Source organism: Pezoporus wallicus, unplaced genomic scaffold (genome assembly GCF_028554395.1).
Source record: "Pezoporus wallicus isolate ANWC-B61680 ecotype Strahan unplaced genomic scaffold, APGP_CSIRO_Pwel_v1 contig_736, whole genome shotgun sequence".
Taxonomy (NCBI): Eukaryota; Metazoa; Chordata; class Aves; order Psittaciformes; family Psittacidae; genus Pezoporus; species Pezoporus wallicus.
The window spans coordinates 2,426,626-2,569,405 of record NW_026639744.1 but is presented as its reverse complement, the minus strand read 5'-3'; the positions used below and the strand labels follow the sequence as shown (position 1 = coordinate 2,569,405).

Genomic DNA, 142,780 nt, shown 5'->3' with positions numbered 1-142,780 from the left:
CCCTGCTGAGTGAGCAGAGACAGAAATCTCCTGGAACAGTAGGTTGAGAAATCGTGAGTAAGCAATGTTCCTGGTGGTGTTTGTCCCTGCTGTGTCCAAGGTAAAAGGAACAAGCATGTTCTTTTTAAGTAAACACAATTGCATCAAGAGGAACAGTTGACTCGTGCGTTTGGCTTCCCAGAATTGATGATGAGGGGAAGGGATAGCAGCTGCTATGGCTGCACAGGTTTTGGCACCTGATTCTGTGCAGGTTGGCTTGCTGCCCAACCTGTACAGAAAGTCCCTCACGCTTGGTTCCGTCCTTTGTGATTACTTTTCTCGTGGTAGTTCTCCTTTAGGACAGCTTTAAATATATCCCAGCTAAAGCGTGGCTGTTCTCTCCCACCGACTGCAGGGCGACTCGTGCATTGCAGGCATGGTTTCCCTTCCTGCTTGCCATGGCGGAGGCTTCAAGAAGAGAAGGGACAGGATGGGAAAGGAAAATATTTTCAGTTGAAAGGGACCTACAATCATCATCTTGTCCAACTACCTGTTTTCTTCTTTTGCAAAGCAAGGAGGGGAAGTGAGGATGGTGAGAAGCAGAGATCATTGCCCCAAGCAAGTGTTTGTTTGTAACTGATTCAGAGCTAAATTCAGACTTTCTGAGTGCCAGGCAGTAGAGCTGTTAGCATATGTGCTAAAGGATGACAAATAAAGCATGGTGAAGTATACGGCAGAATAACATATGGCAATCTAGACAGGCTCTCAGCAAGAGAAGAGCTCAGGAGAGCCAGCGCTCCTGCACCCATCCAGCACCTCTAGTCATGTTAAATGCTATTTTAAAATAGACAGCCGCATGTCAGCCTTTGCATGGCGGAAAGATGCTTCACCTGCTGTGTCCTGCCTGAGCTGCTGTAACGTCTGCTCTGAACAAGCCTGAGCAATTTCTTCTCAGGTCAGCTCATTCCTGATGTCTCTCCTGTGGCACCTCTGTTGCAATGCCATGCTCCCTAAAGCTGCTGATAAGCGAGATACTAGGGCAGTCTGGAGACCAGCCCTGGTCTGTGAGCGAAGGCAGGAGGCTGTGGGTGCCGGGGCTGGACAGGAGGGGACAGATTGTGCTCATAGCAGGAGCAGGCTCTTGCACCACCATCACAGCAGTGTGTGCGAGCCCATGCTCACACAAGTGCATTAGTGTCAGCTTTTAAATTAGCAGATCTTGCTTGTTAGCAGAGAGCTCATGAAAATTCACAATCTAAGAGATGTCTGGTGTATTCCTCTAGTAATGATTTCTGGCAATCAGCATAAAGGAAGAAAAGGCACTGGGGAGATTTTTTACCTGACAGAAACAAGGCTATATGCCAACAGTAGTACAGAGCGTTCCCTCTCCCTGGCCCTGGCCCCTTCCCCTTCCCTTCACTGTGCTGCAGATCCAGAACAGCAAACAGGGCGGGCAAAAGGTGGATTTTTATCAACTGTTTGCTCTGGTTCTTTGTTTTGCCTTATTTATTATTGGTATAAACCTGTTCCTGGCTTTGGGAGAAATTGGTAAAATGCTCTGAAGAAACCAGGCACCACAAACCTTCAGGGCATGGCAAGTAACTACAGCTTGTCAGGACATGTTTTCCCCTGGAGTGAAACACCGTCATAAGCCCATTTATTTCAGGCAAAAATTAGCTGCCTTAAATTTGCAGCTATGCAACGAGCCACTGATCTGCCTGTGTTTGCTGTGCCAGAGGGGCTGAGTGCTGTTGCTTCACTGCCGGAATATTTCTTGGAATTGTGGACAAAGTTGAGTTGCTTTTCTCTCCACACCCAGTAAGTTACCTTGAGCATGGCATGCTGGCTCCCTCCTGGGGCTGGGTGGGGAGTCTGTGCTCTGCAGACACCTTTCTATCTAAATCCTGTTTGGGCAGATGAGAGGTGCCGTGCCCATGCTCTGGGGTGTCCTGCCCTGCTGCAATGGGCTCCCAAGAGGTGCAGGCCCAAGGCAGCAGCCACGCACACTGGCCCACGCTCCCATGCTCTGAGAGCACCAGGCTGGTCCCTTGTGCGCCTCAGGAAAAGCTGTTCCCGTTGGGTTTAAACCCACTGGTTTGAGTAGGTACTGGCTTTGTTGCTGGAGCTTGGGGCACTGCCCCAGCCCTGCCTGGTGGCCTCAGCACAGGCAGCCACACGGTGTTTCCGCCTGCACTCCACTGCTGTCTCCACAGCCAGCAGTGTGAGAGTTTATTGTAGTTACTGCGTTATCACTGCTGCCCATCCGTGCCCTTCCTGGACAACTTCTTTCCCTGGCCCAGCACAGAGGATCAGTTTCAACAGCAAACACTGGTTTTGGCATATCGCTTCTCCAAATGTAGAGTTCCTTTCATTCCTTCAAGCATGATGGCAATTAAAGTGAGAAGAAAGATCAGCAGTGGGATTGTTTGGATGCAGGGACTTCATGCCCAGGCTAAGTTAGGTTTCACCTTGCCTTCCTTCACTGCTTTTTGTTCCTGCTCGCTGCAGCCACAAAAAGTGTTTTCAAAGTATGAGGGGAGCACAGCAGGTGAGCCCACACAGGGGGGTTGGACTAGATGATCTCCAGAGGTCCCTTCCAACAATAATGATTCTGTGATTCTGTAATGAAAGACTACAGGAATTTGTGTCTTTTTTTGTTAACCAGAGGCTCAGGGACAACCCTGCTAGGGTAAGCGCAGGAGGAGGACAGTCGGGTCCTGGGCACAGTAGCTCGGCAGCCTCTGGTCTCCTGTTTACCTATTTCACAACAAATTCCATTTTGTCATGATCTGACGGGAGAGCTGAGCAGGCAGCATGCCCAGGCTGGGCTCTCACAGCCCTGTCGCACACACCCTGAGCCAGCCACTGTCCCTGCAGCACAGCAGATTCTGCTGTCAGTGCTCCCTCTCCAGTGTCACCTCCGTGCTGACAGTCCCATCCGTGGCACTAGTGGGGTTGGCAGTGCTGAGCTGCTCGCCATGAGAGCACACAGTGAGGCGATGGCTGATGAGGTCGTTCCTGTCCTCTCTTGTATCACGGTCGCGCTGTTGGCTAGCCTGCCACTTCCCTGCTCTTGCTGCCAGCAGCGCTCTTCTTCCGCCCCTAAGTAACCTGTGGCTCCTGCCAGAACTCTGCCATTGCCCTGCGGTTCGTTTGTTATCCTCACCCTGCCTCAGCCGGTAGCACAGACAATAAGTATACTTTATCCCATAAATCATTCCTGTTCCAAAAGGCAATTTTCTTGAGTGCTTGCTAAACACAGTGGTAGCGTTGCAGTGCTGTACAGTTGTCACTGCTGTTGATCTCCGTCCCATAGCTGGGATTCTGTGCCAATGGGCGCAGGGTGCCTGGAACCGGTTGGTCTGTCATCCTGACCTGCCTTGTGCTCTTCTATGCAAAAGAGGTTCCTGCCTTGGCTGACCCTGGTACCACTCTGGTGGCAGCTACAAGCTGTGTGACTTGGCGAGGGGAGTGGTGAGGTCTGAGGAAGAGTGAGCTGTGGTGATGGAGAGCCCTGTTTAGGGCCACATTGGAGCAGCCCCAGCAAGGGATGTGTGTCTCCCTGCTGCAGGTAGTGTGCAGACACATCATGGCTGAGGGGAGAGAGCGACCTTGTATTGCTTTGCCACTAGCAATCACAAATTGGTTCAGCAGTGTGCCAGGGCAGGGACATGAAAGCGAGCACAAAGCAGAGGCGGCAGCAGTTTCTTCTACACAGCAGAGCAGAGTCCTAGACTTCTCTTTCTTCAGCCCTCACAAGCAGAAAGCCTGCTGCGGGGTCAGACGTGAGACCTCTTTTTCTTCCAAATGCACAGATGCTTGTAGATGATAAAACAATGGTTTGTACTCAGAAGCAGGAGCTGAAGGAATAGCCTCAGGACATAGTTTTGTTAATTGGTAAAGACATCAGCTCTGTTAAATTTCTGTCCCCACTTAGAAACTGGCTTGTATGAGCTGACCCAGTGGGGGCTGTTGGGGGGTTAGCGTACCTGCCCCGTGGCAGGGCATGTACCCACTGTGGTTGTGTGGGGCTGGCATGGGCTGGGAGCTGGTTACAAGCACTGGGATGAGTGTGTCCACCATAAACAGCAGCTGCAGGCAGTGCTGGCAGCAAGAAGCCACAGACCAGCAGAAGAGCCAGGGCTTGTGGAACAGGGTGAACACTGTTGGCTGTAATACTGGTGGTAAAAGGGAATTTTGATTTTGAACAAGAAAACTGTCTCCTGCAGTATGTGCAAAAAATAAAAGAATTAGAGGTATTATTTTTTTAAACTAACAGGTTTCAAGAAATGAATACCTGACTTCTTTGTGAATTTCCAGTCTTAACAGGAACAATCTGCAAGATCCTGAATAAGGGCTGTATTTAACCCAATCCTGAAAAATCAAAGGATTTCCATTATATTCTCAGCTAAATTGTTAGTATTTTTTGTGGTGCTCTGTACTATGTGTTGCCTAAAAAGGGTATGTCTGCACAGGTTTCTGTTGTTTATGCATCATTCAGTGTGACAGGGAGAGAAGTGCTGGGGACGGTGGCTCAGGAGCTAGTGACGGAAATGTAGAGGGAGGGCTGGCTGGAAGCATTTGCTGCAGGGCTGGATCTTGCTGTGCCCCAGGACAGGTGTGAGATGTGCAGGGGAGCATGAAGGTCCTAGGGCTGCCAGGTCTCTCCATGGTCCCTCTCCAACCTTTAAAGCTCACCAGTGGTCCAGCTGCTGTCCTGTCCTATACAACAAGAAACTACTGCAAGGTTTTGTCATTAGCTGTCTGCTTCTCTGTGCCTCTTTGTATTGGAGTTAGCTGCTCCAGTCCTACATAAACTGTGGCGAATGCCATCGCCAGCAAGTTCTCAGCTTGCTCCATCCCCTCTGCAGCCAGCAGCAGCCCCTTCCTGGCCAGCCCTCCTCATGGCCCTGCATTCACTGATCATCTGCTGAGAGCATCCACAGAGGCTCATACAAAATGCAAATGGATGGAATGCTGCCTGGTTTGCTAAGATGGAGCAGGGAAGCAGCTCTCCCTCACTCAGGACACCAGCTGGCAGGAGAGCAAACATGGGCTCCATGGTGCTCTCTGACTCTTGCTCCTCTCTGCTTGCTCCTTTCTTTCCCAGCATGTTCCTCCTCTCCAGGCTCTGAATCCAGATAGTGCCTGTTGTTTGATTGTTTTTTCTCCTTTTTTTGTCTACTTTTTTTTTTTCCATGGATATTTTCATCCTTTTGTCCTTCCCTCTCAGGGCTTGTGAGTGCATATTACAGATGCCGGTGCCTGTGGGTGCAGGCAGGAGGGAGAACTGAGTGGAGATTTCAACCACAACAAGGCACATGACACAGGGCTGAAGCAGAGTTCATAAAGCCACTGTGCTTGTCAAGCCCAATCACAGCTCAAGAACAGGAGAAAAAATTTCTCCTTAGGTGGTGTTCGGCTGACTGTGCCCCAGCCCTGTCTCTTACAAGCTGTGAGCTCCTGCCACCATGCCCTGCACTGATGGGGTGCCTGTGGCTACTTCAGGGCTGGAGCAGGGGGACATGGCAGCATGGCTGGGCTTGGTGGTAGCTGCTGCATTGCTCTGTGTGCTAAATTTGTAGCATCTGAGTTTTCTCTTTGCATGGCTGCTCAGACAGTTTCCTACAGCCCTGGGGGATTAGGGGCTTTCAAGTAATGATGAAGCTACACCAGCTCCATTATATTAAAATAAGGTGTCCAGACCTTACCTTATCCAACTTTATTGAGATGGAATGCACATAAAGGGAATAAATGCTGCTTTCAGAGGAGATGTCCTGGTCCTGCCAGTGCTGGCTCTGTATTTCAGTGCTTTGTGGACACACGTGCAGGAGCATTGCAAAGCCATCCCTGCCTTTCTTCCCTATTTCCTGCACCCAGTCCCAATCAAGCAGACTTGAAATGTGTATTTTTGAGGGTTTCAGATGGTTCCTTTCCTTTTCCCTGTATTTATCATCATTTCTCTCTTTTTACACATCTCCTTTCTCATGCTTGGCCATGTGCCCCATGGCCTTTCCCCTTCTCCACAAAGGCTGGAGCAGTGTTTGTCCTGCACTGCTCCCCAACCTGCTGTCCCACTCTACAGGCTTGGGAGTCCAAGGCCCCAAGGCCTGTGACAGCACTGGACAGGCAGAGACCATGCAGCTGGAGACAGGTGGGAGAAGCTTGAGAGGGGTTAAAAATCATAATATGAAAATCAAACTGGTTTCTTGCAGCCTTCAGGACATACCCTTGCTGTTCTCTGCAACTCTGAGGACCAGAGACCTACCTTAATGCAAGTAAGTGATCTTGCAGCTCCACAGCTTCACCACAGTTCTTAAGGTTTTAAATCACCAAACAGGGCAAGGATTCTGCTGAAATCTCACAGCCCTCAAAGGCAGAGATTTAACAAGCCACAGGCTAAGCCTGGAGGCCAGAGGGAGGCAGGAATGGGGCCATAAGTGTTCTCACAGATATGTGAGCTGAATTTGGAAAATGCATGCAAAGGGATGCTGTGGTGGACCTGTGTGCCACAGCATGCCCTTGGAGAAGGGCTGTGTGGAAACTGGGCTGTTCGCAGTGCTGCCAGAGAAGAGGCTTAGGAAGGGCATTCCTGTGCCAGGACCTGACTGCCGGGATGGCAAGTCATGACAGTGCCCAGTGGCTCTGGGTGGGTAGGGTGGCACGGTACTGAGGTCACAGGGTGCTGGAGGACAGCCCTGCTCCTTTCTTACCCTGTGAACAAGGCTCAGAAAGACTTTCATTAGTGTGGCCCTTCTGCATAAACCCAAATTACCTGCAGATGGAATGAAATGGGACAGATGACCCCCAAGATCCCTTCCTTATCCAACCCTAGTATCTCTGAAGGCTGCAGATCTGAGGCACTGTTATGCCTCATTTGCACACTAAGACAAGGGATTTCTGCACTTTGCTGTGGGAGGTGTGGGACTGAAGGGCAAGTAGCTTTAGTCATTCAAGAACTGCGGTAATTCTCTGGAAATACAGTTTTGGCATGTTCCATTTAATTTTTTTAAGTGTTTGTGCCAAGCACTTGCTGGATGCAGATGAAAATTGTGCAATAAAGCATGTAAATATCCCGGAAGAGTCACAGGTTATCTTAAAACTGTTCCAGACTGGCTAAGCATTTATTAATGAGCAGTCACGTTAAGTCCCTGTTACATGATGTTCATCTGATCTTCAGGTCCATTCATCACCCTGAAAGTCATCCATAAAATTGACCTTCCAAGTTTTTTCTTTTCTAGTCTAACATATGAAAACCTCTATATTCTTCTGTTCTTATACCAAACAGAGAAGATTGGAAGTGCTTGAAACAGTCTGTTTTTATAAAATTGAGCATTTTAAACAGATGAGGTACTAGAAATTCATTAGAAAACTAAATAAATGACACATGAAGCCAGGGCAGAAACAAGTGGGTTAATAATTTGACCTCTACAGCTCAGGAAAAAAGAAGTTCATATATTTTCATAGTCATAAAGCTGAGAGCTCTGTGACTTTGACTCTTTCTCAGCCTGCATAGAATGTGCCAGGATGGGTAAAACAGAGGCTTTAGAATAAAACAAAAAATAAGCCAGAAGAAGAGTCTTGTGAACAAGTCAGTATGTGACTGGGTTTGTTTTTTTTTTTCTGCATGCCCAGAGGTACCAGTGGCTATCAGATGGTTAGATTCTCCTATTCTAGGTGTAAACAAGATGGTGGGCAGGGGTGGCTCTGGTCCAGCCTGGACAGTCCCCAGGATGCAGGCCAGGGGACCTGTGGGTGTGAGGGTCTCTGCTCCCCTCATGGGCACCCATCCTACTGCCAAAGCTAAGAACAGAAGCATGGCATTATACAAACTGCACAGCCAGCCTGCATCCCTCCAGTCCTGGCTGACTGGCATGTGGGGGAGCTGTGACACAGCATCCGGTTACTGGGCTGCAGAATTAAATGCAGCTATAGCAACGATTGGTAATGATGGCTATAAGGGCCCCTGCACAACACTGCTGGGAGAGACCAGGCAGCATGGGACAGGCAATCCTTTCAACCAGGAGGCCTTTCCCGTGAGCCCATCCAGTTAGCAGCTGCAGGAGAGACAAGGTTTGAATTTCTGTCTCCAAGGACAGCACAGGGAGGTTTTTGCAGTGATTTCTCTGTCAGAGACATGACAGAGTTCCATACCTTGGCACTGGGTGTGAGTTTACCATCAGAGGACCTGTGTGTTGGAACACCTTGCTGACTTTGGCAGATGTTGACCTTGCAGCACAGCTACTAGAGGAAACAGCCATCAGATGGCTGGGTTGGAAGGGACCCAAGGAGGTTGCCTGGGCCAGCCCCATCCGAATCTAGGCTGTTGTGGTGAGGTCAGACCCCATCTGCAGTCTTGGACAAACTAAACCATGTATGCATATTTCTATATTCAGATATTTCAGCAATTCAGTTTGCCATCATTCCAGCTGTTGTGCAAATATGCATGCTTGTTAAATATGCATAAGCCGTCACAGAAACTCAGTACCTCCATAGGCTGTCATGTGCCAGAAAAAAGTTTTAGATGTAGAAGGAGCACTGTTGTGATTTTGTTCATGCTATAGTCAAATCTACTTGCAGCATAAGAATTCTGTTTCCTGTTGTTTGGGAACATGAAAATTTACTTTACAGCAGTGTTTAGCACTGAGTGGCGTGATTTTGAAATGGGACATTTAAGAGTAGCTACATTTCATGACGCAGGAATTTAGATAAATTATCTCTCAGACCCACAACCAGCCCTCACTTACATGGGTTTAAATCTGAACCAGTTCAGCTTGCAGTTCCAATGCAGTAACACCCTGCCTATGTTCATGAGGTCTGAAATTAACCTTTCACAGCTCTGTGTGCTGAAACAATGAATCAAAGTAATGCCAGTCCTGTAAAGCCAGGGGCGTGATCAAGGCGTTGCAAAGAGCTCACTTACAGCAATGCTTGCCCCCTGCCTAAACCTGAACTCAGGCTCCCATTTGCAATCCCAGAAAGCACAGAAGCTGACCCCCAATCCACAGGTAAGTTGTGAAAAAACAGAACCAAAGAGTCAGTGCAGTGGACAGAACAGTGGACAGTGCAGTGGACAGAACACACCTGTGTGTTCAGCACGACTGAAACCAGGCTGTTTTACTTGCAGTACCCCACAGCAGCATGCAGCAGACATTGCCATCAGAGTTAATGGTTAACCTCCAAAAAAACTGGCATTGATAACTATTCAAAGCCAAGGTATTTTGAGTTGACCCATGGGAAAACAGGAGCTGGTGATACCAAGCTGGCCTGGGTGAGGTGCAGTGAGTGTGTGCAGGCTGCAGCCGGCAGTGGTCACGTTTAGAATGGAAAAAGGCTCTCAATAGCATCATGTTGTCTGGGACTGTTGGCAGTTTTCACACAGACCATTTTCCCATTGTAAAATGCCAATCTGTCAAAAGCAAACGCATTTCAGTGAAGAGAGTCCATTTTGATGAATTTCCACATCAGCAAAATACCTAACAAAAAAAATGATTCATTAATGTCATCCCAAGCTGACATTTTCAGAGCATGATGTCTAGACTGCCATATAGGAACTTCATTACTTTGAAATATATTTCCTTTTATATTAGAAAAGGCCATTTTAAAAAAGTTGTAATTGTAGCACAGTGCTTTGCTACACTAAAAAGCCTACCCCTCCCCAGCCCAGCTCTGATTTTCGGAGAAATACTGAACCTTTAACTTCCACTCAGTGCTGGGACAGAAATTAACCAGCATTGCTGGCAAGAATGGCATTTTGTATCCCACAACGGGAGTAATGAGTCTAACAACAGTTCTGCATTGCAGCGCACCAAGGCTCTGTGCAGCAAGTCTGCAAGGTCAGAGGGTCTGTGCTTCCTCAGGGCTGTGCGTGCCTGAGGTTCTGGGTGCCTGGGGCTATGGATGATTTGGTTTTGGGTGCCCGGGGCTGTGCCCTGATGTTATGGGCCCACCGGGCCAAAAATAATTCACCTTTATGTTGCCAATCTAAGTCCATCTGAGCCACTTCAATCTTAGCCGCTTTATCCACTTGTTGGTTGTTCTGGTGTTCCTCAGTGGCCCGACTCTTGGGTACATGAGCATCTACATGGCATACCTTCACCACCAGGTTCTGCACCCGGGCAGCAATATCCTTCCACAGTGCAGCAGCCCAGATGGGTTTACCTCTGCGTTGCCAGTTGCTCTGCTTCCACTGCTTCAACCACCTCTACAGGGCATTTGCCACCATCCATGAGTCAGTATAGAGGTAAAGTACTGGCCACTTTTCTCGTTCAGCAATGTCCAGGGCCAGCTGGATGGCTTTCACCTCGGCAAACTGACTCGATTCACCCTCTCCGTCAGCAGTTTCTGCAACTTGTCGTCCAGGACTCCATACAGCTGCCTTCCATCTCCGATGCTTTCCCACAATGCTGCAAGACCCATCAGTAAAGAAGGCATACTGCTTTTCACTTTCTGACAGTTCATGATATGGTGGGGCCTCTTCAGCACTCATCACCTCCTCCTCTGGTGACATTCCAAATCTTTGCCCTCTGGCCAGTCCATGATGACTTCTAGAATGCCTGGACGACTGGGATTTCCTATTCGGGTTTATTGTGTAATTAGTGCAGCCCATTTACTCCATGTAGCATCAGTTGCATGATGTGTAGAGGAGACCCTGCCTTTGAACATCAGGCCCAGCACGGGCAACCGGGGTGCCGGGAGGAGCTGTGCTTCAGTGCCAATCACTTCCGAAGCAGCTCGAACCCCTTCATAGGCTGCCAGTATCTCTTTCTCAGTTGGGGTATAGCTGGTCTCAGATCCTTTGTATCCCCGACTCCACAAGCCAAGGGGTCGACCTCGAGTCTCCCCTGGAGCTTTCTGCCAGAGGCTCCAGGTAGGACCGTTCTCCCCAGCTGCAGTGTACAGTACGTTTTTTACATCTGGCCCGGTCCGGACAGGTCCAAGGGCTACTGCATGAACTATCTCGCGTTTAATTTGCTCAAAGGCTTGTTGCTGCTCAGGGCCCCATTTAAAATCATTCTTCTTCCGGGTCACATGATAGAGGGGGCTTACAATTGAACTGTAAGTTGGGATGTGCATTCTGCATAACCCCACTGCACTGCACCAGCTACCAAGAAGGAGAAAAATGACTGCTACTGCTGAAGTCAGGACGCCTGACTGCGCTGCACCCTGGCCCAGAGCACTGTGTGCTTTCCCCCATGCTGCCCAGGGTGTCTTTGCTGATGGATGGGTCCAAGCTGGTGCTGAGACTGGCTCCAGGGATGCACTCCTGGTGGCCAGTCCCAGCCTTCAGTGATGTGTTTGTTGCATTTCAAGAGGAGTCTACAGAATGAGAAGCATCTGTCTATAAATTCTTGGCAAAACCATCTAATCCAGGATCCTTAGTTTCTTACAGAAAACATGACAGAGGTGCTATTTTTGTAATTCCTTCATAACTCTCCTGTTCTATGAAGACCAGACAGATCCTGCAGAAAATTAACTCCCTGAGTTTATCAGCCCTGGGACCAGCTCTGGGATGGACCCAGGGATGACTGTGGGCACATTGGGCTGTGAGACTCAAGACATCCCACTTTAATAGGCACTGATCACCTTGCCCAGTGCAGCCCAGGCATCTCAGCCAGGAAATAATGGTGTTACCATTCTGCTACTTGGTCGAAGAGCCTATTTCTAGCTACACTGCCCTTCTAATATGTAACAATATTTTGCATTTTCTTTGTGTGGCAAGGTCAGGATCAGAAGCAAAAGCCTGCAGTGGAAGGCAAGCCTCTTCAGCACCTTGCATTTTGATGCAAAAGCATGTCATCAGCAGAGCTGGTGCACTGTGTATGAGGAAGTATTCTAAATACCTTAATTGTCATTTAAAATTATAGGCATAAAACATTAAGCTCCATCAGATGAAGTGCAGGGCAGACCTGCCAGGAGTACATAAACCTCATTTGCAGCAGGACTTGAGGCTGGGCAGGGTCCACTTGGGCTCCTGGGACCCTCCTTGTGCCTTGGGAGGATCTTAGTGAATATCTGCCTGTCCCAAGCCTGGGCTCGTGTGAGCAGCTTTTGTCAGGTTCATCTGTTGTGCTCACTCCTCACTGCTGAATACTGGTGTTGATCACAGCAAAATTTACTTCTGTTTCTGGTTATCACTGCGTAGGAAAAAAATGTTAGTTAATGAGTGAATTAATGATGAATTATGCATCCTATTTGCTAGGAGTTAATTTTCAGAGCATATTTTCACATGCTTTTTAGCTTCTCCGGAGCAAGGCTAGAAGGGAAGGAGACAGGTGCCACCTTGTGTGGAAATGCTTCTCATGCAATAGGCAAGCAGAATTTCTTTCCTTTTTTTTTTTTTATTGGCCACATCTCTGACAAGCTCTTCACTTACAACTGAAATGCAGCCAGCCCTTTATTAGACCATGCCTGCTGTTTAAAAATGCATAGTGGCACAGAACACTTTCACTGGCTGTCTCTGGATGGACTAGACCCATTCATTTCTTCTCAAGGCTTGCAGCATTGCATACTCAGTTAAAGCAAGCTGAAAACCGAATGACAAGAGACAAGTGAGATCAGGACATCCACAGGGTTAACCGAAGCAGTCCCATTTTTCATCAATTTCTGCTGTAAGTGACATCAGCCCCATCACGAGCAGTGCTTTCTGCACTGACTAGCTGTAGGTGTCTCAGCAGAGTCATTTTCTGTGAAGAGTGGCTTGTTCAGCGATGCAGTGATGAGCCCGATCTGCCCCGTGGCAGGTAACCTCCACGCTGTGCGCTGCACTGTGGAGGGGGAGGCTGCTCTTGGTATTGCGCACTCTGGCCAGGCCAGCTGGCTGCACCACACACGGAGAGCGCACACTTCTGCATGTGTCTGGGGTCTCCGGGCACGTGGGGACGTTCAGCGCCGTCCATCGGAGGCGCTCTGGGGTATCGCACTGCTCTGCAGCCAGCAAACTCTGTCGGGCTACGCAGCAGGCACCCTTATCGCTGCTGCCAAAGACAGCAGCGTTTGACTGAAGGCAGGAAAATAAATAAAAGCAAATCAATGGATGTGCTGAAGAGTGTCATCAGAACAAATGTCCTGTAGCCAATCTGCTAAAAGCCACCTGAGGAAACGTACCTAATGTAAAAGTGAGGAAAACAGAGCCATTCAGTTGATTCTTGAGCTGGAGCAGGAGCAGGCTGTCCTTCCTGACGTGGTGCAGCTGATAATGAAGCAAACTGATGGGACAAATCATTAAGGGGTAGAAGTGGACAGCACTGGCACTTCTGCCTTTCACAGCACTTCTGGGACGGAAGAGCAGTGTGGATGAGCCAGAGGGAGGACGATGGGTCCCTCTCACCAGCCTGTACATCCAGGCTTTGGCAGAGCTGAAACTGGAGCACTGTGCTCCATCTTCTCTCCCTGCTGTTCATCTGTTTTGGTTATTAATTACGTGTCCTACTACTGCCGTTTGGCTTACTCAAATGGCCTTGGGGCACCTCTGTGCTACAGTGCCTTTGCACTAAAACAGGCACTGCGGCTCTGAAAGCCTCACCTTGTTTGTGCTGCAGACACTGTACAAACTCCTTCTGTAAAACCAAATGCAGTTTCCAGTAATTATTTATGTGCTAGCCAGCAGACCTGGCAGGCTGGGCAGGCGTGCTGATGAGACATCAGTCTTCACACAAGCTGGTGGTGCATCTCTGTATCTGCAACAAACCCACTGACAAATATTTACATTCCTGCACTCACCTCCAGCTCTAGCAGTAATTATTTTATCAAGATGATAAAAATAGCAGTCTTCAAGACAGCACTAGCAGTTGACCAGAGCTGTGTATCCCAGGCCTCTATGAAAAATTAAGGCACCTTCTCCCACACAGGAAATGTCTACTGCCAAGGAAATGTGGGGCTGCTGGCGTGAGGATGCTGCTGCGCAAGGTCAGACCCCAAGCAGCTTTTCCAGGCACCGTAATGGCTTTCCCCTGCAGCTCAGCATATCCTTACACTGCACAGAGAATCCTTGTCCCTCATCCTGACCCCCACCATTGACCTGATCAGCCCCACCAAACTTGGTGGCAACACGTTGGTGGCAGAGCAATCACTTTGCAAACTGCAGGCATTTGGGCTAGACCCCAGCTGAGCACGTGGGGACAACATGGGCAGCTCAGGTGTGAGCTGTAGGCTGGACTTAGAGGGCATCTGTGAACCTGGGGGTTGCAGCTGTATTTGCCTACAAAATACCAGCTCAGGGTGTTGACCACTACAAAGGAGCATTACTCAGTTTTACCTTTACTACATAAGGTACAGCACAGCAATAGGCTTTTAAATGGAAATGCTTCAGAACTAATTTCAGTAACTTTATGTTTTCTTTTTTGAGAAAATACGCTCATTTTCTTCTGCCTTCATTAGAACAGATTTTTTAATTAAATGGCACTAAAGCTAAATAAGCAGCCCCCATCCAGAAGAGCACTTCCCTTTTACTCCCTTTCTCCTGGGTTGTGTTACTAGTCCCAGTCACGGTCACTCGGTACTCCAGGACTTGTCATCCCAGTGCAGCCAAGTAAAATCACAGCTTATGCTTTCTTCCTGCTGTGTTTCCAGTTTTTGTACCTGTGTACTGGGCCTGAGAAGGCCACAGGTGACACAGGCAAGGAACAAAACTCAATGTAGTGCAATGCTGCTGGTACACTGGGCCTGCACGTGGACATCTGCTGGGCTCTGCAGTGGAAACCCAGTGAAAATCCAGAGCAGTAGAGAAGCCCTGCCCTGCAGCTGGTCTGTAAACATGCCTTTAGGTCCGTTTCATTGCTTTGGGCAGTAACTCATGTTTTTAAATGCCAGCACTGTTAAGTCTGAATCTTTGTAGAATGGTGGCTCTGGTGTCTTTTTCATGGAGGAGACAAGTCAAAGAACTCAAAACTAAGGCAGACTGGTGAAAGCTGCTCGTCCCTCCCTTTGTTTTCCTAGTAAAGGAGATGCATGCTGGCTGTGCCCCTGAGTTTAAGGCACTCCTCACTGTTGCCCTTCTGCCTGGTGAGCGCTGCGCCTGGTATGACTGCAGGCTCGTTTCGCATCCCAGGTAATGAGACAACCTCAATTTAATTAAGTATGCCAGGGCAGACAGACTACCAATTGATCCATAGAGGAGCCTGATTTCAGCCTCACAACTTCAGGTCAAGTTATGTATGAGCTGTTAACTCCTCTAATTCCCAAATATCCAACTACACAGGATTATAATGTGGCAGGAGACTCGTGTGTGCATGTAGTGTATTTTCTGTGTAGTTGTTCTTTGTTTTCATATATGTATCTCTCACTTTCCTAAATTATGAAAGCCCTTCCTTTATTTGGTCAGCAGTTGTGATTCTGTTGTTCACATGAGTCTAGGATTATCAGCAAATCTATAAAGTTTCCTTACTGCTTTGCAAAAATAAGCCTAAAACAAATAAATCATGTTAAGGCTAGTAAAGTAAAGCATCGTTTTTACAGCTATGACCTGGATTTATTTCTTACTGCATGCTTGCACTCCTGTCTGCTGAAAGCAGCTGCCATGGGGAGGGGATGTTATACAACTGTTTGTAACTGCTTCCCATTCCCTACACCCAGCTCACCCAAGCACTCTTTGGAGCTGAGCTATGGTAGTGGCACTTTGCTATGAACCACAGTATATTTCAGCTGTGTTTTACCATGCATGTGACAACTGCGCTCTGCAGAAAGGACCCTGCAGATTAGCATCCAGCTGGGTTGTTTTGAACTTGTCCAAGAGAGAAGGACATTAGTCAGGCTGCAGCTTCATCCATGCCAGTCACGGAAGAAATGAAGAAATCTGGGACCTTGCAAAGTACTTTATTTAAAATATAATGGTATCTCACAGCACATGCTGCCCTTAACTGTGTTAGGCTGTCACCCTCTGATATATTGCTGGGTTATTTCTGTCACGTCCAATATTAACAGACATTCTCCCTCTTTGCCTTTCCAGCTGTTCAGAAGCATCACAGCCGAGCAGACTTGGTTTCCTTGTCCAGAGTCAGAGGATGAATTACACATCTTCCCTTCACCAGCTACCTAATCAGCTGTTGGAGAGGAAAATAAAAATGGTGCCTGGCTTTATGAGAATTGATTTATGAGAACTACCTTCATGCTGAGGCTGCCACCCTTTTTACTTCAGAGGAGCTGCTAAGGACCTATCATCTGCTGCTCTGATCTCATGCCCTGTGCTTTGGAGGCATTTGAATCACTTTCTCTGCTTGGCAGATGTTGTAAAAAGGTGGGCCAAGCCCTCACATACAATACCTCCTCTCACTTCTAGGTCTAAATTTGGCTACTGCAGTCCCCTCCTCTTTCCTGTGTCTGCTCCTTAAATAGAAGAGCATGTGCAAAGAGCTGCTCTGGAATACTCAGTGTGGTTTTCCAGTACAGAGCCTGGCCATGACCTCCAAGCAGAAGGCTGAAGAAACCTGTCACAGAGTAGGTCTTTTAGGGGTGGTGCAGGTGACTGGGACCTTTGAGGGATTCCTAAGCCCACGGTGAGGTGGGAAGTCCTGAAAAAGATATATGGGAGGAAAGGATAATAGTGGCCAAGACAGCTGTTGGCTGCCTGCTTTGCTTCTGCAGAGGCAAGGGCTCACCCAGGGCTTCGGACTGCAAAGAGATAGATCTGAAGACTGGCTCAAAAATCTGGAGCCTTAAAAATGTGTTTTTTTTTTTTTTCCCCTGCATTGCCAGGCTGAGCCTTTGGGGTTTATATTTCCAGCTCTTTGCTGTGACTGTAAGGAACAGAAACCTCTTGTCTTATTCTTTGCACCCCCTGAGGTGCCCCGAGGATCCATGGCTTTCAGATGACCCCAAACCACTGCCAGGATGGACTGGTGAACGATGGCCAGGAGCCACCACTGTCGCTCACCCACTGCAGAGCAGCAGCGCTGAGCAGCACGTGCGCATGAGGGGAGAACACCTGCACATGCAGCGCCTGGCACAGACTAATCTAGACCAGCTTCCAAAGCTCAGAGCTTATCGCAACAAAATGTAAAACAGGAGCAGGAACAAGAAACTCTTTTTTAAAGGTCTGATGTTGCTTCAGGCTTTTTCAAAAGTCAGGAACATCTTTATTAGGGAATTGTGGAACCAAGGTATTGCTTTCTGCTTGTGTCAGTGCCTTTGCACAGCTCCCCTCCTGTGCTGCACTGGTGCTGAGGAGGCAGGAGTGTCCAGCTGGGCAGCCTGGCACTGTGGACACCACAGAGGGGTGAGGAGGGGCCAAGGGGCAGGAGACAAACCAGGCTGTGCTTGCTTTCTGCCTTTCCTTTCCAGGCAGTTTTTGCAGACTGGCTGCCAGGGCTGAGTGGGAGCGGTGGGAGCATTTAAATACATGCACTAGCACATGCATTACTAAATCAGCCACTTTAAAACACTGTCTTTAATTTACTGCCTTTGATTGAAGTCATAGCAGTGATGACCATAGCTTGTCGTTCTGTTTGCTTCTCTGCCCCATCACATAGACCCACTTGACAGAGCCTTGGGTGACATGGTTTACTATGAGGTGTCCCTGCCCATGGCAGGGGAGTTGGAACTAGATGATCTTAAGGTCCTCTCCAACCCTAACTATTCTTTCTGGGTGCAGCTCATGGAGTCAGTGCCCTGGTGGGAGACAGAGGTGATGTGGCCATCACTGCTCTGCACTTGCTGCCATCTCCTGCCCAGCCAGCATGTGGTGGTGCCTGCAACTTGATGCCCACTGGCAGTGGATGGGAGAAGCCCCATGAGGGTATGCTGAGAGGTAGCCATCACTACCATACTGCTGCTGCAGGGCCCCACAGTCACTCACAGTCAGGCATTGCCCTGGGGGAGCACTGGTGGGCTTTTCCTCTCCTTCCTGGTGCCATGAGTGTGCCCAGGGCTCCAGAGCCACCCCAGGGTATGCTAGTGGCTGTGATGCTCAGCGGTCACCCCAGGCAGCTCCTTCTCACCTGCTGCTGTGCAGCCAGGGACAATGTCTGTTTGCTGGCATGGGCCCGAAGTGAGCTCAGGGAAGGGTTTGGGGAGCCTTCAGCTGGGCCTGGCAACGGGACATTAATAACATGTGTTACAAGCCCTGGAACTTAAATATTTTGCTGCTATAAATGTTAGCAATGAGAGATCTTGTTACATTTAAATGCCAGATGACGGAAGCAGAGGCCAAAAAAAGCACCCTTCCCAGCCAAGTGGGAAGAGAAGGGGGTGAGTGCGCCAGCGGGGCCGGCAAGCACAGGACCGGCACTGGGTGCACTGGGAAAGCCCACACCAGGCAGGAGCGGGCAGGGGGCACAGCCTGGCCATGGTGCCTGGGGCTGTGGGGAGGAAGGGGCTGGCGTTGCTCAGCAAAGCCCTGTGAGCGTGACACCATGCAGGGCACCAAGCAGAGGTGTGCCAAGTGCCTATGGAGCCAGTGACCGCAGGGGAGAGCTCACCCATATTATGGTCTTGGCCTTTGAGATAGTAAAGAGCTTGTATTTTCCACTCCAACCTCCTATGCTCAGCCATGTATCCCGTGACTCCGTTGTGAGAGTTCTCATGGGCTGAAACTTGGCACACGAGGTCTCCCACCCAGCTGGGGAGCAATTTTAATCATTTATTTTTCAACATAATTTCAATAAATTCCAGTTGGCTATTCCTAAATAACATCCAGAGCAGAAAGACGTTGCACAGCCGTGTGAAGCGAATCTTTGCAATTAGAGAACTTGAACACTTTTTGGTGGGTGTTTTGGTAAAAACAAAATGTTGCATGTGATCGGTTTGGAAAGCAGAGGACTAATTACAAGCGCTGTTTCAAAAAAATGGAATGAAAATGAGTTATGCTGCTAACGCTCAGATGCAAGAACATGGTTTGCTTAATTTAATAATACTGTGTAATTTGTGTAAAACTGAATTAGTAGCAATTATACGTTATTGTTAATTACTTGGAGTGGGGTTCTCCTCTCTGTGCTTGCACCTGGCTCCCTGATGCCACCCAAGTCCATGGGATTTACAACATAAAGGTGTGCGGGCGATGTAAGGACTTGAACAAGGAGAAATAAAGAAGGTGCTCAGGGTCAGGCCCTCTTCAGAGTATGCATGTCCTCCGTCCTGTCCTGATGCTAATTAAATCTCCTCAGAGGAATTAATGAGAGTTTTGCACGCAAGCACTGGGACTGCAAGGACAGGCCTCGCCGGCTGGCTTCAACAGCTCGAGCTTGGCTCCTTTTGTGACTCATGCGCCTGACTCACAGACGCCTGATGAAATACATGTACTCTCAGTCAAATTTATCACAGCTAAATATTAAAGCAAACTCTTTAATTTCAAACCCAATACTTCCTGGGGTTTTCTCAGCAGCTGCACTCAGAATGGTGATGTACACTTGGGAAAGGGCAGTGATGCAAGTGTCACTACCTTGCAATTGAAAGACTTGCTTATTTGCTTATATACATACATATATATATATTTAGAAATTTCCCCAAGGCAAAAGGAAACAGTTCATGACAAGCAGCAGCTTGGAAGGTCATCTGGGTTATTATTTCTGCAGCTCACCTCCAGCACATAGGCAAAGTCTTTATGTACAGATTTTAATGATGCTAAAAGAGTTTAAAACCTTAGCAATGGTTCAATTAATTATTAGTTAGGCTTTTTCATGTACAGCCTCATTTCAGGTACTTTAACAAAAATATCTGTTACTGTGTATTTTTGAAGGAATAATAGTGTTGGCTTGTGTGGTTTTTTATGGCTGAAGAGGCCTCATTGTTTAGCTTTGTGCTGACCCTGAGCCATCCCACCATGCTTCTGCTGGCAGCAGTGCCCGTCCAGGCAGCCTGGACCTGGGAAGGTCCCTACAGCCCTGCCTGCCCTCTCCTGTGGTGGGAAGGGAATGGCGCTTACCACTGCATGGCATTGTGACCAGGCTGCTTGCTGCACGATGAAGCCTCCTGTGCCTTGCCCACGGGGTTCTGTGGGGCTGCATTGGCACAGGAACATTCCCATAAACCTTCTTGGGGTGGATTTGCTTTGAGAGTGCCCAGTAATCTGTCTAATGGCTGCTTGGGCCAAGTGGGGCTCCACTCCTCAGGATGGCAGATTTCCCGTTCAATTGCAAAGACACAGGAGTCTGAAAAGAGATCATTTTACTAAATGAGGTGACTGGTCTGGGGGTCCAACAACTCCTTAGTACTCCAAAAATTTCCTCTATGTCATCTTTAAACTGTGTGAGCTGTTTCTATGCTCACAAAGCATTGTGAAGTGGTTTTACTTGAAATTTCAGCTGCTCCAAAGAGGCAGAATTTATGAAGTACAAAAGGGTTTCATGTTACCATGGTAATAATTTCAAAACAGAGGAGCCTGCTTTTGCTATACTTGCAGTCTGGTTGGGAGAGTTTTCTGCGTGGAAGGGTGACAGGGCAAACCTGCTCTACAGCAAAAGGTGTGCTCTGCTTGCAGTTGTTTTCTGGGGCCCACAAACTTCTAAAGAGCAGGATATTTGCATTAACATTAATAGGTTTATTCTAATGTCTGTGCATGACAATTTATGTGCATAGTACTCCTTTCACATGGACATGCCATTATCACACCTTAATACAAACACTGTACACTTGCATGCGAATATCCTGCTCTTTACACATATGTGGGCCCCAGAAAACAATTGCAAGCAGAGCACACCTGGTATCCTCCCCAAGTCACCGGCCAGCAGCAGAACCAGCAGTCCTGGTTCTGGGACACCACTGACAGCCATTAAACAAAACACATTGTCACAGTACTCATCTTAGACTTCAGCCCTGTTTTGTTTTTTTTTTCTCCCAGATAACGTTATTATAGATAAAATTCTACTTACAGCTGGAATTTCTTATCAACAATTACAATACTGGTAGAAAACACAATTGAAGAAAACCTGCACCTTTTGGAAAGCAAATTTATTTGTAAGGATGCTTATAATGATGAATAAGAAGTGGTATTCAAAAGGACAGAAAACAATCATGTTTACAGATTATCCTGAGATTACTTTACTAATTTTCCCCCATTTTCACTATTAATTGAAAATCAGCTGCATGTAAACTGTACGTGATCCAAGCTGTGGGCAGGAGCTGCTGAGTCCTAATTCCAGTTTCCAGCCTTGGTTCCTTCTGTGGTTTTGAACGAGCACTTAGCAACAGCTGTCCCTTAGCAAACCATGCGTGGGTTACTCAGAAAATGACAGTTTCCAAAACCCATGTTGTTCTACCAAACGTGAAGTGGAAACTTTTTCATGCAAAGTGTTTCTAAACCGTGCAGTTTCTCATGTCGCCTGGAAATCCTGCAACCTGTCATTAGTTAGAGATGGCTTTTAATCCAACAACGTCACCCTTTGTTATGAGCTCTATTAACCACATGGGCTACTATTTTCAAACGCGCTTTAGGCTGCCAATAAGCAGCTAGACGTTCAGAAGTGTTGGCTGTCAGCACCACCTGTAGAGCCTCAAGAGAAGCTTGGCATTTCTGGAAATTTAGCTGTTTACTTAGATTCTGTAAAGTCTTATTTAGATACCCAACCTTTAGTCTTCTCTTTTGGAAAATGGTCCTTGTTAAAGCTGTGTTTTCTCCTGAGGAACACCTACACACGAGCTACTTGAATGTCACATTCAGTTATTTGGCAGGATGCTGTGGAAAATTACTGGCCTTGTACTGTTCAGCCAAATGTAGACCTATCTATATTTTTAAGTGAGTTAGTATTCTTTTCTCTGTTTAAAACATTCCTATTACTCATAATGAGTCAAATCCTGGCCCCATTTGGAGAATGGTGCATAAATGGGCTGTACACACAAAGAAGCTTTTGAGGGAGCACTTCACAAACCCTCTGAGCACCTGGCTTTTCCCAAGGGAATCAGCATTCACTTCCCACCCCATACCACCACTGCTGTGATCACCACCCATATTGCCCCAGCCTGACTCATGATACATCACCATGTCTTCTGTTTTCACTCCCCTTAGTCTCTTGCCTCTTGTCTCAGAGCAGCTCACATCACTGCTTGGAAAGTGCTGTACGTGTTGAGAAAAAGAACAAAATAAGTCATATAGGAGAAGCAGCACAGGGTGCATCATGCCTCCCCTCTGGCCCAAAATCTTTCTGTGCCACTCTCTACAGCTGCAGGCAGCAGTTCAGCCAGCCTCGGGGTCTTGTTACCATCATAAGCACATGGTTTGACAGTGTTCCTGGGCAGACCTTTGGTGTCTGCCTTCCCTGGATCAGGAAGGAGACCTCTGTGGGTCACCTGCTGGTATGTGCTGCAGGCTGTTAAAGCCTGATGTGCTCCATGTTCACCAGCAGCAGAGCTGTGCTGGGCAGTGTTGCCTGGGAAAACAACCATGGTCTAGCTCAGCTTCAAGCACAGAATGATGCTCCCAGGCAAGTGAGAGCACACCATGGGGCAATGATGGCAGCCCCATGCTGATCACAGAGGGACATGTGACTCCTGATAAAGTCCAAAGTCTTTGGGAACAAGTTAATGTTTCAGACAGGGTATGACAAATGAGGCCTGACAGAATGGTTTCACGCAGCCTGAGCTGCTGGTGTCACGGGACTCGCCTTCCTCATTGCCATTGAGCACTCTGCTACTGTGTCACTGTCTGGAGGATACATGGAGCGTCACAGGGAAGCCCTGTATCATGGGACTGGAGTTAGGAAGGTATGCGAGCACCACAAGGTCAATATTATTTGGGAATTTCTGATGTAGTCTGTTTAGAGTTGCTCAGGCTTGTATAAAATGCAGGTTTTCATGTCCTTAATCCATCATATGATAATTTAAAGGCTCTGCTGATAGTAAATAGATGCAGCTATTCTGGAAATCTGCTTTGTTATTCCTTTTAGAGAGAAACCTGTACCTTTTCAGGAACTTGCATTGACATTTACTTTGTGCAACTGGCAGGGACTGGGAGAATGGAAAAACCTACTGTACAAGAAGGTCAGGTTTGAGACCATCTAAGAAATCTGAAGATGTGTAAGTCCATGGGATCTGATGAGATGCATCCATGGATCCAAATGGAACTGTCCAATGAAGGGGCCAAGCCATTATACATCCTATTTGACAAGTCGTGGCAGTCCAGTGTAGGTCCCACTGACTGGAAAATGTCAAAAGTAACCCCCATTTTTAAAAAGGGAAACAACAGGGAACTACGGGCCTGTCAGTCTCACCTCAGTGTCCAGCAAGGTTTTGGAGCAGATCGTGTCGTGGCTGACATACTGGAAGGAAGGGTTGCTGTCTGGAGGGACCTGAGCAGACTTGGGAGAGAGGATTGGGAAAACGTGATGAAGTTCAGCAAGGCCAAGTGCAAGGTCCTGCACCTGGGTTGGGGCAATCCCAAGCACAAAGAGAGGCTGGGCAGAGACTGGATTGAGAGGAACCCTGAGGAGAAGAACTGGGGGTGTTGGTTGATGAGAAGCTCACCATGACTTGGCAATTAGCATGCTTGCAGCCCAGAAACCAAACGTGTCCTGAGCTGCACCAAAAAGAATGTGACCAGCAGGTCAGGGGGTGGGATTCTCCCCCTCTACTCCACTCTTGTTAGACCCCCTGCAATACTGCATCCAGCTCTGGGGCCCCCAACATGAGAAGGACATGGAGCTGTTGGACTGAGTCCAGAGGAGGCCTCAAAGATGCTCCTAGGGCTGGAGCACCTCTGCTATGGAGACAGGCCAAGAGAGCTGGCCTTGTTCAGCTCTTGGAGATGAGGAGGGTCTGGGAGACCTTAGAGCAGCTTCCAGTGCCTAACGGGGCTGACAAGAAAGCTGGAGAGCAGCTTTTTACAAGGACCTGTAGGAATGAAGAAGAATGGCTTTAAACTGACAGAGAGGAGATTTAGATCGGATATTAGGAAGAAGCTTTTCCTTGTGAGGCACTGGCACAGATTGCCCAGAGCAGCACTGGCTGCCCCATCCCGCCTCGGGGGTATCCGGTTGCGGCTCTTCCCGCTGTCACTGCGCTGTTACGGGGCAGGTCAGATGCCGGTCCGGAGCCGCTGCCCAGACCCACAGCTCACCCGCGGCGCTGCCGAGCCTCACTCGCCGCCGCCAGGGGGCGCGATGAGGCGGAAGTGACGCGTCGGGCCGAGAGTGACGGTCGCCAGCGGCCATTGGCGGGGCGGGGCGTTTCGCCACAGCCCCCGCCGCCTCCCCGCCCGCCGCGCTGTCCCCTTTGTCAGCGCTCCGCCGCCGCTCGGCGCTGCCGCGGGCATGCGGGCGGGCCGCGGGCAGCGACAGCGCCGGGCCTAAGCGCGGCGGCCCCGCCGCCCATGGCCAGCCCGCCGCGGCAGTGAGGAGGTGAGTGCAGTCGCGCACTCGGCCGGGCCGGAGGCTGAGAGGCGCGGAGCTGCGGGAGGAGCCGCCTTGGGCCGTGGGGAGCCGCGGCGGGGGTCGCCCGGCCGCTGCTGGCTGGTGTGAGGGGCTGTGCCCGTCCCCGCCGCGCAGGCCCTGCCCCTGCTCCGCCAGCCCAGAGGCTGTTGTCGTCGCGGCCCCTGCCCGAGGTTGGGGGGGGGGGGGGGGGGGAAGGAGGAGGGAACGTCGTAAAATCCGGGAGGGGAAATTCCTGTGGGCTGTCCTCCCGACTCCGGGAGATTCACCGAGCAAGCGGCTTTCCTCACGGGATGGAAAGCTGAGTGCGCTGCGACCACCGGCGCAGGCTCCCACCCTGCCGCGCAGCGCACCGAGCTGTGTTTGAGCCCGGGGGCAGGCACAAAGGATTCCAGTTCCCTGCGGCTGCTGCAAAGCACACGTATGGTGGTGACCAGCGTTGCTCGGTTCCCCGGTAAACAGGCTGCGGCGAGGAGCGGCGACTCGGGTCCCTTTATTTTCCCCTTAATTTTAACAACATAGACTGATATAAATTGGAGGTGCAGGCTTGTGCTACAACGGAATGAGCTCTTTGAGCATGGTTGTGCTGGCGTTACTAATGTAAGTATGCTGCAGGTCCGTGGTTTGGTAGGAAGAAGAAAGTTACAGGCCAAAGTCCCTTGTACATATCAATCTGTTCAAGGCACTTCTTTTCTGGCCAAATAGGATGGTGTTCTGCACCATGAGTCTATAGGGGTCTAAGCCAGCCTGCCTGTTTAGAGTCATGCAGCTCTGAATTTTGGGAGGAAACAAAGGGGACAGTAGGCCTGGTGCCTGAATTCTTGTCACGACTGCTGGTGATGGAGGACGGGTTGCTCCAGGCAGGCAGCCTTTTTTGCAGCCCGCTCAGTTCTGGGTGTTAACCTCAGGGCTTTTAAAACTACATGCTGGTTTGTGAAATCTGATGCATGAATATAGTAGTGGAAGCTGTCTGGGTAGCCTTTCCAACTCTGTTAGTCTGTAAAAATGTGTTAAAGTAACTTGTTTCTAGCAGAACTTGTACAGTACCCAAGAGCTGAACCGCTTTATTTTCTGCAAACTGAGAGAGAGATTGTGGTGTTACTGGCGGCATCATCAGGTGTAAACTTTGAGGTTCTGGACTGAGCTGCAGAACTGGCACTTAGGAGTGATGCATTGAGCTTTTGGAAGGCAGGTTCTTTTTCCAGTCTTACATGGTTGTGGTATGCATTGAAATGCATCTGTAGTGGATCTCAGCCTTTCATTTAAGAAAACTCCTATGGTTGTAGCAGTTTGCTGTGGGCAATGACAGGTCTATTTTTAAGTCTTCAGTTTTCTTTTGTTTCCTGTCATAGGATCTTTACTATGATCCTTCTACTTCATCTTCAGAGAAACAGGAGTGACCTGGAATGCAGCGGGCACTTTGTAAATATTCTCCAGGTTTGGTCCTTGAAGGTCTAGTGCTGTTTGAAGAGTACTGGGTTGCCTTGAAATTGAAATCAGCAAAAGCTGATGCCCTGAATGTGGAAAGCTCTCAAGTGCACGTCTGGGTCCTTTGATGACCACAACTTTTTTTTTGAGGAGGTGTTACAGATCTGTTTTAGGGGAACAAAAAGTTCCTGTATACACTCTGCTTTCCCTGGGAGGTGCTAAGTGTGTGTGATGTTTTGAGAGGTTTACCTTCCATCTCAGTATTTTGTTTGCTGGGATAAGGCCTGCATTCCTCTGCTTTGTTTAAGGGGGGTGGGGGTGCTACTCCTTTGCCTAATGGCATGGGACTTGGGAGTAGTTATCGATTGGAAATCTCTGCTTATTTGTCTTCTCATGCTGTAAAGACAGGTGCTTCCTTTTGTCTGCTCCTGTTTCCATCTCAGGACAAACTTTAAGGTCTGTTGCTGTGACTTGGATCACTCCTCAACCGTTTCAGTTTATAAATAATCAGTGTTGTGGTTCTGAGTTGTAGTTAGGCCAAAAAGTATAGGAGGTGAGGCTGTTAGTTAAATGGAACAGCCTGAGGGAAGAAAACTGTTACATATTTAGTTTTTTTGTTGTTGTTGTTGTGGGTTTTTTTTGTTTGGGTTTTTTTTTCAGTTTTAAGTCTTATGTTTCAAAGTTGCAAGCTGAGAAAGGGAAATCCTACTGATGGGGACTGGTGATGTTTCCAGAGACATTGTTGACTCTGCAAGTTCCATTGCACAGTAACTGTTGCTAACTCATTTTCTCATCACTTATTTTTATATATACATTAGAAAACTGGATCATGTAGCTGTTGATGTTGTTAATTCGTGTTTGTGCTCTCTGTAGAGAATACTGTGGCTCCAGTAGTTAACTTTTAAAAGTATTTGTGAAGGCCTGAGTGGTGCATGCAGAAGTTCAGCCTCACACTTGGTGGACTTAAGTCATAAAGTAACTTTGGCCATATTATGTTCTTGGAGCTTGCAATGTAACATGCTTTGGGAGATGAGAGGTGCTTTTGTGCCTTAGTAGCTGGATTTTTGATATTCTGATGATTGTTTACAATCGTCTGTATTAGCATGTATTCAGTCGGTTGCATTTTTCTGCTGAGGTGACCTGCGAAAGCTTACCTCTAACACCATTTAGGAAGATTCTTCTGCAGGAGAGTGTGAATGTGTTGAGGAGCTGAAGTGAAAGGGGAGGTCTAAATATAGCCATTTCCTGCAGAACTTGCCTGTTTTTGAGGCTAGCTCTCCAGAATAAATTCATGTCTCCCCAAGCCAACAGAGTGGGGCTTCTTTTCTTGTTTTAGCCATTGCAGCCTGACTGTGGTCAGTAAATCCCAGTGCAGGTGGAAGGGAAAACCAGAAGGCTTGGTGGCCAGGGCTGGGGCAAGGCATGTGGCAACGTAACTTGAGGTGGTACCATTCGCCTGCCTCCAAACTGTGTCCAGCAGGGAAGGAATGGAGACTTGCATCATCTTGCCAAAACTGCCAGACACAGCAGCAGCAGAAGCATCAAATAGCTTATTTGGAGGGATGGAAATGACTCTTGAGAGAGGGATAAAAGTCATTTGGAGAAACATCATCTCTCTCTTTGAAGCTGTGCTCTGTCCTTGTTTTGCTCTTTCACAAGCTGCATGCTTCTTAGGAATGGAGAAAGCAGTGGGCTCTTGAGCAGTGAAGAAGCTCTTGGGGTAGGAAGAGAACAAAGGCGGGGGAAAGAACACCAGTGGGGTGTTATGGGTGGGTTGTGTATGTTTTTTTTTGTTGTTTTTCGCAGTTTTTTTGGACAGCTGGTACTCTGAAGTCATGCTTATATTTAATGAAAGCCTGATGCTAAAATAGGATCTAGGGACAGCCGTTGTAAAATAATTAGGCATCCTTTTAGCCCCCTCATCCCTGCGAAAAGAAAAACCAGCCTTGCTTGTGTTCACTTGTCTTCTTGGGTATTTGAACTCTCAAATGGGTATCTCTATCTGCTCTTCTATCTTTCATCTCTTCGACTGTGTATGAAACAGGCTAAAAACTTAGCCCACTCACCTAGGCAGCTATATAGAGCTGTAGAAGATTACAGTGGTGGTGTTGAATGCAGTTGGTTTCTGAGCGGTAATTGCTCTCTCCCAGACTCTCTGTGTGTAAGAATTCATGCAGATTGGTTAGGGTGGATTGCAGGCTGGCCTTGATGAGGGCATGCTTGCCTGTTAGGCGATAGGTTATTTGCTTTGAGATTTGAGGGTAGTCAAGACAGACAGTTTAAAAGCATGTTAGTTACAAAGGTATCCAACACTGTCTAAGAAGGCACCTTTTAAGTTCTGCTCTAGACAAGTTCAGCAACTACATGTTAAGTACATAACTAATTTGCATCTTTTGCATATCTGTGTGTATCTGTAAAGTAAGGAATGATGGTATTTCTTAGCAGTGATGTGAATTCAGCTTTCCAAAAGTTTACAAGTATTTTGATAGTATGAATTTAGAAGATGCTGTTGACTGTGAAATTTATGGAGTTCCATGGAAATGCTTTCAAGAAATTCCTTTTTTTCAGGCAAAACACAGTTTAGGTTAATGCTTTCAAAAGTAAGACAGTGTAGTCTAATGGCATTAAGTAGTTATAATGAAATAATTTTCTGTGGTATATTGGACCAGGATCATGCACATGACCCAGTTTCAGCTGATAGGAGATCCTTTCCTTAAAATGTGTTCTTTTGCAATTATATGTATGTAGCTCAGAGTTCACAGGTTCCTCCTTTAAGGTGATTTGCATTTGTAAGTCTTGCTAGGATTTGGTACATGTTCTCAAAATTTTACTCTTGTAACAAGATCTACAGTGAACTAACTGGTGATAAAGTAGCATTGAGTCTAGCCTTTGACAGTAATTCTGTGGGATGCCAACTGTTTTCTCTAAGGAACATGAGAAGTATGCTGATATTCCTAGTGAAATAAGTACATTACTATTTTTTTCATGTGAAATGAAGTAGTGATACATTTTAGAAATTTGATGGTGTTCTTTGCTAGCAGTTCAGATGCTGTCCTTCCCCTGGAAGGTCAGAACTGACCGTGTGATTCATCTGCTGGTAAGTAGTCAACATCAGGTGCTGCATCACGGTCTGCCAGTTGTTATATGATCCCATCTTTAAACAGGGTTCTTTTGATCTGCTCTTTCATTTCATGCTGAATTCATCCTGGTTGTTGGTGCTCCACCTTGTTTGCTGAACCAGTGCTAACCGTGAATACTACTCTGTGGCATAGTGGCTATGCCTGGCAGGCCAGGCAGTGAGGTTGGATCCCAGGGCCTGTTGGACCGAGGATTCTGCCCAGTTCTCGTTTGAACATGTTTTGCATTCTCTGTGTCTGAAAATTAGTGTGCCACCAGGTCTTAAACTCCTCTAAAGATCCCAAGATCAACGTCCCTCATCTCAAGTGGTTGTGCTCTGTTCTGTTTGAGTACAAAGGCAGCATAAGTCTCTAGGCAATTGGAGTAACTCCTTTTTTGTTCAGATCCAGTTTCTTTGTGCTCAGGACCTGCTGTTTTACATGGGGTTGGCTCAGTCTAGTTCTACAAAGCTTTGTAAGGTGGTGTAGGTGCAACATGTCTGACTTAACTCATTTGCTGAGGATAGAGATGTTTCAAAGAGTATGGTATTAGAGGTCTTAAAGTCACAACTGAAATGTGAGTAAATGAGAAATGACGATTTTATATTTTTTTTCTTATGATGCAAGAAATGGGGAATGTTGTGTGTTGTTGATAGCAGTTTTGAAATTAGGAAAAATAAAGGTTTTGTGTAGTGCCTGTTCAAGTTACAGAATAATGGCAGTGGGACATTCAAAAGATTTTTTTTTTTTTTGTAAGGAATTTTATATGTTTGTAGATCGGTGGATGGATCATTAAATACAGTAGTCCAGATGCAGTTTAGGCTTTGGAATTTGTCTCTGACTGGGAAGCATGGGGTCAGGGGCCAGAAGAAGGTGAAAGTGTGACCTTTGCATGCTGTGTCCTTGTGCTTCTTCCTAAGCATCTTCTGCTTGCCTCTTGAGTCAGCAGGCTACTGTTGAGTTAGGTGTATGTTTTGTGCTTCTTCTGTTTCTCCTGTTGACCTGAAAAAGGCAGCTAAATGGTTGCTCATCGCTAGAAGCCATTTTTGTCAGTGCATCCCCCACTTTTGAAATGCTCTTGGGAGTGTCAAGCCACATTACTGTTTGCTACCTGTAATGCTTTTGAAAAGATGCATGTGGAAGTTGTAGCCTGTTGTAAATTAACTCAAGTCTGATTTAGGAAAAGGAAGACTACAGCTTGTTCAGGAAGAAGCTTATTAAAACAGAAGAACTCATGCTTGGTGATTATTCAAGGCAGAGTTTGAACTCTTCATTTGCCTTGTCTGGAATGAACAAAGATGGGGAGGTAGGAGGTGGTAGAGGAGAATGCCAACAGCTATTTTCTGGGCCTTTTTACAGAAGAGGAGATGCTGCTACAACTCTTAACCTTCTATCCTATGTACTTAGAATATTCCTCCTCTGCATGCCGAAGACACAGATCGTCCTTAGTTGAATGGAAACTGGTAGGAGAACCTCTTCCTTGTGTTGCGGAGCAGTTGTAATGAGTTGTGCTCACTGGAGATCAGGCATTTCTTGTGCTGACTACCAGCTTTTACCTCTGTGCTAATAAGTTGCAGAAGAGGCCAGCAAACACCTCTTCTAATTGCAGGTCTGGTGCTTGTCTGGCAAATATCCTGTAACAGTAGGAGCAGGTTGGCAGCTTTTTGACAGCTGCCTTTGGCTGAGCAGATAGCTTGGAGGTTAGAAGTGGCTTCCTTTTGAAGTCCTGCAAGCTGCTGATCTCTGCTTTCGTAAGTTGGTGTGCCTCAGCAGGCCCCTTCAACCTTCCTCTCCGAATGGCCTGAGGTTTCTGGCTGAGTAGTTTTAGGCAGTTGGTGTTGTGGTTGTGCAAGCCATTTTGCTGGTTTATGCCAGGGAAGTAAGCAGTCATGCTTGTCCCTCTCCCTGTGCTGTTCTTTCTCCTGTGCTGGCATCTCTATGGCCATATGGTGAACTGGATAAGGCATTAATTTAATTAAAACTTAGTCTGTCTTTGCCAGTTTAGTTGTAATGTAAATTAATTACAGGTTTGTTGTTTTTCATGCTGTTGCTAAGGAGGGTGGTAGTGGTTGGGCAGACGTGGTGGACTCTGTGTGCTACCTCGTCTTTGTGAATACCGTTGCCTTACTTGGTGTGTTACGGGTGTGTTGACTCTTCTGTCTGTGACCAAGGCTGTTTGCAGAGTGCTTTGGACTTGTTTGTTGGTGCCAGAGTAGACCTGGTGTGATCCACTCCCCTGGAAGAGTTCCTGTGGGTTTCTTTGGTGCCTGCGTGCTCTTTGGCCCTGGTTGGTTTTTGGAAGTTCTGCATGTCATGGCTTTCATGCCATGGCCCCAAGGCCCTCTTGTCCTCCCTTCTTGTAGGGCTTGTGACTAGCATGATAGCCAGCCTGTCCCCTGTGAGATGCCATGGACAACATTGGATCTGCCTGCGTTACTCGTCCCCATAGGGGTGGATGATTTCCTATGATGGCAGCTAGTATTGAATTGGAGGTAGAAGAGATGAGAGCTAAATCTCCCTAGGAACAAATGTAAAATTAAACAGAATGCGTGTTTGTATTAGTCAGCCTAAAACAGACTGTGCTATTTAGGGCTCTCCACTGCAATAAACTTGTCTCTTGTGTTTGTGTAGGAGGACTGCAACAATTAACTCATCTTAAGGCTGAATCTTAAAAGAGAAAATAAAATGAAAAGATAATAGTTTGGTTTAAGAGGATAAATTAGTTGTACCGTGTTATGTTAGAGAAAAACTTGTAGGTTGTTTATTATTGTTAAAAATCATGTCCATGTTGCATGTTGAAACTCTTCTTGACTTCATAAGGAGCAATATTTTTTGGGTTGTTTCTTTCATCCATTAAATTACACTTTATACTGCTGCTTGAGTGTAACTGCCTGTTGAAGCTACAGGTCTGTGTAGCAGCCGTTTAAAACATCGATTTTGATTGCATGGGCTGGGCAAATCCCAGGCTGTAGGATGATTTGGCAATGGGTTTTATGTGGCAGTCAATCTTGTAGTATTATAGCATGTGTGACTTCTTATTTTTTATTGTCAGAGTAAAAAGACATGACTTGTAGTGCACTAGTCTGAGTATTAAATTACTAATTCATATCTACTTAGGAGTGGAATTAAAATAAGTTGTGCATTCTAAAAAAAAAGCCATCTATTTTAGATGTACTTGTAGCTCGCGGAAAAAAAGTGCTGATGCTTGGGAATTCGAGGAAAAAAAAAACAAACAAAACCAACAACCCAGCAAAAACCAACCCCAAAATCAGAAACACAAAACCAAGCTGGATGTGTTTGTGCTTCTTGGTGATTGTGATTAAAATAGAAAAATATATAGCTGGAGAACTTAAGCTAGAATTCTTGATTTCTTTTCTAGACATTCATTCTTACTTAGTGGGCATTGAGCTAAGCAGTTTTTATTCCACTTGACCTGTGTTTTTTGTCTGAATTGTAAAACCTGTACACATCCTGAGTCTAAATGAAATGTTGATGATAAAAAGATGCTTGCACGGCAGTTTTCACTCTGCCTGCTTTTCATCTCAAGGGTAATAAGGTATAAATGTAGTGTGGGACTGTCTCTGCTTATCTTGATTCAGGGGCTGTCTTCACTAAGGGTCTTCTTTTGATGTAGTTCTTTCTCTCCTGCAGAACCCTTTGCTGCAATTTAGAAGCCCTTTCTGTGGAGACTAGCCAACTGAACACAGGTCTGTGTAAGAGCAGAAGTACGTGTTCACTTTGTGGTTATGATGAAGGTTAAATCATTTGAGTATTGGCTGTCCTTCAACATCTTTGCATATTGTGAACCCTACTCTGTCCAGAAAGAAACATGCAAGTTATTTCAAGTCACTGGAAGAAAAGAAAAAGCTGCACCTAAAAGGTTGCAAAGAAACCTGGGATATGTTGCCCCTACCTGCAAATTCCTGCATCATGTGCATGCAGCACTGGTAAAGGTGCAGCTTGAAGTATGACTGGTGGCTTCCTGTTTTTCATGTGAATCATAACTTGGTCTCTCCTCCATGTCGGTTCTCATGGATCCTGCCCCTTGGCTTTTGTTGTCAGGACTGTGCACTACTTAAAAATTCTTGAACAACTCCTGTGTCTATCTCTTAACCTCATGTTAGTTGATTGTCAATTAGGCCTTTACAAACGTGCCAGAAATGCCACGTAGACGCTTTCTGTGTGTGTGTTTGTGGACCCAGCATGTTTGCATCAGTCTTTAGTTGAGAATAACCTTAATGAGTAATATGTTCCAGCTTGCCTAAGCAAGAGGGTTTTTTTCTGTCTTTGTGTAGGCATTTTACACATTTCTAAGACTTGTGTCCATACCTCTGAAGCGAACTTGTGCATAATTGTTCTGCAAAACCTGTTCCAAAATCTGAAGCTATTTAGAGCCCTCCATAAACGTTCTTTATGATGCAAATAATATTCTGAAGAATCAGTGTGCTGATATGACTGTTCCTAAATTATAAAATCCTAAGTGCCATTAAAATATTGATCCAAAGAAATATGGTATTTCCATCCCTTGTGCAAAAGTGGCTTTTTTAAAATTTTTTTTTAATGGCTGGAAAAGTCTTTGACTTCATCTCTTTAGTTGGGATTTGATCCTGGATGTTGCTTAGGTATTCAAATAAAACATTTATTGGGCTCTAATGTACAACAGCATCCAGGATTTTGAGGAAACTTATATCTTGTTTCTCCATTAGGAAAGCCAAGATGACATGCAGTTATGAGCCAGAAGGCCAAGCTCAGTTTTAGAAGCTGTTGGTTTTCTTCTGCAGTTACTGGAGTCTCTGATGAAAAATCGGTGTTTCTGAGTCTGCAATGCTGTTTTAGGCTTTCTTTAACAAAGGGTCTGCTAGGAGTGAAACTTGCTTTGGTCTCAGTCTGGAGATTTGTAAGACTTTGACATGTAGACCAATTACAGTTACGTTGGTTTAGTTCCCCAAATGGATGCTCTTTATTCTAAAAGAGGCCCTACTGCATGCAAGCAAGAGTACTGAAGGCCCTGAAATGTTAGCATTTGAATGATTTTGGCTTAGCTTTAAAACAAATAAGTACTGGATATAGAGCTTTGGGGAGTGGACTAAAGCAAATGGAAAAGATGAATTAACTTGAAGTTGTTCTGCAAGGCTGGATTAATAGAGCCACAGCACATCAACAGAGTGGCAGATGAAGAACAAAGAAAAGGATTTTGAGAGCTTGTTTATATTTTGAGGCTCTTCAGAAGTAAAGTAGATGCATTTCAGAAGCTACTGTTCCTCTGCACAGTTATCTTGTCATTCTTACTCTGTGGTACCAGTCCTTATATGGCCCAAGTGAGTTTCCTGCTAGCACCTGTACTATTCCCACAAGGAATAGTAAGAGGCATCCCTGCCCATTTCCTAATGTAGGGAAACTTCTAACTCGCATCTTTTGAGATACTGCAGTGTTTGTCTCATGGTACTTGACAGTTCTTTTTGGACCTGGTTGAAGATATCAACAGGCTCTCTCCTTGAAGAGGGAGATTAAAGTTTTTCATGGCTATGATGGAAAATCTGGAAAGAGAAGGAAGTGTGCTTCTTCAGACATGTGTACCCCAAGATGATGAAAAGCAAAGCAAATTGACAAACCCAACTTTTTCTGGGGAGGGAGGGAGCCTACTCGTATCTTTCAACTGCCTTCTGGTAGAAATGCTTAAGTTTGATAGTTCAGGGTGAGTGGAGAGGGCTCTCTTGCTGCTGCCTAGTTGAGAATAGCATGTGCGCCTTTCTCTAAAGATTACTTTGTGCGCCTTTTGTTCCTGAAAGATTCATAACAGGATGGACTTCTTTGCAGGATTATGTGATTGTAGGACTTCACAGCATTTGGGGAAATTAGAGGACTTTGTGGAGAAACTGGGAGAGCAAAGGAGTTTCCTTCTACATATAGGCAAAGAGGATGACAAAGGATTTGTCATCCTTTGCCTGTAGAAGTGAGACTAGAACCAGCCTGGAACTGGGAAAAACAGTGTGATCTGCTTTGTGTAAGGGCTTCAGTTTGGAATGCAAAGGCCTGTGAACTGAAAGTCGTCTTGACATCACAAGTTCTACAGGGGGAAGAACCCCTGTGCTGGAGTGAAGGTGGTTTGTTGTTTTTTTTTTTTTTCTGTCAGGCCTTTTTATCTCAGTTCCCCAGAACTCTCCTTTGAGTTTGGGTCTTTTTACAGACAGAAGTAGTTGGTGGGGGTAGAGGTGAAAGAAGGATGATGCTTGGGCAGACTTCATGGGACTTCTGCATGTCACTGTGAAAGGGGTTAGCAAAAAAAAAGTTATTTCTTATTACTTGTTAATTGATGCTGTTCAGCTCTGTGCATATACTTGGTGTTTTGTGAATATGGGTGAAATCGTAGTTGCAAACATATTCCTGAACCTGGAGGTAGTGTGTGTTAGTAATTACCATTCAGTTTCCATGTCCTTGTTGATGTACTGGTAAGCTGTAGTGTCCTGTCACCAATAAGGCTCTTGGTGGCAAGTGAGAAGAAATGTGATGGCATGGGATTGCATGTTTGATTATGGATTGTCTTACCTGAACAATTCCTAGTAGAATGTGTAACATCTCACAGGGTGAGTGAGGACTGTTTTTTAAACTGCTCTGCACGGTGCAAGGCTGTTTGCCTCCATTGTGTGGACTGCACTGGAAGTGACCCTCTGCAGGTTGGACTTCAAGGTCCCTCAAAGGAGTAGGACTCGGTGGGCATCTGCTGAATTCTTTCATAGCAGTTAAGTGTGTGTAGAAAAGGTTTCTTACTAAAACACTGACCAATGTGAACATGAAGGAGAATGAAAACAAAACAGCAGTAAACAGTAACCTGTAAAATGAAATCTCTGAGTGTTTGGTGTGCCAGTAGTGTGAAAGGGTATGAAATGTATTTGTTTCCCCCCCTCAGAGTTCTGAGTCTTATAAAGTGAAAAGGCTTTTCTGACATGATTGATCTCGCTTCAGTCCCACAGGTGTGTTTGGTTGTCTATGAAGTGAGGGATTTTCCTGAAAATGAACGTTGCAGTTGTAGAAGTTGGTGCATAAACATGTAGTATACCCCAAATGTGCTTGCTCATCCTCAGCTTGTGAAAGGTGTTTTGAGAACAGTTCTTCCAGTTTCTCTGTAGCTCATCTTCTGGTGTTACAGCCTTCCTGTAACAACTGCCTAAATACAGTTCACTTTTTAGCTTAATGTTTGCCTTAGCTTTATGCTAAGGGTTTGCTTGTCCTTTGTGTTGTGCTTCAGGTGCTCTGCAGAGATGTGTGAAGTCCTGTAGGGTGGCTTGTGTGCACTGTCAGTGCTGCTGAATGTCCCAAGAGAATGAAGGATGTCCTTGTTTCAGTTTGTAATGGCATATTAATTAAAAAAAAAATGTTGGGCCAGGTAAAGATGTCTAATTTAACACAATTTACATATCACAATTGTATGAAAAAGATGTAGGTTAAATGTGTTAATTGACAGACTGATGCAGTTTATAGTTTTTACCCAAATTGTTTTTAGGATTACAGCCAATATGCAGTCATCTCTGGTTCTACCAACTGAAAGAAAAAAAAATGCTTCATATGTTGTCTTTTTGGGTAATAATAATTATTGGTCAAGAATGCTACTGTGTCAAGAAGCAAAGCAACACCAAAGAAAGCAAAGAAATGAGGCTTGTATGGGTAACCATGTGTTGTAGCTTAGTACTGAAGTACTTTCTCACATAGTAAGAAGAAAGCACAGAGGGTTTTCAGACACAGTATTCGATCAGTTTCTTAAGACACTGAGGAAGTATTTAAGTATCTAAATATTAAAGGAGGTTCTGTTGGTCTATTGATCTTGAAACAAACATTAAAAAAGGAAAACCACCTTCTCTGTTGCAAGTGATTTAAAATGTTTAAATAAAATGAACATAGTAAAGATTTTCCATGCAAAACATATAAACTAAATTAGCATTGGATTTTACTCTGAATTTAGTTAAAAACTAGCAAGCTGAAACTTTGACCTCTGTGGAAGAATTTGAGGAAATAATGAGATTTTAATCCCCGAGCTGACTCACCCCTGAAGCGATATGAAGGCTGGGGTCCTGAAGAAATAGACTTCACCTTTGCTGTTGTGTGTTTGAAGTGTAAAAGTTGAAACTAACCTAAATGGTTGAACTGTTTTGGGTTGAATTTCATTTGTATTTCTATTACTTTGTTGTTTTTCATAAAAGAACACAGTAAATGCTAAATAATGTTTATTAAACGCTTGCCTCAGCTCCATAATGAAGATGATTTAAAGGTGATTAAACACTCCCTCTCCATCTAAGACATTTTGGAGATTGCTCAAAAATTCTTCATGTCTGTCCCTTTGGGGTGGTGTGCAGGCTGGTGGGTGCTTGCTGCTGAAGGGAATTGATGCAGGTTGGTGGCCAGTGCCAGTAGTCAGGTACAGTGGCAGCCACTTGGCCAGAAGGGTGGCACCTCCACCCTGCTGGGCTGGTGGGTTCAGAACAGGGACTCCCAAAAGCAGAGAAACATCTTTCTATCTGATCTGTGAACTTAGAAACAGGGTGAGCTAATCTTCCCAACTCCCCCAGGTCACCCAGATGGCAAGATCAGCTGGCTGGTTTTTGGCTTATTTAGTTCAATAACTGCCTGTGTAGTGTCCTTTGTCTAATAAATGGGGTTTAATAGCAAAATGTTGTGATAACTTTCCATGCATAATTAGCACAGTCAAGCTGTTGTAAGCCCATTTGCCACTTAAAAGGAAACTTTTGAAATGTTCTATTTGTAAGAGCAAGTAATCAAAATATACGTGTCACTTTATAATCAAATGTGAACTATAAAAAGTGTGGAGAAGAAAAGGCTCAGGGAAGACCTTACCACTCCTCTGGAAGGAGGCTGGAGTGAGAAGGTGGCTGGTCTCCTCTCTGAGTAATAAGTGAAAGGACAAGAGGAAACAGCCTCAAGCTGTGCCGGGGGGGGTTTAGACTGGATATTAGGAAAAATTTCTTCACCGAAAGGGTAGTCGGGCAGTGGAACAGGCTGCCCAGGGAAATGGTGGAATCACCGTCCCTGGACGTGTTCAAACCCTGTGTAGATGCCCTTATGACATGTTTTAATGGTGGACTTGGCAGTCATGGGGTAGAGGTTGGATTTGATGACCTTCAAGGTTTTTCCAACTTAGTTGATTCTATGATTCTGTGAACTGGGAACATGGGTTCCTGCATATGAAACTAGAGGCATGAAGCTGCCTTGGTTGAGGCTTGGTTAATGCAATATGCCAAACAGTGTAAACCAGCCCTTCCTCAACAGCTGTGACTTGTGCTGCCCTTTCACCTGAGCTCCTGCTTGTGTGCCCACTCCTTCCTGTGCTGGGTGCTTCTTTTAGAGCACACTTGTTCTGTTTCTCTCTCTCTCTGTTACACCAGATAGTTTTTTCATTGCTTTTGCCTGAATTATGGGTTGGAGTGAGCAAAGATTTGCTACAGAAACTCGGGGGGCTGTACCTCTCATTACTGCAAGAACTCATTACTGGCACAGCATACTCTCAGTAACAGTCAAAAGTTATCTTCTTCCCTTTTGTCCCCTGATATTCTTAACAAGGCTGCTTCCCCCCCCCAATAGGAAATGTTTTTTTAAAGTCTCCATATTTAGTTTTAACAATGTGTTCACTTGTGTGGGACAATAATTAACCTTTCTTTAGAAAAGAACAAAAAATAAGTGCAAAATCAGGTGTAACAGTTAAATTGTGACTCACCTTGGTAATTTAAATCGCCTTGATCAACTTGGAAGGACTTAAATACATACCAAAACCTGAAATTAGTATTCCATCTGTGCAAATATAAAATGCTGTTTCAACAACTTCAGAAAACCAGGTAAAGACCCAGATGGTGTGGGGTTTTCTTGGGTTGATTTGTTTTTAACACTGAATTTTGCTTGGCTTTTCTTTGAATTATTATGCTCACATAATTACTCAGTAGGGCTTATTTTACATTTTCTGTAGCTAATTTTTTCCTGTTAGGAGTCCAAAGAAACTTCCATTCCATGCATCCATCCTGCGTACAGAATTTCCTGCTTGAGTAGAATGGCTGCAGTAGAAGAGACACTGTGGCTGTACTAAGGGGTATTGGATGTTCATTCTGTGCATTTATGCAGTGTGAGCTGGAATGGGTTGGGGATACAAAATGTTTTGAAATAATCTTGCTGTGGTTTTATGCATTTGTAAGAGTAAGTTTTTTGAATTTGAGGGAGGAGGTGAGAGGAAGAGGATGAAGAAGCAAACTCTTAAAGTGCTGTGGAAGGTCCAAAGAAACCTTTACCATTCTGTAAGAGAATTTCTCTAATGCCAGTGTGGCTTAACATAGCCCTTAAAGCTGTGGTTCAGAGAATTGGAGGAGCCTAGGAAGGATGGAAATACTCTATGTAGTGCTAAATAATTCTGTGTGGTGCTTGCCTGAAGCAGCTTGTGTAGACTGGCTGGATTTTCAGGTGGCCAAGGATTGTTTTCTCTTGGGGAGCAGTGCAGACCTGCAGAGATCCCTAGCTCATACAGCCCTCCCCAGAATTGCTAGTTTGGCAACTCTGCCCTAGGACGTTTACCACAAAATTATTTTGAAGCCTTTTGATTTCTTTGCAGTCCTGCTTGTGGGAACCACAGAGTTTCTGGGCTCTGTACCATGGCTCAGTCTGCCTGCACTGAGCTGGTGCTGCTGCTAGTGCCTGTGTCAAGGTTCAATGGCAGCACAGGCGATGACAGAGCCATTCAGACATCTCTTACCCTTTCCTCTCCAGCTCAGGCTGCACTGATATGGTCAAATACAGACCATCAGGCAAAGTCTTTGCAAGAATTCATGTTCCCAGGAGTTTGTAGGCAAGACGCGCCTTAGGCTCTCTGTCTTGCATGGGGTGCTAGTACGAGGTTGTCTACCTTTGGTCATACATAGGCATAAGAGTTGCAGGGTTTTAAAGGAAGAAATAGATGGAGTGCAGCAGTGAGATATGTATAGTTTAGTTGCTGCTTGAGAACTGGAAGGTAATGTACAGTTGCAGGTCCTGAAATATATGGCCTTCTAAACAGCTGCAGGTAAGAAGTCATCTTATTAGTATTATCTGCCTTAGAGCATGATTTTTGTATCTGTGGATCAGTGTTAACTTGTGTCCAGCAACACTTGTCTTCACCAGACCACAGCTGCTGTGTTGAAGGTTGAATGTCATTGCAAAATATCACAGCTGGTTGGCACCCTGGCTGCACCCTTCAGAGCAGACAGGAAAAAAGGAAATAAAAAAGGTATTGACCCCTTCTGGAGAAAAGTATTTCGAGATCAAGCACTGCATTCAGTTATGAAAGCTACTTAAAAAAAAGGTGTGAGGGTGGAAGAGGCAGTGAATTGCCCCTCTCTTCCTAGCCTTCTGCTGCTGAAGTGCCCCGATGAGATTGACCCCAGGCTCCACATTCCTGTTGGCTGTATGGCTGATGGAGGAAATATTTCAGGTGCCATTCATTATTGCCTTTTTTAACTTTTCTCTGTGATATTAGCTCAGGTTCAAGCTAACCCTTTTGTAAGGATTGTAAAGACTTGTAAGATTGAAAATTATCTGCTATTTAGTGTTTGTTGAAGCTCTAGAGCAGAAGATAGCTGAAAGAGACAGTGGTCAAAGGGAGAGTGCATGAGCTGAAAGGCAAATGGGGGAAGGTGAAGGATAGGGGCAGTTCCAGAATATGGAGTGAAAGTGATCTCCTTGAAGGACTTGGAGTGAGTGAAAATGGTCATGGTGTTAGTAAGGGAACATAAGAAGAGGAGAAATCAAAGTGCTTTTCTTAGCTAATTGACTTAGTTAAGTGCCATGTAACTTTTGTAGGTAGCTCAGTTTCAGTTTAATACATTGTCATGAACTAGATATTAAGAAAATACTGCATTGCTCTTGTTCAGAAAAATTCTAGGCAGAGAGAAGACATTGTATAAGTGGTTCTTCATAAGAAACCAAACCTGACCAACAGGGAACTTCCTGCAGTAGCAGTTCACTGGTTTGCTAGTTGCAGGCTCTGCCAGTCCTGGTCTCAGTTGTCTCTGCTCTGGGAATCCATGAGGAATCTTAGATGATCCTTTGTAAAAATTGCAAGTAGGACAAGAAGGAAGTCCCTTCCATCAGGCAACAGTTAGTTCAAGCCCAAAGTTTCAACTACAATGCAGTTGTACAGACAGATGCAATCTTCTCCATGTCCATGGTGAATGATACACCTAGAGAAGGCAACTGACTGTAGGGATGGCTTTTTTTTCTTTTTTTCATGAGTTCATATTGCCAAGTTCATATTATTCAATCAATTCTGGGAGTTTTGGAGATGTTTTAGTAATTTCTGTGTTTGTTCAGCCAGCTGACATAGAAAAAACAATTTATTAAAAGCACTGATAAAGCATTAATTTATTTGGCTCTGATTTGCTTGCTTGCTCTCCTGTGCTTAGCATTATTTGGAGTACCAGGCTGCCTGCAGTGTGGATTTGGAGATCTGTAGTGGCAGGGGGCACTGGGTGATGGCACAGCTTGCTGTTAGCGGGTCTGAGGGTGTGGGGAGGCTATTGCTATGACAGTGCTTCTGAGTGTTATTGCTTCTAGTTAATCCTTCTGTTCAGAAGGGAAATAGCCAGGAAGTTACGAGGTGCCTTGGAAATAGGCAAGAGCTGCGTGCAAAGGAAAATTCTGCTAAAACATTAGTAATTTCTGAAGTGTTTCATAGAGTTTTTTGTATGTATTCAGTAGCAGGTTGCCATTTGAGCGTATGCTGTTGTTGCTTCTCCAAAGTTGGCATGAGATGTCTATTTGAGGCTGATTGTCATTGCTATAAGACTTAGTTAAAATGGTTGTACAATGTAGTGGTTGGCACTCTGTTCTTCCACTTGCAACATGATGGGTTCTGTTCAGCAGGAACTGTTTTAATTGGTTTCCAGTCTGTGTTATGTTAAAACTCTGCTGCTAGATCTAGAAACCCGTGACGCGTTTTGTTTGTTCCTGAAAACATACGTTTTATTCTGCTTTGGTTATTCACATTCATTTTACGTGATTGTCAGCTAAAAAAAAAGCATTTCGCAGCGCTTTATCAGCAAGGCAGCTTTCTGTGGCCCAGGACCATAAACTGTATAATTTGTCTGGGAGGTCTGTAAGTTACAGGAAAGAAAATTCCTTCTGTGACAGCATTCGTTGCTTTGCACACAGCAACATCGTGGGGAGGATGGGAGGCAGCGCTGGGTTGATATACCCACTGCTTTGAGGACTGAGGGTGGGTTTTGCAGCAGGCCCACAGTGCTGGACCAACCGCAGGAAGCACCATGCTCAGTCAGCCCTGGCCTCAATTGGTGGGTGCTGCTGGTGAGCAGTGGGTGGAAAACATCACTGCCACGATCGCCGGGCTCCGTTTTCCCAGAGCGCCTGGTTATGCTGCATGTACACCGTGGTGGGGAGCTGAGTGCTGGGCTGGAAGCCAGGTCTTTGCCGAGACTAGGTGTGCCGTCTCTTGGGGGGAGAAGGCAGGCAAACAAGTGGGAGAGTGTTTCTTTGGAGGTAAGCCTTAAGTTTGTAATTCTCCTCAGTGTGATAGGTGGTTAGAAAATAACCAGTAGTCATGACTTCTGTTAATTAACTACTAAGAGTTAAATGTTGTTGGAAAAACTAGTCTGTGTTTATTTGGCATGTCTTTCTCCAGAAAAGGCTGGTGCTAGTTGGTACATGCTCGATCTCTGTGCCTGTCTACAGCATGGTTTTATGTTTTTCTCTGTATTGATTTTCATGATTCATTGAACATGATCTAAGCAAAAAGCATACTTAAATGACACTGGAGACAGCTGTCTGTTAAAGTGGGACATTTATGTGTGCTGAAATGGCGCCAGGTTGTTTTTCCATTACTTTAACAAGTAACACACACCAGTAATATTTCTTTAATTTCCTTTTCTAGGTCACCGGTATGTCACCTTTGTTTTGTTTAAAGAGCATTGGTCAATTCTTACTCTAAACTTTCATATCAATTTTGTTCCTGTTATTTTTCTGATAATCTTTTTGAGATGTTTTTGAAATGAAAAGGCCTTTACATTGTGTTGTGAGTGTGAGTGACTCGTTTTTTTCTCTCAGTAGAGCTGTTTTGGAAGGTATGTGTGGGAAATATGGATAAAAGGAAGAACATACAAAGCTCTGGAAGCTGGTGTGTAGCTTTTTCCAGTTTTAATCTGTCTCTCTTCTCTGTATGGTAGTCTAAAGTTCCAGATGTTGTTTTGGCTTGGAGATAGTGAGTAGGGGAAAAATAAGCATTCTTAATGTTAACAGAGTCAGACTGGCTGGTTCTGTACTGACAGGAAAAATGGGGAGATAAAACCTCCATTAATGATGCACTCACTGCCTAAGTAGCCAGTAAAACAATGCCTCTTCACTGGCAGTAAGTCCCAGATTGGCGGTGATCAGTGCCAACTGTGAGAGGAGACAGCTGCAGAGGCTGGGAAGTATTAAAGTAAAACTAACACTAACTTCCTTGGATAGCAGTGGGGTTTTGCTTGGTCTGCAAATCCCTCCCCCCTTTTTGTTTTCTTCCAGTTAAAAGTTGACTCTTAGCCCCCTTTCTTCTCCCCCTCTCCCCTTCCCCAGCATTTTAGAGTCCTACTTGCTCACCTTCAGTAGCTGACTGTGGATGTTGGGTGGTGGCACAAGGCTGGGGCAATTGGATGGCAGTGACACCTCCTTTGAGGGGCAGAGGGCTCTTCAGAGTTTTGTCTTGGAGCACCAGTGTGGCTTCACCAGAGTGAAGAGTTCCATTGATTGCCAGAATTGTTTGGGTGTGCATGTGCTCGATTCCTTCTGTAGGAAGCTAAGCTGCAAGCTCTGTTTCTGGTGTATATCAGATGGCACTCCATTCCAAAACGTGGGTGTAAGTCTTGGCCTCTTCTGGACAGCTATGAGCCACATGTGGTAGTGGCAGCTTCCAGTAAAGGGACCAGGATAAATCACAACTGCTGAAATGCTTGTTAGGAGTATATGTAGTGGCCAGGAATGCAATTTCCTGTACTAGCCTATAGGTTCTATGCATAATAATCTATTTTCCATGTTACATTGTATTAAAATATATAAATGTGCTGTGTTCTGTGTCTCTTCCTGACCTGTTCCTCCTTTCATGCGTACTCCTAAAATGTTTGAGCAGTTTATTTTTAAAATGGCTGACACAGTTCTGCCTATTTCTTCCTTAATAATTATTTTTTTTCATTTTTGAGTCTAGGAAATAGCAATTTCTGGTCACTGGCCTGCTTCTCCCATTGCTTCTCCCTTCCATTGTGGCATAGTTGTCCTTCAGGGTTTTTTGATTTCTGTGAGCAGTTCGTGTAAGAATGCTCAGTTCACTTGCCTTGTTTAATACTATAAAGTTCAAAGATAATAATGCTGACACAGACTCATCTAATCTACGGAGGAGCCAAGCTGTTGCAGATTGTGGTATCTGAAGTCATGTCTGTTTGCTGCTTTTATCTTTGATAAACTTGTCTATGTCACAATTTGTGTAATTTATTGAAACAAAGGCTTGGATTTGTGTTTTTGGTGGGTGGGAGGGACCTGGTGTGTTTTGGTCTTACATAGTAAGAGGTACTTGGAACATGCATGTATGGTCTTTGCCAGTTAGACATGCATGTTAACATAGGCTAGGATTGTAATGCTTTAACCCTTTTTGCCATGTTTTTTACCACAGAGGTAGGAGTACATGCCTGGAGCTGGCTGGCTGATCAGCTGTGGTTTTATAAGCATTGCCTGATGTCCCAGAAGCACCATCCTTAGAAATCCTACAGGATTGGGCTGTAGGGAAAACTTCAGAATAAATGTGCTGTTGTACATGTTTGCTGGAAGAAGATGGGGAAAGAAAATCTGGGTGTAGGAGAGTCCTGCTGCCTACCTTTGTGCTGCTCTGCATTCCTTCGCTCTGCTGCCTGGAGGCAGCAGTGGGGTGTCTTGCTCATGTGGTTCATGATTCAAGCCAAGCCCAGATGTTTTCATGCCTGGTCTGGCCTATTTTCTGAGAATAATTTTGGATGCCTCAGTCCACTTTATTGTGGTTTCCCTAGCATCTAGTCCAGCTGAAGCTAAGATGATTTCTCACCTAACTGAATGCTCATAGGCAGACATGGCGTTACCTCTACAATGGTGTTCCTGATAACTTCAGAGCACTTGGAATTAGATCCACACTGGTGAGAACCTGAGATTGTGTTTTGTTGCTGGTAGAGTGGAAAATTTTGCAGCATGAAACTCGGAAGAGCCTGTCTTGTGAGCAGGAAATAGGTGAAAACTTGACATTTCTGTGGAGGTAGATCTGGCCTTTCTGACTGATCTCGCTTTCCATTTCCACTGAGCAGCAGTAAGCACCTGGAAATCTTTTCATACTGACTATTGGACCTTTTAATCAGTATTATTGTCTATGCTGACAGGTTCATGACAATAACTATCCAGGGGATACTTCCAGGGAAGTATATTTGCTCCTTTAACTTGTGCTTTCTCCATCTCATTCATTTGGCTTTATGCCAGATATTTCCTGATGCTGAAAAGAAAGTGGTGTGGTCACTTGCTCTGCACAAACAAGTGCTGTCTTGTATCCTATTCAGAACAGTCTCTTACTCCATCACTTCCCATTAGTGAGGAGGGCTGTTGACCCAAAGCATATTTAGGTGCTTCCTTCAGAAGCAGTTGGTGAAGGTTATTTTTGACTTAATTGTCTTCAGCCTGCTCTGTTAACAATCATGGCTGAATGCTCTGTGTGGAGATGAAGAACCTTGGAAATCACCAGTGGATGTGTGTCATAAGCTCACTTTAATGAAGAGTATGGCTTCATTTCTACATGATGATAGATGAGTTGTTCTTAGATGGTTCTTCATTCAGGGATCCAAAGCTAGATTTGTCTGTAAAGAGAATTTTGGGTTTTGTTTTCCTTCATATTTGCAGCTAGGAGTATGTGAGAGGTCAGCCACAGTAATTTAGCTGTTAAATAGTAATTTGATCGATTGCTTCTGGTATCTGTAACACCAATTAAAACAGAAGTCTGGGTAAATATATGGAACAGTTCTCTGAAAATACATACGGTCAGGTTTGGCAAGGCTGTGTGTGAATTTGAAAGTCTACAGCTGAATAGGTGGAAAATGAACACTTAACAGCTCTGGAAGGAAGTGTCAGAATTGTATATTTTGTATATATTTGGAATAAATTTGATGTAGGGAGGGGTGACAATATGCCCGATTATTAAGCTGAGAGTTGTGTAGGGTGGCAGTGATGAATGTCAGTTGTGACTGTGAAAGAATAGTTCTGTGACTGTGAAAGGATAGTTCTGTTACCGGGAGAGGCGCAGATGTTTGCCTGTGAGATCAAGACAGACACAGCTAAAACAGCAGCTGAGCAATGTCAGGGCAGAGTGATTTGGAAAGAAAGCTCTCAAGCTGTTTTAGCATATAGGTCTGAATGTTAGCTGGATTAGTGTTGGCAGGTGGGGTTGCCACAGGTAAAATGTGAGCAGAACAGGGACCTGTGGTGGAGGTTATGGAGCCTTATGAAGCCTCAGGTGAGAAAGAAGAACAGCTTGCAAGTATGCCTTAAGGGAGCTGGAGCAGAGCAATGGGAAAGGATTGTGGTGGAGGGTGAAACAGAGTAAAGCTGTGAACAGCAGCAGAGGTAACTTCGAGGTTGGTGTTGCAGGGTGGGGGGGTGAGGGGGTGGACAAATATTGGAGAGTTCTAGGATGGAAAAAACCCAACTGCCCTTTATCGTACTAGCTCCTTAAAATCAGTTTTGGGTTATATTTGTTGTAAAGTGATGACTGAGATTATGTTTTAAGGTTCTGTATGTCTCTGCACAGTACTGTCTAATTTGCATGATGTCAGCAGAAGAAGAAAGGTTGAGGACCACCATGCCTGTAATATAACTTGGTTTTGCTTGTACTTTGTATTTAAGAACAGAATAATACATCTCCAGCCTGTCCAAACAGGCAAGACCAAATTGTCGAACAGTATTGTTAAAATTCTGAGGTGGTGTAATATAATCTCTGAGGAATTTTACTTTTTTGTGCAGCAGGGTGTTTCCTTCTTCTCTGGATTGCTAATTGCATTCAGCTCTTTGGATTCCAAAGTAACAGTTTAATGAAAGAATCTGATGAGATGAAAGGCTGTTCAGCGACACGTGCCTGTGGAGTGTTAGGAACTTCTGTTCTCAGTCTGATTGTTCTAAAAATATTTTGTTAATTTGTATTTGGCTTCCTTGGCTCACTGGTGTTTGGGAACAGTGAAGCTTTAAGTGGTACGTAGTACAAATACCTGATTTTTTTCCACATCCCTTAACCTTTCCTACTTTGTAGAAGCCCATCGCTCCTGAAGAATGCTGTTCTAATCCCAGTGTAATCCATGAGCAGCGAGCTGGGGGTGTAAAGCCTGGCTGTCCTGGAGTCCGCTCTCTCTTCTGTGCCCCTCGCCATGGTGACATGCAGGGGCACGCGTTGTAGGGCTGCTCCGGCAGTTCTGGCACAGCAGCTCTCTCCACCCAGCAACTGTGTACTGTTGTGCCTCTGCACGTCCTGCTCTCCCGTCCTCATTTTTATAGATTTGGTGGGTTTATTTTAGCAAACGGCTGTGTGTTTGCTGCATCAGGCTGCACTTACATTCTGCCATTGGAATGGACAAGTTGCATTCTGGTTAGGGTGCTTGGGCTAAGGGGCTGGATGTAAGAGTATTCTTGTGGTCACAGCCATGTGAAAATAATTGCAGAGGCTCAGATTTACCTAGGCAGGCAAAATCCCACTGGGAGTAGAGATGTGCAAATGAGGGTCCTTGCTGGTGGTGGAATACCGATAGAGATAATCGTGACAAGTCCTGTGGCAGTGAAGGAGCTTCCAGCAGCCCCATCAACTCCCGGAGTTTGGCTCTGAATGATTTGGCCTGATAACATTAGAGGCTGAAAACAAAAAAACATTTGCACATCTTAGGGTCCCTGCATGTGTGAAAACAGAGCTAGACTGTAATGAGACACTGCTTAATTAATACATTTGTAGCAACCAGACTACATTTCTTATCTTTCAGCAGGGCTTTCCAGATGGTCTTTAAATGGTATTCACATAACATAATCAGACCCTAGCTTCTCTACTGGAAGAAAAACCAAACCCAGAAAACCAACCTAAGGCAAAGAATGTGCATTTAAAATCTGCATAAAAGCAAAAGAGAACAGAATTGGAAAAAAAAAACAAACAACTTTTTTTGAGGGGAAAAAATAGGATTTTTATTGATACTGAATCTAAAGATTAGTTTTCAGCCAACACAACTGAAGCATTTCTGAAATGTTCCGCAAGAAACTTTTAACAGGCAATCTGTGTAATATATAAATAATTAATGGAAAGCTTATAAAATCCTGATCTTAGATTAATAGTCATTGATCTTACTTGGATCCCAATTTCAGCTGTCTCCAGGTTTTTATTAAGGTTGTAATGCAAGTCTCTGGAAGAGTTAAACTGTAGCGCAGAGCCATGTTCACTGTCTTGGTAGTGTACACAAACTGTGACATAACCGTGGACTTTTGCAGGGCTTGACATAAGTGCAGCGGTTTTAATACTTGGTGTCAGTCCAAAGTGATGCAAGGTATTTGACCATCTGGTAGGACTGCAGGGCAGAGAGAACTTCTGTCATCCTGTCTCACAGGCCTCCTTCTGAAACTTTCCCAGGGTTGACTGGGGTGTTCAGGTTTTCAGGAGCAAGGGGATATATTTTGGGGATATACCAGCAGCTTTCCCTTCAGGGCTCTCATGAACAGGCAAGGAGAGGAGCCTGCTAGGAGGGTGCTGTGCCGAACCGAGCCTGTGTTAGGAGGGGGAGCTTACAATTGCTTGGCAAAAGGAGAGTGAAAGCGAGTAAAAAAATTGGGAGCTTTGTTTTAGACTAAACCCCAAAAAACCTAGAGGAATGTTCTGATGAAAATATTCCTTTACTTGGCAGGTAGTTAGGATTTTGCTTTTAAAAAATGTTTAATTTGGAGGGCTAGGGGGCAGTTAAGACCCTGATGTGTGTCTTAACTGAAGGCGTGTTTTCAGCATCATTGGTTGGGTTTGGGGTTATGGGTATATGTGTTTTATCAACCTCAGATTTTGCTGCCACTGAAGGGATGCCCATCTCTGAGAGGAGCTGTGTTCCCACCACCTCTCCTCTGCTAGCACTGGCACCATTGCACTGCTGTGCTGAGCCTCACATGTTTAGTCGCAGTGAAGACTAAACAGTGTGTGGTCTGATCAGTGGCCTCATCTGGCTTATCCCATGGCCTTGAAATCACTGCAGCCAAGTGGAGGGGTGGGAGCCTGCCTAGTGTGATGGCAGAGAGCTAAGGATGTGATTGGATGACCAGTTTTGGCACTCCCTATGTCTTAGACGGGTCCAAACTGGTTGTGAAACAATATCCTAATAAAACCTTACTCTGATCCTCTGTCTGACTATATGCCCCTTCTATGCAGCTATGATCTAGGCTCAGTGTTTCTGCCCATGCTTCTTGTTTTTCTCACCTGTCAAGACAGACACACCCAGGACGGGATAGAAACAGTGTTTGACAGGCAATTCTGAAACACCTGCAAGCTGAGAAAGTGTGTTCTTCCCTGTGCTCCTTCGTCACATACTGCACAGATAAAATCTTTAATAAATAAAGTATTGCTAGCTGGATGAAAGCGGGCTAAGTCTCAAAGAGGTAGACTTTGAGTAAGTTAAAATAAGTAGCTGTTACTGTGCTCATTTTGGGTTTGTGTGGTGACTTTCTGAAGACCACAGAAACATCTTTTACAGGTGATTTCTGATAATTTGTCAGTCGAAAATATTTGTGTTTGGGTCTTATTCACCGCTGGTTTACTGTTTAGAGGAGTTTATAACTTCACTGGAAGTTCTGTGCTGAGATCTAACAGCAGATTCTGGCTTCTGAACAGCTGTATCGGAAAAGTAGTGTGTTTTGCAGCAGGATTTGAAAGGACATTTTGCTTGCCTCTTATGCCCAAGGCCCCACACAAATTAAGTTGCCAGATATTAATGGAAATTGTCTCCAGTTTGTGTGGACACTTGGAATGGCCTTAGCAAAGTGAGTGCTACCGAAGGCTGTCTACAGCTGAAATGTCCAAAAAACTTTGCAGCTGTGCAATGGGGCCTTTTTCATGGCAATTACAGAATGCAGTGTTGCCCTCTGGTAGGAACTGTGTGCCATGTAGTAATAATACCTGTGTAGCAGTAAGACATAGGTAGTATAATAACATCTTTGTTTATGTTTGAAATGTGTGAGAAGCCACAATAATTCATGTATATCTAACAATGTCTTCAACTGATACCTACTTGATGCCTCAGGCAAATGTATCTTCAGATGAAGCTACTGCATGCTTGATTCTTTGCTTGACTGTTTCATGGTACTGCTTGCAATTTGATGTCTGTTAATTTGCCTGTATAAATGAAACCATGTGTAGCTGGTTATTTGCACATTTGGAATTCCATACCTAACTTCCAAGATGCTCATAGCGATGACATAATTAATGAACCATATGAACATGAGCATGTTTAAGTTATGCTTCTGTGCAGGCTCTGAAGAGGAAAGCTATTCCATGGTGCAATGTTAATCCTTGATAGCTGCCTCCTGGTGAATTTATTTACCCTGCAAGGCAGTAAATGCTATGGAAAGACATGCACATGTCTTCAAAGGCACCAGGAACTTGCAATATATATTGAGGGTTTTAAATCAATTTAAAAATGGCTGTGCTTATTTCATCATTTCAGTAAGCCATCTAATATTGGGTTGCATAAGACACCTGTATTGATGCAATACCTACACAGAACCCAAATCTTCATATTTGGACTTCCTAACAAGCCACTTCTGTCTCCTTCAGCCACACAGGTTCTGCTGCCCACATAGAATCATAGAACTGTTTAGGCAATTTAAGATCAACTGCTAACCCACCACTGCCAAGCCCACCACTAAGCAGCGTTTCTAAGTGCCATATGTGCATATTTTTAAAACCCCTCAGGGATAATGACTCCACCTGGGCAGCCTGCTCCAGTGCTGAACAACTCTTTTTTGGGTAAGGAATTGAAAACTGAACTTGAGGCTGTTTCCTCTGATCCTACCACTCTTCACCTGGGAGAACAGACAGACCCCAACCTCACTATAGTCTCCTTTCAGGCATTTGTAGAGAGCAATAACGTCTCCCCTGAGCCTCCTTTTTTTTTCCAGGCTGAACAAACCCAGTTCCCTCAGTTGCTTCTCATGAGACTTGTGCTCCAGACGCTTTGCCAGCTTTGTTGCCCTTCATGCTTCAGGACCTCAATGTCTGTCTTAAGAGTGAGAGGCCCAAAATGAATGACAGGATTTGAGGTGTGGCCTCAGCAGTGCCCAGTACAAGGGGCCTATGACTGCCCTAGTCCTGCTGGCTGTACTATTGCTGATACAAGCCAGGATGTTCTTGGCTGCCTGGACACAAGCTGGGTCGTATTCAGCATCTGTCAACTAACACCCCCAGGTCCTTTTCCACCCTGCAGCATTCCAGCCCCTCTTCCCCAGGCCTGTAGCATGGCATGGGGTTGTGCAGGACCCGGCACTTAGCCTCCTTGAAATTCATACAGCTGTCCCCAGCCCACATACAAGGTTGTGAGTCCCCCTGTTTACCAGCTGACCCGCATGGGGAAGCTAGCATTATTTTTGGTCTGTTCTGTGCCCCTTGTGAATACTGGGCCTTCAGCTGCTTGGCTTGTTCCCTGGGAATTGCCCCGTTGTGAGCACCAGGGAGCTCTGCCTTCCCCCCCATTAAAGGAGGAGCTCTGTGTGTGTGACCCATGCCTCCCCATCCCACTTGGGAAGGGGCTGGTGCTGCTTTGGGTTCACTTCTTTGCCTAGGTAAGTTATTTTTATCTCTCTTGGGTAAGTGGTTGTATTGTCCCTCTGTGTTGTCATGTGTCTGTCCCCCCTGCCCACCCTGACACTGAATGTTTATTATTTGTGATCCCATGCTATGTCACTTCTGCAGTTGGTGTGTCAGCTGGAACCTTTGGGTGACAGCATAGGCAATAAATGGATTTGTACTGGCATGTGCCAGGAGGGAGACCAAACAGGATTTTGTTTCTATAAGTGGCACTTGTTCTTTGTTACCTCTTTCAATTTCTTCTAAGAACCTAAGGAGTGGCTCTTCATGGGCATATTCAGAGCTATTAACTTCATAAAAAGTAACTTGCGTGATATTTTACATTGTATGGATTGTTTTCCTCCTGGTGGTTTTATTTTTATTCAGCAGTGTCGTGATACTTGCTTTGAATAAGAGTGTAGGAGAACCAGTGTCTTGCACACTTCACTCTCTGTTATTTGAATCCAAGACATTCAGCCTTTCAAGGTGGCAATCTTTTGCAGATTTTCTTGAACTGAAGCGTATTGATGTGTGCCTTGTGCGCTTGCAGGTGGATGCCAAATGGAGTTTGTGGCTGGCTTCCATCTTGCTGAATTCTGGCAACAAAGTTTAGACTTTCAGAAAGAATACGCAGGGTTGCCGTTCTCTGACGTTAGGAATGCCTTTGTGTGGGCTGTTCTGAGGTTGTTAGTTAGCTTGTGTGAGTTTCAATTAAAAGAAGAAAAAAGCAAGCAGTGAATTACTGCTTTTGAATGTACGGCTTTCCTTCTAAAGACACAGCTGTTGATGAATTTAGCTTGTGTGTGGCTATTGTGTGGATGGTAGAATTACAATCCAGCATTATGGATGTTTTCTTTTGATACAAATCTGGTGAGGTACATGCAAAATATGTACAGCCCTTGGGCTCTTGGCAGGGTGCCACTGGGACTGTCAGTGATAGTGTGGGTGCCTCTGATCTCATCAGAAAAGTCTGAACGCCTCTAATGGTTCATGTTCCCATGTCTTTGTCATATTGAGATGAATTGTAATCTTTAATTTCTTCACTAATTGGAGTTTTCTTTTGTCTGGCATGGTCTTTGCTCTGTATCTGTGTGGTGTCATTGGAGACTAAACACCTCCACAGCCTGTGCTGCTGTTGGGGTGTTCCATGTCATCTTAGCTCCTGGTTCTGCTCTCCCCTGTGGCTTGTTGTGGCAGTGATCTCAAGACTCCCAGCTCTGGATCTGAGGTTTCCCTCACCCCCACGTTGCTGTCAGGCTGTAAAGGAATGATCTGGCAGGAGACAAATAGTTTTCTTAGGAAGAAAAGAGAAAGTGATTTCCATTTGCTGTGAAAGTACAAAAGTTATTGTGGCTTTCAGGATGGATTTTTTTAATTGAATTGGGACTTTATTAATGCAAACAGTAAGAATTACAGCAGTTATCTAAAAAAACAGTTGCACATTGGTATGTTAAGTTGGGTATGCTAACAAAGTATTCTATCTACCATATGATATGCTTTTTACTGTTCATTTAGGATTCTGAGAACTGTTTAACTGATTCCTTCTTTGGAGTCCAAAGCTGACTTCAGAGTAGATACGAGGTGCCTGCTCTGGAGCTAGGTTCACCTTGTTGCCTGAACTTCACAGAAGAGTTGTTTGAAAATCTGTTAGCTGCTGCTTTAAAAGAGACTTTTCCACTGTGACCTGTAGCAAGTTTCAGGTTTTCTTATTTGCTTCTGTAGGAAAAAGTTAAAACCAAATTACCTTCTTTTCACTGTACATGGGTGTACACAGTTGCTGCTTCCTGCCTCTAGCTCTGCAACATGGCCCTGATTGGTTTGACCCAGGTGGTGTTGGTGGGAATGCCCTCTGGTGGCTTCTGCAGCTGAGAGGGCTGCAGGATGTGCTGAGGAGTCATGGGTAAGTCGCTGTGAAGATTGGTATGTCCAGAAAGGAAAATAAATTGTGTGGTTTTGCTGGTTGCTTTCTAGTTCCTCTTTCTCTTTCTGGATTAAATCCTAGTCTTCCCCTTTAGAAAACGTTCTCATGAATTCAAACACCTGACAGTAAGTGGATATCTTATGTACCTCTAGATTCATAGCAACTTGCCATGGAGTTTTATAAAAGAATGTTTTGTTCCTCTGTTTTCTTTCTAAACAAGTAGTAAGTGGAAGAGATGTGATTGCTTGTGTCACCAGAGCCAGATTTTGGTTCATACATATGTGTTACTGTTTTTATGTTTTGGTGTGTGTGTGTGGGGTTGTTTTTATTGTTTTTGTCTTGATTTTTGTGAAAGTCATTTTTTTTTTTAAGCAATGGAATCAGGACCTTTAAACTCATCCTCTGCTGTGTCTGCAGTTTGCAGCTGGGGTAACCTGAAAGGGAAATGCAGATGAGTGTGAAAACCAGAAACCTCTGAGAGCCGCAGGACACCATGGCTCCATTCCCTTCTTGGCACCTCCGGTGGGTCTGAGCGGGGCTGGTGCCCAGTGGGATCCCTGGAGAGGGCCTTCCCAGCCCACATCCCACGACCCCCTTGCAATCTGCATGCTTCCAGGCTTATTTTTAACTGCTGATTTAACAGGCGCGTGGCAGATACAGCATACCCTGAGCAAAATGGCAGCCAGCAAGGGACAGTGACACCTCTCCCAAGATCCTGGCAGGATTTCAGCTGTCCAAGCAGTGTGTCGGCTGGCACTGGGTAACGGCTTGGTCTCAGAGCAGACATTGCCTGCTGCCACTTGAAATGTTCCCTTGTCTTGAAGCAGGGGTTAAGGACTTGACATGCCTTTGATGTAGTGAGGAATTTTATTTATAGCTTTTAATTTTTAGAGTGAAATTGAAGGGGAAAATCAGTATTGGGTAGAGGCTCCCTCTCCTTTGGTCTCCCAGTGTCTGCAGACCTGGCTGAGGTGGTGTAACTGGGCTGTGGCCTGCTGAGGGCTGCATGGGCAGCTTGCCAGAAGCCACAGAGCTTTACAGAATCCGCACATACATGGCACAGGATTTCAATTGGCGATAAGTGTATGCAGGATGGGTTTTTTATAGGCTGCTGTAAGTATGTGCAGCACTTCTGAGCAAAAGGAGGCAAAATATTCTTTGAGGCTTTGGGGAAAATTAGTGTCTACAGGAACAAAGTTTCATAGAGACAGGGTTTAAATTTTTAGTATTTGGCTTCTTTGTTTGAGAGGACCGTGCATGCTGTGAAATGTGTAATGCCTGATAATAGTCTGATTTTGTTGTTGTTTGCATTTATAATGGGGAAAGTCTATTCATAAAAGTAACTCTACCAAAGAGGCTTGCACAAGTACTTGCTTGCTAATGCAGGACTGAGTGTGGGGTCCTTTGGCAGGACTTTCTGCAGGCACTGGGCAAGCTGGTCCTGACCCACAGGACCAGGATCCAGACCTGAGCAGTCCCTGACTCAGCTCCTGCTGGTGCTTGCGTGCCAGGTCCCCTCAGGTGGCTTCCCCTCTTCAGGGTGTGCAGCTCCCCTGCAGCTGTGGGGCAGGGGAAGGATGACAGCCTTTCTTCTGTTGGGCACTTAAATACATTTAACAAAAAATGTGGTGTAATTTCAGGTGTGTTACTCAATGAAGTCATAGTTGGGCTTGGTTGAAGAGGAATTCTGAAGAGTGTTGTGGATGAGGGATTAAGAATGACTTTTACTGTGGTTTTGTGGCTTTTTTTCCTTATTTGATCACTTTGGTGAGGACTGGTAAAAATCCCTCGTATTTGCTGAACTGCAGTTTGTCTCAACCCATACTGGTTTGGATGTGGGATGTGTGGAATCAGAGGATGGGGAGCTCATTTTATCAACTTGAGTGTTCCAATACTCCTTCATTGTAGCTGTGGAAGGTTGTTTGTCTCTTTAGGGGAATGCAGGTTGGATTTGCTTCCTCCTCCTTCCCATGAAAAATGCAGGGCAGGGGTTTGTGAATAGATATAAAAACATCTTTTAGGGAATAGAAATAAATGGAAAAGAAAATAAATAGGCGCATACAACTTGTAGCGTTTTCCTGGTTTCCATGCTGTTGTCTGCTTCCTATATTTTAAATTCCTGCACTCAAGCCAGCTCATGTTTCTTGTGTTCAGCCTCCTTTCCTGACAGAGCAGAACTGAACTCATTGCGGGTCCTTCCTGGCTTCAGCCAGTTTTAGGCAGGAAGAAAGGGTTGAAAAAGGGGCCAGGGGTGGGGGGGACTTCAACATGGTGGGTGCTGGGAGGAGGGAGGGAGCTGGTGGAGGGGAGGCTGCAGTGTGTGCAGGTCTCTGAGCTGACCTGCAGTTTTGGAGGTGGTATGATGGCTCCCCACCAGCAGATAACAACCCCTGTTGCTTTTTAATTGAGCATGGAGGATGCAGCCAGGAATCTGTAAAAAAAACTTCGCAGCCGCTCTGTGTGTGAGCGACATGCTGCTGTTTAACTCTTAACGTGCTCTGTTGTTAAAGTCATTTTTTGTCTCTTTTAAAGCTCTTTTCCCTTGTGCTCAGTGTCCCTCCTGTCTGAAGGGCTCTCCAGGTAGACTGGGGCTGCCAGTTCCTGCCGGGCTCGCCATGCATTCCCCTCGGCCCAGCAGCCTCTAGGGCAGCTGGCTTGCCCCAGCTCTGCTGCGGCTGTGGGCCGGCATCATTAAAATCAAAGTGTTCTGCCTCTGCTCTTTGAACCATTGATGTGCTGAAAGAAAGAGGGCATGTCTCATGAGCCACCTTTGTCTAGACTTGCAGAGAGTTACCTGGTGTAATGCTGAGGAAAATGCTGGTGTAAGCTGTTCAGCCCCAGGAAGCACACGTAGGGGCTGAGGAGGAAGGACAGCATTGCTGTTGGGTCCTGCAGCCACCCACCTTGGGAGCAACAGGCCCCTCTGAGCTGTTGTTTTAAACTTTTTGCACTGGATGGCTCAGTGATCATGCTGTGTGTAACTTCATCATGTTTCCAGCGTAACTGTTGAAGGTTAAATATTAGCATGTGTTAAGAATGCATTGATGTGTATCAGGAATGAGGAAGGCAAAGTCACTTGGTGAATGGATATTTGAATGGATATTTGAAACTCCTGGAGGTTGCGGTGAGCACTGCCTCATCCCTTCTCTTAAGGACAGAAGTTGAGTACTTGCGTTCAGAAATTTTTGATGATTTTAACTGATGGTGAAGCAATTACCAAAATGTTTCTCATATTCTGCAAAACAAATCTGTGTCAGGAAACAAATGTAGTAAATGGCTTGGCTTTCATCACCCAGCACTTAATCAGTCGGCTAACGATCTGAAAAGGAAGCAACAGAAGATATCTGAAAGAAAAATGGCAATATAAAATTTGTTTTTAAGTTTCATCTGCTTCAGAAAAATTAAATTGAAAAATGAAGACAAATACTTACATGTAAGAAGAATGGTAATGGCTCAGTGCCTTGGTCAAGGAGAGTCACTTTGCTGCTTTCAACTGAAATATTATGGCATGTTATTATCCAAAGAGTCTTGATAGGAACAAAGTAGCACAGGACTGACAAGCCTTTCTGAGTCATCCAGCCCTGCTTGTTGGATTAAATCCCAGTAAAGGTTTACTGTAGTTAATCTCTATTCCTTCGTATTGGTGATCAGTTAAATGCAGAGTTTAAGAAACTCTTAATCTTCTTTTCAGAAGCCTATTAAATAATTCTTACTTCACCATAAAAAAAAACACCTTTTCCTGTAAAGACCAAGTATCCTGAAAAAGATCTGAAATGCACAGAATTCACTCCTTTATTTACTGTTTTAAAGGCAGCATGTTCTTCTTCTGCATATGTGCTGGAAACTGCGTGTTTTCATGCAAGATGTAGTTACCTGTCTTCAACAGCAGGAACATGAAGCTGGGCTGCTGAAAGGAAAATCCTTGGAAAAGCAGCTTAATCTGGGAAATTACTCTTCTGAGAGTGGTGTCTTCCTTAAATACATCTTGATCTTGCCATCTAGCAATTGGTTCTGCTGATTAAAGTTGTTCTGAGTTCCCTGAGATATTTTCTGTTTTTCCCCTCAATGTCCAAATAACATGCAGTTTTACAGACTTTTTCAGATAACAATAATTTGGCTTTTTAATACCTTGTTGAAAGAATGTCTCTTCTATTTTACATACCTGTTTGGGACTGAGAGGGTTCTTGTTTTCATAGTAGCATGCTTCCAGATATGCAGTGTAGTTGCATGTGATGTTTCTGTGACCAAAAAAAACCCATAAAAATAAAAGAAATTGCAGTAAATTTATGAACATTTTAAATGAAGGATATTGGGAAACAAGACAGCAAAAAAGAGACCAGTCAACCTTGGTTGCTCTGCATTTTGTATAATTTTGTATAAACTGACAAAAGGCATAGCTAAACACTGATTTTTGGGGTGGTTATGTTTTAAGACAGCAGTGCAAGTGTACACAACTCTCATGTCTCTTCTCTTTCTGCAGCACTACAATGGTAGATGGAGTGATGATTCTTCCTGTGCTGATCATGATGGCCTTTCCCTCTCCAAGCTGGCAGGGTGAGTGATGTGTGTCGTGGTACTGTGGAAGAGCTGGGTTTGAGCACTGGCTCAGCTGCTGGAGCTGCTGGACATGGCTTCATGGCACCCCACTTGCCTTGTTAGCTGACTGCATGGGCGGGCTCCTCTCAGGTACAAGAGATCTGCTTTTACATTGAAAGGACATTTTTTGCCTGTTTCTGTATAAAAATTACAGCATGTGCAATTGGCTTAGGTCTGTCCTGGGCTGGGGGTGGGTGGGGTTTGGAAAGCCTTACTTGAACACCAGATTATTCAGCTACGTAACAAGTAGATCTGTCTAGCCCATGGGCTGAGGTGCAGTTGTGTTGCATTATCATAAAGTGATTTTCTTTTTTTTTTTTTTTCTGTGGGAATGCTATTTGACATATTTAGTGGGGTGTTCGATAACTTCTCTGTGATTGCTCTAGTAAGGTTTCTGGATATGGAAAACAGCTACTTCGTTAACTGTTTGCACACTTATGTGCACATCAAGGTTTTATGACAATGTGTTAAGATTTGCCTCTGCAAAATGAGGAAAGGGTATTTCCACTGCCATGGAGAGGCAGGAATGGTTCATTTGAAGGTGGTTTGGATGTTCTAGGAGATGACCTCCTGAAAGACGCATAATTGCTACTTTGCAGGTGGCCTTCTTAAAAATGCTGAATAAAGATTTTTTGCAAGTAACTTGCTTTTCTTAGTTTTAAAATTTACATGACTTGAGGTGTATCTAGTGTTTGTTACGGCATATCTATTCTTATTTACCTTGTGAAATACCTATCAGAACTACTCTGCTGAAATGCATTTATCTTCAAATGTTGGTGCAAATGATAAAAGGCAGAGTACTTTAAATATTACAATGGATGGTGGAAGGACAAGATTAAAAATGCATGGAGGTCTAGTGGTTGACTTCAGTCATGTCTATGAATAGGAAACAAAATTTAAAGAGGGAGGAACATTGGATTAGCGTTTGTCAGAATACGTTAAACTGTTAATATTATTGAGACAGCAGTATCTTGAAATAAAGTTTGGTAGCAGTTATCACAGTGTACCTTATCAACTCTTGAAGTGCAGCTATCTGCTTCTCAAACATTTGTTTTGGCTTTCAGAGTTGCTTATATATTAAAAATCTTAAATCACATGTCTTTACATCCTTAACTTGAAGAGCAGTAGATGGGGAAGAGAAACATGGGGAAAAGGTGCCTGTTAATGTCTGAAGTTCTGGTTAATTTCTCTTGTTCAATGTGTGGAATCAGATACTTGTGCTGCCCATGCAGTGCAGCACACAGGGCAGTATTGTCAACCTATCCAACCATACTAAAGGTACCTTGCAGGTGTTCATACCATAGTGATTTGACCTGACTCAGCTTAAGAATAGGAAAGTAGATTCTAGGGCTTCAGTGTTATCTTTCTCTTGAAAACATGCCAGTAAGTGATCAGCAAGAAAAGAGTAATTAAATCCATGCCAAGGTTTTGTTTTCCTGGGACTGTGAGCTAAGACTGGAGGTACAGGATCATTCCTCGCTGAGCTGCGAGGAAGGGTAGAGCTGGGCCAGATGTGGAGCTGGAACAGGCTTTGGATGGAGTTTGCGTGGAGGGGTGGAGCATGTGGGTGGAGATGCACAGATGTCTTCTTGCTGCCTGTCTGCCTGTGCCAACTGGAGGTGTACAGTTTCCTGTTCGTGATGTGAGCTGCCATGCTTATCGAGTAGCACTTCCTGTAGATTTATGTATTTGGGCCTGTGTTTCTCTCTCACAGTGATACAGCTCCTGTGAAAGACTTTGTAGAAGAGACAAAACAATCTTGCTTTGTTTTTCTTGCTTTATTCCCTCCCTTCTTCTCCCCCCATACTTCCTAGGATGAGTTTTCTTTTTCTGTGAGCAGTTACTTGTCTAATGCATGTAAACAATACTGCTCTTCCCCCTTTTTGGGTTTGATAGTAGTAGTGCTGTTGTTTCCTTTTGGAAATAGTTTCCTAATTCCGAGCTGGTGGTTGAGCATTTGGGGGGGGCAGAAATACTTAATGGACCCCTCAGCAAACTTTTATTTACATCTCTTCATCTAGGGTTTGGTTTCCTCACCAGGTGGGAGTGTCTAAGTGCTGGTTGGTGCTTATGTTCCAGCAGCCTGTGTTAGGGCAAATGTGGTAAGCCCAGAGGTGCAAACCTGTGGAGAGGGTTGTCTATCAAGGGAGAGCATGCCTGTGGAGATCCTTTGAGGGAATGGAAGTTGATGCTCTGCTGCCTGTGAGCAGGCCATGGCGGTGGGGCTGGTGCACCCTGACCAGTGTGCTTTCCCATGTGCTTTTTCTGAATACTTTCGAAAGCTAATGTTTTGGGGCAGAGCACTGATTTGTCTTCCCTTTGCACAAAACAACAAGAAGTTACAAAACCTTCTGATCCCCCTCATGTATTTCATAACAGATCAGTCCATTTACTTTCACTGTGATTTGGACCAGTTAAGTTATTTGTGGGTTTGGGTTTTTTTGGGAGGGTGTTAGGTTTGGGGTTTTGTGTGTTTTTGTGCATTTTTGATGAGTGAAAAATGTCTGGGCATAGCTTTGGGTAACATTCAGAGGCAGATTTGACTAGTGCTGTGTTGCTGCTAGGCTTCAGAGGATGGGATTAAACATGATCCATTTTTAAAATAAACAACCCACAGCCCAACCAAAAAACCCAAACAGTGTATAGAATTCCAAGTGCAGAAACTTATTACTTCCCTACTTGAGTGTCCAGAAAATCCTTTTGTTCTAAAGGTTTACTGCAGTGCTTGCTTCTGTATTATTTCTTTATTAGCCCTGTAAAGTGGGGAAAAAGGCTTTTCATTTCCCAAGAAACTAAGCTCTAAGGCAGAGCACTTTCTAAATAATGCAATGCCTGTGCTTAGGCATGGGGTTTGTCACTTACTGGTAACTGTGCACAATGGAGTTTCCTAATCCCGATGGCCATGTCAGGAGCATGGTGCAGGAGATGCTGCTGCCTTCTCCAGTGACTGGGGGAAGGCATCTGGACCATGCTCTCCTCTTGCAGCTTGGCTTCCCTGCCAAACGCAGCCTCACTCTTGGGTATGAGGAGTAAGCAGTTTGAGAAGGGTCTCGTGTCACACCACAGCCAGGAAGTGTTTGGGAGCTACTGGAAGTCCAGAAGCTGCTGTGTGGCTGGTGGAAAGCTGGCTTTGGGAGCAGCCTCACTCTGTCACCAGCAGCTGGGCTTCAGGAGGGTGTCCCTCTGCAGAGGTGGGCACCATCTGCCCAACCTTGTAGCTTTATAACTGATGGTCAGTGGCCAGAGCACTTGTGCTTTTCCTGGTTTTAGGGGTTTTTGTAAGATGAAAAACAGTAATAAGGCTAAACAGCTGTTTCTTAATGCTGGAAACCTCAAAGGCATTTGTTAGATTAGTAAATCCTATATAAAATCAATTATTATAGGCTGCCCAGAGAAGTGGTGGAGTTGCCATCCCTGCAGGTATTTAAAAGATGTGTAGATGTGACATGATTTAGGGACATGACATGAAAATGGTTTAGTGGTGGATTTGGCAGTGCAAGGGGGACTCGATGTTAAGAACCATTTTCAAACGTAAATGATTCTGTGATTATTATGGCTGTTGTGTAATGCTTGTTACTTTACACATAGAGAAAATAAAACTCTGAATTGAGCGGGCATCTCTACAAGCTTCTTACTTGCCGTTTCTCTGAAACGGCTAAGAATCATAAAGGGAAGCTATCCACCAGAAAAGAACTGAGTTACAGTTAAATGGACCCTGAAGGTACTGTAATTTTTTCAGGTCTGCTTTCCTTCATCTTCAGTTCATTGTGATATGAAGCCCTAGCAAATCCCATCTCTTCCCCCAATCCTAGTTATTGAAAAAGGGAGTTAATATTGCTGCTTTGACATATTTTGGCCTTTGAGCATGAAGTCCCTTTCATTCCACTAGAGATTTCAGCAGCTCTCTGAAATAAGGCTTCCTGGTGAACTGTAGCTTTCTGGTTTGATTTCAGGATTTTCCATTTGGGAAGTATGATCCCACTCAAAGCCTAGCAGCAAGCCTGCTAGGGGGCAACAGCCATAGTACAACTCTGAGAGGTCTCAGGCTGGGAAGCTGGCTCACAGTGGTTCTGAGGACTGGGACTGGCTGTGTGTGCCCGAGGTTAGCTGATGACTGCAGTGTCTGTGCATGTTCACTATGTGACCAGGGAGGCACGGCGCCTTCCTGCTGCACAGCTGTGGGCTGGCCTGGAGGAGGGCAACTGGATGGAGCTTCTCTGCCCACTAGTTAGTGACTGAAGGTGTTGCTCCTTTTTGCTTTGCCTCACTCTTTCATAAAGAAGAATAAAGTCATGTCTTGGTGAGCAAAAGGCTGGTTTGTTTAAGGGTCATTTACCTCTGTTCATCCTTGGCCACCTGGCTTTTTTTTCAGCCACACAGTAAGAGGTCTTGTGGTGCTGTGTAGGTTATCCTTCTGAACACTTGCAGGCATGAGCTAAGTGTGTATTGTATCTATGTAGTAGGGTATGCTAATCTTTATCTGCGAGGTAAAGTTTAGTACTGTGAAGAGCGGGAAGTTGGACTTGATGATCCTTATGGGTCCCTTCCAACTTGAGTTATTTTATGATTATGTGAAATTTTGAAAGGGAAGGTATGTGGTAGTGGTGCAGTGGTGTGATACTGTTAAAGCCCTACTTTAAAAGGTACTTGTCTTGTAATTAGAGACTGTGTCTTCAGTAAGAAAATCAAGACTCTAGTGATATGTATTCTTAATATTTTTATGCTTTTAAAAACTACTGCAGTGTTTGCTGACACACAAAATTAATGCACTGTCACACAGTTAACATAGGCCTTTTTCAAAGTCAGAGGTAAACTGTGTTGCTGTAATGCAAATAAGAAAATGAGGCTGAGTGCCTATTGTGATAGTTGTTCAATGGAAAATCGCATAACTGTTGAGGTTGGAAGGGACCCCTTGAGATCATTTAGTCCAACCCTGCTGGTCAGAGAGTGCCAGCTGCAGCTGGTTACCCAGGACCAGGTCCAGTCAGGTTCTGCACGTCCACATAAGGTGGAGAATGCACAAGCTCTCTAGGCAATTTATTTAAAAAGATTTTTTATTTTCTGTGTGTTCAGATGACGTTTCTTCTTAATTTGTGTCCCCTGACTAATCACTCTTCTGAATGTGAAAAGATCACCTCAAAATTCAGGCATGTTGATCAGAAATATATGTAGTGTATCATTGCTTCTTGGAGAGAAGTTTGGTATTTTCCCAAACAGTTAACAAAGTTTACAGATTGGTAACTGGTTGGGTGACAAACTTCACACAGAAGTAACTGTGTTTCTTTGCACCTGTAGGTTTCCATCACTAACCAGTATTCTCGTGCCCTATGGGTTCTGGCTGGGGCTGTGTGGAGTGTCTTGGTTCTTGTTCTGTTGAAATAACCTAGGTAATGAAGAGTCAGTGCTCATAGCTGTTGACTTTTACAAAGTGAATAAGCAAAAAAAAAAAAAACCAAACCAGGAGACTCAATGTTGACACTTGTCAGTAACTGGTTTGTTAGTTCATTATTATGAACATTGATGCAAATATCTATCTTTGTGTGGTAAGTCAGATTTTTTGTGTTTGTGCACAAGGTATATATGCCACAAGTGCAGCAATGAGTTTCTGTATTATGAAAAAAAATACATGCAGCAAACGTGTTTAGGTAATGGAAGTATTCTTAAGCTTGGCTTCCTGCCTGTGTTTTCTAGCTGCTGTGTATGTAGCTACCCAGCCAGCCTTCCAGTCCTGGAACTGTTATTGAGCAGGTACTTGCCTCTGAGCCTGTGTGTTGGAGGAGTTGTGTTTCAGCCGTAACTTCTTGACTGTAACTGGCCTGTGGCATTTGCTGGTCTTGTCTGTCCTGCAGATTTGCTTGCTCGTAAGAGCCATGGAGAAGTATCATCACCCAGTCCAGCTCTGCCTTTGCTGTGGATTTGCCTTATGCCAACAAAGCTATGCTCTGCAAGTGCAGCTGGCTTCACTTTGGGGAAATATGGTGCAAATATCCAGCCCTTCACAGCTGGGTTTGTGCACGGGAGAGTGCTTTGTTGATGCAGTACAGTGTTCAGCTTGTATGTGTTCACTGAAGCATTGCCCCGTCTGTCTGCTCTCAGGTGTCTGACCTCTGCTCTGTCTCAACTGATGGCCCACGGAGACAGGAGCAGGAGGGATATGGTCAGGGCTTTGGCTGGTTCTGCAGCCTGAATAAACCTTGCTGTTCATAAAGTCTTGCTGAATAAGCGGAGTGTGGCACTGTAGGAGCGTTAATAAGGGAAGGGCTGGCCAGTTCACGGTAATATACTGTTGAGTTGGAAAAACAACTAAATAAAGAAAGGAGCAGTTTGGGCATAAGAAGTAGTAACAGTCATCTATGGGAATCTCTGTTTCCAATCCAGGAGTTCTTTACCAGAAATCTGTCATTTCTACATCTAATTGATCTGTATTGCCCCTTGGAAACATTGGGATCTGCAGCAGTTAACATATATAGTCAGTGTTGCTGTGTCTTCTTGGTCTATTAAGTAGATCCAGAGCCATTGTATCATGTTAGATCGCTTGCCCTGACTTCAGTCTAGGACAGGCTTTCCAAAACACAGGTAATGTGTTTGGAGTTGCAGTGCCTTAGTTCATTGCTTGTAAGGGGTATCGAGTTTGCTGTGTGTGGACTGATCAACTGCCTTGTGGCTGTTCAGTTGCTTTCTGGTCTGTTTGGAGATTGCTGAGCTCCTCCAAGAGGTGGCACATGAGGGGAGGTGTTTCTGCTAGAAACTGTTCCTCTGGCTTGTGTGAGGTTTGCTCAACCTGAAAGGGACTTTGGGTCAAGAGGGAAGATTTAGGCTGGATCAGGCTGCAAAATGGATTAATTTTCCTTGTGGACTTGGTGTGGATCTCCAGTGGTAGCTTAGTTGTCCTTCATATAGCAGCTTGTTCTGCTGTCAGTTAATAGCTGAAATTGTGTTACTCCAGAATGTGAACTTCTTTAGGTCTGTCCCACAGGCCAGTGTTTTGTCAGTGACAGTAAGAATGTCCCACTCACTGGGAGGTACCAAAATCCTGGGGAAGGCTGTCCTTTCTGAAGGCACAGTTCTTTGTGCTCTCAGGCAGTTGTGACCGTGCCTTGGGAGGAAATAGGGTCTTGACGTTGAATGCCGGTGGCAGTTGCAGCCAGATGGACCAAGATTAAGGGCTTGTGTGTTACAATACCGGTTGTATTTTATTGCTGCTGTTGTGGGAGGAGAAGGAACATATTTTATTATAGAAATGTTTGGCATATTTTTTCCTTTAAGTTCCACAAAATTAGTGAAGTTACTGGTGCAGTGCATTCCAGTACTTGAAATCAGTGTGACACTGTTTGGTTTCAGGATCCTTTCCCCAATTTTGTTTTTGTTAGTAGTTTAAAAATGAAAATTTATATTTGTGTTTTTGTTCATTGTGGAAGAAGGGGAAGAAAACAAAGCAGGAAACAAGCTGACTTATATTCCCAGTGGGCAAACTCTAATGATAGGCTTGAAAAAGTCCAACATGTGATATGCTTAGTTCCCGTTTTAAGAGCATCCACTGTTTGTGTGGCTGGAAATTTTTCTTGTGTGTTAGAATGGAAAAGAAGAATGTAAATATAAGTTAAGTTGCCATAAGTGTGTGTGTCCCACAGGATGTGTGTGTGTGTGACAGGACTTTTTCATTGCCTTAGCCTTCTGTGTGAGTGCGTGTGGCTGCTTACCACTGCAGGTACCTGCATTTTCGAGGAAACTGAAGAGCTCCCAGCATTCTCCATTAGCTTGCTGAGGGTGGTTCCTTCTCCTGCAGGAACTGGAGTGATCTAGTGCTGCATGTTTAAAGGCAGGTGCCGTTCCTGAAAGTGGCACAGGGAAAGCTGGTTTCTTCCAGCTAGCCATCTCGGCTAGCACTTTGCCGAGGATACTTAAAAATTTACTATCCTACCCTGTACATTCTGTTAAAAGTTTATCCTTTTACTTAGCTGAAGCTTCTGGCATTGGAAGGGAGATGGTGTACCTGCTGCTAGTATGTGCTGCTGCTTGCCTTTTTATCTCTATGGTTACTCAGACTTGCAAGATACTCCCCAAAGGCTTGCCTTCCTGGGAAAGTAGGGCCAGATTTATTTTTCAAGCAGGGTATTTAGACCCACTAAATCCTGTGTAGGTATGTCCACTGCAAATCTAAATGGCCTTAATTTGATTAAGGTAATTGCCAAAGTGCTTGGGAATGTTTTTAGTGGAAATAGTTAATGTGGTTTAGCATATCTGTTTTAAATTTGTATTGTTTGTTAGGGATTTCTCTTCTGCTGAGCATCCCCGTGTAGATAACCCTCTCATGTTGCATACCTGCAGTAGCATATGTGAGAAAGTTCATGTAAAATGTCACTACACTCTAGAATTTGAGTGCTTGGAGTGGGCAGATAGCACTAGTATTTGGTGCAAGCTCTTATCTTTACCCTGCTGCAATGGCTAAATCAGTGTTGTTAGCTCCTACTTGGTGGTTCTTCAACGCTTAGCTGCAAGTAATATTTCTTCCCTTAAACAGAGGGGTTTATTGTCTAATGATTTCATTATCTCTATGTAACCGAAGCTATTAAGAATACAATAGTGTGTTTTCCTCAACTCTTCCCTTTTACAGATGAACCCTATGAATGTGTGTGTGAAGGCATGTCCTGTGGGAATGGAGATCGATGCCAAGGGCAGCAATGTTTTGCTTCCCTGAGCATTAATGATGGTGCTAAGGTTTACCAGAAAGGCTGCTTCCAAGTCTATGAACAAGGGAAAATGACGTGCAAAACACCACCATCTCCTGACCAAGCTGTGGAGTGCTGCCAAGGATACCTGTGCAACATGAATATCACTGCACAGTTGCCTTCTTCTAAAGGTGAGAGGCTTACTAATAGTGAATTTTGAGAAAGAAGTTTTGCCTTTGTGTGATGTGAGCAAGATAGTTTCAGCACTAGCCAAAGGCAGGCTTTAATCAATGCAGTAAGGCCCTTTCAACTTTGTTCCCCACCCTGGGGTCCACTGGCACATGTCTGATGTCCACATGTTGCATGATCTGTATGGCTGGATGAATGACAGCGGTTAGAGTGTGCAGTCAGGGTTGAGTTACTGCCTGTGAGTGTTCTGAAGCATCTGGGTTGTTCTGACTGCTCTGCAGTCAGGAAGTCGTGGTAGTAGTCTCTGTAAGTGCACACTTGTAGCCCTGGCTGCTTCATGGCCTCTCTTTCAGACTAGATGGCTACCAAGTTAAATGTTGGTGTCAGTGCTACTGCTTTTAAAGACTTTCTCTGGAAATATGTATTTTTTTTTTCCTCACTTACCCTCACCTACTGCCCTTTTCCCCTTCTCTCTCTTTCCAAGGGCAAACTTTTCAAGGTGAAGCTGCAGGTTACAGCATGGAAACACTAATCATCGTTATACTGGCTCCTGTGATAGTGTTGATAGTTTTTTCGGCAGTAGCTGTGCTGGTCTTCCGGAGAATACAGAAAAACCATATGGAGAGGCTCAATTCTAGGGATGCAGAATATGGCACAATTGAGGGACTCATTGCATCAAACGTTGGAGACAGCACATTAGCAGTAAGTAACCTGTGTGCATGGTGAAAATTCATGTGAGCTTTCTTCACTTCTCAACTCCCCTCTAGTTACCCTCCAGATACACCTATGTCAATAACAGGACCTTTTGCTGCCAGGGATGTCACTTAGGACCAGGACTTCTGTGGTGACATTCCTGTGCTCGTGAAGGCATAGTTTAAATGAAATTTATTCAAAGATAGCTTTTGCAAGTAGAGCTCCTTTGACTTGCAGAATTGCTATAAACTGTAGTCAAACTGTTTGTAGAAGCAATGTCTAAATGGCTAAAGAAAAATGGTCCAAACCCCAAATATTTTTATGTTACTAAATAAATCATCTGGGTATTTTCTTTCTGTGTTTTGGACTGTGTTTTTCTCCATAGGAGGAAGAAACTGAAACAGATATTTCTTTAAGTGTAGAATTGCCTTCAGTATCTTCCTTAGAAGAAAGTGTTGGTTACCATCAACTAGGGAAGCAATTTTGACTATGTCCAAAAAGTATTCCAGAAAATGGTTGCACCTCATTGCCTGAAAGTTGACAACTACTTTGCAGGCCCAACTATGGGAATTTATTAAAAGAAAGACCCATGGGACTGCTCAAGAAAATGAAGTATTTTAGGCAGCTTGGAAACTTTCTTGCATCTTTTTGTTTTGAGGCAGTGATGCTTCTGTAAAATACTGCTGTGAATAAGTGCTGCAGGGGTCACATGGAAAAGCCTTTCATTCACAAGACAGTATGTCCTGACAAGTAAGTTTTCAGGGTTTGAGATGGCTGGTAAGGGATACTGCTGAGGCAGGGAAGATTCCTTTTTTAAGGAGGAATAAGTTAAAACTGAGTAATCAGACGTACGGTGATCTGGATTCCCCAATACGCATTTTTGAAACAGCCTGTGTAGGGAACAAGTAAACCAGTTCTTCAGTCAGGAAGAAGAGCTTGGTTATCTTAAGGAGGTATGGGGTATGATGAAGATGCACAGTGTGGCAAGGGATAGGAGAGGATGGATAGGAATCAGCTTGTTTGCCTTCTTCAATATGGTAACGGGAAGGCATCAAAATTAGTGTGCAAGAGCAGGGATAAATATAAGGAAGGTGGTGCTTAACACAGAGGTAATTCAGCCAGTGGGATTCCTTGCCTGATGATTTTTCTAGGTGCTATAGATTTGTATATATTCGAAGAGCAACAGGATGAAAAGACTATGCTAAACACATTAAAAAAAGTCCAGCTAAGGAAGTTCCTGAGCTCAGTGTGCTTGGAGACTGGTAGAGCTTTAGATGAAAGTATCTTGTATGTGAAAGTATTTCTATATTTGCTTCTAATTCACTCCACCTTTAGTATCCCAATAGTGTAATACCCTAATGCCCTTATATAGTTCCATTTATCTAATATTCCTATGTCTAGTACTCCAATTTGCTCCACTGGTAATACGCTAATGAAAGGCATGGGATTTGGGTATAGTCAGAGACAAGATACTGATCTAGAGGGACTTCAGGGTGGCAATTCTGGTAAGAGTTTTGGCTTCTAAATGGTTGCTTCCTTAGTAAGATAGAGCAAGGGAAATTGCCTTCCTCTGAGCTTAATGTGTCCAGCTGCTTCATGGGACTGCAGGATCAGCTGTGGTACAAACTGCAGCAGCTGTCTATTGCTGCCCTGCTAGATTGCTTCAGCTTGAGCATCTATAAACTATACTTGTTAATCTTTTTTTCAATGCCTTTGGGTTTCTTCAGTTAACCCAGAAGGCCTGGTTCTGTGTTACTGTTCAAAACCAGCCAGTTTTGATGTGTTCACCATGAATTAGGCATGTGTGCAATTGTTTATCTGTCTTTAAGCACTGGCTTCCAGCTCTTATCTCTTATCAGTGCAAGACCATTTCCATTCCATTTGTGAACATTTTGCACATCCAGTCATTTAATGTCACTTGTAAACAGTGATAAAACCTGAGAAGAATAAATCAAAATTTCTTTTAAAAAGAAAGTGGAGAAGTTGCTAACTGTAAAGGCTTGGTCTGCTGGTTTGTGTAAGATGCTCTTAGCTTTATGATCAGTATGCCTCTGGTGTAGCTCTTGAGTGCTGGTGATGTGAGAGAGAGAAAAAAAAAAGATAGTTTCTTGTTTCTAAAAGTTAATCTAAACAGTAAGTAGTCTTTAAATTCCCGATTTTTCTTTTCCATTGTGTGGTTTAAATTGCTGGGTTTGTTACACGTTAGATAGGTTTACATTTAGGATTAGTCTCCATGGTGTAGCAAATGCTTAGATCACCAGGCTTCCTAAGGGGGAATGGAAAGGGCTGTGGCCTCTTTAAATCTTGTTTTTACAGTCATTGCAGATAAGTTTATGGTGGAGTGGTTTGTTGCTTTTTTTTTTTGCCTCTCATACAAGCAGGAAGGAAAATTAGCTTTCAGTTTGTATTAAAAAGCAAAGTAGCAGTCTCCTGGCCTTCTTAGATTATCGTTTTCTTGAGCACTCATTAAAAAATTGTTAGAAGAAAGATTTCATCTGGTTAAAGCCCAGTTGTACAGTTTGCTGGAAATACTAGGAAGCTGATTATGCTTATGCATTTTTTTATCCCGTTTTCCTTTGTAAAACAGAAAAACCCTCCAGTAAGATGGTAGTTAATGCTTTGAAAGTAGTGTGTAAGTCCCAGCTATGAAAGCAGCTGGGTATTAGTACTTTAAAAGGCTAAGAGGATCTTAACATTCAATTAGAATCTCAGTTTGGGGTTTTTTTTTTGTTTGTTTGTTTTTTGTTTTTTTTTTTTAATAAGCTTACAGTTTGAAATCTGGTTTCCTTGCACTAAACATACCATAAACAGATAAAAACTTTCAAGGAAGACTTGTTACCGCAAATCTTGTGGAGTATCAATGACATTTAATGTAGGTGATACAGGTGTATCTCCTATCGCCTTGTCAGTTTTCAAACCATTTTCAGTTATAAATAACTGTACCAAACTTGAATAGCTTAGGCCAAAACTGCCCATGACTTACCTACCACGCTTTTTTGTTTTCTTTTCCTGAGGGACTGTGCATCTAGCACAATTCAGCCACCAGAGGGGAGGAGGCTTATGACAAATTATTTGGGTGTTGTCTTTTAAAGAAGTTCTGATTTGTAGCAGAGACTTGAGATTTATCAGAGAACCCCCTGGGTGCCAGACATGCTTGTGGCCGTTTCTCTCGGGGATCTCAGTCTTCAGGCACTTCAGAGGCTTGTGGTTTAAAATGTCTGTTGATAGGCACGTGAGTCCGTTAATCTGGAGACGTTTTCTCTCAGTTCCTAATGGCACATCAAGGTCACTAGGGCTGGAGGCTTGGTTTGCTGCTGTGCCATTCCACTGAACCCCCATGAAGCATACTCCAGCAAGTGGGGCAGGACAGCACCCCAACACCAATCTCTTCTGGAAGGGCTGAAACAGTGGGTGAGCTAGTACAGAAACTCAGGCCACCCCACTGCCTCAGCACCCGTTTCCACACCCCCCTTTTGAATCTGAGCATGGTTTTACACAACTATACAGCCCTACAAAGGGGAGCTTTGGCTGTAGCAGAGCAGGAGGAAAGCTGCTGCAGCAGTCCTTGCTGCCTTGCTACTGTGTGCCCCACTCTGCTTTTGACAGTGGAAACCACTGGCAAACTGCTGGTTTACTGCCCAAACCTCAGCCTTCTTTAAAAGACAATGCTCAGTTTATTGTAAGTTTCCTTCCCTAACTTCACTGTTACGGAGGCAATCTGCCAGGTTAAGAGTTGCAGACACAGGGTCCTCTGCAGTATGGCAAAAAGCGGTAGCTACAGAAGCTACACCCCCAGAGAGGGGAAGAAAGCTGCATGCTTTGATTACAGTCATTTCACATGCATTTCACAGAAAATTGAGATGATAGAAAACTGTTACTCCCCAACTACAAGTTCTCCTTCAGCCTTGGCATGGGGAGGAATTGTGCCCTGACTCCATGGAGAGCTCCATGCAGCATCCATGGGGGAACAGACTCACATGCCTATCAACAGACATTTTAAACCACAAGCCTCTGAAGTGCCTGAAGACTGAGATCCCTGAGAGAAATGGCCACAAGCATGTCTGGCACCCAGGGGGTTCTCTGATAAATCTCAAGTCTCTGCTACAAATCGGAACTTCTTTAAAAGACAACGCCCAAATAATTTGTCATAAGCCTCCTCCCCTCTGGTGGCTGAATTGTGCTAGATGCACAGTCCCTCAGGAAAAGAAAACAAAAAAGCGTGGTAGGTAAGTCATGGGAAGTTTTGGCCTAAGCTATTCAAGTTTGGTACAGTTATTTATAACTGAAAATGGTTTGAAAATGGACAGTGATGGGAGCTGCAGGCTGTCACCTCTTGGCTTGGCTTATACAGACCCGAAAGACACCCATATATAGTTTTTTTTCAGCAAAACTGGCTCTCCTCCCTGTATTGCTTCAGAGAAAATGGCCCGCTGAGCGCAGATTGTGTGCAGGCCACACAATCTGGATTAAAAAGGTGCTGAAAAAGCAAGTTGTATTGCAGGAATATCTTGGCTTTGTCTTACTGTTTGAGTTAAAAACTTGCAGCAGTGGCTGTTTCAAGAGTCTGTTTATAGTAATTAAAGTTCAGTTCTGAATATCTCTTTCTAATACATGTTTATTCATAAGGATTTGTAAAATAGATCTTTAGAGTGTTCTATACCACAGTTTGGTGGGGCTGGAACATGACCTTAGCTCTAATTAGTGAAAACACATTTATGTTGCTGTGTCCTCCTAGTCTTCTTTTGTAGGAGGAAACTGCAGGTGGCTGGAAGAATGGAAAAAGTCTGAGGGAATGTTCAAATGCAGCTGTGGTTTTTCTTCCTGCTAACTGTATAGGGATGAAGGTTTTGGACATACAAGTCAGAGAAAACAAGTTTGTTTATTTTTGAGGTGGCTCAGATTTTTCCTGTAGTTTTCTGTCTTGCAATAAAATGTTGCTACTAAGCTATTTGAAATAGGTGACGTACAGGCCTGGGAGAGCATAAGCAAAGTGCGAGAGCAAAATGCTGGAACAGGGAAGAATTTCACCACAGAGGATAGCTGATTGGTTGTGAGTGAGCTTCCAGGTTCACAGACAGTAATTTTATTGTAATTTATTTAACAGAATTATTTAGCAAATGAAATGATACTGCAATGCCAAATATAAGATAGAGACAGAATATGAAATCTGAGAATGCTTGATTTGTTTTCTGGTCCTTGATTTGTTGTGCTGTTTATAAAACTTCCAAGAGGAAGTGATGATGCTGAAGTTACCATTCCCTTACCAGCCTCATCTAGGCATGGGATGTTCTCTGAAGTGGTTAAGATCTTGTGAAGAGCATTTTCTGTCCATCTGTATGATGATGAAAACAGGATGTCTTGACTCTTGATTGACCAAATGGCATGCCAGAGCCATTGAGATACCAATGGGCTTCAACTTAACCTGTCCTGTGGTGTACTTTTGTGTATTTAAATGGGGTGTGTGTGGGGGGAGCTACAGTTTCTCATAGGTTGTAATCTTCTGCTTTTCCTTTTGAACAGGATTTGTTGGATCATTCCTGCACATCTGGAAGTGGTTCTGGACTTCCTTTCTTGGTGCAAAGAACAGTGGCTCGCCAGATCACACTCGTAGAGTGTGTAGGTAAGTACAGTTCTTGTTTGCATTTATTGCCCGGTCTTGGCAACAATGCAAAGAGAAGACTTTATCTCCTTCCTGATCAACTGTTTTTCCTCAGTTGCTTATATAATATACAGAACTTCAGGCTTCAGCTGACGGAACATATTTGGTTTTAGAAAGTGAAGTGAAAAAATTCATCTCAGATCTATGCAAAAGAAAGGTTCAAATGTCATCTGTGCTTTACAATTGAAAAATTTAAATTTTGTTTAGTAAAGCAATTTTAAGAAATACAAACTAGGCTTGTTTGGGTACTTTGTAAACTAAATGAAAAAGCAGGCTCAATTTGAAGTTTGAAACTATCAAACTGTGAAACAAACGTGTTCATTAACTAGTGTTCAGTTAGATTTAGAGTTAGAAAAGGATCACCTTGATTAGAGATCTGGAGTTGAAGCATCAAGCTGACGTGGAATTTTAAAACAAAAAAACCCACATCAACACCACCAACCACCCCACCACTTAACCTCCCCCCCAAAACCAAACACCCAAAACCCAACCAAACAAAAATCCCACAACTGATTTTGTGCAATTGGAATGGAAACATACAGTTCCCTTGGTCTGTAGTGTTACTTTGGGGCACCTTGCAGGCAAGGATATACTGTTGCTTCTCTTTTGCTCCTTAAAGAGAAAATATTTCTGGTAATTTTGCCCTAAAACTCTTCTCAGTCTTTCTTTTTTTTTCCGGACTTTTAGTGTTAATTTTAAGGATTCATTAGATTTTTCTTCAGCATATATATATTATTAATTCAATAATGTTAAATTTGAGTATAGTCATTTTAGGAAGCATTTGGGTCAAAGTTATACTGGGGCAGTGACATTGAGATGAGGTGCTGTACTGGAACTTAAGAGGTGAGGAAAGTTTGATAATGATTGATCCTAGTAAGAAAACCAGCCTGTTTATAAATATATTTTATGCTGCTGCTTCAGTGATTTGAACTTTGAACGAGTTAACACCTTCCTGTAAGTTACTAGAAGTTTTAATTCATCAGGGTGTTAAATCCAGCCTGGCTAAAACAGATGAATGTGAGTCTGTAGGACTGGGCCTGCACTTAACCAGTTTCTTTGCTTTTGGCTTATAGTAAGTTTTGAGTAGGTAAAAATGTTCACGCTTGCGTTAAATCCAAATGTACATCCTCTGCAGTTTCTTTTCATCAAAAACTGTGGAACGTGGTATGCATGATGATTTCACCTGCAATAGAGACATCTTTTTGTGCATGTATATGCGTGTGAATCAGTGTGAATCCCTGGAATTGTGCCTGCTCCCAAGTTAACCCAGGCTAGCACTATTCCCAGAGACCATGTGTTTGAGCCTGTGTAGCAGACTAGATGAAAGCACTTACACAGGAAGTATCTTCTGGGTGGTGGCATTGAGACATCAGTGTTGGGCATCTTTCCCCACTTGATTGTACCTGCAGCTTATTCATACTACATGCCTCTGAAGAACACCGAATGGCAGAGTAGTGAAAGGGCAGAACTCTTACTGTTCTTATTGTTGTCCAGTCTAGCACAACTTGTTGCACAAAGCCTGAGACTGGTGTGCTCTGGCTGTGATGAAAATGTCAGTGACCAGAACTTTTCCGGTGTGCCTTGTCCAGGACATTACTTTGCTGTTGGGTACTTGCTAATTTCATACATTTCTTCTAAGCTGTTTGGGTAAAAAGCCTGGCATGCAAGCCAGTGTGTCCCGACCTCCACAAAACAGAGGTGGGTGGGGGTTTTTTGTGTGTGTCACTTGTGGTTTCTTGTTTGGGTTTTGTTTATGGGTGTTTTGGTTTTGTGTGTGGTTTTGTTTTGGGGTTTTGGTTTTTTTTATCCCTTTATCATTTTTGGGTTTTGGCTTTTTTTTGTTTTGTGGAGGTTTTTTGGGTGGTGGTTGGGGTTTTTAGTTTGATTTGTTTGTTTGTATTTTGTCTTTTAAAATCTTTATTCACATCGGCCTTGTATGCTGCCTAAGTTTCTTAAGCTGCAGAGGCAGTTCCATTGCAGGTAGCTGAATGATTACACCTGTCCAGTACAAACCCTGTGGGTACTGTTCCAGCATGAAAGGAGCAGAGGTCCATACTCAGAGCTTGCAATTGAAACAAACAGGAAAAATTAAGGGACAGTGGAGCACAGCCTGGCTGTAGAGTGGTATGCAGGGGTGATCCAGCTACATCAGTGTGATATTTGGGCCATAACTGTTATTTCCATTCTATTAGCTAACCCTGTCCTAACATTTTGAAGATTGTTAGTTGACAACTTTTACTGTGATTTTCCCCACCAGGTAAGGGCCGTTATGGAGAAGTTTGGAGGGGTCAGTGGCAAGGAGAAAATGTTGCTGTGAAGATCTTCTCTTCTAGGGATGAAAAATCCTGGTTCAGGGAAACTGAATTGTACAACACTGTATTGCTGCGGCATGAAAATATTTTAGGTAAGTAGAACAACCATATTCATGTGTCATGGTGTAAAGGTGAGTTAACTGAGCAGTTTGCTTGCAGAGTGCTGCTCTTTTGCCAGGTATCATGTAAAGGATGGAGGTGCTGCAGACCTGTATGCTAGGAATTCACCCTTGCAGCTGCTCTGCAGGACAGCCAAATGACAAAAGTGTTTTGCACAGTGTCTTAGGTGTAGAAGATGTAGTGATCTGTGAGTTCTTCTAACTTCACCTTACCTGGAAGAAATGAAGGGAGAAAAAGTGGAGAGGGCTTTACAGTGAGATTTAAATGTTAGAATACTTTTCCTTGTGCCTGAATAAATTGCAGTATGAATCTGTTACTTTCCTCTGTTTAATTGTTCTGCTCAGGGTCCCTTGGTGTTCAGATTTCAACTGGAATTGACCCTTTATGATGTATCTCATTTCCCTGGAATACAGAAGTTCAATGATTTTGAATCTTCTGCATCCCTTGTACCTTGTGTGCTCTGTTCTAAAAGCTTTGGCTTTTTTGTATTGTGAGCCGTGGCTGAAGTCTAAGCAGACCTTCTGATTCCTAGCAGGCATGACCTTTCACTGGTGTGCCACCATTACAAATAAAAGCAGCAGCATGTTTTCTGAGTGCTGACATTACCTCACCCACAATCTATCTGTCTTCAATCAGTTTTACTTGGGCTACTTATTCTTGTTTCCTGTCAGAGAATATTCCTTGGCTCTCTAGCTCACCCTGCCTAGACATTTGTCTAATGTTTCCTGAAGCAGTTCCTTTGTTACTACAGAAATAATTTGGTGGCCTCTTGAAATGTGAATTATTGAACTTTACTTCCAGAGAGAGAAAGTAACATGGCTGAAATTACATTACACGTTTCCCATGTTCCTCTGTCTGTGTTTAGTCTTTCTTGATAACTGTCAGATTTGTCAGCTGTTTTATAGAATTTTGTAGATGCAGTATTAAACAATATCACAGATTACAGAAGTGTCACATTGTTGAAGTAATCTGACATCAGGAGAGAAAGTAGTGGGCGTTCTTTCTGACAAATGTCATATGTGGGCTTTTAATAAACATGATTTGTTCCTCTAACTTGGGAACAAAACTTTTGTTGCTTCCCAGCTAAAGCTGTGGAGGTCAATTCAGCCTCGGCCTGTTGAGGCTGAATTTACTGTGCAACGGAAACGGAGCTACTCCTGAATTTTGGGCTCGGTTTTAAGACAGCACTTTCTTGAAAGCCGCTTTTGAGGTTCATGAGTTACATAGAGAAATTTTTATGTTTCTTTGTAGAAAATCATTGTGAATTACAGCTGCTGTGCTTAAAGTGCTCTGCCTTATTTTACCATGGAAGTCAGTTGCACATCAGTTAAACTGTCTAGTATTTGAAGTGAATAATTGCTCTTCTTTGTTTTTTTTTTTTGCTATGCTGATCTTCTGGGGCTGTCCTTTGCCGTTTGACACTTTTTATATCCTGTGGCTCCCACGTGAGCTGGTGAAAGGCTAAGGTGATTGGACGTTCGGAGCCCACAGCAGTTTAGAGCAGTCCTATGAGTCTGATTTATTAGGCTGCAGCAATGTCTCTGCAGCCTTTTAAGCAATTGGAGATTGTTGGAGAGCAAGTTGTTGCTCTGGTGGGATATGCTTTCTTCAACCTGTATTTGATCAGAAGGGTGTGACGTTCCATGCGGGGACAGCAAGCTTGTGACATGTTGAGGTCAGTTGTTGAAAGTGCTGAGTAGGCTTACCTTGGCTGTGAATGTGAAGCTGGCACAGCATATGGTGTCTGTTTATTGGGATATGATGTGCATTTAACCTTTTTCTCAGCAGCCTGCACTTGTCCTTAAAAATGGAAATAATTTCTTACATTTCTTATGACTTGCCTGTTTGAGGTATTGCTCTTTCCTGTTGAGTGGACAGCAGCAGATGTGCTACAGCCTGGTGCTCTTTTTGTTTAACTGGAAACTTCCCTACCCCCAAGTCTTTAAAAAGAACATTCTTGTGAACAGACTTGAGTTAGAGTTCCAGAATACATCGGCTCTTTTTTCATCATGGTAATACCTGCAGTCCGTTTTCAGTGCAGTTGTGGAAAAGTTTTAAATAAACAGTTTTAAATTGCAAGAGGGGCCTAGTAACCTTGATTCTTTTCTTGAAGGAGTCTTGAAGGAGCTCTGACATTTTATTTTGTTGTTTTTCCTTTTTTCTTCCTCTCTGTAGGTTTCATTGCATCCGATATGACTTCCAGAAACTCTAGTACCCAGTTGTGGCTAATTACCCACTACCATGAAATGGGGTCTCTGTATGACTACCTGCAGCTCACTACCCTGGACACTGTCAGCTGCCTGCGTATAGTACTGTCCATAGCTAGTGGTCTTGCACATTTGCACATAGAGATATTTGGAACCCAGGGGAAGCCTGCCATTTCTCACCGGGACTTGAAGAGCAAAAATATCCTTGTTAAGAAAAATGGACAGTGCTGCATAGCAGATTTAGGTGAGTTCATTTAGATGCTAATATACTCAGTGCATTCCTTCAGGAATCAGATACATTGGATAACTCCAACTGCCGAAGTCTTAAAGTAAACCTTAATGTAACCTTTCCATGATGTGGGGTTACTCTGACGGTTTATGACAGCCACTAGATGGCACTTACAGCTTGGAAATCCTGCTCCATAGCTGAGGAGCCCCAGCATAACTTCCGCTTTTGGGAGCAGAGCTGGTATTTTCTTGGGTTTTTGATCGTAAATTCCATTCACAGATCCCAGAGTGTAGCAATTACTAGGCTGCAGCTCATTTCTGAATTAATAAAGGTCCTTCCACCTGCAGTCTCAGAACAGTGCGCTCACTGTCCCAAGCTCTCTAGGTCCATACAGCTTGTTTGAGTCTTTCACCAGATAATTCAGCAAGCCCAAAATAGGGTTCTTCATGACCAAGTTTTAGGCTTTAAGGTGGTAGAATGCTGAGAACCAGTCTGCAGTTGCAGAGAGAAAGTGAAAAATAGTATTGGAGAGTCATTGGCTAGGCAAAAAGTATATTGGGGGATGGAAGTTTTTTTCCAGTAATTCTGCTGCACAGTTCTTATCACTTTTGCCTGACGGACATGAGAGAGACACAGGGAATGCATGAAAGCCACACACCTGGGCTAATCTAAATTTGCAGGGGAAATGGTAAAAAATGAAAATATAAAACTTCAGAGATTGGCTTTTAAGTAAATATATAGCTCACACTGAGGAGAGGCAGCATACACTGGTACTGATTAACATCACGCTATAAAGTGAAATCTGCATTATTTATCTAGAGGCTTCAGATAGTTGAGAGATTTTCTGGGAGCAGCAATAAATATTTCTTAGGTTTTTGTGGTGGTGCAATAGCTTTTTATAATTTGAAATCCTTAGGCATGTATCTGACATGTTTGTTCCTTATCTGTAAAGGAGAGTTACCAAAGATTTTGTTGCCTTCTGGCATATATTTATGCTGTCTTTTCTTTGCTGTATAGCTTTGTGGGTTTTTTTGTGTTGTTTTGTTTGTTTGTTTGTTTGTTTTTTAACTTGCCTCCTCTGTTTCAACACATGCAAGATACAAGAAAAATGGCACTTAGAAACTGATTAAGTATAAGCAGAAGGAAAGATTCACTAACTGCCCAGACATGAGCTGGGCTTGGGTTCTGTGGGTCATACCAGGTTCTGGACTTGCAGTGTACCTGTTAAAAATAGATGTCAGTTCTCGAAGCAGAGAGGAAAAAAAATTGCTTTTATGTGATCTTATCTGGTTTGCTGGCAGCCTGGGTGTTTGTTGCCATTCAGTCCTAGTCCTAATGGCTGGCAGTAAGTGCGAGAGCTTTATGAATTGGGCGCTCATCATTCACCAGGCATCGTGGAAACCGGTATCTTGACCGGCAACCCGAGTATCTGGAGTCGCAGTTACAAAATTGGCTGTTTCAGATATGTTCTAGCTAAGCAGAAACTGTGTGATAAAGTCCAAGGATGGATGTTAATCTTGCCTCAGTCTGTCAGCACTGTGGAGAAGTTCTGCTCTCCTAAAGCAATTTGCATGCATGGTGATAGGTCTTAGTTGGGCAACTTTATAGAACAGCAGAATAACATTTGTACAAAAAGAAAAACCCTAGCCTTCCTCTTAACTCCTTCCATCCCCTTGCCCCTCCATGTAGGGCAGTGAATGCCTGGTATTGGTGAAGAAGGTATAAAGAATGATAACAAAATGTTGGTTTTATTATTTTAGCTAAATTTTGGTTGTTTTTTTTTTTTAGCAGATACTCCAGTATACTAAAGAGGATTTTTTTTGTCTTGAAAACCAGTGTGTTTCATCGATTTGTATGCCTGTCAAGCCTTTTTCTTTTTTTTGTTCTTTTTTTGTTCTTTTTTTTTTTTTGAAGAAGTAGAATCTTGAAAGAGTTTCTCTGACAAGCACTTATGCAGACTTAAGTTAAATATGCATTGAGATTTCCTGAGGTGAAAAGCAATTGAAGCAGTGCAATATCTGTTTCCTGACTTTTGTAAACAGCCCGGATGCCCCATGATGAGACCCTGATTACAACATGGTTGTCCCCTGACCTTATTGCAACATTTTTTCAATTTGTAGTGTACAGGATGCTGACTTGCATCCCTCAGCTGTAGACCTTTGACCTGCCAATCTATTGAATCTAGTTTGCCCAATTTGGATGGACTATTATGGTTTTTATCAAAGTGTTCTCCAAAGTCTTGATGTCTTAAGAGTTTGCCAGGAAATTTGTTTTTAACCTTTGTTTCCAGTGTGCCAGGTTTTTTTGCTTGGCTGTTTTGTTTTGTTTTGGTTTTTTTTTCCCCCAGAAGAATGTTACAATGAATACATACTGTATAATTTAATATAAACAAACATGTATGTACAAATGTGCGTAAATGTCCTGTATGAGTATATATATGACAAAACATTTTTATCTGGAGAGCAAACTTTGCAAGTTATCTTCTCAGTAGTCATGGGGTTAGTAGATGGTATCGTTCTAGAAGTGCTGTAAGCATTTTCTTGGTACCTTGAAATTACTTGAAGTGCAATTGTAGCAAAGCTTTCCAAATTTTTGTTACATTGAAGTACAGACTGTTCTTCAGGAAGAGAAAATATTATTAATGACCTGGTGATAGGTTAAATTTTTGTGGGACAGTGCTAATAAGGTTTTTAAGTCTCATCTAAAATAAACTCATGTTAAATGTAAATGGTCTATGTTCTTCTTACAAGATTTCCTGAGGAAATTAGGAGCATTTGTGTTGTCCGTTCTATTGCTTAGTTATGTCATGCACCTGCTGCTGTTCAATTTGCAGTGCTCTCTGTTTACCATGGCAAAATGAGTACTCTGTGTGTTTCCAAATTTACTGTAATTTAGTCCCTCACATAATGTTCTTTGCTTAAATGTTTAGTAATTAGTAGAAACCAGGTAGAGTGGTTTTGACTGACTCATTTTAGATCAGCTTGAGGATGTTTATTTTTCAAGCTACTGCAAATACGGTGTTTTTTTCTTTTCCAGCTTTATTTTTTTTGTAACGTGTATATCCATCATGCGGTGTTTTTCTTCTTTTCCCCACAGTTCGGATATATCCACCTACCCCAAAGTTCTATAAATAAATTTGAATGCTGTGTCAAATTGTTTTCTCCTAAGTAACAGATGCTTGGCCTTCTGTGTATACGTGCCTAGAGCACTGGTGACATCCAGTGGCTGCAGAACACTTAATGACAACATTTTGCAACAGTGCAATAAAGTGCTTAATGGTAATCCCTGAGGAGATAATTGGTCTAAGTCTGCCGACACAGTGGCTGTTTTAGATAGCTAGTTTGGATCTGACCCAGTTGGTCCTTGGTCAGTTGGTTTCTCAGCTCTTTCTTTTTAAGAAACTGTCTGATGGGTGTCACAGTTCACATGTAATTTTAAATGTATTCTGCTATAGTTTTAAAGTGAGTTTAACAGTGGGTTTTTATTTTCCTTTCCTTCAGGCCTTGCAGTTATGCACTCCCAAAGCACGAATCAGTTGGATGTGGGGAACAATCCCCGTGTGGGTACCAAACGCTACATGGCTCCAGAAGTCTTGGATGAAACTATCCAGGCAGACTGCTTTGACTCATATAAAAGGGTTGATATCTGGGCTTTTGGGCTAGTTCTTTGGGAAGTAGCTAGACGCATGGTTAGCAATGGTAAGTATTTGGGACTCCTTTACTTGTTTTTAGAAGGAGTAAAGTAAATGGTAATTCACAACAAAGCATCAGCTACCAAAATGCATGGGATGCACAGTAAAATACTGGACCTCTGAAGTATGGTAATTCCTGATGCCTTGCTGCCTCTGTTGAAGTTGTTGGTATGAGAGAAGAAAGACCTGTCTTCTGTGATGTTCTAAATCATGATGAGAAATAATTTATACCAAATAGTTACATTGAAAATTTTAGATCATAAAATCTCTATAAGCTTGTTCCATGTGTTGGGACCAGCAGGGCTTACCAGAGATAGGTGCTTGCGCATAGGCACTGTGTAGAGTGTTGTCCATTTGAACATTGCAGCTGGCCTATGTGATGACAAAACTTCACATGTAAGCTTTTGATAAGTTTGTTTTCATTGCCAATCTTGAATTTTGAGTAGTTCATCTGTAATCTGTCAAGCCACACTGTTTTGGAGGCTGGTAATCCTTTGTGGAATATTAGATGTCTTGTTCCCTTTGTTTATGAATACGTATTTGTACTTATGTGTGCATGTGTATACTCTGTGCAACGTACCTAAAAATACAGTCTTACCTAGTTACTTCTTGAAATGAAAATTCTATGAAACAGTAGCTGTAATCTAAATATTCCTGGGCTGAAGTTTCTGTATGTATTGCTGCAGTATCTGCAGTTCACAGAAAATTTACCTGAGCTACTTTTAAACGAGCAAGCTTACTTTGCGTGCTGGCCCCTTTGCCAGGATGGTATGAAACTCAGTATGCAGACCTGGCAGAGGTGATAGGTAAATGCTTCAGTAATTTTGTTCAGGCTGAGCTCAGTGCCACAATGGCAGAAGTAATACAGAGATGTAATAACATTTGTTGTGCCACTAGAGTCTTAAATTTAACATGATGGTGATACTAATTCCACAATACTTCTTTCCAGTTGCTCTGTATTTCTGGCTGTTTCCATAGGTAATTACACTTGTGCTGGTTTGAAATGGAGCAAACATTTTCTCTCAAATCTGAGTGTTTAGCTTTGTGGAAATCATTATTACATCAGGTGGTTGCTCAGATAACCCTGTTTGATTTGTAGTAAGACTTTGGCACCAGGACTGAGCATGCTGAGGTCAAGGCAGTAGTGTGCTAGGGCGTGCCTTCGGTGGGCTAGAGGCACTTGGTAGTGTATATGTTGCTATTCCATACTGATGGAACACTCTTCATATCTCATTTACTGGGTCAAGATGCAAAGTCTGTTTCAGAAAGTCAGCCTGATTTAATACTTCAGTTTGTGGAGACTGTGAAGTGTAATCTGGCTAATAAGTCTGATATTAAAAAATAGATAAAAATATTTCTGAAGTTTTAAAAATGTTTATTTTAAAATTTTTAATTTTTAATATTTTAATATTTTCTTTACACTTAATGGTCCTGAAGGTGACTTGGTGATTCTCAGTATTTTTCTATTGTGGCTTAGTATAAAGGGGAAAATGTGATAGGAAATTCCTTCACCACAACCAAGAGTATTTGTCTGTTGTCTTTGTGCTGTAGCAGGAGCCAATCAGCATTTCTCTCTGAACATGGAAATGCAGTTTAAGGCCCCAAATCAGTATTTTACTCTCTTTAATAGACCAGTACTTGTTCCTTGCAGAGTGGATGGTTGCTGCTTTTCAGATGTGCTCCCTTCCTAGCGTGCAGTGCCCTGCATCATCACTATCTGGTGCCAGGCACTTACGGTTCTGTTCCTTGTGAATCTTCACTATTGATCCCAGTATTAGGATATTAATAGTGATGCTAGAAGCTGAAAGATGGTTACTGCTCAAAGCCAGCCCTGGTGTGTGATCATCATTATGTGTGCAAGGATGTGTCTGTTGCTTGGTTGCTTGTGTAGATTTTGCCTTGCTCCAGCAGTTACATCTGTGCATGCATAGGATGACTTGATGCTAAAGGAATGAGAAATAAAGGTGAAGAAAATATGGATGTATGTGCAAGTTCTAGTTTATTTGAGTGGCAAAAAGGCAGCAACCGCAAGAGATGCAATATATTATAGATGACAGAAGTCATCTTAAAGCTGTCCAGAAAGCAGCATGCTAGAAGTTGTGCTGAAGGGACTAGGGCATCCCTTGAAGCAAGTGGCTGGCTTTCCAGGGCGTGAGCAAGAGAAGCGTGTCACAGTTCAGTGCTGGCTTTGTGAGGAGGGGCGGTGTGGGCTAGAGGTCACAGTGGCTTGCTGATGCTGCTGGCAGGCTGCTGGTGGAGCCAGCAGTGGTCCCTTGGGGCCTGTGACGTTTGGCTGTGGTAGAGCAGAGAATGGTAGAACTAGATTGGCCCTATTGGAGTAAAGGTTAGACCCACCTCATTTCTTTCTTTTTATTGTCCGCCTTTATCTGTAACAGCCAGTTATGTACCCTATACTTTGGAAAGACCCCATGAAAACAGTAATTTAGAGCCAGACTTTTCTAGTGATAAAGTTCATCTGTAACATCCTAATGACCCTGGAAGTATTTTCAGAGTTATATGATGTATCTCTGAAGTTCTGCATTTGGCTTGTATAAGGCCACTACTGTATTTGAAATGGAGGCATGGACAGTGTGGGTATGCAGGAGGGGTTTTTTTTGTGCTCTTGAGTTCTCACACAAAATGTTATTCTGTGTTCTGGGAGGAAGCAGGAGGACTGTAAAGCCAAAAGTTCAGCCCCGTAGGTGATGTTTGGTATACAAAACTGATGAAACAGCAGCCATACACACATGTGCTAGTAGGAAAAAGGCTTTTCATCCTGTCAGTTTGATGTAGGCTGGCTGGCAAGTTGTGAGAGTACACATAACATATTTGGTTTTCAGTGCAGAATCCTAGAACATGCATTCAGACACTGGGTGCTACAGGCTCTTAGGCGTTTGGCTTTGTGATGGCATGTGGTGCCAGTTACCCTAGGTATTTTACTATTTGTAACAAGAAAGAAACTATTTGAAGCACCAGCGTGAGGGTCTGTAGATGCTGACATGCTTATTGGACACTTTCAGGAATCATAAAACTATGCAAAGTATGTGGTAAGCCTGTTAAAAACTACAGTGCAGACCTTAATTTTCTTTTGCATTTGCTAGTAGAAATCACAGTTTTATGGTAGTCAGTAAACCCCTGTGCATTATAAAAGATGTGCTTTTGGGAAGTGAATTTGTTCCTCATGATTTCAGGTCAAGCGTCTGTAAAATGGTTGTAGTTCTTTGTGGGGCTGTAATAGGATACTATTAATTAACATTTTAGGTAGAAAAAGCTGTTCCTATTCCAGTGCTATTTTGTTGTTTAATGGCTGTTTGACGCAGTGGTGTTAACTTTTCAAAGATTTTTCTGCTTTTTAGACACATAGGTCATGCGTGCAGAAATGCTGTTTCACTGACAGTCATTAAATAATGCCTCTTGTTTGTGTCTCACCAGGTATTGTGGAAGACTACAAACCACCATTTTATGACTTGGTTCCAAATGATCCCAGTTTTGAAGACATGAGAAAAGTGGTCTGTGTAGATCAGCAAAGGCCGAACATTCCCAACAGATGGTTCTCAGACCCTGTAAGTGGGTGTGCCTGTGGGTAGTTGCAAAGATACAATTTGACCTTTCTTCTTTTGAAATAAAGTCATGAAAGTTATTTTCAGTCACTTGAAGTTAAAATGGTCTCAGTGCTGCTTGTTGAAAGCATTACCTGTACAGATTGCAGGAGCATGCTGGCATGGACCTTTATGTTGGAGCAGTAAGAGCAAATTTAGTTGGAGTAGTGAGCAAGCCCCTAACTGTGGAGTCTGAGCTATTCACAGATGACTCTTTTAGAAGCATGATTTAACAATAACTGTTATAAAGCGACTCTTTGTATGTTGTTGTTTTCTTTCAAAGAGTTTCGTTGTTTGTTTGTTGTTTTTTTTAAGGGAAAGGTAACCCGTGTAGAACTTTCTGTGGTTTTTATAAGCATGCAGATTTAGAACAGCATTTTGGTCTCTCTCCTGCCTACAGGATAAGGGTTTGTTGTCCTTTTTGAAAGGCTGCTGCTGAAGTTTTTCCTCAGCACTGGACTCTCCAGGTTGACCAGTTCTTGTTCCTTATTACTGAAGCTGTGGAGGTCAGGTTGAATCTGCATGGTTGGCTAGGGTCAACTAGGAGGAGATGTCCCAGCTATATGGTTTTGGTTGTAGAGCTGGCTGCACCAGCCAGCTGTGAATCACAGCCATTTAAAGTTGTACAAGGCATGATGAAATCTGTACCTTGTCTGGCTTCCTTCATCAATCTTACTGGAGTCAGTTTCATTGAGAAGAGATTCTGTGGAGTGTTTTCTCAATTAGGAAAAAAACAAAACTCCGTTGTTTAAAATTATGCTAGCTTGTTTCTCCAGCCAGGCCATGGTTTAGTTATTCTCTGGGTTTAACCAAGTTATCAAACTTGGGCCTTTTCAACACCTATAAGCTCTCTGTACATCCTGAAAATTGAGTATTAATAAGGCAATAAAACTCAATCTAGTGGTTTCTTGGCTTGTTATTTGTGGACTTAATATGTGTTTTGTTGTTTTTTATTTTTATTCTTCCCAGACATTAACATCTCTTGCCAAGTTGATGAAAGAATGCTGGTATCAAAATCCATCAGCGAGACTAACAGCCCTGCGAATCAAAAAGACTTTGACCAAAATTGATAATTCCTTAGATAAACTGAAAGCTGACTGTTGACCTTCTTCTCGTGGTGCTCTCCTGATAGGAAGGCGTTTGTCTGGTTCAGAAGTAGTCTGGACAGACAGTTTATACGATTGGTCCCCATGTGGCTACTTATAGAGGCAGAAGTTCTTACCAAGCCATCTGTGTGGGAGACATCGGAACCATATGGACTTTGCTCAGTGACTGCAATGGGCATTTCACAAATGGTCAAGCTATAAGGACTCACGCTGGATGTACTGTTGCAAAGGTAGTGGCCTGAAGGAAGACAGAGAAATCCTAAGACAAGATCAGGGCATTAAATAATGGCTTTGAACAGCTCTTTTCTTTTTTTTCTTTTTTTTCGTTTTTTTCTTTTTTTTTTTATTTTTTTACTTTTAATTCTCCTAATCACTCCCAGGGCAAACACATGGAAGTGGTAAATTTTAATCAGCAATATTGCCTGTGCTTCTCTTCTTTATTGCACTAGGAATTCTTTGCATTCCTTACTTGCACTGTCACTGTTAATTTTAATGACATGACTTGCCAAAAATATGATTGGCTGTACACTACATTGATCGATGCCTGAATAATAGGAAATGAATTTGGTAAACTGAAAATGTAACTGTCAGATTTTAGCTGCATTTTACATGTGTACTGATGTTTACAATAATGCTGAACATTAGGAATTTCTCGTTTATACAAAACTTGCAAATTATTTATTACTAGTGCACTTGCCAGTTTTTTTAAACTGTAAAATAAGTGCATAAAGTTAAAGCTTATTTTTATGTGGCCTCTTTCATGATTTCTTACACAAATGTTTTTGTAACACAGTATAACCTGAAACATAAATTGTTTTCTGTATTATCATATTACAACTTGATAGTCACATTTTAAGTGCTTCACATTTGTAGGTGTGTGGTCTGTAACATATTTTCAGTTCAAATATGGAACATATATATAGCCATTACCCACATGATGTTGTGTCTAGTATCTTACTGATCTAGAAAAGGAAAGCTATGGAGGAATTAACTAGAATTTTAGGTCATGAATGCTGTGGGGAAAATGCATTTTATTTCTTCTAAGCTATATAATATGCATTTAAACTCTGCCAGAAAAATAACTATTTTGTTTTAACCTACTTTTTCTATTTAGTAGTTATTTGTATAAATTAAATAGAATGTTTTCAAGTCAAACAAAAGTGTTTTAGTTCTCTTACTGCTTGTCAGTAACAAGGGTGTACTAATGCAGCAGTGGGTATTGCCAGTCATGTGCTTGCAGGTGAATAGAGCCTGGTCCAAGTCAATATCAGGTGGAACACCGAGGGACTGAAGCTGTTAACAATTGTTTGTCTAGGTGTGTTTTTCCTGTACTGAACTGGATCCCAAAATAGTACAGCAGGGAGCTGGTGTACTCTCCTTAGACGTGACATCACCCATGTTCATACAAACCTCCCAGAGCATGCCTTGCAGGAGGTGGAATGCCATCTCCTAGCCTTATGGGGAAGAGCTGAGCTTTGTGCAGAGAGAACTGTTTTCTCTGCCCATACCTCTTGGTAACTCTTTATTTGTTACGCCAAGTGGAAGAGTAACTAGGAAGTGACAGTGCCCTTTCATCTTTCATAATGAACTTTTTTCATGGGCTTGATATCTTCCAAGTAATCTAAGGACCTGAATAGTAATCAGATTCAGAGACACTTTCTCTCTGGGTTAAATTTGTCTGAGGTTCCCTTCTGTGCTGTAAGTCCACCAGGCTGTGCTCTCCTGTTTCTCTACAACTCTTCCTTCTCAGCCCAGGCTTCCTTGCCTGACTCCAGCCACATGGCATACCTTTCTTTTTTCTGCATTTCCGGTGTAGAAGTGGCAGCCAGGTTTGCAGGGCATGTACTGCATGAGGCTAAGAGGCAGCATGGTCCAGTCACTCTTCAAAGCAGACTGAATTGATACCAGTTGCTGGGTCTCTTAATTATACTTGAAGAGAATCTGAGCAGATGCAGTGCTGAAAAAAAAAATAAGAAAAGCAGGATCTGATTAGTTGTTAGGTTTTAGTAGGAAGTTAAAGGCTCTGTTGCCTGAATGCATTCTAGTTTGCTTTAAACTGATTTGTGTATGTGATGCACTGAGCTAACTGTTCAGTAGCTGCAGCCCAGGGGGGACAGTGTTTCAGCACCAACATGGGCAAATCAGTCTGTTGGAGTAAAGATGCTGTATTAGTGGAAGTAACTAGAGACAGTTACAGCTGCAAATAAGTATCTGTATTGGTGACAATTTTTTGATACAGAGCATTGCTGAAGTTCTAGGTGCCTGGAGTGCATGCATATGTATTTCTTTCACTGTATTTGCATGATGGAACCGGCATCAGTTTTTAACACAAAAGGGAAGTGAGGCAACCTCCTGCAGGGGTTCCAGGCTGCTGCAGTGCTCAGAAGTGAGGACAGCTGGGTGGGGGTGTCTGGACAGTGGAGGGAGAGACAGGAGGTGGCTCCAGCAACAGATGGGGACAGAGCCAGAGGTGGAAGTTCAGTGTGCAGTGATTTTTTTGAAGTGGCTGGTGAGGTTTTTTTTTCATTTGGAGTTTTCACATCTGCAGCATTTTCCAGCACCAGCTAGTGAAGGAGAGACCCAATTTGTCATACTGATGATTAACAACAATTCTGATCATGTTGGCTGAATTTGCAGTGCCTTTCTCTAATGCTAAGGTACTGAGTCACAGCGTCTGACTAGATATTAGGGAAGATGGTCATGTTAAATACTTGATCTATCTCCTCTCTCTGTTGTAGCATCTTCTGAAAAGTAGAAGGACATGACTTCAGGTTGGAAACAGCTCTGTATACTCCATAGCAGTTTACTGTGCCCCATCTTTAAATCCCTCCAGCGATGGTGACCACCGCTTCCTCTGGGCAGCCTGCTCCAGTGCTTGCCAACTCTTTCAATGAAGCCATTTTTCCTCAGATCAAATCTAAACCTCCCCTGGTGCAACCTGAAGCTGTTTGCTCTCGTCCTATCACTTGTCACTTGGGAGAAGAGACTGACACCCACCTCTGTATGGCTTCCTTTCAGGTAGTTGTAGAGAGGCTTAACAAGCCCAGTTCCTTCAGCTGCTCCTCATGAGACTTGTGCTCCAGACCCTTCATCACCTTTGTTGCCCTTCACTGGGCGTGCAAGGGAAAACCAACTGCAGGATGAAGACACAAACCGTAAGAGCACTCCATAATATCCCATTTATCCCCTGTTAGGTGAAGAAGATTAAAGAAGCAAGTCATTGGCAGGGTAAAAAATCATGTCTATCAATGTGCTAGACAAGGTCACTTTCATTGGTGCAGCTGCTGCTTCCTTTTGTGTATCAAAACATTCAGAGATTATTTTAAAAACAATTCATATTCATGCCCTGCTAATGGAGTATTTTTGGTCCCAGCTTTGACTGAACTAGTTGAACTGTTAACTAAATTATTTTTAATTAGGTGACTGGCAAACTTGAGTCAAGCAAATTGAGTGGAAATAATTAAGTATTTTCTTATCCCTGGAGTTAGGGGTAAGTCATTCAGCACTTTGCTTTTCTAGTGTATATTTGCTACTGAGGATAGTGGAGGTCTGTACTTTCAGAAATCAACAGAAATGACAGTGTTGTAAATAGTCCTTTGGGAACTAGATGGTGGTATGCCTGGGAGCAGAGAAGGAAAAACTGAGTGACAGCCACTGAAGGATTGATTATGTGGTCTGTGTTATTTAACCTCATTTTTGGGTGTCTGGACAGTCAGGAGAAGTTGGTTGCTGCTTTTCCCTTCAAGGCATGAAGGTTTTGGCAGTGTGTATGTGGGAGTCTCCAAGTGATGTATATGAAGGTAATACCTCCATCCCTCATGCTGTTTTTCTAGCATGTTTATTAATCAATGTTGTTCTAATACTCCCATAAAATCTAATCTTCTAAAGAGATTTGGAATGCTTATATACAATATGCTGCATTAATGCTGCATTTATTACTATGGAGATGGCACAAGCAGTTCCGTAGTTGAATTATTCATGTATGGCAGATTTGCACTGTACACAGCCAGTATGGATCTGGGGTGCTGTCATTCGAACAGTGCCTGGCCATATATCAGAGCCCTATGAAGAGGAGGCATGAGTAACAGTGCTTGATTCAGCTTTCCTGTTCATAGTTGTGACTGCCTTCCAGTTACAGGAGGAAGGCTGGGAAAAAAAACAGAGGTACTATAGATGGAGGGGGGACAGGGAGCTTGTTGCTTTTTGTCTAGATTTCTTTTCTCATGTGCAGGAGGCTTGTTGCTTACTGGTTAGGAATACATTACACTTCGAGAAGTGTCTGGGGACAGCTGGCTAAAGCAGCCCAAGGCCAGCAACTCAAGTTAGTGTTGTGGTAGTGAAGTCACTGGAGGCTTCCTCCCACTTGTCTGTAACTTTCCTCGTGAGCCTCTGTGCTGGAATTGTCCATGAAAAGTCTATATTGGGCTTCTAGAATTTTGTACTTACCTGGATTAAACTGTTTTGGTAAGGAGGGACAAGGAGGAATTCTCTTCCTGCAGGGTGAAATGGCAGCTGTGCAGAAAGATCAACCTTGGCTTAGTGGTTGGCAGAGGAGAAGGGAAACAACAATTTACAGGTGCTGTGCCATTTATAGAGAAGTTAATTCTTTCTCAAACACGGAATACAATTATTTATTTATTTTTTTTAATGTTTTAAAGCTAAAATGTATGTGGGAAAAGCAAGCATTTTGTCAGCTGTAGAGCTAATGGTCTGCCGTGACCGGTATGCTCACCTGGGAATAGCACGTTTGCTTTATTCCCAGTTGGAAGGAAGAAAAACCCACCATGCTTCTAGTGCCTGAACCAAAAAACTGTGCCGTGACACAGGCCAAAGCACGCCAGGGAAAGCAACGCACAGCCGTACATGGTTTACATCAGACTCTGCTCATCATGCTGGAAGAGGGGCTGCAAGAGGGACCTCTGGAAAACGTGGAGGAGAAGCTGGAATGCTCTCTGTGGAAAGTGCACTTTCTTTCTGGTTACGGACTCATCTTGTTAAAAGAGCTGTGTGAAGTCTGCAAAAGGGATCTTCCAATGGGTGTGGGACATCTGCTCACTGGGTCAACATGTTCTGTGCCAGCCAAACTGCTCAGAGGTCGAGGAGCATGGTCCTTGTGGGGATGGTGGCCTGCAAAATGATACACCAAAGTGCCTGCCAGCTATCAGCCTTGGGAGACTCAATTATTTGGGATATTTTTGTTGGTGGTGCTTTTTTGTTGGTTTGGTTTTGGTTTTTGTGGGTTTTTTTTTGTTTTTTTCTTTAAAGGTGTCCCCCTTTCCGCCACGGTTGTTGCCATGTCTTGCTCTGTGTGCAGTGGCGTTTGTCCCAGCAACATGTCTAAATCGGGGGGTGTAGCCCTGGCACAGCAGCATGTCCTGTTTTCCAGTCTGGTGTAGCTCCTCAAGGACTTTCTTTATACTTACAGATCTAATAAATATCTCTGCTTGTTCTTGACCAAGATGTTCCTACTGTATATCTTTGGCTGGGTCAGCAGCACTGTGCAGCCTCCATGGGCTGTGCTTCCCCCTGACCTGGTGCAAGGCAGGGGGTTACACCAGATGGGGAGGCTCATGGAGGCCATGGCTCTGCTGGAGGGTGTGTGGGGTGTGGGATGTGCAGTGTCCCTGGGAGCAGAAGAGGGAAGCATTCCACAGAAGCTGCTCTGTCCTCCTCCCTGCTGTGTGGTCAGCTGCTTGTGGGGCTTGAGCCCATGCTTCAAAGGGCCTCATCCTGGCATGTTTCATCTTTGTGAACTGCATGAGTGATGAAGCAGCTGATTCACAGATGATGTAAGGTGTGTTTTAACAATTACCTAACACTGATAATTACAAATTCTGTCTTTACAACTGCAGTCACTACCAAAATGCCAGCCATATTTTCCAGTGCAATAACTGAGGGTTTCACTGTCACAGAAGCCCTGAGCTCCTAAAATCACTAACATTCAGATACTGGCATCAATTTTAGCAGCTCCTTGTGTTTGTGATTATGCTAAAATCTGTTCCTTTCAGCAAGTGAAAAGCTGATGCTGTGTTCAGCCTCAACACCTGTATATTTTTAATCTTTCTGTAAGCATCTCGGAAAGCTCTAATTTTTTTTTTTTTTCTTTTTTGGTGGCTTTCACAGCATCTAGAAGGAGCCAGTACACTGACCTGGTTAACTGGGGTTAAAACAGCCCTTTAGGAAAGGGAGGAAGAGGCAATAGGTTACAGTACTGCACAGCTTTCAGGTCAGTCCAGAGTTAATGCTACACTTTATGGCTGCTTCTTTTTACTGATTTAAAGATACCGGAGTGCCTTAGGTGGAGTAAAGCTGCAATATTTATATCTTGCCAGTGTACAGGTGTAAAATCAGGATCTAGCCCTGCGAGTTGCATCAGGATTTTACCTGGTCTCCATGTTTTCCTAATCACTTAAACTGCAGGAAGAGCTTTTAAACATGTAATAGCTCACTGAGGTGTGTGACCTTCAACAGCCAACTTGCTGCCCAGGCTCAGTCTGCTGTGTGCCTTTAGTCCAGGTGTTTGTGAACACAACACAACAGAGAGCCTCAGTGCCACTGTTGGAGGTGGGGTGTCTGTTCCAGGTTTTCCTGATGCATACATACAGGTGTCTGCAGCACGGTGGATTTTGCTGAGCACTCTGCTTGTTTGTACCCACAGCAGCCAGCCTGTGTGGTCTCGCCAGGGGTTGTGAGCTGCGCTGGTGTCCTGGAGCTCTGAGCTCTGGCCAGACCCTTAAATAGCCCATGAGGTGTGGAGTTGGGCCTGGGCAGGGTCTGGGAATGCTGCAGGCTCAGCCCTGCGCTGCCCAGACCCTCTAGACCTCAGGACATGCTGCTGCTCAAGTGTGCATGCCTGATCCCCACTCCAGCAGCTTCACTGGGGTATGTGTGTGACAGCTGAGGATTGCAGCAGTTCTCTGCATTGAGCGTTGGGGCATGCGCCCTGTGGAAGAGCTGTGTGAGCGTCTGATGCCCTGCTCCCCTCCACAGCACTTCCCAGCCCAATCCACCCCTCTCTTTGCTGGCCATGGGCACACTGGAGCCCATCTGCCACCATTTCTGTCTCCTCCTTCCCAAACTCCCTCTCTGTATCTGTTCCTCCCTCACCTGTCTGGGAAGTTGTCCTTATGCCTGGACAACTTCTTGAGGCCAGTACCTTCGGCTGTGCCCACCTTCCTCTGATCTCCGTGAACTGCTCTTTTCCTTCCAGGCTGAGAGAAAAGCTGTGCATCAGCTATGGAAAGCTGTGCTAGAAGGAAATAGCACTTAGCTAGGCCAGGGATGTTTTTCGTTAAAGACATTAAAATCTGCAGTCAACTTGTTCCTTTGATCTTAAAAGATCATGACATACTTGACTGAAGCTCGGTGACTGTTGCTAACTAGATTCAAGGGCTTTGCATTGCTCCAATCTCTTCCCCAGAGGTCTCTGCAGCAGTCTTCTCCATTTTCACCACCCAAAAACCCCCTACCCCAAATACCATAAGTATTTCAGATTCACAGCATAGATCTCTTTTTATTCTTGGAATGTTCTCCTGGAAAACCTGAGGCTTTAAAACCTACCCAAGGTGACATGGGAGATAGAGAACTGTTGGATGCTAGCCAGGAACTTTCAAAAATAGCTAGCACATTACATTGCCTACCTCCAATAAAGAGAATGTATCTTTAATATAAGTGCTGCAAAGGAGAAAATTGAGAGGAATAAGGATAGTGGAACTGCTAATAGAGAAAAATTTACCATAACTCAGTGTACAAAGAAGCTGGAAAATGAGGGAAAAAGAATGCCTACCCATTTATTCTTGTTTGACTATTTACTGTACATGGATCTTGGAGTCTTTAATGCATGGAGTTAAAAATAGCGTAATATTTGTCATAATCTTGAGCTGTTTAAGAAATCCCCCCGTATCCTGGGCCGCACCAAAAGGAGCGTGACCAGTAGGTTGAAGGAGGTGATCCTGCCCCTCTACTCTGCTCTTGTGAGACCTCACTTGGAGTATTGTGTGCAGTTCTGGTGTCCTCAACATAAAAAGGACATGGAACTGTTGGAACAAGTCCAGAGAAGGGCCACGAGGATGATCAGGGGGCTGGAGCACCTCCCGTATGAAGACAGGCTGAGAAAGTTGGGGCTGTTCAGCCTGGAGAAGAGAAAGCTGTGGGGAGACCTCAGAGCAGCCTTCCAGAATCTTAAGGGGGGCTATAAGGATGCTGTAGATGGACTGTTTGTTAGGGACTGTAGTGATAGGACAAGGGGTAACTGGTTAAAACTTAAGCAGGGGAAGTTTAGATTGGATATAAGAAGGAAATTCTTTCCTGTTAGGGTGGTGAGGCACTGGAATGGGTTGCCCAGGGAGGTTGTGAATGCTCCATCCCTGGCTGTGTTCAAGGCCAGGTTGGACAGAGCCTTGGGTGACATGGTTCATTGTGAGGTGTCCCTGCCCATGGCAGGGGGGTTAGAACTAGATGATCTTAAGGTCCTTTCCAACCCTAACTATTCTATGATTCTAAATGTGGAACACAAGCAACAGTGTTTTCTGTCAGGAGTTCAACCACTGAACATCAACACTCCTGCCCTTTGTTCCCTTGGCCATTTCCAGCAATTACCAGTGGATGGTTCAGTTTTCCTTTTGCTTTTCCTCATGAATTTTCTGTCATCTCGCTCCCCTGCAAGGTGGTTCCTAAACTGGGCCTCCAGGAGCTCCCCACAGAAAATACTCTGCCTAGCCTTGATGCCCAGTACACGCTGATTGACCCAAAGCCAGGATTAGTGGTAGGAAGCCATAGGAAGACTAAAATGGTGTGCTCTTGTCCATACTGGTATAGAAAGAACTGGGGAGGACATGTCTCGGGAACATCCCCAGCACTGTTGGCCTCTGAGCAGTGGTCTCTGCTTATGCTTTTCACAGGTAATAATGAAAGGTCAAGTCCTTGCTAGGTTAGGTTGGGCATGAAGCAGAGCTCAAGCTAAAAAGCTGGTCTGGGCTTAGCTCATGTTTCATACTTTATGCTGCAGAAGGCAACAAAGAGGAGCAAGGACCAAGTGCCTGAGTCAGCAGCTTCATCATGCTCTGGTTCTGCTGCCATTTTCCTTGCAGCAACTGCTGTCTCAGCGCCAGCAGTATCATGAGGAGGAGGTGTCACTGTCAATGCTGCCATGGTGAGAGGAGGAACACTGCCAGTCATCCCAAGAAACAGAGGTAAGGACAGAGTGGGCAGTCCCATTAGAGAATTAACTGTTTAATTGCACTAATTGCACTCTTTAAACACTTCTTATGTCTGAATGATGCTAAAAGGTTCTGAGACGTTCTGATGTTACCCTCCTCATCAAGAAGACACCTGCTCAGGTTAATGTGGACTTTTAATATAGGTTTATGGGCAGCTACTGTTTAATAGATCTTTAAGGTCCCTTCCAACCCAACCCATTCTACGAAGACTCTGGAGCTGTAGAAAGCAGCGTTTGGGGAGAGGGGAAGGGGGTAGTGACTAGGGAACTGTAAAATGGTTCTTGGAACAGTTTGGGATTTTTTTGACTCTTTCTAGTTGCTATGGTCAGCAATATAATGTATTTACAGGAATGTATCATTCTGATGGTAGTTTCCTTAAGGTTTCATAGCATTTTTGGATGAACAGAGTGGGAAACAGACTGCAAGACTCTTTTGTTGCAAGACAAAAGAGACAGCTCTGTAGTTAGAACACTGACCTGGGATGTAGATGACCAAAGTAAGTGGTAACTACTGATGTGCTGGCCGTTCTGGGATGTCCACAAACTTCATTTTGTTTTGCTTGCACAAAATTTCAATAGGTCTCAGTGCTGTCCTGATGTGGAGCAAAACAAATTACAAAATAAGATTCTTGATTTCTAGCCAGCCCTAGAAGTACTTCCAGTTGGCAATTGTTTTTATGGTGTTATCCATTTCCAGAGACTCTTAAATCCCCAGGATATGCTATTTCTGTTCTATGAACCATGCCATGCAAACATCTAACTTGGGAGTACATTTGCCTCAATATCTCGAAATGTGGGGTTTTTGTCTCCCTCCCTTGTTTTGTTGTTCTTTTCTTTTTTGCTGGCATTTGGTGTGTCAAAGGCCTGATGAAGTTTAGAGACAAAGGGTGAAGGATCAGTGATTGTGGATAGCTGGGGACCCAAATCTGTAATCACTGAATGCTCTAGAAACACAGTAAGATGTGAGTAACCCGCTTTTCTCCCCCTCTCTGCCCTTAATATGCTTCTTAGTAGATCCTGAAGTGCTGTTTCAACCAGTGACCCATTAATACAGACTTCTGCCTCAGCTCAGATATTTTCAGCCGGAGCAGCTCCCAGCAACTCCATGACTGAACCCAAACTGTTGGCATTGGGAGGAGGAGGGAGGGCACTCACTGCTCATCATTCTCACTTCCACAGTAATAAAGACGTACATAGAGAATTCTACTTCTAAATCACAGAGCTTCCATTTGAATTCAGGTGTTGTACTTTCTACTCCTACTGTATCTCAAAACAGTTCACCAAATCTGTGGCTGTTGAGCAACATCGGTAACCTGAAAAAAAACAACAAAACAAGAAAAGGCCAGTGTTCACAGGATTTGAGCCCGTATGCTGCTGCTTTAACAGTAAGCTTTGTTACATACCATAGTAAACTTGGGTACTTCCTAAACGGGAGCTGTGGTTGAGGGCTGGAGGCAAAAAAGATATACAGTATGGAGAAGAGGGTTGAGAGAATATGAATGGGTCCAGTGTATTTTTATTGTTTTTGTTTCTTTGGGGTTTTTATTCTGCATCAATAGTAGCTATAATGCCATTTATTTACATGATGCCTATTGAAGGTGGTTAAAACCTGACAGTTTGAAATGCATTGCTCCAGATTTCAAAGACGCCATATAATAGCAAACATAATAGCACATAAAGTGCCCAGACAATTAATTTTTCAATGGCCTAGATGGAAACAAAAGGTCTCAAGTGTGTTTTGAAGACAGACAGCGTTATCAGTATTAAACCACGTGAATGGATTTAACACAGGTAACATTGGCAGCATTGCCATGTGATGTATAAAAAAGCTGGATAGAGCATTTGGCATGAGAGGTGTGATGGAGCAATATAATTAGTACTCTGACACACTACTTTTCTTTCATAAATACAAATATAAATGGGGGGAGGGGAAGTAGAAGAAACTTATTAGATATTTAAATATACTACCATTATCTGTATTCTAAGTGGTAGGGATTGATTTGTGTCAAAAAGCTTTACAATTTCTAGTAGGTATGTATCGAGATCCTAAATAAGGTACTCTGGCTTTGGCATGCAAGTATCTGTAATGTTGGTTTTCATAAACAAGTCTTCATTCACTGGAATTATTTAGTCCATCAGTCCACTACCCTACTAGGATTCTCATGTATGTGTGTGTATATGTACGTATATATAGGGCCTGTGTGTCCAAACTGGTATTTAGTTGGTGTTTAGACTTGACTTACTGATGAAGCATCTGTTCAAAACAGTAGAAGGAACATTGTCCAGAACAGTGGGGTAGGCTTGTGCCTGGCACCAGCTTTAGAGATGACATTCCCACCCCTCTGTTCTCTTCCCTCCGTGTCCTATCTGCCAGAAGATAGGCATCCTGTTCCTGGCAAGAAACTTGGGACAAAAGTACCTTTTATTTTTTTTGTTATTGAGTGTCTGGTAACTTTTCCTGAGCTCAGCAAATCTCTTCTAAAATGAAGACATCTCTGCAAGTCCCTCCCTCAGTCTGGGTAAGTCCAGCCTTTGACAATGCAGGGGCCACTATTCACTGAATGGTTTGGAATCCCTTAGGATGGGCTGCTAATTACCAGGTCTATCAATTTTGTTGTGATATTTCCTCACTCTCGCTGTGCATGATGTGAATAAAACCAGAGTCTTTGAACTATGTGAATACATAAATTTGGTAAAATAACACATACAATGTAAACTCCTGGAGGGGGCTGGATAGATGCAACCTATATTCCTACTTGTTCCAGCTGGTGAATGCTACATTCAGATGGATAAATGCTCTTCAATTTGAGCGGAGTTTTTCCTCTCCACTTTAGTGGAACTAGATTTATTTTTCACTGAAACTTTCTTGAGTTAATGCATCATCAGTGTTCTATCATAACTCAAACAAAAAAAAAAAGAAAGACTGGTTGGCTTCCCCCCCAGTCTAGTTATCATTTTATGTAGTATATTGCTTTTTCATTTAATTTGTCAGTAGTGTATTAAAAGTAATTTACTGCTTCTTGTGCAGGGTTCCATGGCACTGATGTTTTAGATGTTACCTTGGAACAAAGTTAATATCACGATAGAAGAAATAAGATTTCTAGCAAGCAATTCTCAACTTTTTGCATCCTTGACTGCAGTTAGCAGTAACCCCATCACGTGAGCTCCCTGAGCTCTGAGGCAATGAAAATACAGCACTCACTTCACATTCAGCAGGTTCTGAGCAAAGATAGATTCTTGCTGGGGGCTCAGGGCAGCACAATGAGCCTATGGAAGGGGTTTCTCCTCAAGCAGTTACACCCCTGCTCTTCCACAAAACTTGCTGCAGAGCAGCACGTCAGGGATGGCATCATGGGTTGCAATTTCTGTCCCTTAAAGTGCACTGGTGGGGCTTGTCCAAAAGTTCCAATTTTACCGTAAGTGGTATTTCTTATGCGAACACTTCCTTTTCAAAATTACTTTGGTTTTAGTCATCATCCACTTGTGTCTGTTGTTCCTGATGCAAACCTTCCCACATGGATCTTGTCAAGAAATGCAGACAAAAATGTTCTGAAATGGAGTATGTTCCGTGGAGCAATAATTTTCTGTGAGTCTCCTCACCCTGAAAATCTTATATTGAACTGGGGATAGAAGATTGTTGGGGAAAGGGGAAAAAGGTTGAAATGAGAACTCTCACAGGAAATAGGAAGCCTGGAGGGATTAAGGTTTCAATTCACCTTTTTCAATTTCGGGCAAGCTTGTGCTGCTTGAGAATTGTGTCCTGTGTTCACTCCTCTATGAAATAATGGGAGGATAGGATCATCCTGGTTAGAGACAGGACTTCTGAAGTCAGAACAACTGCACTTGCACGCCTTTACAGTTTTTCCTTCAGCTCTGCTGCTCGTTAGTTCTGTCACTGCACCATCAGCAGCAGCTACTGATCGTCTATCCTGTGGTGATAGACCACGTACTAGTGTGATTTCCTTTGTCAGGTCAAATATCCATGTAGGCTACTGTCTTCGTCCACGGGTACAAACGTAGAGATGCCTTGCAGGCTGAATACAAAGGGAATATTGCAAACAAGTGTAACAGTGCTCTCACTAGAGAATCACTGACACCATTCAGCATCCCCTGTTCCCTGAGCAAACCGGAGAAGCCCTTCTTCCACAGCTAAGCAAGGTACTCCATGAGAATGAAGGTTCTGGCTTTTAAACTGATTTGTTGGGTTTATAAAGTCTGAAGCAGAGTTATTAATGTAGTTCATCAGCAGTAAACTATGCAACCATACTGTTTCATGGATGTCATTGGAAAACAATCTTGTAATCTTTGTACATCATCTCAGCCTGATGGTTTTGGGTAGGTTTGGTCCAATAAGAAACAAGAGTGCTCATTATATACATGTTCACTTGAAAGTGTATTCTAGACCAGCCATCATTTTCTGGAAGGAGTAGAGATTTGGTTAGACTTTACTGTCTAATAATATATTAATTGTAGGTAGCATTTCTTAGACTAGATGTGTTTAACTACAAGATGCCTCCTGGTATCAATGAGTAAAGATAAACTCATGCACATATGTTATTGGGGATGGTGGGGAATTAAGGAATAGGAAGGAAGGGGTTAAGGTTGTTACAATATATAATTAAAATGGGAGACTTATTATGTGAGAGTTTCATTGTTCAATGTTTACATGTTACAGATTCTTAACTAAAAAAAATGGTGCAATTATGATAGTAATATGAGAAGAAAAGGGGAAACTAAAATACGCAACAAATGCTAAGCAAAATAATGCTTGGAAAAGCCCTCAGTATCTGTCTTATTCAAGGAATAATGTAGATGCAGCTAAAAAAAATGTTACAATGGGGAAAAGAACAGAAAATTGCAAACTAACATCTCCATGAACTTTTAAATGAAAACTATGGTTCTGCCTTGTCCTGTGTAGATGATTTAGTAGTGGCTCTGCATTTGTGTGATGGAAGTGCAAGGGTTAACACTACCAAATCTCTGATAGAAATATGCCCACTACAAATTTATGTAATTTGTTGTGGGAGGTATGTACAAGACAAGTGTTTTTAGCTATTTATAACTAGAGCTCCATTTTGCTTCACTGCAAGGTCAGGCACTTTGCTTTTCTGAAAATCAAACAAAAAATTTGACTTAATAAAAACCATGGTACACCAAGGACAAACTAATTAGGACAAATGGAGTTTGATTTTGGTATTGCTCATGAGAACACGGAGCATGGCTCTTCTACTGTGCGCTGCACTTCAGAGAAATTACCAAAGTGAACAGCACAGGCTGTTAACAGGATAGAAACAAAAGGAGAGGCTAGTCATGATTAAGAGTTGGTAATTAGTGTTCTCTTCCTCCCTTCTGGGAACATGCTCTGGGATGGGGAAAAACCTGTATGTGTGTGTTAGCAGCGATGAACTGAGTTGTGGGGCTCCAAAAGAGAGTCTGGTAAAACCATTCACCATACACAAGAACATCAGTGGGCAATTGGATGGTGAACTTGTCTGCTGGCAGTATCAGGGTCACAGTGAAATATGTTTGTCACCATTACACCTGGTCATACTGAGTATATATGTTTTTATAGATTTCATCACTCCTCTCCAGCACTTGGGTAGCAGCTGTCATGTTCTCATTGGGTTTGGCTTTATCACCTGCTTGAAAGTAAGTTTACACGTTAGATTTTCCAAAGGCTGTGAGATACAGAGGAAGGACGTACAGTAAACCACTGGATTCTGCTCTGTTATTTTACTGGAAGGGAGAAAGTGTGGAACGTTCTTCCTGATGTACCCCTTTAAAGCTTGTAATGAAAATTGAAAAGCCTTTCCATTTTATGTAGTGAGATGAAAAGTACATTTGGGGATTCTATTAAAATGAATAACTAACCATTTTTTAATCAGAAATGTTTATTTAAAATCATTAAATTAAATTGTTTTTAATTTATCATTTATTGATAAATTAAAATGATAAATTAAAAAAAATAATGACTTTTCATTAAGAACTGCAAATTTCTTACCATCTATAAACTTTGATTCATGTTCTTGACAGGCACAGGAGATACTGTTTTCTTCATCACTTCTGTGAAGTGTGAACAAATGTGTTCTAGAGATTATTTTTAAAAACTGAAGAATAAGCTTGTCTACTTTAATTACATAGTTAATAATTCTATGCCTTCATACAAAAAAGCAGATGTAATAATTACATGCTATGAACAAGAGATGACTCTGCATGAGATGTATTTACACTTTCTAGTAGCACTGAGCAAATGAAGTTATTTGTAAGTCTTCAAGAGGAGAGAAAGAAAATATGGATTTGCCAAGAACAGTGCTACATTTATCTGATTTTGTCAGAAAGAGCAGTAGCTAGATGTTAGTGAGGATTTTCACGTTGTGGCATTACCACAGGCAAGAGAGGATCTACCTGAAAGTAACATATGGCTGAACAGGTACTTGTCAAGCCATAGTCAGAGAGCACTTAATACCTCTGTTTTCAGAAGGGAAGGAGTTGCAAATTTTTCTTCTATTATTTTATCACTTTGACATCCAAACCTGCATTTATTTTTTTATTAGACCTTGGCATGTATTTTCTAATTGCTTTCCATTATTCATAAAGCAGTAAGGTATATAATATGATGCTGTGTTACTTTTCAATGCAGTATTACATATACCTACAGTGTTTGCTATGAAATAATCAGCATGTTGAACTTAATTGTAATAAAATGTTGTAATTCCCATTGCATTTAATTGATGATGGGGTGACATGGATGTCCATGGAAGGGGAAGAAGGGAAGACCACATGTCTCTACAACCTGCAGTGACTGGGGACGCTGCAGCTTTTGTCCCCATGCCCTAAGTGATGTCCCTTTGGTCTATATCTGCATGCACACAGAGTTGGAAAGGAAGGCAGTTATGCTTCCCCTATGGCATGCATGTTGTGTGGTTCTCTTCCTTACTCCTGGGAAGGCACCTCCCTTGGATACCCCTTTCCTATGGGAGTGCTCAAGTCCTCAGTGGCACCAGTGCTCAGTTGGTCTGTGCTCTTCCACAGGAGCCAGAATAGCATTTTTCAGCTGCAGAGCTAATCAAGCACTTGCCAGGTAAAGCCTTCCATCACTGATTTTATTTCTGCACAGCTTGGTACTCCTTCTCTGGGACATTTTGAAAGAATTTAGTTAGATCTGCTTACTTTTTCCAAAGCGAGTTATGAAGGAGGATCCAAGGCTTTGGCTCCCAAGTCGGCAGGAATGCCTTGCTGTGGAGCCTAAGCTCAGCAGTGGGAGCATCAGCATGTCCATGCACTCAGCATTTACAATTGGCACATTTTCCTTCACGTTATTTGGGCCTCCATTCTACAGCATCAGACTCTTAGTTGAACTGATTCCTAAATTAATTTGCTAATGTTAGCAGCAGAGCATTGGAATGCCTTGAATTCCCAAATCCGAGGACCTTAATGAAACTCCGTAATTATAACTGCCTTGGAAGAGGTATTCAGAACAACAGTCATTCAAACTCACCAAGTGAGCAAGTTGGAGGGAGGCTCTGTGTGATCCTAGATTGGAGAAACATCTGGCATTAGGAGCTAGTAAAGGTGAAGATCTTGTGAATATGGCTGGTGTTGTGACCCTGAACAAATACTTATGGAAACTGACATGAATAAAATCAATTGGTAGTAATATAATTTTTTCCCCTCAGGCATTTTGATAAAATTATGGAATCTCTGCCAGCACATTTGGAAATACCAGGTAGAACAAGGTAGATTGCAAAAGGCTGTTTTCACAAATGTCACTAACTTCAGTACTGAAAAAAAAAAAACTGGAAAAAGATCATTGCTAGGAATTACTGTCTAGGGAAACCTAAAAGGCTTAACAGAGATGTCATAATAATAATAAAGTATTGCATGGCAGTAATAAAGACCTAGGGATGCATGCTACGATGTGTGGGAAATAATGTTTTTACTTTAAAATAAATATAGAGAAATGGAGCATGTGCAACACCTTCCTGAAAGTAATTTAGGTTACGTAGTCTGCTCCACTAACACTTCTAGTATAGACTTGATTATATTTTGATTTAGATTTTATTGATTTATTTTTATGATGGTACATGTAAGTAATACTGAGCATTTGGGGTTAAATGCTGCAAACAATGTCACAGTGGTTTGTAGTGTGTAAGAGAGCTTTTTCGGATGTTTGTGCTATCCAGGCTGAAAGGAGAGGATGGAGTTTATGAGGGTCTTGATGAAGAACAGATTATAACAAGACATTGAATGAATGCTGAAAACAGTTCAGAATTTCGCTGTTTGTGAGGAATTTGGCATAGCCTGATGAAGCAACCAAGGGGAACAATTCTAGATTCCTAGAAGGGTTTGGGTTAGAAGGGACCTTTTAAAGCTCATCCCCTGCCATGAGGAGGGACACCTTCCACTAGACCAGGTTGCTCAAAGCCCTGTCTGACCTGGCCTGGAACACTGCCAGGGATGGGGCAGCCACAGCTTCTCTGGGCAACCTGTGCCAGTGCCTCCCCACTCTCATAATAAAGAATTTTTTCCCAATATCTAAATGTTTCCTCTATCAGTTTAAAGCCATTCTTCCCTTGTTCTGTCACTACATGCCATTGTAAAAAGCCTCTTTCCAGCACTGTAGGCCCCTTTAAGAACTGGAACGCTGAAGAACACTAATATGTGCTTGGAAAAAATCGTAGTTAAAACCTGAGGAGGAGAAGCCGTCATTTCTTCTGGGCTAGCTTTACGTTTACCTGCCTTTGAGACTCTCAAGAGGGCTGTCATGGTGAACAATCGCTCGTGTAGCGAGCGATGAGGCGGTGCCAGCCCGGGTTTCCCCTGGCAGAACGGGGGAGCTGAGCTGAGCCCTGCTCCAAGGTCCCTTCCCCTCCGGATCCACGGCACCGAGGGAGGCCGAGCGGGACGGACAGGGGGGCTTCGGGCGGGGCAGCGGCGGCCCCCGCCCGGGCGGGGAAGGTAAGGGCGGGCGGGGCCGGCCGGGCCCCTCCCCGCTCCGCTATAGCTGTCGCCGGCAGCGCGGGGCGGGCAGCTGCCGGCGGGGCCGGCGCCCGGCAGCAGCGGCAGCAGGATCCGTGCCCGCCGCCGGTGCGTGGCCATGTGGCGGGCGCCCAGCCCCGTGCTGCGGGTGGCCCTGCCGCTGCTGGGCGCCGCCGTCTCGCTGTGCGCAGGTAGGACCGGGAGCGGCACCGGGCGCGTCCCGCCTGCCACCTTCGGCAACGGGGACGCGTGGCCGCCGCTGGGCGCGGGTGTAGCAATCGCTGCGCCGAGCGTCGGGACCCTCTCCCCTTCTCCCGGGACCTTCCCTCACCCTGGGTGCCCCCCGCTCCGCCGTGCGCCCGGTGCTCGACAGCTGTGCCCGCGCCAGGCCGGGTCAGCGCTGTTTCTCGGGAGGTTAAGGAGCTTAATGCTTTTCATTGTGACCGACGTGTCCGCGCAAGAAATGGGTCAGCTGGGATTTACGGGGAATAACCGGCCCGGGGCTGGCTCCAGCTCACGCCTGTTTGGGCACTGCGCTCTCAGAAGTTAATCACGGAATGGTGAGGGTTGGGAAGGACCTTAAAACCATCCGGTTCTCGATTGATGGGTTCTAGCAAGTGCAGCCTGGTGGATCTCACCCCGAGGGAGTTCGGGCGTGCACCCCACGCTTTGCTCGTGCACCCGTAGCTCTGCTGGGTGCTTCAGAGGCAGCTTCGTCGAACTGAGCGCCCTTGGTCACGGTGAGAAGCTCTGGCATCAGCCCCGTGCTGGGTGTCCTGTGGGGCCGCCCAGGGCGGTGTGCTCCATCCTGTCCTCCCAGCAGGACACAGGGACGGATAGGACAAGGTTCACGAGTGCTGGAGGTTTCGGGCGGGGGCATAAAACGCACAGTGTCTAAGTTCTTCCAATACAGGTTCTTCTCTTGCGCAGCAGGTGTTATGAAATATTCATTCACCTCAATTTTTCATTTAAAGCCCAGGCTTATGCTCTCAAACTGTGCTCTGCAAACCAGCAGTTAGGCAGCATAGGATAGACTCTTTCAATTTATTTTTTTTTATTAGGTTTATTCTAATTTACTTTTCTCTCAATGTTTTCACTCCAGGAGCTTCTTGGTGTGATGCTCATTGCACTCTTGCAGAGAGGGGTGGTCGCAGCTCCAAGCTGAAAGGAAGGACTGTGCCCACCCCCCATCCCAGTGCTCATATAATCCCTTCTTTTGGAAAAAGAGGAGTAACAAGGCTCCACTGTTGATATTTGAAGTACTTCTATAAAGTATTGTACATCTGGTAAATCCTTATTCCTTCAACGGGTGTCAGACCTGATCTATCTGAGCTCTATGTGTTTGTCTTATCTTTTGTTATTCAAGCTTGGAAGTGAACCACAGATACAGACAGCCCTGTGCTACTCAAGGGTTTTTATGCTTGAACTGAAGCATTGCCAGTGCTGTGGCCATTACTACTTCCCTCTGAAGACTATTCAGTACCCTAATGAATCTCATTGGCTTTGAGTGTTATTTATGTAAAATAGTCTTGCACTGTTTTGCTCTCTGAAGTTTCAGTAGTACTGTCCTCTGGTTTTATTATCCCATTAGTTATCTTTTAAGAGTCTGGATTGGATAATGGAGTGTGTGTGTATGGTCCAGGGTAGGCAGACATCCTCTGCACCCTTACAGCTCTTCAGAGGGGGCATTGAGGGGATTTACACATACCTAGGAACAGTCTTCAGGTCTTGAGCAGTGATTGATGTTCAGTGTAAAGCATTTAGCTGTGCATCTGCTCGATTTACTGTATACCAGCTCACACTCCACTGCAAACCTGTCTGATCAGGGTATGTGACTAAGCATGCTCTGATCATAGAATCATAGAATAGTTAGGGTTGGAAAGGACCTTAAGATCATCTAGTTCCAACCCCTCTGCCATGGGCAGGGACACCTCACACTAAACCATCTCACCCAAGGCTTTGTCCAGCCTGGCCCTGAACACTGCCAGGGATGGAGCATTCACAGCTTCCTTGGGCAACCCATTCCAGTACCTCACCACCCTTACAGGAAAGAAGTTCTTCCTTATATCCAATTTAAACTTCCCCTGTTTAAGTTTGAACCCATTACCCCTTGTCCTGTCACTACAGTCCCTAATGAAGAGTCCATCCACAGCATCCCTACAGGCCCCCTTCAGATACTGGAAGGCTGCTATGAGGTCTCCACGCAGCCTTCTCTTCTCCAGGCTGAACAGCCCCAACTTTCTCAGCCTATCTTCATACAGGAGGTGCTCCAGTCCCCTGATCATCCTCGTGGCCCTTCTCTGGACTTGTTCCAACAGTTCCATGTCCTTTTTATGTTTAGGACACCAGAACTGCACACAATACTCCAAGTGAGATCTCACGACAGCAGAGTAGAGGGGCAGGATCACCTCATTCGACCTGCTGTCGCGCTCCTTTTGATGCAGCCCAGGATACGGTTGGCTTTCTGGGCTGCAAGCACACACTGAAGCCGGCTCATGTTCATTTTCTCATCACCAACACCCCCAAGTCCTTCTCCACAGGGCTGCTCTGAATCTCTTCTCTGCCCAACCTGTAGCTGTGCCTGGGATTGCTCTGACCCAGGTGTAGGACCTTGCACTTGGCATGGTTAAACTTCATGAGGCTGGCATCAGCCCACCTCACAAGTGTGTCAAGGTCCCTCTGGATGGCATTCCTTCCCTCCAGAGTGTCAGCCGAACCACACAGCTTGGTGTCGTTGGCAAACTTGCTGCGGGTGCACTCAGTCCCACTGTCCATGTCACTGATAAGCTGATAAGCTTTTTTACCCCCTGTTCTCTGTCATGCAAGTGCGTCATGGTGCCCCCGTATTCAGGTATGTTTGTAGCATTAAGGGCAAAAGTGGTGAATGGTCCTGCTGTTTCCTGTCTACTTACCTGCTGTGGGCTTCTCAAAATTGTTTCCCCCTCCTGGCTGTCACGACCTTTGCTCTCCATCACCTCAATGTGTGCTGTATCAAAAGCTTTGCACGCTCTTCCATACTCTTCATAGCATTATTTCAAGGAATTAGAGAGTACTCAGGGTGCTGTAAGCATTCCTAAATAAACAAGAGTTAAGGGTGCAGACTGCAATAAGGAAGAATGTTGCTGTATCTGCTGGTGGCATGTTAGCCTCTTCTAGCACTCAACACTGAACTGCCTTGTATTTCTTGAGAGCCTTTAGGCATATGCTAAGTTTGTGAAAGTTTGTTTCCCACTTAAAAGCATTTTAATTCCCAGAAAGCAAACCATGAAAACTGTAAGCTATCCCTGATGAATGGCAAAGATGCCTGTAGGTACAGTAAAGTGGGTAGGTGTGGATCTTCACTGGAACCATGGGAGTGCCAGGAATTTGTGTAGCTGAAAGCACAGACACACAAAAGCAACGACTGCTTACAGCCAGGTATAATATACATTTGCTGTATAAAAGTGAGAAGCAAAATAGGTTGCTATTGTAAATTGCTACATAATGATAAATATATGAAATAGCATAAAATTGGACTGTTGCTATGTGAGTAGTAATATATTAAAGCAACTTTATCTTTTTTATCTTTTTCATGCTTTGTAATATCCCTGTATTGAGTTATAAACAGTTGCTGAAAATGCTCTGTGGATCTCAAGTCTGAATGTTTAGCACACTGTTTATTCCAGCATTTCCTATAGGATGTAAACTTGGGCTACAAGTCTGAGGTGTGTAACTCTCACGGCAATAGCTGCTGTGAACCGTCCACTGCGCATCTGTTTATGTGTGTGCTGCTGAAGGGTCCAGTGAGCCACATTCTGCGAAAAGCATCTTTGTTCCAGATTAATCATTTGGTTTACTTAGTCTTTATTAACTGGCAATATTGAAAAGCCTACATGTTGTCAAGCACCAAAAATAGTATGTCCCTGGAAAGAAGTATGGCAGTAGCAAAGCAGTTGTACTTCACTGCACAATTTAATTCTCTGCTGTGTGACAAATTATCAGTATGATGCTGTCTTCTCATTTCTGTGGGTCACTGAAGCTCTGTTTTCCTAGCTTTTAGTAAAAAACTGTAAAAATACATAAGCTTTAATGAAACAACATAGATGAGAAGCACAAGCCCAGCTGTGATCTACCAGGGTGTCTACCAACAATTCACACAGATAAAGGACTGTATGTGGGATGAGTGGGTGCAATTTCATTTTGCTTTTTTTGGAGTAGGCTCTAGATTCTTACCAGCTGTGTGCAATGATTATTGTAGTCTGTAATCTGGCTACGGTATTTTGTCACTTTTGAGGAGTACTGCTGATACAAGAGCAATACAGTTGCTCTCCACCTGCAGCAGTGCAACCATTCATCCCTATCAGGTAGTGGATGAGCTGCTGCATGTGCCTGTTGGTTCAGCTGTACACATGTTGGAGCATCTGTCCTGGGTTACGGCATTGCGATGTCACAGCTTTCAACAAAAATCCCTGGGAAAAGGGGTCTTGGATATCCTGCTGAAGCCCCTTGGAGCCATAGTCTGCTACTATATTCTTTGTATCAGGTGCTGGGAGGGATAGGCTCAGGGCTTTTTTCCGTGCTTATTTTTGTAGGCTAGAAATTCAGCTTCTGCCTAGCTGGGAAGGTTCTGATAACCTGGTAATTAACATAACCATGACACGAAAGTGTTGAGCAGTGAGCAGATAATAGGGAAGAGATATTTGGATAATAACTCCCTGTTCAAAAATGTGATTTCCTCTCTTGTAACTGAAGTGCTGTTAGGCTCTGAATTATCATGGTTCGTCTCCAGCTATCATGAAGAGAACAAAGTCCTAACTGAGACAAAGTTGGATACCTAAATCTCGATGCTATGAATACCCACTGAGGAGGGGGGTTACCTCCCCAGCACCTCTGGACACGTGTAGGTGAATCTGGGCACAGGAAAATCACTCTGGGGGTTGATGGTTTTGTCACTTTGGCGCATGTCCTGTCCTGAGTGCTGTCAGAGATGCTGCAGTCCTGAGGTCCCCCAGGATGAAAGGATTCTTCCATTGCCTTAGGGCTGAAGTGATGGATGTAACCCTGGCTGTGCCAGCCCTCCTTCAGAGGTGGCTGCATTTCACTGCTGGGTGTAGCCTGGGGTATGCCTTTTTCCAGAACAAGTGGTATTTGCAAATTAAGATTTTCTTATGGAAGAGAATAGGAAAGGACCTACAACAGTCGTCTTGTCCAACTGCCAGTATGCAGTCAGAATTTATCTTTTCTGTGCTTGGTTCGTCTTCAGTTTGACAGTGGCAAAAATAAATAAAGTGCACTCAAAAGTCAATGTTTCCTCAGTTCCATGTTTACCAGGAAGCTGATTCTAGGCGATCGGATCAGTATTTGCAGAACTTGCATCCCTCTCACTTCACACCAGCACTAAACATTTTCAGTCTGACATAAAGTGGGGCAAAACCACCATCAGTTAAGTAAAAGGGATGTTTTGGGTTTCCAAATGAATTGAACTACTATGCTCTTCTTAGGACAGCAATTTAAAACCATTCAAATTTTCATCCTAAAGATAGAATTTCATCCTTCAGTACCTACCTATGTTTTTGTGAAAAAAAGCTGTATTTAACTAGAGGGGAGCTGTGTGGCAATAGAAAAGGCAGTCAGTGTCATTTCCTGGATGTGAAGTACCTTGTCTGACTCTTTTCAGATGTTGGCTATATTCAGCTTTCAGTGCTAGGGATTCTTTTTTATGCAAGCCATTTCACACTGGCAGTTGGCACTGTGTTATCGCAGCTGCCTCCCCATGGAACTCGTACCCTCAGCCCAACACTGGATCCCTCTTCAGTGCCTTACAGACCAAGACCAGCACGTTCTTCTTCAGCTTTATGTGTAGGCTGTATCTCACAGAATTCTTGCATGCATTGTGTTTGGCCGCGTGGCTTCTGTTTCCTAAAGCACACCTTTTCAAAGCATATCCTGCATAATCAAAACCAATGAGAAATTAGCAAATGTCCTTTGACAGCTTATTCCAACAAAAATAGTATCTTGGGGTTTTGTTGCTCTTTCCCTGCTCAGTTAGCGTTGGTTTAAATGCCTGGCCTCAGCTTCTGTCTACTGTTTTGCTTGGTTATGGTTGCTGAACTTTTTTAGAGGAGGGATTTTGAGCACCTAGTGCCCTACTTCCAAAATTAAGATACTTGCAGACATTAATAAAATCACTTCCCATACATACTTTTAAGGAATCAGAATATTGGAACTACTTAGTGCTGTCATTCTAGGACATTTTCTTCAGTTCTGGAATATGTACTTTTCCTCTCTTCTCTACAGCTTTCTAGTTTTTGCCTAGTTTGGTATCAGTCCTCTTTGCAGTATATTTATGTAGTGAGCTTTTAATCTATTATTACTCCTACTGCTTTTTGGTTTATTTTTTTTTCAGAGTGGGAACTTCCCCATATTTTTCATAGTAGCCCCCAAAACAAGGGTTTTTCAACACTTGGCATTACTCAAGTGAATGTGATAGGGATGTGCTGTCACGTCCATGGATGTGGAGACCCATGTGAGCAGGCGCAGTGCTCTGGGAAGGAATGCACATCACCGGCTACATGGAAAGATTTGCAGAGTTCTAGTGAGCAATTGCAAGTTAATTCTTCCTCTTGGCTTGGGCTCCTGGCTGCATGCAGGAGGCAGAGGAGTGGTCTCAGCAGCCCCGACCATCGCTGCTCCTCCAGCACATGCTTGAAGAGGGAGGGTGGGACACAGTGTGAGTACAGAACGTGCTTTCTGGACTCTCCCAGCTCTCGCAGCTGACAGGTTAAGGGCTCTCAGTCAGAAGATGGGTTTGTATCTTTGCGGATGGCAGCTTCTACAAATCTCTAGCGTGTAAGGGTGGAATTAGCCAATGATTTTTTGCATACACTAATGCTTTATCCTAAACAGTGGCAATAATACTGACACCTAGCACTGTTGGGAAGGGTGGCAAGGCAGCATGAGAAAGCAGAGTGCTTCCTCTTGCTTGTTGTAAGTCTTCTGTCAATAACACCTGTGCTGCCTGAGACTGTCAAGTTATTGGGCAGTGGTGAGTGGCTGATCCCATTTGCCTTCTCAATATGATCTATGATTTCTTTATAAAACTTTCATATCTCCCCAAAGTTGCCTTTGACATGCAAGAGCCCAGTTTCCTAATCTGTGTCCAATCCCCTTTGCCATCTGTCCCATAACAATTTCTACTTCTCTGCGCTTCTGGAGTGTGTGAGGGAAACCAGTCCCAAATGGCAGAACAGGGCACTGGATCTCCTGGCTTCTCCTGGTTGTGCCTCCCTCTGCAAGCTGAGCTGATGTTCCTCAGAGAACGGCAGAGCAATCTCTGCTCTGCGTGCTGATATTGGGCTGGTTACTGCACATACGCAAGTGAAGTTGTTTCTTCTCCTGTATGATTTTACTCTCTTCTGTCTTTCAGTCCCTTGGCATGGTGATATTTCTTTGTGATTCTCTGAAGTCTGATTTTTCTATCCTCAGCAAACCTTGCTGCTTTCTTATCGATTCCCCTTTCCAGATCACTGGAGCAAACAACATGCATTTTTGCAGCTCTGCAGATAAAAGTCTCTCACTGTGAAGGCTGGCAGTTTCCCTCTACCTTTTATCCCAGCTGCTAGCAGGCAAGTGGGCTGACCTCTGGATAAGACTCAAGCAGCCCTGCCTCATGGCAGTGAAGTTTCTTTGCTATGGTTGGTTACCCACAGTCGTGCAGACTCGATCAGAGAACGCCTGCTGAGGGACAGTGTCAGAGCTGGCTGACCCTGTGGCACCTTTACCTGCGCCTGAACCAGTTTTTGTTCCAGCACCATCATAAGTAACGGACTGGACAATGGGAATTGGCCAGCCTGCAGGTCTTAGGGTCTCCTTTGAAATGTTTTTTAACAGCACTGAAGCTTTTGCCCCCTGGTGCCCTCCCACGAGGGGGGTGTCTGGGTTGAGTGGTGGGTCAGGTCCAGGTATGGTCCTTGCAGTACTGCAACGCTTCCTCCTATGTGAGAGTGGCCTGGGGGGCAGCTATGTCCTCACACTGTGGTCTGTGCCTGAGACGGGGACCTGGGCAGTGTGGAGAGCCCACTCTCACATGAGCCCCAGATCTCTTAATCTGGAAATGAAAGGATATGTGAAGTGCACAATACAGAATAACTGTACAGAAGGATCAAGGATGGAAACACTCTGGACATTCAGCCCTCCTTCCCATTATGATTAAAGACAACTAATTGCTGTAAGGCCACATAGATATTTGCTTTCCAATTTAATTTTTAAATGCTCTGCTGCCCTGTAGTCACAAGAATAAACTGCTAAGTGTTGTGGGTAGTGCTGGTTTATGACTTAATGGAAGATTAATGCCTTGTTAAATCTGTATAGTAAAAAATCTTTGTTGAAATGTAGAACCTTGTGTGGTTCATAAGAGATAGCAAGTTGCAGTTTTATGTCCCTACAGTTTTTGGTTTATTGTTTTAGTCCCACAGTCTTAGTCAGTTTATGTCAGTTACATGCTCAGTTCTTTCAGTTTAACTGCAGAGGTTGCACTATGTCTATTTACTTGTTTTAGTTGTTAGCTGCTTTTGTTACCTGGTGTCTAAACTCATTTTCTTTCATCTGTTGCTCACATGTAGTTTCATTCTTGTTCTTTGATTATCTAGTGCTTCATGTGTTTGAAGCTGACACTTGAGGAAAAATGGATGGAAGCATATAAAAAACAATCTTCTGCTGTGCATCCTTGTGTTAGTTTGTTGTGAATCAGGTGCTGGTTCAGCTATTCCTGCTATGTAAGTTAGTTGCACAGTGTGTTTGCTTGTACTTGTGTTTTCTTACAGTTGCATTGAAAACTAAATGACAAAAAAAACCCTGTTGCTTTTTCTGTAAGTCATGCAGGTTATTTTCTGCTCGAAGAACAAATCATCCTGTCCTTGATTCATGGTAGGTCTCATCCAAGAAACTGGTATATAGGCTCAGCTCCTATTGCAATAACAACAGGAAAAAATGCTTGAGAACTACTTATGTCTTTAAAATGATAAAACCAGGGAACACCTCTTCATCCTGGCCTCATTATCTAAAGGTTGCTTTCCTTGTGTATTGGACTGCTCATGAATTACTTCCTGGTAACCTCAGTTGGCTGTTGGTTTCCCCTGTTGTTCACTTGGGTCTTGACAAGTGCTGCACTTCTCTTTGCAAGTCAAGGGAGCTGCACACCCCTGTCATGCAGTGTGTCTTTGTAACTGCTGTCCCTACCAAAGGGAGCTCATGTCTCCTCTTGCTCTAACCCTGCCCTGGGCTATGCAGCTGACCTTGGCAGGACAGCGTGCTCATGATCCTTACAGAGGTGCAGCCTCTGTGGGGAGCTGTTCTCTGGGGAGATTTGGCACAAATTTGTTAATGACTGCTGGAGAATTGCATGCTCAGAACTGTAACCATTGGCAACGAAGTTTGGATGCCTAGCATAGCTCTCTGAGGCTATGGCATATTTCAGTTGTTCACTTTCTCCTAATTTCCCAACCAGAGAATGCAATGTTTTAAGTGAAATGTACTTGTGCTTGAGTAAATAAAGAGTCATATTCATTACTGGATTAAAAAGTGCCTTATTTTGAAACTTTGGGAGCATATTTTCCTCCTGCCTCTTTGATCCTTTTCCCTTTAACTCCTTCACAGTCACCTTACTCCACTTCTCTGGTTCCTGTGGTGATGGAAGTCCTGACTTTCTTCCCGTGACACTATACCCCTAGACAGGACCATCCCTGGGAACAGAGCTGGAGATATGTGGTGTTCCTTTCTCTGGGATAGAAAAGGAATTTCTTGCTGCCTGTGGGGACTTGCAGAATTTCAGTCGATATTTGCAAGTTCTTCCTCTTTCTTTGTGCCATAGAATGGCTGCTTGGGAGGGGAAGCATGGTTCAAAGGTGGTGTTGCTTGAGCAGTGTGATACATGTGGGAGATCTTTCGTCATAATGCTGTTACCCCTCGGGTCTGTAAGCTGATGGGAGCGTCTTGCCAGCTTCTCTGGGACAGTGGTGTAGTCAAAGTAGAGCAGAAACTATGCAGTGATGTGAAAGCTTGAGATACATTGCTAGGTATTATAGGTTGCAAGATTATATAGGTGAGTATGGATGTTTTTTCCATAAAAAGAAAATGGTAATAGAGGAAGTTGTCATGGATAAACTGAAAGAGCACTGAGGCATGCCTGGTAGATCAGCACGGATAAGTCGCAAATTCTGGCGAGTCCTGTGTCCCTGAGGTTATCAGTGGGGATGGTGATATGGGCTCGGCCAAGTTCGAGTGGCTGTACAGGTATCTGCGAGGAGCTACACATGTGGTGCAGTACGGGAACACAGCCCATCCCTGGCAGTGTTCAAGGCCAGGTTTGACAGGGCTTTGAGCAACCTGGTCTAGTGGGAGGTGTCCCTGCCTGTGATAGGAGGTTGGAACTGGATGGTCTTCAAGGTCCCTTCCAACCCAAACCATTCTAGAATTCTACTGCACTGGGTAAGAGCTGATGGGGTCCCCCTGTTCAGTGGGACCAGGAGCAGGAAAAGAGTGGATCTTCTCACGGACATGTTCAGAAGGGTCCAGGATCCTCTTCAATTCCCTTGAGGTGAGGCAGCTGAAATAGCACAGGTGCAGGAAAATGTACTTTCATGGTTACATTTTAAGATCATACTGCTTTGTTAACAGAGGATTCTTGATGTACATAAATGGTCTTGAAAACAAGGTTGGGTATTTGTATCTGGTTTTCTATATGAGAAATTGCGCAGTAGCACAGGCAGATTATCTAGGGAACCTTGGGCTTCTATGTTTCTAGAATTATATTTAAAAGTGGTCTGTGTAAATTTTCTGGGAGGAAAGAGTTTTGTCTCCCCCACAACTCAGACTTGTCTTTAAGTAGTTTTAGCCACGCTGTTTTCCTGTTTGTTGTTTTTTTTTCTCTGTAAGGGCAGCATTTATCCATGGGTGAGCAATGGCAGAAAATGCAGTGCTAGGAAAATACAAAATATGAGGCTGAAGGGAGTGCAGGTTTTGACTCTTGGTAGGACCCCTTTGAATCTTGCTAGCAGCAGAGACATGTGAAGCCTCCATTCTTGCTGACCAGTGCGTTATTCCCAGCTCTCATGATGTTGTTCCTTTGACTTCCAACACACTTCTACTGACAGTCCAGACCTGTTCCAGGCCAAAAAGTCTTTGTTTAGGAAGACTTGGCTGGAGCAGCTGATGTCAGAAGCAGGATAGCTCAGGGCTGTTGAAAGTAGCAGAACAGAGAAGCCTCTCTTTGGTGCTGCCAGTGCCGTGCTTCCCCTGCCCCAGCTCTGAATGCTGCCACCGAGAAGGGAGAGGGTGAAACCTTGTCCAAGAGATAGGGGAAGAGTCTGGTGGAGTCAGGACTGAGAGGCTGTGGGGGCTAATGCTGAGGCTGGCAATCCCATCGGAAGGAAAGCAGGACCAAGAGCAAGGACCAAAGCAGCAACTGGGAGAGGGTGAAGGGAGAGATATGTGGATGGGATGGCATGTCAGTGAGGCTTTGGGAGCTGGTGGGGTATGACTGAGTGCGAGCCACCTTGGGAGGAGCTGATGTGCTGGTGGGGAGGTGTGGACACTCCTGGGGACAGCCCCTGGCATTAGGTTGCAGTGGGGATCTGGAGCTGCCTGATGCTGGGGGAATGGGAACTGGGATGGGGTGGGATGTGGGACAAAACAGGACAGCTGGAAGGAGCTGGGTTGAGAAGAGCAGGCTGAAGGGTTTGTAGCTAGGGCAGTGGTTATCAGCTTTTTTTAAAGGAATGATTAAAAAGGCCAACAATTCAAGTGTGGTAGGACAAACACACCTTAAAGTGTTTTTTTTTTTTAGGATGTAATGGTTTTGGGTGTGGACAAGGGTTTTTTTCTTTGTACGCTCTTCCACTTCTTCCAAACTGAATGTAGTGTTCCCATCAGAAGTTTGCGTGCCTGTCTTGCGTATGTCTCTGATCTCAGTAGTTCCAAAGGAGAACGGGGAATGCTTGTCCTGGTCTCCAGGACTTTCTAGTCTCCAGTGGGCATGAATAATTCCCTGCAAGTTGAGTTCAACATGCTCCCATCCCGGCTCCTCCCAGCTTGTCATCAGGCAGCTGAATGCGTTCACTTTCAGAAGCAATAATGATGTAATTGGGTTGTACTGGGAATTTTGACCAAAACCTTCTTTCTTTTTATGCTTCTTTGTGTAATGGCTTTTTGCAGAAACAACTGTGGGGAGCTGGTCTGATTTCCATAGGTCTGTGAACTTTCAGCTGTGGGCAGTAGATTGGACAAGTCGGTACTGAGCAAAACACTCAGAACTAAAGAGAAAAATGGGGTTAGAGTCTTTCATTGAAGTAGAAAGAAAAAAGGACATTGAGCAGAGCAAAACACTCTGTGAACACAACAGTAGAAAATACTGGTCTTCAGGCGATGGCATCCTCTGCTTTCCCAGCCAGGTGAGCCCGTGTCCGACTGGTGTGCTCGCAGGGCATCCAGCCAGTGGTGGGTACAAGTAGGGTCGAGGTGGTGCATAGCCCCTTTCATTCTGGAAATAAGTGACTGTCTTAGCTTGGTCAGAGAGGTTACAGGGTCCCTTAGCCATCTTGTTCTCACCCTGTGCTCACAGTGCTCAGAGGGATACCCTAGAAGGTGTTTGGGACTTGCAATGACGGTTTTGTTCAGCTCCTTTCAAGTAATCTACAAAATACCAGGATATGGATAAAACTTGCAGTTACCTACTGTGGATGACATTGTAAAGACCATTTCCCATTTTATTTTTAGGTGATGAGAAGGGGGAGAAAAAAAGCGTAATGATGTGTCTGAAACACTGAAGGCACTTGCGACAATCTTATACTCATTTCCTCAAGTAATGGTTTTATTTTGCAGCATTGGTGACGATGTGTCTGTTTTTCTTCTGCTAGATCTGTTATTTATTTGGATCTGATGAGTCTTGCTCCCGGCATCTGTTCTAGGACTATGGTAATATCTTTAAGGAAGAGATTCACCTGTTTTGTTGCTGAATGATTGATTGTGTTCACTTCCTGCACAGAGAGACAGCCAAAGCAGACAGACAGTGATATGGTTTCTAGCGTACCCTGCATCCAGGATAAACATGAACATATGGTGCCAAGGAAGTTTGTTGCGGGCCTAAGCTGAAGATAAACACTACAAGCTGTTATTTCAGAAGGGTAGCACAGGATGAAGGTTGTAAAGAAAACAAATAGTGTCACAGAAACCAAATTGCACTGACATCTGTCAGGACTTCTCCGTTCCTCCAGAGGCTCTGAGATGAGTCCCTGCTCCTCCTGCCACGTGGTGAGCACTGCTGCAGCCATCGGTCATCACTCCTTCCCCCTCAGCTGTGGGTGTGGGACACAATAAATTACACGAAGAGCCAGGGCATTCCTGTATAAACAAAGCTTTTGCTGGTTGTCAGCTGGGAGTGATGGTGTAGACTGTTTTAGGTCCTAGTATGATCAGGGAAAGGTAGCAGAGAGTGGGGCACACTGCCTTGTCAGGGGCCAGCTAGATCGGAAGAAAGCTCTTCTGTTCCTGGTGGCCATCCTTGTTTCCTCATACTTTTACTTTTCAGATGTCTGTTATCTTTAACTAAAAGAAACAGCCTCCCTCTGCCCAATTCCCAAAAAAACAGAACTGATTTATGGATAAGATTACTTTTTAATCATATTATTTTTAAATACCCTGGCTTCTGTAAGTAGAACAGGGGTCAATCTTGCAGGGTTACGACTGACCTGAGAAGCTGTACAGGGTGCATTTGGGGACCCAGTGAAGGACTGTTTGCACAAAAAATTAAAGAGAGCAAGCCTTTGTACTCTAAAATGAGGGGTTTGTTGTTTTGCTGGGGTTTGTTTTGTTTGTTTGCTTGTACAGAAACAAAACAATCACATAAATTGCACTTAAAGACAGGTTTGGTTTTCTTTTTGTTTTTTTTTAGAAATTGATTTCAGATGAAGGTTAAGGTGTCTGAGCTATCACTGCTGATACGGGCTCTTAAACTTGGCATGAAGCAAGAAAAATTCTTTGTTATGAAGCAGGTGAAGAAAACAAGGAAAGCAAAAAAAAGTATAGTTGACATCTGGTGTTTCACTGAGATGACGTGGCTTTGGTTTCCACCTTCATCTTCCAAGAGTCTGAAAAAATGTGGTAGCAATTAAATGTGTTTCTATTTGATTTGGTGAGACATGAGGATATGGTAAAAAACATGCAAAGTTTAGAAGTCAGCAGACTTTTCCTCCAAAAGAAATCAGGAAGCTGTTTGTGTGTCTGAAAAAGGTGCATCATCTCAGAAAACACAGGGTGGAAAAGCCCATGGTTACTTCCTGTGTCTGTCTGTAGGGTGTCAGGTGGTTTGTGCCGGGATTTTGCATCCTGGTGCTTCCTTGGACTTGTTTCTCTAACCCAGTCGGCTCTGGCAAGATGTGTGTATTGCTAGCGTGGCGTGGGTGGGGTGGCTGGCATGAGTGAGGGCTGGCCATGTTCAATCTTCTCCACCATGCAAGATAGATGCTATGTACTTCCCTGTCACCAAGGACAAACTGGTTTCAAACTTGCCATCTGTACATGTTTGGGACCTGGGCTGTCAGGACTGACTTCCTCCAGTGTAGGCAATGTCCTCAGTGCAGGACCTGTGCTGGAGCTCCCATGGGTGCTCATAGTGGCCAACTGGCCAGACAAGCTTGCATGGTTGCCATAGGGGTCTGTCTTCTCGGGGTCTTCTCACAGAAGCTGGAAACCTCTTTTCCAGGTCTCAAGTGTGTGTGCCAGCTGTGCGAGCACACCAACTTCACCTGCCAGACAGAGGGTGCCTGCTGGGCCTCTGTCATGCTGACCAACGGGCGGGAGGAGGTGATCAAGTCCTGTGTCTCCCTTCCGGAGCTGAATGCACAGGTCTTCTGCCACAGTTCCAAGAACATCACGAAGACCGAGTGCTGCTACACTGACTTCTGCAACAACATCACCCTCCGCCTGCCTGTCGGTAAGTGCTTCTCGACTGCAGGACACTGTTCAAAGGCTTGTGTGACAGCCTGAGAGTGCAGAAATACTGTGCGGAGGATGTGACCCTAAGAGCCAGCTAAGTGGGATTTTAAAGGTTGTCTGTAAAACAGTACCTATTTTTTTTCCTGACTTGTTTCAGATGGGACATTCTAAACTGCAACACTGTCTGGGGAAGAGAGAATTTCTTCCATCTCCTAAAGATATTCCAAATGCTGTCTTTGATATCCTATGGGGCATTAACAGTGAAGGTGAAAGGAAGTGTCTGAAGGAAAGAGACTTGTAACCTCACAGGTTATTTGCTGGAATATCTTAAGGAGTTTTTTATTTGAACTGGCATTAGTCTAGATGTTGGGAAGATGATATCTAATGTACTGGGGACTTGCCATGGGGCATGGATCAGCAATGTATAGCAGCTGTGAATTAGCAATTGTGAGGAGCTGAGAGCTGTTAACTGGTGTATCACTAGGAAATAATGAAGACCTTGCACTGGCTGAAGTCTTACAGTCTCAAACATCTCTGCACACAATTTAAAAGACCTCCTTTAGATGGCTCAGATAAGAATTAAGACTAGAGAGGTTTTGAAAGAAGGTGAATAGTTGTAGGTGCTGACTGCATTGTATATGGGAAATGCACCCATGATTTTGGACAGACAAATATCTGGGTTGGTGGAGAGGTTTGACCCGTGGCAGTGCCCTGGTGTGTGAGGAGCTGTTCTCCTCACTGTCCTTGGCCAGTCTGTGTCACTGAGTGCCATATCTTTGTGACCTGGACTGAGGAGCAGTTACTACAGCTGATGTTTTTGTGCCTGTGCTTCAGGAGCAAGGGGTATGCAGTGGCTCTGTGGTGGCCAGGAAGGCAGAAGTGTCCTCCCTGGCTCCTACAGCATGTAGGGTCTTCTACTGTGGGGGGTGAGAGGGGTACAGGGCACCGGGTCATTTCTGGGGGATGTCCTTGGCTGATGACGTTTCAGCAGTCTTGTTAGTCTGTCTTGAACTCTGGGATTCAGTAGTTCATTTTAGCAGCTCGTAAGGCAGCTTTTCTTTGGTGTTAGATTGGTATCATTGATTCTTGCCCAGCAGGGGTGAGAAAGTATAAGATTCCTGGTCCCAATTAGAGGGAGGAAAAAGATTTGCACTTCCAGAAGCTCTGTGTATTGCACAGCTGGTGCAGTACTTGAGTCTGCCAGACTCAAAATTGTGTAATGAAGTTAATTCAGTCCTTTTAAAAAATAAATATTTATGCTATCTTCATGTTTGACTGTTCTTTCCAATATTTGCATTTAATCCAGGCTTTTTTTAAAAAGCTTTAAAATATACTACCTTATCAGATGATACCTTTTTATACACTTATGCCAGTGAGAGATGTTACAGGTAAGAAAGATGCAAATTAATATATAATTTACAATTATAACTTGTGTTTAAGCTGCCTTCATATAATCCTTACCAGAATTTAAAAGGCTTTTACTGGAAGCACTTGTGCGATACAGGAAGCACATCATGCACGATGCAGGAGGCAGACGAGGGAGCTGCTGTGGTGGCCTTGGGTACCAACATCTCCTGGTGTGAACAGGCAGATGCTGGATGCTACCAGAAGAGGGAAGGGCTATTCCAGGCTACTCCAGGCGGCTCTGGAGGAGCCAGCCTGGGCAGAAGGAGAAGCCCAGCAGCTGGGTGGTCTGTACCCCCCTACCTAACGTCACCTATTGCTTGAGGCAAGAGCAAAGATATTTAAATGTTTTTTTTTTCCAGCTGACAAGAGAAAGGAGGTATTAATAGTGGTCATGCTCTAGAAATGTAGAAATAAAATGCTATGCTTTTTTTTTTTAAGTTGGGATGCTGGAATCTTGGGAGAAAACTGCTATTTATAGAGGAGCGGTGGAAGCATATCTGTCATCTTGAACTGGTAGTTGCAAAACCTCTGGTTTCATATTTCAGTACCAGGGAAAATTACTTAACTTAATTTTTAGCCTGAGCCCTTTGCTCTGAACATTTGAGAGAATTCATGTTAGTCAGAAATTTAACAGTGCCATTGTTATTTGATTGCTGGTCTTTTCTGGCAGCTCTCCTTCACATAATTCATACTGCAGGAAAGCTTCATTTGGGCCCCAGTGAAAATAACCTTTCTAAGGAGCACTGCTGAGTGTGTAGGTGAGGGATCTGGGCTGTACAACTGGCCTGTCCAGGGTGCCTCTGCAGTACCCATGCCCTCTGCAGTAGGAGGTTTCGAGCAGTGTACCTGTCTTGTGGTTTAAGCCCAGACGGTAACTCAGAACCAAGCAGCTGCTCACTCACTCCCCATCCCTTCTTCTCCCACCCTGCTCCAGGCTGAACAGGGAGGAGAACTGAAAGAATGCAAACCCCAAGGGTTAAGTAAGAACAGCCCAGTAACTAAAGTATAATACTGTGGAATGGAATACTTCTTTGGCTAGTTTGGGTGAAGTGTCCTGTCTCTGCTTCCTCCTGGAAGTAATTTCCAACTGAATCTTGAACTAAGGTAAATCAGAGAAGAATTCTTAAAGAATATGAAGCTACAGTCTCTTCTCCCAAGTAACAAGCAATAGGACAAGCGGTAACGGCCTCAAGCTGTGCCACGGGAGGTTTGGACTGGATATTAGAAAAAATTTCTTTACAGAGTAGGTGATCAGGTGTTGGAACTGGCTGCCCAGGGCAGTGGTGGAGTCACTGTCCCTGGAAGTGTTCAAAACCCATGTAACTGAGGTCCTTAGTGACATGGTTTAGTGGGGAACTTGGCAGTTCTGGGGTAATAATTGGACTTGATGATCTTAAAGGTCTTTTCCAACCTAGTTGATTCTGTGATTCTGTGTGCCCCTCCTCACTGGCAGAGCATGAGAGACTGAAAAGTCCTTGATCAGGGTAAGTGCTACTTAGCAACAACTAAAACAGTGGTGTGTTATCAGCATCGTTCTCAGGCTAAAGCTGAAACACAGCACTGCACCACCTGCTAAGAAAGAGAATAATAACTGTTACAGCTGAAAAACCAGGGCAACATCCTGAGGAGGTGGGCTGTGCCACAAGGAAAACCATTTTGAATACCATTGCCTAGGCTGCCTTTATAGGTACTCTCCTGAGCTTAGGAAATTGGTGTTTCCAAAGTGAGGTTTTAGGCAATTCCTCAATCAGCTTGTATTTTTTGTTTCTTTCTGGCCTTATACGGCACTTAGAAATCCAAATCCTGATCTTGGGTTCCTCTTTGACTGAGATAAACAAAAATTAAAGTGGAGGCTGGAGCTTTGGCTGGCTTTTCCTCTGGTTGCTGTAGCTGCCTCCAGCTGGGGACACAAGACTGCCCTTCAGTGCCTCTTCATGGTGCCCTGCTTTGGCTTGTCCCGGTGTTAGTTACCAAGGGCTGATGTTGTAAATGTATCAAGAGTGATTGGAAAACAATCAAATGACTTGCAGCGTGCAGATCTGAGTGGATAAAGCAATTTGTTTTGATAGCTGGTATATGAATTTCCGTAGTCAGACTGCAGATGGCATTGCATGCCTCAGACAGCAGCAGAGAGTGTGTGATTGTGCCTTGCATGAGAGGAGGTTACTCTTGCTTTAGTTGGTTTTACAGCGTCTGAAAATACGCATCTTTAGGGACAGATTCAGCCTGGATATCTACTTTTTATATGCTTCTCATTGCCAGGGATTTCACTGCAGTATTTTGCATTAACAGGTGCTAAATTTCAAGGTGTAGGATTAGTTTGTGGTAAGGAGGGGGCTTCAGTGTTACCCTGAATTCACTTCCTGGGTTCTACTGTTTTTACTGGGATACTTTCTGCCCCAGCAGGTTGCCTGAGGTGACCTTCCCCTGCCAGTGGGATGTCATAACAGGGCTGCAGAAAATGACCAGCATGCCACTTCCTTAATGGAACTTTCTGTGAATCTCCCTCTGTATGAGAAATTGCCTCTGTGCACCTCAGCATGCAACAGGCTATTTTGAGGAGTTGCTAATAAAATCTAGAAGACTTCTTCCAGTTGCAGACTTGTGTGTCTCAGGATTTTCAGGGCATATTTCAGATCTGGGAGACAGTGCCTGTGGTTTCTGATCCAAATCCGCTTGTGGACAAGATATACCCCGCACACAAGCCTGTGCATAGATGACAGACCTTTACCTGCAGCCCTGAAGTGGACTATGGAGCTTCTTATAACGTGATGTTTACATTTGGCTATGGTGGAGGGGCCAGCAAAATTGGTGTTGCCCTCAGTTACCTTATTAGTTGGAGACAGTGAATTGGCAGCTGTTGAATTGCTGGCGCCTGAAAGCTCAGACACTATATTTGTTACCAGACATAGGTAAGAGGACCTCTAGAGATCTGGTGTCTTTATTTGCATGTCTATAGAAGTGTGGAGAAAAGTTCGTGCTGCTACTCATTCTACCTCTTGATCTGAAAACACCTAGTGACACTGGATTCTAAGCCTCCATCTTTACAGATACTGATAACCGAAATTGGGTGGGTGCAGGTGAGTTGGCAAATTTGTCACAGATTTCTGGGCTTTCTGACCAGGCTGCTTTCAGAGGCTGGCTAAAGAAAACGTCAGCTTCTAAGAAAAAATCATGGGGATGTCTCCAGTGAGTGCAGCCACATGTCCGTGAGTTGGTGGGAAAATTCAGCACAGCAAAGAATTCTCTGCTTTTAGGGTTTTGCCTTCAAAAGTACCTCTGTCATTCCAGCAAAGGCAGCACACAGCAAGAACGGTCTCCTCTTTGCTGTTTTGGGTGACCTGGCACAGCAGCATCTCTAGAACTTGAGATAAAAAGCGTATGATTTCTGTTCTGTATTTGCATAATGGAAAATGAGTCAGAGAAGAAAGGAGGCTTTATGCAACAAGATTAAGCTAATATTGGGATTAACAAACTGAATAATAAGTAATTTGCCAGCTCTCTTCTTTATTCTTATTGACCAAACTGTACAAAGGCTCAAATGGACCTCATATCACCTACAGTGGCACACACTGGGATGAAATAAAGGAAAATGTAATAGAATTGTTGAGACAAAAATCCCTGGAGTATATTCGTATTGCCAAGAGAGATGAATGCTACCACTTAGACTAATTGTTGTGCAAGATTTTCGTAGTTGCATGAACAAATACTCTTCCTTTACCTGTTTAAAAATGCCTTAAAGACATTAAAGCTCTTAGGAGAATGGATATGTTAGTATTAAAGAAGTCAGATAGAACTGTACCAAGAGTTTGATAAGGTACATATTAATGTAGAAAAGGAGAAAAATCAGCCTTCAACTAATAAAATTCTGAATGAAAGCCAGTGCTCGAATACAAATTGTAATAGTTTATGGACCTTGAGGGATGTGCGGGCTGTGCTGCAGGGTGCGATACAGGGCAAAACTCTGGTTTTCCCTCTCCTTTGTTTTTGGCGTTCCTCATTTGTTATTGATCAGGATGAAAAGATCTCACTTTCTTTCCCCAGCACGGACTTGGTCCAAGAGTAGAGTTAGAAGGAAGGTTTGGACTGTGAATGAAGAGACAAAACACAATTCTTCTTACTAACTAGCCTAAAATGTTTGTGATGAATAATAGCAAGGAGGATGGGGAATGGAGCAAAAGAAGAGAGAAGTGCCTGGCTGGACTGATTTCTGAGGTTCTCCTTCAAAAAATACCCTGTGGGGAGAGCTCCAGCCTGTCATAGCTGCTCTGTGGATGTCTCGTTCTGCAAATCCTTCATATGCTTTTGTCCATCTTGGCTGTCCCATATTCGTGTTCTCAGGAGAGACTGGTAAAAATACAACCGTGCAAAGAGGAGGCAGGGCTGGGGGGAAACAGCACTTCATGTAATGCATCCATTTATCTCATAGCTGTGTTCCTGATTGATAGGTTTGCTTGAACTTCTGGATCCTTGAGCAGACCTTTCCCAGCTGATTTCTGAATGTCCTGGAGGGGGAGATGGGGTCTGTAGCCATGGTGGAAATGAGATAGACTTCATTATAGACTTTAGTCCAAATTGTGTATTTTTGAAATTGTTTAAAAGTATTCTGTATGTCTGACTAGAGCCCCCCTACAGATGCACTACATCTGTAGTGTAGATGCATTACAGATGTAGTATTTTCTTACCACATTGGAAAGAGTGCATATTTCCAACCCCCTCCCCCTGAGTAGTTTAGGAGCTTAAACATGCATAGTTCAGGGCTTTTAGAAGTTTTGCAGTGCCCATTATATGTTAGAAGCAAGGCAAATGCTGTGTGTAAAATGTCTTTTCCACTGGAGGAGAAAAAAAACTCCTTCCTTTTTTTTTGGTGCCTAAAAGTACTATTTTGTTTACACAACTTGGAATACAACTAATACCATATTGTGAAATTGATAGATATTGCCAGATGTTCTTTTTTTACTTCATACATGGCAACATGTATTCAGCTTCTATTCTTGATTAATTAGTCATTGAATAGTACATTCACAATCAGATTGCAAAATGTTGTGATTAATGGTGTTGATTTGATAGTTTTAGGTAGTCATGAGGGGTGTTCTTACTTCCCAAAGAGTTTAACATTGCACAACTGCTGTAAACATTGCCACACTTACTGGGTGATTTTGCCTTTAATGACTGTTTTTACCTTATGTGCCATGTATTTTGCACCGGGGCTGTTTGTCACTGCTCCTGTATGGTCTATGCTGTGAGACGCCCCAAGGATCCCCAAAGGGCCATGGTGCACAAGCGCAGCAAGGACATGGCTGCTGCCCTGGCTGCAGGACCCCCTGCTGCAAGGGGTCAAGACTGAAGATGGCCTGTTATCAACTGTACAGCAGAAACCTCAGCGCTGGTACTTCTCAAGTCTCCTACATGTGCTCTATGAAGAACTGGAAAGGGTTTGGGTAGTTGCCACCAGCCTTGATCCACAGTTTGGTACAGCCAGTAGACTGAAGGATGACAAAGGAGGTTTCCGGTTGACTCCTTTCAAGAAACTTCTCTAGACAGTCAGGATCTCTTCATTTGCCAGGAACTCTGTGGAGACCTCGTGCAAACTGGCCCAGACACCTCAGCTTCCAGTCTCACTGCTAACTTGCCTTCTGCACTTGACCTCTCAACTTAGCAGCATCTCAGAGGAGACCTGTAAGCATCACTGAGCTTGGTTTTATTCTGAACAACTGTCACTGCATAAGTCATAAAGCTGGTGTCTGTTTTCCTGATGCTGGATCTCGCTCTCCTGAGTGGGTGTAAGAGAGTCTTTGAATTTTGCTTGTGCTTTGGTCTGATGTCCTGCTCTACACCTCCAGAATGGCCGTTAGCATCTCTGTGCTTCCTCCACGTTAGTGTCTCTGTGCTTCCTCCTCCATCCTCTTGCTTCAGCTGAAGCTTCTCCTGCTCCTTGCCCTAAAGTCAAAGACAGCTTTGCTGGCCTGCAGTGTTCACAATGTCCCTGCTAGACCTGCTGCTTTCTCCAGCCTGCTCTGCTGGTTGCCTGGCTCCCAGAATGCCATATGGCAGGGAAGTAGCTCTAAAAATTAAGTTCTATTGCGGTTCTCTTGCAATGCTCTCTCTGCAGTTCTTTGATGACACAACTTGTGTCGATACACGTTTTCAGTAAAAATGAATTGGGTCACTTTTCTGTTAAAATTGAAGACTTTTTTTTTTTCTGTGAGGGTGGTTTGTTGCCCCTTTTGAATATACACTGAGCATATTCTGAGCCCCTTAAAATTCTGCTATGCCACCTGTTTCAGTAGTCTGCAGTGTACAAACAGTGCACCACAAGTTTCAAATTGTCACATCCCAGAAGCCTAAACCGCATTGTTGTCTGTCTTACTGTTGGCAAATCTAGGAACCAAACCTAGATTTGCGGAGTAAATTACAAGGTAGTGTAGACATGGCCAATGTAGTAATGTGGCTGTAGCAGTGAAAACTGAACAATGAGAAGAGTGCTTGTGGAAATGGAAACTTCTCCACTAGCCTTGCTCTATGCCTCAGTCCTTTGTGCTTGTTGTCATCACGCAGTTACTCTCATAGCTGCCAGTCTGGAACTGTGGCCCATGCAGCCTCTCTAAATACAGGCCAAGGTGTTATTGCAGCAATGAGGCATACAACGGGCTCAGGAACAACTAAGAAAAGCTAAGCAAAGTAGTGTATTGTGCTCTTAGCAAAACTTGGCCTTTCTCCTATTTGAAGTACTGCTGGAGCTGCTTTCCAGTTTCACGAGATCCTGGAAATTTTCATATATATACATAGGTATGTATATTTTTAAGATAAAAAGCCAATGATAACTGTTACTCTTTTTTGCCTGTACAGGTTTGCTGCCTGTACCATCCAGCCTGCAACAAAATGGGCATGAAAGCAAAGAAAAAGAGAAGTGGAGATTTTTTTGAAGTTTGAATCTGTAAAGAGTGGTGCTCTGGAACAAAGGTAGCTGTGAAAAAAAAAAGGGAAAAGAAGGAGCTGCGAGAAGGGACTACTGTGACCCGGCAGCAGACACTGTGCTGACAAAGTGGAAAGACTCTCCAGCAGAAGACGATGTGGGTGCATGGCAAGACTCACAGGCAAGAGCAGCAGGCACTGGTGGAGGATGCGACACCAGGACCAATGCTTGCCCCCTGCCTGTCTGTTGGCATGTGACATGTGCAGGATCTGCAGGTGCTTAAGATCATCCACAGTAGGACTGCTTGTGGTGGGGAGAATTGCTCCTCGGTTCAGGACCTGTAGCTTGTGTTCCTGTCTGTGAAGATGCCCTTCTGAGTCTCTCTTCTGCTGCTGTTCAAAGCTTCTTGATTATTTTCCTTTTAATACTCTTCACACTGGCCTAAGAACAATAAAGTTTTATATTTTGTTAATTTCATGGTATGTTGTTTTTGATCAGTTGGTGGGAAAAACTGACATTTTATAGTAAGCATCTTGTGCATGTTTGTCTGTCATAGCCGCTCAGATAATAAATCTGCTTAGGTCTGCAATGCGGGCATTGGTTTGGGTGATGACACTAGAAGTGCTGTATTATGAACACCCAGAGGACAACTCCTCATCACAACACAACGTTCTAGCTCTGTGCCCAGCTGCACAGCATGGCAGTCTTCCTCTGCAGCCTTCATCATGCATGCGGTATTTCCCAGCCATGCAGTCTTGCGTAGCCGAAGCAGCTCTGCAAGGCACAGTGTTCGGTGACAGTGCCCAAGTTCCTGTGACTTGCTGCATTTCCTATCTGCTTTGGGAGAAGCCTCTGCCATGTAGACACATAACTAAAAAGAGCTTGGGAAATCACCGTGTGTCAGTTAACAAGCAGCAGTTGCAAGGAGGAGTCCTGCTTTCAAATCCTCTTAAAAATCTAGCAGATAACCCCTTGAGTGTCCAGCTGAAGTCTTTTAAAGAAAAAGCCTGCAGGCAAGATGTAACAGCTTTGTTTTCAGAATGATTTGAATTGTGTGCCATGAATAGACATGGGGCCTTCTGTTGTTAACATTTGTTTCTTTTCTTTTCCCACTTAATCATAAGCATATAGTGCTAAAATTTAAGGAAGAGAAGAAAAAGGAGCAAGTTAGCTTTCCACAGCTAATGCTCTTGCCACTTCTGAAGACTGAGCGCATGGCTTGATGAGGTCCATTGGAGAAGTATTTCTATTGTAATAGTAACTGGAGGAAAGTAGCAGTCAATGCTGAGGGCCATCAGGCTGCTTCTGAGTTACTCTCAGGATCTGGATTACAGCATACAGGTTGCTTAGCTTTTTTCTGAAGGGAGAGAGGGGCCGTTCATTTTCTAAAATGGCAAAGGCGTGATTTTGGTGGTGTGGGATTCATGATTCTTAAATCTTCCAAAGCCTTTATTTAGATCCACTGTTTGGTACTCATGATTCTGAGTGTTGAGGCATTTTGGGGGTTAATTTTTTTGGGGTGGGTGGGTACAGTGTTGGTGTTTTTTCTTTGTGTGTTTGTTGTCATTTTGCTTATTTACAATTTCGGGGTCATTAAGGTTGACACATTGTGTGTGCATGTGCAAGTAAATACCTTAGTAATGTATTCCTATAGCTTCCTGATGTGTTTTGTTTTACCCTTACAGTTTGAGAGAAATGGAAAATGATCCAGGACAGTCCTGTTTCTTGACTCTTGTGAAATGCAGCTTCATGAACACAAGTTCCAAAAGTGTTCTGTCTTAGAAATCCTTGTAATGCCTTATTTACTAGAATTTTGTATTTCTGTATGCATTGTTAGGAAATATTTTTTTCCAAGGCTTTGTTTTCAGCGGGGGCAGTGTGCCGAGAAATTTACACATAGGCTTTCAAGTGTGGGAAGGGCACTGTGCTGCTGGTTACAAAGCTGATCTGGTGTTGCTCACTGAGTGCAGACTGCATGCATGCTTCTGCTCCTCTGTGAGGAATGCAGGTTGCTGACTGCTGGAGTGGTGGGCAAGCTGGTGCAGCCCTGTGCATGGATTGCATCTTGGTGGGACCTGCAGGTCCTGTCTCTTGATCTTCTGCGGTGGGGAGGTGGGAGATCAGCTAACTGCAGACAAATAGTTCTTTGCTAACAAAACAAATTAGAACCGCATACTTCGCAGGGTTTCTGCTGCGTTTTTGCGTTTTCTGCTTTTTCTTTGCAGTTGCAAAGAAATGTTCTTCAGATGTTTGCTGTCTTGAATAGTGCAGAGAGGTGGGGTGGACTAGCTGGAGAAGCTGGTAGTTAGTATGTGTTGTGTTGTGAGAAGTCTGCATGTGTTTAGTAACCAATCAGTGGGGATACAAGTGGGCAGTACCCTGCATGGAGGGGACAGCATGTCTGAGGAGCTTTCCTGGGGCTGTTTGGGGGTAGGCATAGTGGTGGTCTATATGGCACCTTACCTCCAGCTGCGCTGCCACCAGCCACATGCTTCTGAGCATTTCTGCTGGTGCTGCCCTTAGGAACTGCTGGTAGGGCTGGTGGGGTGGTCTGCCTGAGGTGGTGGTGGTCAGCAGTGCTCACAGTGCTAACCCGAATCTGGGCTACCTGCAAAAAAAGTGTGGTGGGAAAGACTCCATAACTTACAGAAATGCGGTCTGTCTCACTGCTGCCAGTGCTGGTCAGGACAACTGTGGGAAATCATTAAATCTAAGTATGTTGTTGCTCCACAGCCCTTCACTTACTGTCTTTTTCCCCTCTTTTTCCTGTGTCTAACAAAAGCATCGGAGTCTCCCAGCAGAGCCAGCACGGGACCAGTGGTGCTGGCGGTGACAGTGGCGGTGCCAGTCTGCATCCTGTCCCTCGCGGCGGTGCTGGTGGCGTGCACCTGCCAGAGTCGGCGCTGTGCCCGTGGCAGGGCGAAGCAGCCCAATGTGGAGGAGCCGCTCTCCGAGTGCAACCTGGTGAACTCCGGGAAGACGCTGAAGGATCTCATCTACGACATGACGACCTCTGGCTCCGGCTCTGGTATGTGGGGGCTGCCCAGCTGCCCTCCTGTTGCCTTCACCGTGGCTGCCTTTGCTTTGCCACCAACATAAAGAGCGGATATTCTTGATGGAAAAGGCACATGTGCCACCTTGCTTGTAGGGATGTAAAGAACATTGCCAACTGGGCACAGGGTGCCCACTGGTGGGGGTCTTAATTCAGAAGGTCTCACACCAGTGACAGGTTTTATGTCAAGGGAAGTTTTGTGCTGATACGCTTGATGACACCTTACAGCAGAAATAGGGCTTTGTTTGCTCTTTTTCTGTCAAATTATGAAAGTTTGATTATTTGAATGGAAAAGTTAAAAAAGTTAACTCAGAAGTCAGTTTCAAGTCTGAAACAAAACATTTCTGGCTGAAATTTTGTTTTCCGTTAACTACATGCCCTTTAAGATTAATTTATTATACTTCTTGATTGCTTTTTCACAGATATAATGAGTAGACTTTGGCTTTATTTATCCTGAAGTTTCAACTGTCCATCAGTATCCCTGAGCTAATAACAGGGCTTTATTTGTGCTGAGCCATGGTGGAGGCAGATGGAGTCTTGTGCGTGCTGGTGCGGTTTGTTCTGATTTCAGCCGAAGGGCAAGTTTGCTCATCTCTGCCCAGAGCCAACCCAGGGCTGGCCACAGGCAGCCAGGATGAGCCTGTTTGAAGTTAGTACTGGCTGCAGGGTGAGGCTCTGTTGGAGAAATGGGAGGGAATTTGAGTAAGCTGATCTTCAAACTGTATTTTTCCTGCTCATTATTTTGCTGTTAAAAGCAAGGTTGCCTCGATTAAAAAATAACAACAACAACAAAAACAACAAAAAGACCCAAAACAACAACAACAAAAAAAGACCAAACCAAGAAAACAACAAAAAAAGCCCCAATCATTTATTTTAAGCCCCAAACAAGCATGGTATCAGGTCAAATGAGGAAGGAGTTTATGGCCAGCAAAGCAAAATGAAACTGCCACAATAATTTATTTTTCCTTTTGAAAATTTCACCCAGAACAAATTGACTGCAAAACAAGCAGTAGTCCATATCAAACTCAATTAAGTAGCTCAGGTCTTGGCATGCTCCAAAACCGTGCTCTGGTCTTCAGTCTGCACGGTGCTGGTGGCACAGAGGGCTCTCTTCAGCTTGCTTCAGAAGTGACACTGTTATACCTAGTAACAGACATAATGTGCACTCATCTGGCAAGTAACATTCAAAAGTATGATTTTGGGAGATTTTTGTTGGGAAAAGATATTCCCTTGGTACTCTCTGAAAGCAAAGTCCTGAGAACAGCTCACTGAAAAATGTCCAGCTTCAGGATTTATAGATCACTGCTATGTCACAAATACTCATATCTTTTCTTTAAACTAGGTTTACCTTTGCTCGTACAAAGAACCATCGCGAGGACTATTGTCCTGCAGGAAATTGTGGGAAAAGGCCGATTTGGTGAAGTCTGGCGTGGAAAATGGTGTGGGGAAGATGTAGCTGTGAAAATCTTCTCCTCTAGAGATGAGCGATCCTGGTTCCGTGAGGCAGAAATTTATCAGACGGTTATGCTGAGACACGAGAACATCCTGGGCTTCATTGCGGCTGATAACAAGGGTACGCTGTGAGTCCTGCAGGAAATCCCAGGTGTCTGTATCGGAATTGCTTTTACTGCCCTGACTCCCATCTGAAACACCACTTTGAAAGCCACAGCTTTCCTTGAGCTCCTTCCTCATGGTGTGGCCAGAAGACTTGTTCGTTTGCATGCCTGAGCTGGCCACAAAATGGGAAAAGCTTTTCCCGGATGATTCTTTTTAAAGCTGAATAACCTTGTTTCCTCTGGATAGATAACGGGACATGGACACAGCTCTGGCTTGTCTCCGAGTACCACGAGCAAGGGTCCCTGTTTGACTACCTGAACAGAGGCACAGTGACAGTGGAGGGCATGGTGAAGCTGGCGCTGTCAGTGGCCAGTGGCCTGGCACACCTCCACATGGAGATCGTTGGCACACAAGGCAAGTGCTTCCCCTCCGCTTGTACTTCAGGTGTTTGAAGGAGCTTCAGCAGTATTTGCAAAAGTTGTTATGGGTGATATGGTATAGGAAGGCATGTTACAAACTGTTAAACTGCAAGACACAGTATTAGCGTGAGTGTGGTACAGTATCAACAGAGAATAGGAGTATCATCTTCCCTCTTTCTCTGTCTGCTTCTCCTTTTACATCTTTAAAGCGGGTGCCTATGGGAGCAGCTGTGCTAAAAGGGAGTGCCAGTGAAGGATTTGCTGAATTAATTTAGAGGGTAAACTTGCCACTTTCTCTTTTTGTGTTTTATTCTTGAAATACCAATGCTGGGACAAAAATGTCCTCAAGGGCTTTTTTTTTGTTTGTTTGTTTAATTGCAGGCACTTAGCAGAGCTGGACTTGGTACAAAATAGGCTTCAGTGGTTTCTCACAGGGTATAGTAACAAAGTTGAACAAAAATGGGTTTTCTTCCTTGCTCGTTATGTTAAAATTCATACTATTATCAAAACTGACAGTGCTTTCTCTTCTGTGAACAGGCAAGCCAGCAATCGCTCACCGAGATCTGAAATCTAAAAACATCCTAGTGAAGAGGAACGAAAGCTGCGCCATAGCAGACCTGGGCCTGGCAGTGAAGCACGACTCGGTGCTGAACACCATTGACATTCCCCAGAACCCCCGGGTTGGGACCAGGAGGTGGGTGAAGGTGGGCTGCTGACTGCTGGGATGGCTCCTCTGTGCCCCTCGGCCCTTTCCTCCATTGATGACTTCCTCCTCTGCTTTTGGCATGTCAAGTGTTGGCAACAGACCGAAGCCCTCTGTCCCTGCTGGCTGGGTGCAGAAGGCAGTTGCCAGCCCTGGGATGGGATGGAACACAGCAGCCCACATGTGCTCTGTGGCGTGGGTGTCTAGTGTCGGTCACCCCATGTGCTGCGGGGCCCAGGAAGTGCATCATGCCCAGCACCATGAGGAATCATGGAAACGTGTGTGGATGTAGGTAGCTGTAGTGTTGCTCTTGTGATTTGCCTGCCTCCACCAGTATAGCTGTTGGTAGTGAAAGGTGAAAGGCAAGCAGCAAAGCAGAGCTGGAGACCAGTGCCTTTAAGAGAGGACATGATTTGTTTCTACTGGTAGCCCATCCCTGTCTGTCCCTGGGGTTTCAGGTGGCTTAGTTCGTAACAGTCACTTGAACTGCATAGTGTGAAGCACTGTCTCAGACTTTCTCAGTGTTACACTCGCCACCCAGGACAACTCTGTCTCTTACACTCAAAATTGCTATCAAAGGAGTTTCTCTGTTCCCTTTTTTTGCAGTAGGACCAGCTGCTCCCTGGCTCCAGCATGCAGCAGTGCAGCTGCAGTTGTTCGTATGTACACGCTCCAGCAAATTAACCTTTGTGTGCTTTAAAGGTATATGGCTCCTGAGATACTTGATGACGCAATGAACATGAACATCTTCGAGTCCTTCAAGCGTGCAGACATATACTCTCTTGGGCTAGTATACTGGGAGATAGCCCGAAGGTGCTCTGTTGGGGGTGAGGTTTCTGGCCTTTTCATAGAATCCTGGAATGATTTGGGTTGGAAGGGACCTTAAAGATCACCCAGTTACAACCCCCCTGCCATGGGCAGGGACACCTTCCGCTAGACCAGGTTGCTCCAAGCCATGTCCAGCCTGGCCTTGAACACTGCCAGGGACTGGGCAGCCACAACTTCTCAAGCAACCTGTGCCAGTGTTTCACCACCCTCACAGGAAAGAACTTCTTCTTAATATCTAATCTACATCTCCCCTTCATCAGTCTAAATTCATTCCCCCTTGTCTTATCCCTACCTGCCCTTGTAAAAAACCCCTCTTCAGCTTTCTTGTTGGCCCCTTTAGGCACTGGAAGCTGCTCTAAGCCTCTCTTCTCCAGGCTGAGCAAGCGCAGCTCTCTGAACATGTATCCATAGCAGAGGTGGTCCAGCCTTTGGGGCATCTTTGTGGCCTTCTCTGGATCTGCTCCAACAGCTCCACATCCTTCTTATGTTGGGGACCTCAGAGCTGAACACAACTAATTTTGCAGTCCAGACCACTTTTATCTTTAATAAACCAAAAGCACTCTCAATTATCTTGGCAGTATGTGGTAATAGAAAACTGTCATGGAGCTTTTGTTCAGTGTAGTCCCAAATATTCCTCTGCTCTCTCCCATTGCCTGTAAAAACAATTAGAGTTTATTCTGGAGCAGCTACTTTGGATTTTGTGTTACATGCACAATAAATCTTTCCTAGGAATCATTGAGGAATACCAGCTGCCTTACTATGATGTTGTGCCTTCTGATCCTTCAATAGAAGACATGAGAAGGGTAGTTTGTGAGCAGAAGCTCAGACCAAATATTCCAAACCAGTGGCAAAGCTGTGAGGTAAAAGCAGTTTTCCTGTTTATTACAAAGCATATTTAAATTAAGGTGGAATTTTTCTGATGTCCAGCCTCTTTTGAATGTAAATGTGTTTCAGATGTCTAGCTCTTTTTCAGCTCCCAGATCAATACAAACTGTCTTTGCACCCAGTGCTGAACTCTCTCAAATATAGGTCTTAATCCATGATACTGCTGTTGGATTACTGTTTCGGAGAGCTATATTTTATCTCAGGGTATTGCTATTAAAAAATAAAAGCAGGAGGTGATGGTTTTATTCTTGACCTGTTCTTTTAATTTCTTGTTTGCAGGCGCTGCGAGTGATGGGCAGGATAATGCGTGAGTGCTGGTATGCCAACAGCGCTGCGCGGCTGACCGCACTGCGTATCAAGAAGACCATCTCACAGCTCTGTGTGCAGGAGGACTCCAAAGCCTGATGGAGCTCCCTGGAGGACAAGAGGGGAATGAATTCTTCTGTTCACCTTTTAACATGTGACATTTTTATGTTTGGTCTACCTCAGATAACATAGTTCAGTATTTAAGTGCTCAAACCAGAGCACTGACATCTAGATTCGTATTCGGCCACTGGAAGGGGCAACTTTTGACTCGTAGATTGTGTTTTATACAGGAAGTCAATGACTTGCTTTGGTTTTCTAATATTAGACACTAGGCTAATTGCATAAAGGAGCTTAAAACACCACAGCAGTGAAAAAATACCTTCTGCTATTGTGCTTTTTATCATACTCAAACCCCAAACATACTGGAAATAACTAATATTGCTTAAAGCCTGTTTGCAAGGGAAACAACAAGTTTTATCCTCAAACCAAGTAAAAGACCAAATTTAATCCAGCTTTTTACATATTTTTATGCAGGTATCTGAAAAGGGCCTGTCAGTAAAATGTATTTTTAAATACTCTATTTATCATTACCAAAGCAAATAAAAAAGATGAAAATTCTACTAAGTATGTATGTTGTGAACAAAAGCATCTAGTCAGGTTTTTATTAACTTTTATTTTTATTTTCTCGGTTTCATATACTATATTATAGTTAGTATCTGGAGTTATTTCACTCTGTTCATTTGTTTATTGAGCATATTGATTAAGAGACAATTTTTATTTTTAGTAGTAGGAAAAATAATAGAGGCAATACTTTTCTGATAGATATGTAGGGGTGGAATAGGAGGAATTCTACCTAATCTGAGAGAGTATATATTTTTAAACAACATTTTGCCAATCTGCCACTGGTAACATTTTTTTAGTGCCTTTTGATGTTTTAGGGGGAAGCTTTAACAAAATTAATCCTTGGGAGACAGCTGAAACCTGTCAGAAAGGTTAGTTTCTCATTGGAGTGACATACTGTGCACCCACCTCACTGTGTTGGAGGATATGGGGGTGCCCATGCAAGCAGTGACCAAGGCTTAATGTTTCAAATGTACCTGCACTCTGGACTAGGTCACTGTTGCTGTTGTCTGTTGTGGCCTAGGGATCTGTTAAAATGTAAATCTAAAGCGCTGATGTCCTTGCACGAAGCCAATACAGCCTATTCAGAGGCTTCACATGGATTTCTGTAACAGCGCCGGGCTGGAGAAAAGTATAAACATGTCTAATGGCATTTCCATAATACTGCAAGCTATTGAAAGTGGGGTGTTTTTTTTCAGAATTCACTGAGGTTCTGGCATTTTGTGGATTCTGCCCCACTCCGTGGTCCACACATTTGAATACAGTGTATTTTTTAATATTTTTAATATTTTTAGTAGCCAAAATTATACATTTCATAATAATATGGTTCTTCAAATGTTTTTGAATCTGAATGGTCCATGGAAATTAAGCCCAGAAGTCTTTCCAGAGTAGTAAAGCTTTGCAAAAATTCAGTGTAGCACAGGCAGCTCTGTGGAAGCAAGCTGTTTGCTAAGTATGTTATTTAAGATCAATCTTTGACATGTAACCTCTTGAACTGGAGCTTTTACATGGAAAAATGGGTTAAACATTTACTGAGTGGGATGCTCAGCAGTATCAGTACTCCATGTTTCATCCTGACACTAGGACATTATGGACACTTTATAGATGTTAACTGTGCTGTAAATAGGCTCTAATGCCATTTACCTGTTTGCATAACTTTTAGTCACTCCTGCTTGTGTTAAATACTGTAAGTCTTTGCATGGTCTGTTAGCTGAAAGGTGTGGAGTATTTCTACTAAATTGCTAGTAGATTTTTCTCCAGTATGCTTTCTGAGACGGAATCAAAGCCATCCTATAGGTTTAATTCTTGTGTGCTTCAACTGCATAAACTACACCAGGGAGCTCAACAGATGCGTTCTTCCGTAGCTGTTGGAAGGGTGATTGTTGCAACTGCATGATCCGAAGCATGATGCTGACTTCAGTATCAAAATATTTGCAAACAAAAGATCCAGCATTTGTTCTTATAGAATATAGCTTGAAAAAAATTCCTTATGTTAAAAAGGAGCAATCAAAGATTTATTTTAAATGGGAAAAGGAAATGTCTTATCCCCTGAAATAAAAGTAATTTTAAGTAGTATTAGGACTGCTGCTTCAAAAGTGTGTAGAATGTGCAGATGAGATGCACTTTTCAGAATTGCTGTAGCACTTGTGAAGGTGCCTGAAAGGAAATGGTCTGTCATTCCAGAGCTCCTGGTGCTTGTGAACCCAGTTAGCTTGTCTGAGAGAAAAAGAATCGAATGTTTGTGACCAACCAGAGAAGTGTGTTAAAATATGCATTAAACTGAGTCATTTAGAACAATTAACAAAAGGAGGATGTATCAAAGAGTGAAGCCTACTCAAGCTACTAGGGTGATCTGCTAGTATGGGGTACCCATGTACAGCTAGCCAGTGGAACTCTGGAAACAATTCCAGTGTATTCCTGGATGTCTGCTCCTCGCAGTGTGATGCACTTGCATAATCACAGCACTGCTGGAGTGATCAATAATGAAACAGAAGTAGTTGATTATAATAGTTCTGAAATAACTGAAGGAAATTATTTTAAAACAAAAAAATACTGCAGTTTCAAAAGGAGGCCAAGTACACTTGCCCATACGCTGACAGCAGGTACACCTTTTGTTAGCAGTACAGTTTGTGGTTGAGCAGGTTCATGACTGCTCAGGAAGGAGTGGTGTTTGCTGACCAGTGTAAAGGAACCATCTGGTTGGAAAGCCTGTGATGTTTGTAGCAGTCTCGATGCATTGAGACCCATTGGTGAAAACCAGTTGCTGTACAAAACGCAAGATGGCCAACGGACACCATTAGTTCCTCTTACACCACTTTTAAAACATGTCAGGGTTTTTTTGCCTGAAACGGAGGCATTCCTTGAGCTTCGCAGGGAGAGTTGTCAGAATGCTTTCTAGAGATTTTTCTTCCATTTTAAATTGTCCTATGCACTTTTTACCCTTAGTATCCTTTGAAAGTATCTATGCCTCTAAATTGTATGTGATAACTGCTCCTGGGGATTCTTTCCCAGGAAGTGGATTGCATGGTGGAGGAATTTGGTGTCTATGCAGAAGCTCCTCTGGGTCAGGAGCTGTGCTAGACTGAAGTCATGCTGTGAAATTAAAACCCCACCATTTTCGCATAAAACGCTTTGGTGACCCACTCTGTAGAGCTAGGAGGTGTTTCCAGGAAGGTTTACTGGGTAGCAGGATGGTGGACTGGTGAGTGGGGACAGTACTACCTGCTCGAGGCTGTGGATCTGGTGCTGCCACTGCTGTGCTGCTGGCAGCTGCTTGGGTGTTTCTTGAAGCCCTCCCCTGCTCTGGGGATTGCGGAAGCATTTGTGCCTGTTGTAGCTACTGCAGTAAATATGGTCCCTGCCTTTGCAAGGCTCGTGTGGCTGTTACAATGCCCTTACACTGCAGCTCACCCAGTTTTTATTTGCACTGTGGTGTAATAAAATTGGACAAGATGTGCAGGGACGACATAGGCAGAAGCTTGCATTCCTCTGCTATACCGTCCCTGGGTTGCTGCCTGTTTCCCTTGCTTTTTTCCAGTTAAATCTTGCTTCAGACACCAGTGTAACCACCATCAGTAACTTCTTTTTAGTTGTAAATGCCACTTGCTTTTTCCTATCTATTTGGTCAGTCTTATGGAGTAGTGGATTTTTAGGCCATGTCTGTCTGACTGGGCTGCACCTCTCGCAGCTCCAGCCCCGGGAATACTTTCAGTCTTTTCTTGTGCATAGATGTTATGGTCTGTTTGCCCTAGCTTTTAACTTAGCTCAATATTTTTGCACTGGTTTTCTTTTTTTCTTTTTTTTTTTTCCTGAGAGGTGAATGTATGTTTTAGCAAGCTAAACATAACTGAGCCAAAGGGTTGATGTTGTACCGGGCTTTAAGATGTTTGTAAGCTATACACTCCTTTAAACAAAACCAAAGAACCCTTGTTTTAGTGGTCTTTTCCCTCAATGTAGATTTGTTGTGTTCAAATTTAAGAGCAGAGGTTATGCTGAGACACTTCGTGGTTTTAGGGAGCCTTAGGTTTCTTGAGAGTTTACTGATGTTCCTGCTAATCTCCATTTAAAACACAAATTCTTAAGCTCATAGAAGTTTCCAAGCTCAAGGATGCTCAAGACCTGTCACCACATTCAGCCTCTCCTAATTGATGCTTCTAGCTTGGAGGAGTTACTAGTCTTTTAAATTCACTTCTAATAACAACATAAACCTTAATGCATGGAATATGAACTGAAAGGGAAAGTTAATTGCCATATCTCAAGCACCTGATTTTTTGTTTCCTTAAGTGGTCCCCTCAAGTACCCCTTGAGAAATCGAAACTCTAATCTATTTTGCACTTTGCTACTTTTATAGTCATTTGCACTTAACTGAGATCATTCCCTCATGTAACCCTGTAATGAATCCTTTAATATTTCAGTCATTGTTACGTCACTTCTTTTTTTGCAAGAGGTCCAGGAATTATAAATAAATTTCTTTAGAAATATGTTTAGTCCCTACAGCGGGTTCTTAACACTGAAAGGATCAAGATCTTCTTGCAGTCTCTGTCTGGATCTCATGTGGCTGTTGGTGGGCTCAAGGATGTCCTTGGCACATCCTTGCTCATAGGAAGGAAGTTTTTGTGTTTCCTTCGTTGATGCTACAAATGGCATCTTACTTCTATGTGGACATGCTTAGCACCAGGATTTCTGTCTGTGTCAGGTAGTGCTCCTGCATGGCTCCCACCCGTACCACAGATTTCACTGGGAGGATGTGTGGGAAGACTCTCTACCACATTGTTTGTGGTGTGCAGATATAGGTGCACAAAAAGTGATGCATGTTCACAAAGGTTATGGCTCAAAAGTTCCTACTGTGGTTTAGCTTCAGTTTTGCAGAGCTGTTCCTTGGCCTGCACGTGGAACCTTGTGCCACTGCGCATGGGTGCTACCAGCAGCAGCAGAGAGCTTGTCTTCTCCCATGAATTGAACCATGGCAGTGCCAGCTGTGCGCCTGTGATTCCAAGTGGTGTGGCAGGTATCATACCTATGTGGCAGGGTACCCCAATCTGTGTGAAGTTTTCAGGGAAAGACATCTGTGTTCTGTTTTAACAGGCAGTACAATTTATGACTGTATGGGAAATACACATTAAGAGGTACAATATATTTCTACAGAATATAAGAAATGTGCAATAAGTAATAACTTAAACTGAATGTATTTTTGGCATAAATAGATTGAATGTATTTTGAATGTAGCTGTTATATTTGCGTCTAAATCTGCTGTGGTTTTCAGTCCCCAAAGAGAAATGCGTGTTTTGTCAGTCTACAGATCAGTTTCTCAGTCGTCTGTTTTTTAAAGGAGCATTAATATTTTATCTGGAAGTATTGTAATATCTTAAAACTTCATATAGCAGTACAGTGGTAAAAATTCAACCTTCATATTGTGAAATATCTACTCTAGTGTACACTGCAGCAAGTTGTTTTCAAAACTACTGCTAAAGTTATTGCTTGATATTGCAGCTGCCCTGGATGTAAATAATTTGTTTCAATGTTGTATTTTGTATGCATATTTTACATACTGGTATACTTTGGGAAAGATGTGGTGATTTTAATAAATTAAGCACACTCTGCCATTGTGTTCCCATGAAGTGTGAAAATATTTGGTTTTACTGTTTATTTATGTGAGGGGAAAAGGGCTGAGGGCTGTTTCAGGTAACCTGTGACACTGGAGTTTTCAAACATGAACCCAAACTCTACTGCTGGCATGTGCTTCCAGCCCTTCACCCAGCGGGGCTGGGGGATGCTGCCATCAAGCATGGGGCTCTCAGATCTCTGCAGAGACTGGGAAGGGGCAACTTCCTTCTGTCCACTGCTTCCTCAGCTTCCTATTGCTTGTCTTGGCTGATGTGCTGTGAAATGGGGAGTAAGTCACGCGTGAAGAGTGTCCTGCGTGCTTTCCAGACTCCTGTGCTGGTAGGGACCTGTGCAGCTATGGTGTGTGAGCTCTGCCTTGCTGTTCCTCCTTGTGCATGCTCTTCCTGGTGTATAGCAGACATGGTGGTTCACAAAACATCCAGCTTCTGCTTATATAGCAATGATGAACCCTTATTCTAAAAGAGGTGAACAGCTAGTAAGCACTGGTGCTGAACCAGGGTGTTCCTTGCACCCTTGTGCCTCTGTGCCTGCAAAAGAGTAGCTTCTCTCCCATTCTGGAAAACATCCTTCCTTAGAAAAGGGTTTACTTCTTCAACCTGCAAGGAGGAGAGTCTGCTCTTGGCCTTAGCACCTTGTTCTTGAACCTGTGCTGATGTGAACTCTGAGCTCCCTTTCATACAAGAGTCCCTGGATCCCACTCTTCCAGCTATTTAGGTTTCCAGTGGCATAAATCTGAGTGACACCCACTCACACAGAGCACTTCAATTCTGTAGTCAGCTCGCTTGGAAATTCCCCTAAAGTAACTATGGCCTAGGGCTTTAAGTCAGACTTTATTCAAATTTAAGACATGTCAAAATGAAATCCGCCATGCTACTACGCAAGAGAGACTTCCATGGCTTTTGAAAGATACTGTGGGCTTTGGTTTTTTTCTACCTAAAAGGAACACTGTATTATAAGGAACACTGTATTATATTCTGATTTCAGTCCTTCTGCAACAGAGTGGGATCGTAAGTACACTCTCACTTTTTGGTAACTGCATGTTTCCAGAAAGTTTCTGGAGTGGGTCCCCAGTGGAACAGCAGTGGCTTGTGGCTCATCTGCGAGCATTGACTGCTGTCCCGGCCAGGGCTGGTG

At 43.9% G+C, this 142,780-nt stretch overlaps 2 protein-coding genes across 3 annotated transcripts; both read left to right on the top strand.

The window, feature by feature from the left end:
- The first annotated feature begins 24,092 nt into the window (after nucleotides 1-24,092).
- On the top strand, nucleotides 24,093-87,603 carry ACVR1 (activin A receptor type 1). 2 transcript variants are annotated; one of them, XM_057415555.1, is made up of 10 exons: nucleotides 24,093-24,239; nucleotides 58,076-58,149; nucleotides 66,806-67,051; nucleotides 67,534-67,751; nucleotides 73,263-73,362; nucleotides 75,659-75,805; nucleotides 78,009-78,284; nucleotides 81,770-81,967; nucleotides 85,393-85,523; nucleotides 86,529-87,603. In XM_057415555.1, the coding sequence occupies exons 2-10, from the start codon at nucleotides 58,083-58,085 to the stop codon at nucleotides 86,661-86,663; spliced, it is 1,518 nt and encodes a 505-aa protein (XP_057271538.1). In that variant the 5' UTR covers nucleotides 24,093-24,239; nucleotides 58,076-58,082; the 3' UTR covers nucleotides 86,664-87,603. The 2 variants fall into 2 exon arrangements, with proteins under 2 accessions (XP_057271538.1, XP_057271536.1); XM_057415553.1 differs by lacking the exon at nucleotides 24,093-24,239 and adding an exon at nucleotides 24,526-24,723.
- A 17,318-nt stretch (nucleotides 87,604-104,921) lies between these two features.
- On the top strand, nucleotides 104,922-137,303 carry ACVR1C (activin A receptor type 1C). Its single transcript, XM_057415672.1, has 10 exons — nucleotides 104,922-105,052; nucleotides 119,596-119,826; nucleotides 121,008-121,010; nucleotides 130,934-131,179; nucleotides 132,546-132,776; nucleotides 133,007-133,174; nucleotides 133,717-133,873; nucleotides 134,585-134,709; nucleotides 135,440-135,570; nucleotides 135,875-137,303. The coding sequence occupies exons 1-10, from the start codon at nucleotides 104,980-104,982 to the stop codon at nucleotides 135,998-136,000; spliced, it is 1,491 nt and encodes a 496-aa protein (XP_057271655.1). The 5' UTR covers nucleotides 104,922-104,979; the 3' UTR covers nucleotides 136,001-137,303.
- Nucleotides 137,304-142,780: the final 5,477 nt, after the last annotated feature.

Excerpts from the sequence above, each read along its gene's own strand:
- ACVR1 (XM_057415555.1), top strand. The coding sequence starts at position 58,083 with ATGGTAGATGGAGTGATGATTCTTCCTGTGCTGATCATGATGGCCTTT. Across the intron at positions 67,052-67,533 it reads ACAGTTGCCTTCTTCTAAAG|GGCAAACTTTTCAAGGTGAA; the intron begins GTGAGAGGCTTA and ends TCTCTTTCCAAG. Across the intron at positions 78,285-81,769 it reads GTGCTGCATAGCAGATTTAG|GCCTTGCAGTTATGCACTCC; the intron begins GTGAGTTCATTT and ends CCTTTCCTTCAG.
- ACVR1C (XM_057415672.1), top strand. The coding sequence starts at position 104,980 with ATGTGGCGGGCGCCCAGCCCCGTGCTGCGGGTGGCCCTGCCGCTGCTG. Across the intron at positions 131,180-132,545 it reads GACCTCTGGCTCCGGCTCTG|GTTTACCTTTGCTCGTACAA; the intron begins GTATGTGGGGGC and ends TCTTTAAACTAG. Across the intron at positions 132,777-133,006 it reads CATTGCGGCTGATAACAAGG|ATAACGGGACATGGACACAG; the intron begins GTACGCTGTGAG and ends TCCTCTGGATAG.